At 37.7% G+C, this 118,435-nt stretch overlaps 1 protein-coding gene across 3 annotated transcripts; it reads right to left on the bottom strand.

Moving 5' to 3' along the window:
* Positions 1-22,037: 22,037 nt before the first annotated feature.
* On the bottom strand, positions 22,038-92,049 carry POT1 (protection of telomeres 1). 3 transcript variants are annotated; one of them, XM_061372955.1, is made up of 20 exons: positions 91,422-92,049; positions 82,379-82,512; positions 78,031-78,103; positions 76,219-76,310; positions 73,589-73,699; positions 71,128-71,175; positions 69,894-70,008; positions 57,043-57,173; positions 50,661-50,951; positions 46,658-46,813; positions 40,596-40,756; positions 40,214-40,302; positions 39,077-39,121; positions 38,654-38,810; positions 34,711-34,916; positions 31,830-31,965; positions 28,911-29,008; positions 27,292-27,383; positions 24,934-25,039; positions 22,038-23,920 (listed from the first exon to the last, which is right to left on the bottom strand). In XM_061372955.1, the coding sequence occupies exons 2-20, from the start codon at positions 82,499-82,501 to the stop codon at positions 23,808-23,810; spliced, it is 2,343 nt and encodes a 780-aa protein (XP_061228939.1). In that variant the 5' UTR covers positions 82,502-82,512; positions 91,422-92,049; the 3' UTR covers positions 22,038-23,807. The 3 variants fall into 3 exon arrangements, with proteins under 3 accessions (XP_061228939.1, XP_061228940.1, XP_061228941.1); XM_061372956.1 differs by lacking the exon at positions 91,422-92,049 and having other exon boundaries at positions 73,589-73,686; positions 82,379-82,439; XM_061372957.1 differs by lacking the exons at positions 76,219-76,310; positions 91,422-92,049 and having other exon boundaries at positions 82,379-82,507.
* Positions 92,050-118,435: the final 26,386 nt, after the last annotated feature.

The raw sequence follows: 118,435 nt of genomic DNA, 5'->3' as shown, positions 1-118,435 counted from the left end.
CTGAATGTGGATAGGAAAAGAAAATTATTTGGGATGGAGTGTGTGAGATGCTTTGACAGCTGCACTCCAAAATGGGGAGCTGCAGTCCTGGCAGTCCAGAAAGCCTAGGAATGATAGAGTTCTGCTGAGCTCCTGCTGTTCTCCTGAGGACCTGAAGGCTCCATTCAAAGATTCAGGTATTCATCTCTGGCTTGAATACAGGACAGTACCTCTTCACTTTAAATGGGCATTTCCCAGAGCTAGAAAAACACATAAAAACAGGAGAGGGATTTAACAGATCAGACACTTGATCTGACACAAGTTTGTTGTTGATGTTATTTTTCATTGCCTCCAGGCTATTTTTGCTGTTTTTACTCAGGCAAATAACCATGAATGAAATCAGTCAAGCTGTTCGAATTTAGCCAAAGACTGTGGGTTTGCAATCATATTTAATTGTTTGTCCATACTGTGGAACCCCCAAATTGATGTATGCATATAATTATTTATCATATTGCTTTTATTGCTTTGACTGACAGGAGGAGAGAAATAAAACTTCACACCAAGATCAAACAAAAAGGGCCCAGACATAGGTATTAGACAGCTTTGAAGCTCCTGAAGCTCTTTTTCAAAACCTAATAAAAACTACAATACAAAAGTGAAATGCAGAGGAGTTTGTTACAATATATTTGTCATTAAACTGAGTGAATTACAGCAGTACTTGCAGAAAAATACTGTGCCAAGAATAGCACATAAATATCAGTTTTAAAATGCAAATATTAGTCATTAATCTGTTTTATAAGAATATAACACTGTTTATCTTTTTTCTTTTTTTTCAGGAAAGACCTTAAAATGTAACACTCTATCAATTATTTGTATATTAGTAATAAATAGTATGTGCTGAACAACATTAGGTTCCAAGGCAGAAGCAAGGGATGGCTATTTCTTTAGCCTGAAGAACCTTTCTGTGTAATAATGAACACAATTCTTGTGTTTTTCTTCAACCCGATATAGACACAAATTGAGCATTAAAGAGGATTTTGCAGGCAATTTACACTGGTCTTTGTAGCTGATTTTGCAGGAGGAGAATTTGCAGAGAAATAAAAAGTCTGTTAACATCCATAAATACAATTGCCCAGGAGTGAAGAAGGATTTGAAAGAGGAGGGTGCCATTCAAAATTATGACAATCACTGTAAAAATTGTTCTTTCTGTATGTTCCATAACAACTACTGCTCAGCATGAAAGTGAATCTGTTCTTTATTACAATTCTTTTCCTTCAATTTGTGTCCAAGTTGGCTTGTTGAATTAAACTGATGGGTTTCTGGCACCCACATTTCCGCTTTGGAAGCTAAAGAGAAAAAAACTCAAAAAAAGTAATTTAAAAAAAATAACTTTAATGTTACGTTAAGACTACAGAGTAAAAATGAAAATGGAGGAAGTTGCGTTTGTGTCCCACCAGTTTCAACAGTGTCTCCCTAGTCAGAATTTGCAGTGTTTCTATGAACTTGAAGAGGGTTTAATTTTTTGCTTTACCTTTTGCATAAAGAGGCAGGTATGGGGGAATGAATATTTAGTCCCCTATGAACTTCTTTTACTAATGAACACAATGTTGGGAAGGGAAGGCAAGAGTGGGGGGATGCTAGGGACCTAAAGAAGTTACTTTCCATTTCCTTGCTTCCCATACAGAGGGCGTTCAGTGGTTTTCAGGAAGTGTTTATCCAATACAATCTATCCAGTTGTGACTTTCAATTTACAGTGCAGGTGATTGACTGATGTTGCTAGCTAATGTAGTGAATACGTTTCTGTGTATGTTTTATCAGTGTGGTTTAGGCTGTGTTGAAATCACATCAATTTACAATGTTAACTGTTATGCAGCATAAATAGGGCCAGCACGGAAATTTGAATTGGGGATGAAATGAAAGGAGACAGAGATAATTCCAGCTGTCACTATCAATATTTCAAAATGTTGTTTCGTGGGGCCTTTTTTGTTTTGTTTGGTTTTTTGTCCTATCGAGTACATACTTCTCTCATTTTAAATACTAGAAGTCCAGTTTGGGGCAACATATGGATAAAACAGGAAATAATTTTTGACTCAGATTTGGCTCCCCCAAGTACCACAGGTGGACGAACTGATGTTCTGACAGAGGACAACCAAGGCTACCCGTATTCTCTCCCTCACAGAAGGCACTTGCTGTCTGCGCTGCAAGAAATTTGCCCAAAGAGTAGTGTGCTACTGATCATAGAATCATAGAATGGTTAGGGTAGGAAAGCACCTTAAGATCATCAAGTTCCAAACCCCTGCCATGGGCAGGGACACCTCGCTCTAAACCGTATCACCCAAGGCCTTGTCCAACCTGGCCTTGAACACTGCCAGGGATGGAGCATTCACAACCTCCCTGGGCAACATATTCCAGTGCCTTACCACCCTAACAGGAAAGAATTTCCTCCTTACATCCAATCTAAACTTCCCCTGTTTAAGTTTTAATCTGCTACCCCTTCTCCTATCACTACAGTCCCTAATGAAGCGTCCCTCCCCAGCATCCGTATAGGCCCCCTTCAGATAGTGGAAGGCTGCTATGAGGTCTCCACGCAGCCTTCTCTTCTCCAGGCTGAACAGCCCCAACTTTCTCAGCCAATCTTCATACGGGAAGTGCTCCGTCCCCTGATCATTCTTATGGCCCTCCTCTGGACTTGTTCCAACAGTTCCATGTCCTTTTTATGTTGAGGACACCAGAACTGCACACAATACTCAAAGTGAGGTCTCACGAGAGCAGAATAAAGGGGCAGGATCACCTCCTTCGACCTGCTGGTCACGCTCCTTTTGATGCAGCCCAGGATACAGTTGGCTTTCTGGACTGCAAGCGCACACTGAAGCCGGCTCACGTTTATTTTCTTATCAACCAGCACCCCCAAGTCCTTCTCCACAGGGCTGCTCTCAATCTCTTCTCTGCCCAACCTGTAGCTGTGTCTGGGATTGCTCTGACCCAGGTATAGGACCTTGCACTTGTCATGGATAAACTTCATGAGGTTGGCATCAGCCCACCTCACAAGCGTGTCAAGGTCCCTCTGGATGGCATTCCTTCCCTCCAGCGTATCAACCGAACCACACAGCTTGGTGTCATCGGCAAACTTGCTGAGGGCGCACTCAATCCCACTGTCCATGTCAGCGACGAAGATGTTAAACAAGACCATAAAGACATTACCAGTATACAAACAGCTTCAGCACATTGTGACTTTCCAACCGTAGTTTAAGGGCATTTAGTGCAGCCCTGCGGGAGCAGACCTCTAAGTGGGCACAAAGCTTTTGCCAGATGTCAACAAATAGTCAGGATTTGGGAGAAGAATTATGTGTTTTTTAACATTTCATTTTATTTATATTGTCAGAAAAAGATTTTGGCATTAACACTACTAAATGTGTGCAGACCCATTTACCCCTAAAAGGCACTAGAAAATTCAGGTCCTTTCTCTCTAGATGAGGTGGGGATGTAAAGCAAGTACCTGGAACATGCTGTTAGGCTGAAGGTCTGCAGAAAAGAGCATTTCCCCTGTTCTTATCATCTATATTTATCTGCTTTATTCTTGGAAACAGGACAAAACAAAACAATATATGGTTCACAGGCATCCCTAGCGTATTCAGCTTAGCTGCACTTGCTGCGTATTTCTCTTTAGCACACTGAGTGATTTCACACATCCTTATCCTAAAAAATGCAGGTAATAGCTCCCTCCCCTGCAAAACAGAAGGTATTGCTGCAAGCCATAAAGGACCAATCTTGTACCTATTCCTTAAGTGTTAAAGGGAAAATCAGCTTGTTTAATTGGATTCCAGTTCTAAATTGCACTTGCTGATCCATTTGTACAGTATTTCCTATATTTACAGCATGTAATTTGTGACTTGGTTAGACATCACAGTTGTAAATTCACTAACAAACACAATAAGAATCTTTAAGAAACACAGTAGAAACAACTCATTAAGGAAAATTTTTCCTAAGAACAAATAAATGTTGACCTCCTGGACTTCTCTGCTTAGAGGGCTTATACATTCATCCAGTAAAGAAATTATAAAAGAAGCATCTGTTTCATATTCAGTATGTAGACAGCATAATAGTGTAGGAATACAAATACTGTAAGATCTGCAGATGCTGGGTCAGTCCATTTGTCATATCTTCTCTCAAAAAGCATTTGGTGTCTTATGCTTCAAGAAGAGCATAAGACTTGCATATACAGACGGCAGTCTTTTCCTAAAAGAAAACCCAAAGCCCAATAAACCCCACTTCCCTGAAAGAATTTAGAGTTCATTTTTATGAATTCTAACACCTCATGTGTTTGCAATAAAATTTATGATGCAGTTTAACAGATTATGAATCCTCTGTAAGAGGTATGGACTAAGAAGTAAATTAATGGTTTTAGCAAAGATGAGAAGTGTTTTAGATAATATTTTCTTCTTCCATTTGCTTAACAGGTGTTTGGAAATATCCATACAAATTGGGACCCCTGGATGCAACAGCAATACAAATAATAAATATAGTGTGCATATTGATAAAAGTCCCCTTCTTCCCCTAGTGCTAAGATTACAAGTATGAAATGACAAGAAATACTAGAATGGATTAAAAATATATATGTATCTATGATAATAAACTCCTATGTTGTTATCCAGCAAATCTGTAAAGGTATTTTAATGCTCAGAAAAAGGCACAGAGGCAGATTCAGAGCAGCAAGCAAGAGGAGGCTATTTCCAGAGGTTTGCCAGCCAAAATACAGCAATTCTTTTTCTATCTGTCCATCAGGCCACAACATATTTTGCATCTGTTTTTTTAAGGTACATCTGATTTGGACTGCTGCTGATGTTAACAAGCATAGCATTAAGAGTCCGTTTCTCCTTCCACATGCACTGATTACACTGTAAGTAGCCCACTTCCAATTCAGGTCACCAGCATCTGGTCTGGAGTGGCCAAAAGAAAGAGTTTGAAAGGTATTAACCAGCCACTTACCTAAACTATTCTAGTTCAGTTGTATTCTTGAGCCAGGCTCAATCCCTCCCATCAGAAACATTTCCAGAATTATGAAATTAAGACTAGAATTTTGAGTGTACTCTACTCATATCTAGGGAAGTTTTGCCATTAGCTTCAAATAACATCATGATTAAGATCCTAAACAGCCAGAGCCCAGGTGTAAATGGGCAGGTCCAACTGTGTGGTATGAAAGCCTTCTGACCCTAAAATCAAAATGAACCCCTTCTGGTGTGGAATGAGTGGAAGGAGGGAGACACTTGCATTTTAAAACTGAACAAAGAAGTTTATATGTTGACCTTAGCTAGAAATTAATATGAGTTTGCTAGATCCCCTGCATTTTGCAGGCCCACAGTTGTAGAACAGACTATTAACCTTGCTATGCAGCACTTGCTGAAGAGCCCATTATTTTTACTCCCACTAACATGTTTCTTTTGATTCTGAAACATTGATTATAAAGAAGTATTTCTTTAACCTTAGAAATTTAAACATTGGCCCTGAAAACATCCCCCTCAGAGTTACACAAATGGGAACTGAGTCTGCTTTATTGAAAACAGTCACTAAATGCCAACTCCAGACACTTTTGCTTGATCTGAAGAAAATCTTCACAGTGTTTATGCACATCATTCTCAACATATGCTTAATAATAAATAATGTGCAACCCACCAGTACTAAAAGAGTAGATCCAGACATACGCTATTTTAGTAAGAAGCCACTAAAATAGTCTGTCAAATATGGATGCCAATCATTTTCCAGCATCTGATCTGAAAAATACCCAGACATGTTTAGAGCAGAAGCAAACTGCTAAGCTTCTGGGGTTTGACTGTGATGTGTGGCACAAGTGTCTGTGAAATCCTCACTCCTGCTATTGGAAAACATACACATTTGTGGAGAAGTTGGCAGAAGGAAACTGCCAATTTTAAGAACAGTAAAGAGATTGTGATGAGCTAACAGGATTTATCTCTATTCTCATTTCTATGAGAACTGGCTACTAGGCAGGGTGCAGGGTATAAAGCACTTTAGGCCTCCACCTGTCACTCCTGATGCGTAGCATTCTTTGACTTTTCTTTGCTTCCTGGTGAATCTTCCCAGATGACAGATATTGCAATAGGAATTAAGATCAGATCACAGTCATTACCAAGTTATTACTGGAATAACAGAAAGAAACTTGGTGGAACTAGTAACAGGGAGTTCTTAATGAATTTTTCTTTGTTTCCTCTTTTTTTTTCATAGAGAAAATATTTTAAAACACACAATTACTTTTTGATGTTTTTTGGTACCGTTTTGGTGGGTTGCACACTGTAATTCTGGAGTCTAATTTGTTGGCCACAATAAAGGGCATAACCTTGCTGAGACTGATTATGCTGCCAGTTTCTTTCAAATGACACACTGGCCCATAGCTGAGGAGAGTATGTAAATACACAAAGACAAAAATAGCTTGTAGTGCGGCATATCTGATCTTTCAAAGATGTCTCTAGCAAAGACAGAATGGTAAGAACAGTTACTGATATAAGAAGCCAAACCCATTTATAATGCAAAGGAAGGCTTTTTAAAGAAGATTGAATAGAGGGATGGCCATTTAGTTTATTAACTGTTGACTAAATATATGGTAGTTCATTAAAAAGAAAGACAGTAATATATAACTAAGAATGTTTTCTTCTTTTGCACTGTAAGACCCAACAGTAAACTGTAATGGGATATGCTGAGATTTATGAGGAGTGGCTTGTTTAGCTTCGACAAGAGAAGGCTGAGGGGGGACCTCATTGCATTCTACAGCTTCCTCAAGGGGGCAGTGGTGGGAGACAGTACTGATTTCTCTCTGGGGCCACAAGGAAATGGTATGAAGCTGCATCAGGGGAACTTCAGATTGGACGTTAGAAAAAGATTCTTCACTGAAAAAGGCTCCCCAGGAAAGTGGTTACAGCACCAAGCCTGTCAGAGTTCAAGGAGCATCTGGATGTTACTCTTAGTCACACAGTTTAGCAAGGAGCAGGGAGCTGGACTCGATGGTCCTTATGGGTCCCTTCCAACTCCAGATATTCTATGATTCTATGACTGTAAGCAGTGTGACATAATGGAAGAGTTGGTACACTCACCACAAAGTTATAATAGGAACTGTACACTCAAACTTTTTCAGTTTTTTTCCAGATGTAATTGCCAGACAATTTCAAGTCAATTAACTGTAAAACTCTGGTAAGACATAGCCCTGTCCCCCCAACAAAAGCTGAGAGAGAGTACAAGAAACAGCGCTGGTGAATAATGTTCTTTGATGTGCCTTAATGGTTTAGGGATGTGCTGTGCCAGAGAGTTCATATTTCTGATTAGTCAAGAATAGCTTGGAAGTAGGAACTGCTAAGCAATTAACAGTGAACATAAATCCCATCAGGAATGAAGACATGCGAGCTGTTGGTGAAATCCAGGCCTTCTTGAAATGGAAAGCAAAACACACCTATTGATTTCAGCAGCACCAGCAATTTATTGACTGCATCATTTACCAGTTTATCAGTGATTTTGTCCTCGATCTGTTTGCTTTTCTCATCCTTAATGCATCCAGTGTGAAATACACCTCACATTTCATGCTAGAAAGGTGGTGTGACCAGTGGCTTTTTCAATTCACAAGAGCAAAATGTTGAGAGTTTCAATCGATGGCCTAAAACCATAGCTAAATTCATGTAGTGTCTCTGGCAATGAGGTGGTGTGGTAACACCAACATTGGCTATGAAGCTATCTTTGTTGCCTGTGGCCTTTGGAACTGAAAAACATTAAACCCAGAAGGAATGGAGTGAACTTAAGAATTATTTCATCTCCTGTGTATTGCCTGAGAATCATTCCCTGGGATACTACGTAGACCCTGGGCTGGGAATAAAACAAATGGTGGGCTTGTGTCATCACTGCATTCAGCTCAAAGCTGTCTTCTAATTGTTTTGTTGATAGCAACATCCAGAAAGTTCCTAAATGTTCAAAGGAAAAGTGAAATGTATTATAGATTTTTCACAGGTCTTTACACTAAGAAGAGTTATGTGCATCATTAAGCTTAAATTGATTTCCAGTGTTTGAGCACCAGCCTGGACAGTGGATCTAATTAGTGTCAGCAGTTATTTAAATAACAGTATTGAATACCTGGGTTGCAACAGTTACCAACTTGGTTTAGAATTATACTTCATCATGGAAACTCTTCTTGTGCTCCTGAGACAAGAACTTTGAACGTTGAACAAAATTTAATTTTGTTATCTAAGCTGTGATAGTTTTGTCTGAGTACTCAGCTTAGAAACAAGCATTGAAAACAGAAGCTGAGCCACAGAGAAACCCGGCTGCTGAATAACACATCTCATAGGAACCATAAGTCTATATTTATAAAGGGCTTAATTTTGCTATGATGCTTTGTTAAAAAAATAATGCTCTTTGGATGTTTTTTTCAGCAGCTTTGTGCAAAGAAGGCAGAAAACTGACCTGAGTGCTGCCTGTGCATATCCACTGTAGTCTAAATCACAACTCCTTTCTCCATCCTTGGTGAAGAAGGCATTTTGGGACATAAAAATTGATAAGAGGGGCCTGGGAGAGCTGTGGGTCTCTGTGTTCAACAAAACAGTCCCACAGGAGCTGGCAAATATTATTGCACACACATTTCCTTTCAGAGTGACGAAACAAGACAGATTTATAACTAAATACATGTGTCAGATTTCTTACCTAATCTTTCACCTTCTGAGTATCCTCAGTTTCCGTTGAGGGCATGTGAGGTACAGGACTGACCAGCCACTCACTCACTCCCTGTCCCCTGCCACAGCCACCCAGTGGGATGGAGAGAAAAATTGGCAAAAAGGTAAAATTTGTGTTTTGAATAAGAATAGTTTATTAATTGAAATTAAAAGTAATAATAATAGTATTATTATTAATAATAATAATAATTAAGAAATAAAACCCAAGGGGGGAAAAACCTCAAGTGATGAAAAATACAATCTCTCACCACCCACTGACTGACACCCAGCCCAACCTGAAAAGCGATCAGCCCCTCCTGGCCAGTTCCCCCAGTTTATATACTGGGCATGAGGTGCTGTGGTATGGAATACCCCTTTGGCTAGTTTGGGTCAGGTGTCCTGTCTCTGCTTCCTCCCAGCTTCCCATGCCTCTCCTCACTGGCATAGTACAAGAAACTGAAAAGGCCTTGATAAGGATAAATGCTTTTTAGCAAGAACTAAACCACTGGTGTGTTATCAGCATTGTTCTCAGGCTAAAGTCAAAAACACAGCATTGCACCAGCCGCTAGGAAGAAAATTACCTCTATCCCAGCTGAAACCAGGACAAGGGGTTGCAAGTTCAACAGAAGCAGCGACAGAGCTTCGGTACAGGGCTAACACCAGGGGCGTCACACATTTTCCTTGTGTTGTGGTTACGTCTGCTTTCTGAACGATTCATATTTAGATTTGATTATTTTTTTTTTTTTACTCTCCACAAATCATTATGGAATTATAAGGTAGAAAAGTGTAATTTCAGCCTCTGTGCTCTGAATGATGTTCATCTAATTTGCAATCACTTAATTAAGATCTGACATGGCTCAGCTATTCTTTACACTTATAGTGGCTGGCCATCTGGGCTTCAGTAATAAATATGCACTTTAATGGCTGAAGTACTTAATAAAAAAGAGAAAATGAAAAAAGAGAGAAATTAAGTCAATTCTTTCATTATGAAAATGTGTTGTGCCTCCTTAGTGTTCAAAAGCAGATGTCACTCAAATTCAATTAAGCTGTTTAATGACCTGTGTGTTTATTGTTAATTTGACTGAAGGTTTGACACAGTTAAAGTAGATACAAATGGCTGGCAAGACTTTAGCTTCTCATGTTTCTGCTTTTTGCTACTTCCCCAAAACAGCCACTTCAATCTGCATTTTTTTCTTATGATACATCACAATTTGTACTGCTTGGTCTGAAATCAGGGTTTATGCAAATTTATAACAAACATATTTTTCTTATTTTCACTTCCAAATGTGTTTTTGGTCTCACAAAGAATGTGTCAAATGATTCAAATGTGAGGCAATCCTGAATTGTTATTGGTTAGATAGACAGCAAAGCTCCCCAAGCACAATCTTTGTTTAGTGATTTAGCGTTTTTTTGTTAGTGACAGATTGGGAGAGGTATTAAGGCTGCTTTTTTCTCTGTAAACAATTTCTTATAATATGCCAAGTTTTAGAACATGTTAATGAAAACAATATATAAGTTCCTACTTCATTATTATTAAAAAGACATGCAACATTCACTGATTATTAAAATATTTAGCACTTCAGTTCTTATAATGTGCTTGCCCTTCCTTGTTTCTCCCATCCTCCAGACTTTTCAAAGTAGCTAATTATTGCTTAGTACTTATTACTTACACAAAATTCAGAATGGATTATCTCCGTGGCAAACTTAAATCCATCTTGCAGATCTCATAGCCACAAATGCACTGTGAAGTGGCTCACCCAGACTTTCCCAATAGAATGATGAAGTTGTGTTGATTAGATGTAGGTCATCCAGGCTATGCAGTGGCCTTCCACATCAGCGTGTACATACTAACTGTGGCCGTGCTGCATAACTTAACCTCACAAGGTCCCAAGTCTTTTTCCTGACCTTGCCATGGGCACTAAGGTCAGTTACAGCTGGTCAAAGCAAACATTGTTAGGAAAGGTGTAGGCATAGTGAGTTCTGCCTGGGGTTGGGTGAAAGACTAGTTGAAGATGTCCCTGCTCATTGCAGGGCAGTTGGATTAGGTGATGTTTAAAGGTTAATGACCCTTTCAACCCAAACTATTATATGATTCTATGGTTCTACAATCCTCTTTTTCTCCACCTCCTCTGCTTTCTCTGTTTATACTTCTGTGAGTTTCTCTGATGTTTAGGCAATACAGTCCTACTGGATTTTTCTAGGGCACAGATGCTCCTTAAAAAAAGATGCTTTTCTTTCCTTGGTTACCTTCTCCTTGCTCATATGGCTGAAGTCTCCTTCATATGGACTCAGCTGGGTAAAATCTCACTCTGCCTACTTCAAAGTTCAATATGACAAAGGTCTTTTCATAGGGCAAGGCTACCCAAATCTCAAAAAGGATGATGTTCTCTTCATGAAGTGCTGTAATTATTCAACAGAGGAATCAGTCTTTCACTTGGGGTACTTCATAGGAGAAGGTAAACGTGTCCTTCGAGTGGTCAGAGCTGAAAGAAATCCATGTTGGCATCGTTAGTACAGTTCTGAGCTTGGTCTGATTGTTCAGTGTACTGATATGTTCCTGTGGCCTTTGGTCAGCTCAGTTAGGGTGGTGTATGACCCATGAAGCACTACAAAACACTGGTTTTTCAGTCTGAAAAGAAGAGCTGATATTATCTAAGATTCTGTGATTCAATATTATTTTAATGATTCTATGATTCAATATTATTTTTTGAAACCACTCAGAAATTAATGAGACAATTTTGAAACTGAACAGATCACCAAGCTTCTTCCAATGCAACAGATTTTAAGAACTAACTGTGAATTCAAACAGAAAATAAATCCAAATACTTTGTGGTACACTACCCAAGGATTGCCCTGTCTACTTGGTACTTCTAGCTGTGGTTACATATCACTATATGTTCATCAGCAAATCCAGTTTAAGAAGTTACCTCCACCATTTCTGTTAATTATTACTACTCCTTAGTTCTGGTAACCCAACGTTTTGTGTGACTGTTTCCACAGCTGCACTTTTGGAATAAAGTGGTCACCAACTAGCATACCTTTTTAAGGAAATTTTTGTTTAGGCCAAGACATTTATAGATTGTTTGGAGAGCTGCTATGCTCAAACCCGGAGGAGATGATAGACTTCTGGAGAAGGGATGTATGAGAACACAGGTGGGTACAAATATAAAACTGGAAGTCAATTTAGTGCCAATAAAATAACAGCTTATGTGGAGAGAAAGCTGCTTCCCCCTACCTAGTAATTCGCTGTAATTTAAAAATTGAAAGCTCTTAATTAAGCTCTTTTTTTATCATGTTTTGATGGAGAAATTCTCAAAAATCAGAACAGGACAGCAAGGAATAGCTGCCAGGCTCTTAATGGCCCCTGGAAGCAAGAAATAAGTTCCACAGATTAATGAACCCAAAGACTTATTAAAGACAAAACCTCTGCCTATTGTCAGGACAATACTACCTAGATAAGAGTAGATAATGAAAAGGAAAAAGAAGTCACATTTTCTATTCAACAGTGAAGGAAAATGCACAGATTTTCAAAGTACTACTTTACACTTCTTTGGAGAGATGGAGAGAAGAGGTAGAAAGAAAGAGAATTCAATATGAAGAAGTTAGAAGTCAGACGATAAGGACTAGGTTTAATAAAGAACTTCAAACCCTCAAGATTAGCCCTGTTATAGACACTTACATTCTTACAGTCTCAACTAAAAATGACTCATGGGGAAAGCAGAGCCAGGTTACATATGACCTCCTGCTCTCCTAGGGCAGGACCAAGAGGATCCTAATCTCTGCTCTATGGACTGTTTCTGGGTTTTATGGAATAGTTGTTCAATATAGATGCATGCATAGAACTAAACTTTTATTGAACTGAGCTGAAAAATATTTGTGTTCCTGTCTGCGGGTCAGCATCTGAATGCAAATGTTTTCTCTGAAATTCAGTATGAGGATCTTGAGCAAGTGTCTAACTCAGCTTTTCTTTTGGCCTACAAGAGGACCCTTTTTTTTTTTTTTTGTATCGAGCATCGAGGATACTTATTCTTTATATTTGTGATGATTTTCAGAAGGTTGCTCTTAAGGTATATTGTGCATGTCTTAAGATCCTGTAGAAACTAATTCATCAGTTTCAGTGTTGAATCTCTTGTAGACATCTGTCATCATCAGAAGAAACACCTTGGCAGGTTATGACACCATGAATGACCAGCTGGGATTGTAGTAAAAGGTTTGCTGTTAAAGTAAAAGGTTAAAACATTGTTTGATTTTGAAAAGTATCTGTAAAACTGAAATTTTGAAGCTGTGTGTGTACTGGGAGGACTGTAAGAGCATAGATGGTGTTTCAGGAATCTGCTAAAGCCATTGTAGGACATAGAGTTACTGTGCAATAGCAAGACAATGCAGAGTTTTCCTGGCTGTTATCCTCCAAAATTAACATTATTCTCCTATCCCCAAAACTAACTAGATGATAGATAGATGATTGATAGATAGATAGATAGATAGATAGACAGATAGATAGATAGATAGATAATAAAGAAAATATCTAAACTCAGTAGTTGGAAAGCAGAAACAAGATAAATACAAAGCAGCACAGGAGAATTGCTCCCACAGTCTGCAGGGAGACAACCTGAAATAACAGTCCCAAGACATTTGATATGCACTCATTTTTGCTATGACAAGTTGATGAAAACAATACATGGTCACCCTTTTAATGACTTTATTGTTGATCAAATCACACTGGAAGGATGTTGCAAAAATTCGTACAGTCCACTGAAAATGGCAAATCTTTCTGGCAGTAAGAGGAGGCAAGTCTGAGCTTTTCCAAGGAGCTCTGGAGAACCAAACATTAGCAATATTTTTCCTATAATGGCCCCTGCCTGGACACTGATTTCATAGGTGTTTTAATTGCTAAAAACCTAAGACAGATATTAACGCTGCCAAAATGGGTGGTTGCTCCCTGCATCGACATAGATAGTGTCTAAATCTCTTCTTTTTCTCTCTTCCTGTAAAAATTAATTTTGAGCTACATCAGGGATCATACAACCCTACTATTACCAGCATGAAGGAGGTCTTGAGAACTTATAAGCAGAGGAAAGTGAAGGACTCGTCTTTTTGGTGGCATCATGGACTTGCTGGGGCTTAAGTGATTTATGAAGTTGCATCTTCAGAAAGAACTGTAGCTGTGCAAATCCTGCTGATGCAGAGGGCCTTCCATGGAGGTGTTAGAGAAGGCAGCAATTGTTTCCAGGATCCAGTGGCGATATTTCAAGATATCAGTGGTCGTGCACAACAGCAATGCAGCAACCTGGATTCACAGTATCCAGTGAAAATTAGGAGGACCTCCCATCTAATATTAAGTATCAACTAAGCACTGTCATTATGGGATCCTTGAACCCATGCCATCCTTTCTAGACTGCAAAGTGACTGCTACATTTCCACAACATGAGTTTTCAGAGTGGGGCAGCATTTCAGAATGCAGTCAGGTAAACCAGACACAGAGGCACCTTCAGTTTGGTATCAGACCAAGGCTGTCAGCTCCTTTTTCTATTCAGGTGCACAAATTCCATCCGTGTTCTTCGCTACACATGAAGCAATTTTAAATTAATTCCTGCAGGAGCACCAAACCTATTAAATATATACACACAAGCTCCTTTTTCTCAAAAAGGTAGAATGTGAAGGATAGCTTATCTGTTAAATGGATAAATCTGTTAGAGGAATACTTTTCCATGTATCAGACCAACACATAACAAACTACAGGGCTTGAGATATAAAAATTGGTTTCTATATTAGAAAGAATTGAGCTCTAGCATTTTGCCAGTGACGTTTCAAAGTTCTTTTGCCTGCACCGCTATGATAATTATACTTACTTTCCCATGATGGCTTTGGTAAGTGCACCACTCTAACAAGATTAACAAACATAACCATGAAGGATTTTTGGTGTGTTCACATAGTTTTGTTTTTAAGGCCAAATGTCTAATTAGCAATCAGCTGGAGCAGTCTGAGGCCAACATAAATCTTTGCTATAAAGTAAAACATGTTTATGTTTTCATCCCATTTTCTAAAAAGTCATACATCGGCAAATATGATTCATATCGTCCCGCCTATTGGTAGTGTAACTGCTTTGAAATTGCCATAATTACACAAGGGATGATTAAGGCTTACTGAGTACGAAAGCAAGAAGAGGGCTTATCTCCACATTTCCAGAGAAAAAATTATAATGATCACTCATCAGCATTCAAAGAAAGGCTATGTCAATCTCAACTCAAACTCTAAGAGTCTGGCATAAAAAGGTGTTTAATTTGCTTGAAAATGAAAACCAGCACTGGAAAACTTTAAAAAATTGTTTCCTGCCAGTTCTTAGCTACTTTTCATACCCAGAAAGCAGTATGCACGATATCAAGACTGGTGTATAATCTCAGAAGGTAGGAGATTTTCCTATTTGTTTCAGAAGCAATAAGTGAGGAACTCCAATCAAACTTGGTTTTCTCCATATAGAATAACTTTTGTTATAGTTTTAACACAGAGGGAAAATCTATTTCATATCTTGTGCATGATGCCCTGTTGCTTTGTCTGTTTCCTTAAGAAAAGCAGTAATTCAGTAGTGCTTCAGAGCTTTGAATGAAAGCCTCTAACAAAGTCATCAGGCAAAGCCCTTGCCACCTCTTCAAAAGACAAGATGAACTACTCAAAAGTGCTTTTAACAACCTCATTACTTTCTCAAGTGGGAGATAAGCAGTATTTGAACCCTTGGCCTGCAGCAAAGCTAAGAAAGGAAACTAAATTTCTTGTACTTGGTGGACTTGAAATGCAGTGACACCTCTTCTGGGAAAATGGGTGTGATGAACTGGCCTGTAGCTGCTATGTAGGTTTCCTATATTAATTGTTACCCTAACAACCTTTCTGTAACATCCCCCCCCCATTTTTCTGGTTCATTTATATGTTGCATCTGATCATAAATACACACAATCTACAACACAGACTGTCTCCATATGTGTGTCTTTGAGATACATAGCACACGATCCCTAGCTCTGGCTGTGTTACTGGCTTGACTGGCTTCAAAATGATGTCCATTAGTCATATTTTTTCTGTCCATGGAGATCAGCTAACAAATGCTTCAGATGCCCTCCTAACAAGATAACATGATTGCTTAGGCTGAGGTCTTGCTCTTTTAAGTAAATTACAATGAAATATAGTTGCAATTGTGATAGTCTAAAGGCAATTTTTCTGACTAATCCTTGTTTGCTTTCAGCTTGTTGTGTCAGAATTTATTTTTTCATTCCTGTTCTGTGTTTGAATCTCACTTGAAGGTCTCATCTAAGTTTGAAGTATGACCACAGTAAACTAAAATGCTCCTCTACAAAAAAACCCAAGCAAGTATAGATCTTACTCCCCAAGTATAGTACCTAACACATTTTTCATTCAGAGCTGTCAGTGTCAGACATTAGCAATTGCTTCAAATACTGACGAGCAGTTTCACCCTACCACTTGTTTCACTATGTCCTGAATGAATATCTGAATACATTGGTACACCTTGGAGCTTCTTCAGTTTCGCAATGCTTTTTGTATTTCAAGTGGCTGCAGAAGATTATAGTTGAATAAATGGACTGAACTGTCCAGATGATAGTCACTGCCTCAAGAAATACTTCACAGATTTTGACTTTGGATTTTTTTTTTTGTTTTAAGTGGACACATGAGCCTATGGCAAAATATATAAAAAAATAACGTCATAGTCTTGTTGGACAAAGCTGCAGAAGGACTCACAAAAGGCTTATTGGGATTTTCTCTATGCTTGTTTCTTCTCTTCATCAGAGCCAACTTTCAGTCATCATCCTCAATTTGTGTATCTTTATAGTAGGTTTCCCTTTGAAAGCATCTTGATGCAACCAGAACAGTAAAGGTAAACAGGAAAAGCTCAAACATCTTTCAGACATATGTCAAAGAGATTCTCATTACAGAATAAATGGAAGAGCAAAAGGCTCACGCTTTTTGTCATGAAGATTTTATTTACATGAAAACCCCCTGTTCCACAATATCTTCAAGTAATAATAAAATGAAAATTAGGAGAAATCTGTGGAGAATTTCCTAGTTCCTTCTTGTACACATTTATAAATGAAGCAGCATTTTGTCTCAGCGAGTACATACACCTTTGGGGCTGCAGCAGTTCCAGTACCATGAAAAGATATGATAGTGATTTGCTCAATTATTTGAAGCCCTTTCTGAACACTTGCATGTCGCTTAGTACTAGATGAGTTAATGGCTAATAATGCCACTGCCTGAAGCACAGCTGGCTAGAAATGACAACAGATTGACTAATTTCTATTAGGCTTAAAGATACTACTTTGTTCTGTACTGCACAAGACAGATAGGTTATTTGTACAATTAGGCCTTTAATGTTAAGTTCTTGTCTTGATTAAAATGCACAAGTCCTCTATTGCCAACTAGCATTTAAGTTGTGTGCATCTAATACAAGGAACGATACACCCTGCGAGTATTTAGTAACATGTTTTTCAGGTAGCTGAGAACAGCTTATTTCTGTCCCACATTATTTCTGCTCTTAATTTGGGAAATTGAGCCATTTATGGATCATAACCAAACTTACTTATGTTTACCAAACCCTCACATCTCATCAAGAGCCTGTTTTTGCTCCATCAGTGAACAGGCTAGAATTATTCTGGATTAACAACTTTTCACGATTTATTTATTGTGCTGTCAATATTTGTGCTGTTCTCTAACTAAAATCAGGATCCCTCCTTGTGGGTCATGGCCCACTGCACGGTGCTCCAGTTGGTGATGGGGCTCGTCAGCTCTGTGTTCACTGGCACTTTCAGGTACAGCTTCGTCAGCCACTGACAGCTGTCAGGTTTGGGATCTGGACTCATCTTTTATGAGTCCCTCAGATACTGTGCTCCAATACTCTATCTCAGTAAAGCTGTGGTTGCCAAAGAGGTGCGTATGTATTTGAAGTGCACAAGATAAGGCACTCATATAATTATGATTGAATACATGCAAATTGGTTACTCATGCATTTATTATGTATACCTTGATCAGTTATGCTGTTATATAAAGCAGTTGCATGGTATCCATGGTACAGAGGCGCGCACATGAGTAATCATGGATTACTCTGGTTGGTAAGCATTCAGAGGCTATTTTGAGTACACCTGTATGCATGAGAAGGCAACAAGCTCATGTATCAAAAACTCCTTATACAAAAATCTTCCAGTCACCTTACTACAGATAGGAAAGACTGAATGGAGAAGAACTTGTTCATGAATATTAGTGACACTTCTTATCACAGGGTATGTTCAGGATAGCCTCTTGGAGCCTAAAAGAGTGACAGTTTCCAAGCAGTGGTGTTCTATGCTGACTTCAGTTCCAGTAAAATAAGATTTTGGAATTGGGAACCTAAGTATGCTGACTGGGAGGAGAATTGCCTGAAGAATGAAACACTCCAGGAAGACAAGTTGATCTTCCATAAGAAAAAAAGTGCTTCAATACAGTGCCTCTTCTGCAGTCCCTGTTCTATTTAAGCAAGTATTTTCATTATGCTTTGAATCAGATTTTTTTTTTCCTATTGAGTTAATATTCAGACCAGAATGAGAAAAGATGAACTACCAAAAGCAGAATATACCACTGTCACATTTTTCCTTGTGTCGGTTTCAGCTGGAATTGATTTCCAGTTCTGATTTGCTTTGGTGTACGTGCTCTTGACAGGAGTATTTGGTGCAGATCTGTGCTTTCCTGACAGATATTAGCCGATGACCTCAATATTTAAAATGAGGTTTGAGTACCTTTGCCATCGTCACTAAGAAATGGGTTAAGAATTCCCTTCCCCATCACATCAAATCAGCCACCTCTTTACCCAGACTGAAAAGTAGGCCAGAGACATTCACATTTTTCCAGGTCTCACAGAAAAGCTAAACGAGCTTTGAAAACTCCTGCTATTTTTACAATGCTTTGGTAAGCTTGCTGTGAATAGGCACTCTTGCAAGGTACCATTGTGGAATATAGTCCTTGCCAGATAAAATGATCTGATGTGAGCAGGCCCTGGCACTTGGTGAAGAGCGAGAATGTATCTAGCTAATGATGAATGTTGTAGTTTTGCCACGTGAATTTTTTCCACACAGTTTTTAAATGGAAACCAAACAGTCATCTCTCATTTCAAATAGAAACAATTTCCAGTAGCTGAACCCAGAGGAATTAAACTTGTTCAGACATAATTGTGACTTACTAGTCTAGTTAATCACTTATAGATTGGAATAATATTCAAAAGGTTAATCATTAACAAATCATATAGATAATGGCAGCCAACGGATTTGCATCAGGATTTTCAAGTTACAATACCTGATTTTCAGAAAGGCTGTTAGATCTTTAAGGGGCACTCCTTGTTCTTTACTGTCCCTTCCTGTGTAGCTTCTGACTTTTATCTCTTCAAATTAAGCTTTTAAATCTTTCTTTTCTGCTGCTTTTTCCTGCAAGGACCCAAGCCACAGCATCTCGCTAACAAATGCAGACTGACCTGAAGGGGAAAAGCAATTCTTCAACTTTCTCTTTGATGTTAGTTGGTTTACCCTCGACAAAACACAGCAAATAGGGGAAATGTAAAGTAAACGTCTCCCTTTAAGACAGAGTTTGCACCTTTAGCATAGTAAATGTGGTAGGAAAAGAGTATCCTTGAAGATGGAGTATCGTATGTTTGTATGCCAGAATAACCGCATGGAGCACTGCTGTCTGGTGCAAACATGATACCCCTTGCTCAAAACAATACAAATCCCCCCCGGTAAATACACATCCTGCTTGTGACTGATCATATTTGTCATCTGAAAAGTTGCTTCAGAGGAGCTTTGAGTTGCTTAAGGGTCATTTGTAGACAGGAGAAGAAAGAAATGAAGTCTACTCAAATCTGTCACCAGATTTTAGTGTTCAGTTTTACCACTCTTTTAGTACAAAATTCAAGCAGCATTTCTAAACTGCCATTGTTCAGAGAATTGCCTTCAGGGAAGCTAATACATCCATAACTCAAATCTACCTGATAGCCAGTGTTGGAAATTACAGTTAAATTCAGACTCAGTTCTAAAGATGTAGCTGCACTTCACAAAACTGTATTTTAACAGCGGTAGTCCACAGGCTGTACACGCACAGGAGAAGGTACAGAACAAATTTATGATCAGAGCTTCACATTTGTAATAGAACAGTTATGGGACAAAAAAAAAAAAAAGTAATTTTTTTCTCTTTGCATATGTCCACATTAAGCCCCATTTCCTCCTCATTTACTTGCAAAAATTCAAGTTAAAACAAGTACCTACTAAACACAGGTTTATTCCTAGGCTTTGAATTTGCTCAGTTTATGGAGGCTGATAATGCTGCAGTAGTTTTACAGCATTACCTCGGCAGGCATGCACTGGAGCTGTAGCAAAAAGAAGGAAAACCACACTGTAGCATGGTTCTGGGGTGAAGCTCATCAGTAGCTTTAGCACAAATATGAGCTCATTAATGACAGCATAGTTCTGCTCTCTATTTTTCAAGCACTTAGGACCTGGTAATCCTTCATAAGATGGACGTTTCAAGAAATCATAGTTCTCATGGGAATCTCAGGTATAGGAAATGCTGTAAACAGGAGCTGCAGCAAACCATCTCAGACTTTCTAGTATCACTTCTGCCTTTGCTAGTGTCCTCTGAAACTGTTCTTTCTTTCTGTCCTTCTCCATCTTCTACCAAATTTCCTTGTTTCAAATTCTTAATATTCACTGTTCACTTAGAACAAAGTTTCTTTGTGGCAAATTCTCATTTGAATTTTTTTCTCTCCTCCACTGAAGAAAATTTCCTGCAGTGCTTCCATTCCATCTGAAGAACTTTAACTTTTATATTTGCTTTTTCACAACTCCATTTCAATATTTGGTCTTATCCCTTTTTGCATTGCCCCAGACATGTATTTACACAAGGGCTTCATCCAAAAGTAACCTAAATGGAGTTAAATTCTCGTGGATGTAAAACACCATGGTATTGAAGAACTAAAGCTTCATCTCTGCTAATACTATAAACTCCCTTCCTTCTGTTGCAAGCCCCAGCTGTTAGCCTGCGGGCTCTGTTGTCTTTCCTGCAATCCCCACTTCCTGCTGCCCAGTAGCCAAAGGATTAGTATTAAGCAAAGCATTTCAAAGTCTTGCCTGTAAATCTCTGGATCCCGTAACAGCAAAAGCTGATGAGAAAGTTCAATCACCACTGAGCAGCAGGTCACCTACCAGGAATGACTCTGCTTCTGCAGTATATACTTATTTACTTTATGTCTTTCCAATTGAAGTTCCAAGAGAGTGTGAGGCATCAAAGATGTTAAATTCAAATTATGTTAGAGAGACTTCCAATTATGTGTTTTTAAACCCCATCAATACAAGGACTTCAAAGAGCCCCATCCCCAAAACATTATTTCACATTTATGCTCGTTTCTTTTCTTCTGAAAACTTCTTTTTTTTCTTATTTCAATTTCACCACTTTATGCACTTACCTGTGTAATTGATGGGGGGTGGGTTCATGTTGCTTTACTTTTCTTTCATAGTTGTATAAAACAAAACACAGCCCTTGCCCATAGGGATGTTGCTTGCTGTTCGATGTAATTCATTCTATACAGATTTACCATTTAGCCCACATTTCTAGTAAGAAGCTGATGCTTTGATGCAGTTACCCTGTATGCTGCGATGTATGTGTGGATGGAGGAAGACAAGATACCAGGAAGAAATGCCTGGATTTTTCACTGGATGTGAATCTGATTTGCTTTTGGTTCAACTTTTGAACGTCTTTAAATACAACATTATCTTTTTCGGGCTGGGATTCTTAACCATTAAAACACACATTAATGTTTCAGAACTGTAAGTCACATACTTGATCAAGAAACTGAGCAAGGGAAACATGACTCGTGTTTGTATTGACGAAGTTGCTAGTAACGGCTAAAAGTCATTGCTGCCCAGGATGCTCAGCTTTCAAAAACTGGAGTCTCATGGTGCTGTAAGTTCAGGACACAGCGATCTCAGTATTCCATCCACCAGTCAGCTATTCACAGGCCACAGCGTTTGCCAGGGTAAGCACCTGAAGGGCCGAGTCCCATCTCTGTGACTTCCACCTTTCTCTATATAGGCTATCAATGAGACACAGACATTTTCAACTGTCTGTGCACTAACTCCCTTCTATACAGTGATCTTTAGTATTGCCAAATAAATAGTTTTAATAACTAATTAGAAGTATTTCTATGATTTATATTTAGAAAGAGAATTAAGCATATATGTTTCAATCCAACAACTATAAAAACATTAATTTGGAGCATTTTCTTGGATGAAAGCTACTGACAAGAAAAGTTTAAAACCTAGAAACTAAAAGTACAAGAAAATCTCAGTATTTGTAAAATCTTTACTAAACTTTTTAATACAATAGTCAAGAGTAGAAAGTGAAGTGACACATATGCAGGGTTTCTGTCAGGGATTTTGGGCAAGGGATGTGGTGAAATTGATACAGTTTACACTGAAGCTCAAAACATTCTTGTTTATTATTTTATAAAGACTTATTTAGAAAAAATATACAATATCAATATCTGAGTTAAGAAAAAAATTAAAATAAAAATATTTCATTCCAATGTTTTTATACACTACATACAATAAAAGCAAAAATGACTGCCTTTAACCCCTAACTACTGAAATAATTTGGATAGGGCCAGTGTCTACATTTTTTATAATATTAAATAACCTGTTCTAACTATCACTGGTTTATCCATTAATTCACAGATTTTGGCAAGCTTTCATAAGACAGTGCTGCTCCTCTGTAAGCTGCTTCTCTGTAAGCTGCTTGCTCAATTCCAAAGTTGTTTTTTACACATTCTTGAAAGGAAATATCCTCTAACCACTTTTGATATTGATTTTCCCCGTATACCAATCAATAAAGAACAATCTCCTAGTTTATGACATATAAACCCAGTATAATTCTTTAGAGTACCAGAAAATTATCACCAGATATTGAGATGAAATGACAAATTGCATAATTGAAACAGCCCTGAAAAATAATGTCATCTACTATCAGAATAACAATCTACTTACAAGTATTCCATCTTGCTTCTGAACTGCCTTAAAAACCAGCTGTTTTAAATATTACGCAATTTTGCTCTGATGGAAAGCATTTGACTTGACAGTGATTTCTACGTTAATAATCCTTGGAGAAACATGTCCTGAATTTGTTCTACAGACTTCTGAATGCAAAGTAAAACCACTGAGTAATTTTTCTAGCCCAGTAGTATTTTTAAGCCACTAGATCAGTTCTGTAACTCTAAATTTAGTCATCTAATCTGATTACGTGAGGCAGAAAAGGCAGATCTGGGCAGTGTAATCTGACAATAAATTCAGACAGATATGTGAGAGCCTTTGGAAACACACACCCAGCTAATAAGCATGCTAACAACTCTGGTACCCAGTAGGGCCACCTTAAAAAAACATTATATTCTAGTGAATGTCAATATTTATTTTACAATTTTACCTTACTTTCATAGCTTGACTTTAATTTTAGTGATAAACATGACATGGTCACGTCGTATCTCCATCAAAATTTACAGTAACTGGTGCACACAGCAATTACCTTAGTGATTATCAGGAAGAGTTCTGTCTAAACGTATGTATCGGTGCAAAATCAAATTAGTCTAAAAATGGCCAACCTCCCCATCAAACTGGCTGCAAACAGTAACACATGCTTGCACAAAGTTGTCTGAGAGGAAGTTTACTGAAGAGCTCCTTTTCCTTATCTCTGCTGACCTTGTTTATTTTAAAACAGAAATGAACAAAGCAGCAACATTCTGACTGTACTTTCTGAGTAAAACACCAGTTTAGAGTAACCTCATTGCTGGCTTCTTGAAGGACAGGTGAATACCAGACTGCCTACCTCAGCATGAGCCAAGCAGCCTCCACTGAAAAGCTTAGCACCTGCTCTTGCCCTCAGATCATAAGGCTGTATTCCAGGAAAGTAGTAAATACATCAAAGCATAATTTCCATTCATATTAATATACAAACTAAAACTTCATACATACAGGTTGAATTCCAAGAAAGGAACAAAGATTTTTCATAGTCTCTGATCCCAAAACAGGAAGTAATCCAGTTAAGAATCCAATTAGCAACACATCGTTATATAACATCTTCAACAATTGTAGTGTCAAAAATTTGGTAATAAACTTGATGATTCATTCCATCTCTGACATTATAGGACTTGATGAAGCATTCCAGCCACGGTAAGTCATCTACAAATAAAACCAAATTATTGTTGAATATTAATTTCAATTTTTTGATAGGACAGAAGTGTAATTTGGGCAGGATCTTCACTAGGATATCTAAAGTCATACAACAGTTAATAGGAAAATATATGAATTACTGATTTTGAAATTCCAATTTGTACCTTAAAATTTCTCATGCCAACTGAAATGGTGTTCAGTGACAAATTCCCAAGCCTTGCCCTCCCCTGAAGCACTTGGCACCAGCAGTTGTACCACAGCAAAGCACATATAAAGACTTCCCAGTGATAAAAACTCATTTCCTTGTGTCTCAATGAGACAATTTTATCAGTCTCAAAGGTAACATCCTTGACCCCCTTTACAACAGGGCCACTTTTTATAGGTATGGTAAAGACCCCAGCAGGGTTATGGTGGACACTGACAGCCAGGTGTTTGGAGGGAATACATTCCAAAGGTTGAAGCTGTGGCAGGGACACAGAGCTACTTTGGGCATGTGTAGTTCATGTAGAGATACTTTCTGCTGCAAGTGAAATACTGCACAAAACCCCTTTGTGCTTGGGTTTGGATTAAGTTTTTGCTCAATTTCCATGGAAGTTTGCTGCAGTAAGGGATGCTCTAAATCAGATGAGCATTCAAAACTAGAACCTCACCCAAAGCATGTGCCATGTACCAAATTCCTTTTCAGTTTTCCCTAATGTGTTGTGACAGTACGAGGGTGTTCTGGTTAACTTCCATACACATACAAATGACACGTTAGTGCCTGCATAGGCATGACTGTATTCACATATCGCTGCATGCTACATGTGAATTTACTGAACCATTGCCTTTGTTTCTCAAAAGGAAGTCCCACTATTATAGGAATGTACTGAACAAGTAACTGGAACTTTTCTTACCAACTCCTGCATTTCTCTGTTCTGAGTTTTGCCCATGCGTAATATGAATTCTAAGACTTTGCATATGCAATAGCAGACTGAAAGACCCTTTCCCTTCCCATTCCCCTTTTAAAATATCAGCAAGCTGACCTAAGTTTCCTCCTGGAGGACAGAGGGCATTCATGATCATCTGCATCTTCTGCTGAAGAAAATCACTAGTTAAGATTTCAGAGGCAGGAATTTTGAAGAACTTTTCCTGGAAGAGAACAGAAAAGTATGAGGTGTTGGAAAAGGGGTAAGAAATCATTAGCCAGAACCCTCACTGCATGGGGTTTTTCTTATAATTAAAAAACTTAAAATTATCCAGATAGGTAACACAACAGAAGACCAATATTTCTAAAACTGTTCAGATACAGAAAAAAACCCCAACAAACTGTCAGAAAAAAAAAAAAAAAATCAAAGTCTGTATTTCAGTACCCCTGAGTATTCAGGGACTAGAGCCACTCAGAGAGCACACATATAACTGGCAGACATTTCTCATAAACCTCCACAAGCAAACAGTGTTATAGACAGAGAGGATATTCAGTCCTCCTCAACAGTCCCTCACCGCTGTGAGCAGAGCATTTTGAGAAGAACAAAGTGACTTGAAAACAAGGGGGGACTGCAACCTGGCTTCATACCTTAGCACAACTATCATTTTTGGATAGTTTTAGAAACTATGGAGAAAGAAAGGTACCTTGCAGTATAAGCCTGAATGGAGGAGTAAGATAAAGAATGGAACACTGACATGCCACATAAACCTTTTCTGTGTATTTTTAAAACATATACAGTAAGCATGACTCACAGAAGTACCATTTTATTTTTTCTGTTTGTTACCTGCTTTTGTATCTCTAAAGACTCAAAAACTTCTTTTCTCAAAGTGAGCCAAGGTTTGTGATGGCACTTTCTTCTTTTTGTTAAAAGATACAAATACAGAATTATCTGCCTTTGTGTAACTTTTCTGTGACATGTTTTTTGGAAGTGATCACAAGTTAGCAGATAATCCAGTAGCAACATTGACAGACAACTACTTTTTCCTCTTACTCTTCCAATTCTTCTTCTGACTATAACACTTTTAAATTATTTTCCTTCAATGTCTTCTTCTATAAAGAGGAGAGGAAGAAAAGAACCGAGAGCATTCCAGCAGAAGCATGACTGGAAATTAGCGAAGTTGCATTTCGAAGTATCCCAGTTCCTTCTCAGGTGGTGCTGGAGGACCCAAGTTTAGGCTTGGAAGGTACTGTCTTGTCTTCGAAGTGCCACCACCAGGAAGGCTAGAAGCTGGCACTTCAGAAGAAACTGGTTTTATTTTTCCTGCAGCCAAGCTGTAGTACTAAGCAGTATCCATTTAAGAATCTGAGCTACCCTGAAATGGAGATTTTTAGACATGGTTTGAAAATCTTTCCCCCCATTTTCCTTTTGCAGTTTAGTTTCTTGATATAAAAAGGGAAAAGGACAGTAGTAGAAAGAAAAGTCGACTATCTGAAATGGGGACTGCAATCTTTGACCTCCTTTGCTGCTAATGCACTGTATTTAAAGAAAACACACAGGTTTTCCAAATATTTTTCCTTACAGTCTTAAAATTAATGGATGAGTATTCCCTTCAAAGTCTCTTTCAAAGTCACTTAGCACAATGGTGGAAAACTTGTGTATATATATATATATATATATATATATATATATATATAAAACTTGTATATATACATATATATATATACACACATTAATTAGCATTGTTGTAGGAAAAAAATATTCCCACTAAATTGTTTCTTTGTCTTATTTTGGATAAAGTTATAATTCTGAAGTGCTACTACACTGACTATTTTCCATTTATGTAGACAGATTACTCCAAAGTGTATTGTGAGATCCTGATATTCCCAACTATGAACTGCTGGAATCAAAATGCACTTATAGAAAGACAAAAGGAATAATAAAATACTAATGTATTTTATATTATAATTCTATTCTTTGCCAAGCTCTTCTCACTTTTTTATTATTCTCTTTTTAAAATTATTGACATACCATCTCAAAATTTAGGATAGTAACTATAATGGGTATATACATGTGTGTATAAAAACCAAGACAAACCAACCAAGCAAAAATAAAAACAACACAAAAGGTAAAACAAAAGAGGAAAAAAACCCCCACAAAGTACAGCGCAACATGTATTTCTACTGCACAGAAAAATACATCTAACGGAGTAAATTCCCTAAGGAGGATGCCACACATACACAATTCATCTTCAACCCCAAATCAGAGATGTAGGAAGCAATGACCAGCTCTTGTTACTAAAAATTACATTCCATGTATCTTCATTGATGGACATTACAGCATTTGCAAAATTGTCCTTGCAAAACACTGCAGGTAACATAGAATGAATATTTCTGTACATACACTTGCTATTTTGAAAACCAATAAAATCCAAAGCCACATAATCTGTACAGTCTACCTTTACCTATACTTACTTACATAGTCAAGAAGGTATGCATCTAGTGCTCCTGTTCCATCAACCAGTGTAAACTTCATAATAAAAACATACTGGAGTGGCTCAATGCCTAAAACTGAATTAAAAAAAATAAAATAATCAATTTGTTTCTTAGAATCAGTACGCAAGACTATTAACAACTCAAGCTGACAATATTCTTCCTTTAACAGAAACTGACTTTGAAGACTGCCATTAAATGTATAAATTGAGAAGCCAAAAAAAACAAAGGCTCTGAATAGCAAGAAGTGGTTCACATTTTGAGAGTGTATTGCAGTCGGCCTAGAAACACTTTAACAGATCAGTCTATAAACACACAGAATTTTTTTTTTAAGCACTTATTCTCATCCTAGTAAAAGAAATGCTAATATTTGCTTAGATCTTAGATACTGCCTTGGTAGGTTCCTCCTCCTCCTCCTTTTATCCACGGAAGATTAAAGGAGACTTGTTCTTAATTCAGTGATAGGAAGCTGCCATTCCACCTGAAAACATATCTTCTGAGGAAAAAAATTCTTTCATATGAGGTAGTAAAAACTACCAGGCAAAGCCTTATTCAGAAAAACTGCTGGCAGTTCTGAAAACATTCCAGCATACACAAATGACTGTAGTCATTCTCTCACTGGCAGCAGTAACTGTCATGCTGCAAACATAAAATATTTTAAACATACAAAGTTACTGCAACTCTTCATCAGTCTTTTCTGGGTACATCTATCTAAATTGGCTAGTCATTTTATGTTCAACTGATCTGATATACTTGTAGGTTACAGTTTAGTCTGAAAATAGAGATGATAAAGAGTATTATATATAAAATAGTTCAAATGCAGAAAGCATTTAATGAATATTGATTTCATTTTGAGAATTAAATGTCAATTGCAGATGTTGTAACACTGCCAGTTATTTTTTACATTTATTTAAGAGAATATAACAGTTTATTTAAGAGAACCACTGTACTGCTCAAATAGTTTTTTTCTTTAATAAGACTTCTACTAAGCTTAGATACTGCTAGATATTACAAATTAGTATGTTAGAACATGAATGGATAAGTATGAGAACATTCTTTTATGTGAAGTTTTAAGCTCCTTTTTATCTTCAGCATTTGAATGTACTGACTACATAAAGTAACACAAAGCATGTAACACATGTGTTACAGTATAATTCCTTTAAATATTATTTCTTGCAGACTCTCTGGAATAAGCTTAGGATCAATTATGCTTACAGAAGAAAAAAGCCTAAGTTGCAATAGTCATCTTTAGGTCAGAAAAAATATATCTTCAAAAGGAAAAGCGAGACTAACTTCTAGGACTGCAAGCAAGTACACAGTTTAAAACTGACATCTGCAACCAAAAATTCATCACATTTGTGATGTGCCACAATACATGTTACTAGGGATACCTATGGTAAAGGAAACTAACATGTAAAATCCTTTAATTAATACTGTGACAGTTTCAAAAGTAGAGGTGAATAAATTTTACAGCATCATGTTCAAACATAACCATAAATGACACACTTCCTGTACAAAACTGTAACCCAGAAACCAAACCACTTCATATAAACACTTCAGAATCAAGGCACAACAGTACTTCAGGATAGTAACACGTCAGCTGACCTTGTGCTATTTCAGTTGGTTCCCATGATGGTGGTTGTTTTTCTGCTACCATGGAACTTAGACTCTTGATAGGCTTCGGAGTTGAACACTGCTTGCACCTAGCATTTAAAACAAGATACTGAGACTAAGCAAACACTGATTTATTTATACTAGAAGTTTCTGCACAGGAAAAAAAAAGAAACCTGATTTTCTTTTTGATTTGCACTCAGCGGGAGGGCAAAAGTATTTTTATTGCTGTTTAAAATAACTGTTTTACCAGATAAACAAGCTTTAGACCACACCAAACCCCTTAATACTCCTTTTGAATTACCCCTGCAGAGAAATAAAATCATGTTGGTCTGGAAAAGAACAGCCTTCCATTACCTAAAGGGGGACTGTAAGAAATGCGGGGAGAGGCTTTTTACAAGGCTGTGTAGTGATAGGTCAAAGGAGAATGGCTTTAAACTGAAAGAGGGTAGATTCAGATTGGGCATTAGGAAGTTCTTTGCTGTGAGGGTGGTGAGGCCCTTGCACAGGTTGCCTAGAGAAGCTGTTGCTGCCCCATCCCTGGCAGTGCTCAAGGCCAGGTTAGATAGGGCTTTGCACAATCTGGTCTAGTGGAAAGTACCCCTGCCCATGGCAAGAGGGCTGAAACTAGATGATCTTTAAGTCCCTTCCAACCCAAACTATTCTACGATTATAGGATCACTACATTGCTAAATAAACATTCATATGTCACCACTTTGCTGCTTAGCAATACAAACACCACCTTAACTTTGTAAAAGCAGGAACGAATCTGAATTTGTAGCGCACTAAAAACACAACAAGCTTAGAAGAGAAATTTGGCTTTACACATGTTAAAAAATATTAACTATGACTTATTAAAACAATGCCTCTTATTACTTGTATTTACACCAGTAATTATAAATTTTACATGAGACAGCAAATGTTGTAAGTGGATAAAAATGTTGGAGTACTGTATTTAACACTGTTCTCATTTGCCTCAAGGAATAAAATTACCAAACAACAATTTTTTTTTTCCAAATTTAGCTTTTGCACTAGTATATTACAGTTAGAACAAACCAGACATTTTTTACCTTTTAGAATTAGATGCAAAATTTGTCATAAAAATCAAAAACACTGGTTCTGCTCAAGTGATATAAAATCAAGCTCAATGAAGCTACTTTTTTGCTTTAAAAAACCCACCCAAACTTCAATAAAGTAACTGAGCTGGGGATTTTTTTATATGCAAGTGTGTTTATGATTTTTATATTTATATATAAATACGCATGCATATATGCACACACATAAATACTTATACAGTTACCCAAGCTCAGTGCTATAGCAAAAATAAATTTGCTTTTCATTACACTACCCAGAATCTTTTTTAGACTTTGCTAAATATATGCTAGTGATAAAAAAAGCACGTGGAACAAAGCTCTGAGCTGTCACCATTCTTGAACCATGAAGGAGTATGTTCTAGAGAGTTGGTTTTTACAATTAGCCATTTAAACAGAAAACATCTGAAGGCGGATTGTCCTTAGCTGGGAAAATACATGGATTATTAAAGTGCCGGGGGAAATAGTTTGTACTGGTGAAGAATCGGTCTCAGTAGGAATACCTATATACTGTCTTTATTTAAAAATAAATGGCCAAAAGAGCAAAACAATATATGGCAAAGAAAAATAATTATCTGCCTTCATTTTATTATTACCCTATGGTAAACTGTCGGGTCATGTGAAACATGCAGTATTTCTGCACAGAAATTTTTTTTTCTGCTTACAGGACCGAAGTAGTGGAACTCTGCTCTGCTTGAACTTACTAGGATTGCTGGGAGGAAGGACTCAATAGCTTGCACGAAGTAGACTCCCATATCTGAGCTTGGTAAATGCATGCTACTGTGCATGGGAGAACTTACTACTGCTAGCTCTCATTGAGCAGGAGCACTGTACTGCATAACATGGCTTCAATACCAGACCTAGATGGATGTGCTGTACTGCACAGCCTTGGAACTGTGGAATTCAGAAACCCCCTGAAGTTCTCTCTACAGTGACTGATATCCACAAATAGGTGTTGTGGACCTCAATAAATGGCAAATGCTTAGGAAAGACTGTCCAAAATCACAGAATCACAGAATGGTTTGGGTTAGAAAGGAGTTCAAAGCGCATCTAGTCCAACCTCCTGCAATGAGCAGGAGCATCTTCGAATAGATCAGGTTGCCCAGAACCACACCCAGCCTGGCCTTGAATGTCTTCAGGGATGGTGCATTCACCACCAATTTGGGCAACCCATTCCAGTATTTTACCATCCTGTCCTGGGTTTAGGACAGCACCCCTTGTCCTATCACAACAGGCCCTGAAAATCCCTTATTTCTTCAAAAACCAAAGCTTTCTCAGCACTAAGAGAGAGTGAGATGTGGGTTGACAGCCTGAAATTATTTCCTGGGTCTCTAAATATCATGTGCATACAAAAAAACCGCCAGCATACAATTTTAAAGCAACAAAATGTTTTGACTTTAGCGTAATGTATAAGACCAGAAAATGCATTTAATGTATTTTTCTGGCCAGAAAATGGAAGATCTGAACTAAAAGTGGAAGATTTAGGAATTCTGCAGCCTAAAGAGGTTCACATGTGCGTTTTTGTCTCTGTAGCATACTGCCGTACCCTCACCTCACAGGGAAGACTGAACCTGGGACACTGTCATTAAGGGCATAAAACTTATAGAGCAAGATAAAGCCCAGTTGCAGTTGAGTCTTTGGAAACAAAGTAGTAGTATGGCACTTCATCCCTGATCTTAATACTGATGATCACATTATGTATTCTGCATCAAAGAATCTTTGGCTAAGTTATGCCTTGAGCACCGTGTTCTGAATTACCGAAAAAACCTGAACCTACTTATTACTGCTACTACTAAAATATCAAAAAATACTTTTAACCTACCCATAATATTTTATGTTCCCTTGGAAAAGAAAAGGAACTGAAAGATCTAGTAAGTCAAGATCATGTTCTGTGGATCTCACAGGAATAACACATTTAAATTTCTTTGTAAGCTTCCAGATTTCTTTTAATGTTCCACCTATTAAAAAAAGAAAAACATAGTGGGTTTTTTGAAACTATAATCAAGAATAAATCAAGCAACTTGCAGTTCTTGGCTAGTAAGATACTGATTTCAGGACCTTCAATAGAAATTGAGATCCACTATTGAGAACTGAGAAATTGATCCATTACCTTCTCACTCTTACTCAACAACAGACTCAATAAAGAATCAAAGATGGACATTAATGAGAGCAGATGCCTTAATATCTTCCTCGCAGCTATCATTGCAACCATGAAGTTGTATTTAGTTACCATCATCTTCATATAATTTTTACTATGATTTTACCACAACTTCGAGAGAAAAAACCCCAAATTGACTATTTGCAATTGCCCCTAAAATCTATTAAGTTTTAAGTAGCAGTTTATCACAAAGTAGTAATTCAACCACGTCATAATTGACATAAGGTGGGAAACACAGAACCACGAAACTTCATGCTAATTTGAGGGCCATGCTATGAACACAGAAGAAATTTAACATACTAACACCTGGTATCCTAAGATTTTCCAGTTCCAGTGACAGGAAAAGGTTAAAATTTATTGTAAGTCACAGGATAACCTGCCTTCTGTCTCTATAGTGTGGCCTGCAGAACTGATTAAACAATCTTTTTGACATTTCAGCAATTCAGTGGAAATGTGGTTAAATTTATTAATTTAAAACATAGAGAGCAGTTATTTGGACATAGTTCAATAAAAATATATGATTTAATCAGCTTGTGAACAAAAACTAAAAAAGAAAGCAAGCTGTTTTAAAATAAATATATTCTACAACTGTGTTGTTTACCACTAACTATAAGATGCTTCAAAGAATTTATGACAAATAATTAGGAGACTGGATTGTAAAATATTTATCACATATACTTGTCACTTGCATTGCAGAGGTAATAAGAAAATAAAATCAATAAAATTATAATATTACTGGTGACTGAAAAATGTACAGCACAAAACCTCTTCAATAAATTTAACTTCCAGTAAAACAAACAAACAAACAAAAAACCCCAAAGAAAACAGAGGCACAAATATTTGAAAACGCTTCCCAAAAGGTTATAAAATTAAGGTCCTCCAAGTACAGTGAGACATATAAAGCCTCTCATGTATATTTAGCTCTCATTCAAGGGATTAACATACAAAACTCAGGGTAGTTTTAACTGACATTGCTAAAAGGTCTCTAGAGTTTCAAATTTGCTGTAATAAGAAATTACATCAAGCAAATGTATTCTGGCTTCTAAGAGACTGGCATAAACCAGAGAAAATTGGCAAGGATTGACAATGGCATGAATCACAGCGATCTCACATACAAATAATGAAGACATGCAAGAGTGTTAATCTTCTTGTTAACAGTAACATTTCACTCTTCAGTTCAACAAACCTGTAGCAATGGTTATAGATTCCCCTCACTGCCTGTGGAGGGCCACATAAAATTCTGTCCATTACCCAACTATTTACTCAATTCCAGCCCAAAAGATGCCAAACACTCAAAAAGAAGTCCTTGCTTCAGCATAATGATTATGAGAAAGAATACTGTGTTATAGAAGAGCAAATTGCTTGTGTTTAACAAACGGGTAGAATCTAGACCATGTTTGTCTAATAAAAGTCGTATGTTTGGCATTTGAGGGTTGTCTGTATCTGGAAAAGTGCTGGGAAAATTTCTATGGGGACTTCAAAATCTCCACCTCAAAAATTTTAGAGATAAATATTAAAATGGCATGTGGCTTTGACAAGTTTCATGATCAGTGTTCTGGCAAAAGTGTGAAAACACTCATTATGCCTTTTTCTTGTGCTCCAATATAAAGCACGTGTATCCACATACAGAAACACTTAGCTGCTGGCACTTCAATACTCGAAAAAAAGATCTACCATATATATATATGGGCGGGGTTATTTTAGGAACATGCAGTAGAAATAGAGTATTTTTTCTTTTGTTTTCACAAAGATAAGGTTAGATTGAGGAAAAAAAAAGGAAAAACAAAAATCCAGTTTGGAACATAAAATGTCTAAAACAAAGCAACTATCAGAAGTAGTTGACCATAAAACAACTATAAAACAGAACTATAAAACAGAAGGGGTTTTGTCATTGACCCTTACACAAAGGGCCACCTGACTTATTCACACCACCACTTCAGCACAACTGAAGACTTTGTTTTAAACTCAGAATGGTGCTATATGCAATTGTTTTCTATTCAAAACATTGCTTATTATTATTACTGCTAAATTGCTTTGTTTAAACAGTCAGTGGCTATTTTCGTCCCCTGAGGAAATCTTATAAAAACCACATCAAAAATACCTCCTGCTGCAAGAAGCTCTATTAGTCTGAAACAACACTGACATCCAGAGGCTGACAAAGTTAATTCTAGGCTTGTATTATCAGAAGCTTTCAAAAAACTTTTCCACATTAATACGAAAAACAGGTTGGTTTTTTTTTTTAGAAGACTCTGAGTTCTCAAATCAGAACTGAGAAAACAGTAAGCACAGCTAGAAAAAAACCCAGAGATGTTAATTTTAGCAGAAACAATAGTAAACTTAGTGGTATAAAGTAGATCTTGTAAGATTTTCATAGATGACTTTTTGCTATTTGCACAACAGTAACTTAAAAGTTCCAGCTGAGTTTGTTTTTGAAGACGCCTTTATGATCATCTCTACTTGAATACAAGTTCACATATCTTAAGTTTATATATGCTCAGAGTGGACACCCTGTTGTAATAAGTGGTATATTTGCAATTTGTCTTACCTTCTATCATAAGCAATGAAGTTTCAGGATTTTGAAGAATACCTTCATGCTTTACAAAATGGATAGCTATGTTCCTTTGTTTCTGGTCTTGTGTAGTCCACATTGCAGAATCATACCATGATGTGTTGTGTAATTCTGGGTTTGAAGCAGGAATGGCAGAGCCTTGTAAAATCGAGGCCAACTCATCTCCATGTGGAACTTCTTGCCTAGAACAATTTCCAAAGTGAGGAAGTAAACTCTTAACAGCTTCTCCTTAGGCAATGTAGCAACAAGGACAACAGTACTCTGAATAAATATTAAAATATAGTCATGAGACTTAAAGTATATACAGGAAAAATAACTGGTTTATATCAGCTTAGACATTTGTGGTTGTATAGCAAATTATGACAAGAGGATTTTTGTGTTAATAAGTTTTCTAAGTAATCTAATTTTAAGATTATGGCTCAGAGGCAGCCTTGTGACTTCATCCAAATGTATGTAAAAAATGCCAGAAAATAAATTATATAAGCTTCATATGATTTCAGTTGGGCCTGAATCCACATTAAAAGGGCCACACAACTGCACACCATTTCAGCAGAGTGGAAAGACTGTGTAAGCTCATATAATTTCAAGTTCTATGCTCTAGCCTATTTTATTTTGCATATCTGGTGGGTTGGGAAGAAGGACAGGCACACAATAGCTTCATGTATGCCCTGCAAAGGGAAAATCTGCAACTCTGCACCACCAGTTTCCTTCTCATTCTGTCAGCATGTACCATTTGTGCATTTCCAGCTGTCACTCAGAGAAATAATGCAGGTCATTCAAAATTTTACCAATATTGCCACCAACGGGCAAAAAGCCAGTGGTTGGCACACAAAAATGCCTTTGAATGTTTTCTCCTAAGCAAGACAGGGCTTCAGGAATAAGAACCGCGATTAAAAAGGACAATGAAAAAGCTATTTCACAAAACATTGAAAGAAAGTAGGTGCCAAGCTTCAGAGTTGACTTCTGCAGATTATTCTGACAATTTCACTTTCAAACCTAGAGCAGCTGCTTCCACCAGTGAGTAGGGTAATTCCTGCCTCTGAAACCAGATGGTGATAATTCTGCTGTGACTACAGAACTGCCACACAAGAGGTCTTCCTGAACCTGAACTTTCATTTCATGAACACAGTGCTGTTCACATGAACTCTTTCCACTTGTATTCCTGGATTACTATTTTAAATGCAACAGCGGTAGACCTAACGTAACAGACCATCTTTCTAGATATACCCATTAAACTCTTCCAGCCTCTACAGCCTGCCTGTAGATTTCCTGCAGAGGCAGGAATGGAATGAATTGGTTTTGAACTAAGCTACACATGAGGGTTGAAACTTCTGTAATGTGGATACATTAATAAAATTATCCACATATATTGACATTTTGCTATTTACAGAGAAACTTCCAGTCAAAGTCTAAAAAACCAAAAATAAATCTCTCAAGGATTTTATACACCAGGTGTTACGTGCATCTTACTGCACCAAGTGTTATATAATCAAACTTGCATTGAACGTCAGTAGTTCATGCTAAGAAAGCATACACCAAAACAGGAAACAAGTGCCACAGCAGAACATGTAGGAGAGAACTATGTCTTTAAATGTTTCCTTCCTGGGCCTCTTAACTCACCCAAATCCAGGCTGCAGTACAGATCCACTAATTTTCACCTTGGCATAAGGATAAAGTTCATACAGAACAAAAAAATTCTACCAATTGTATCTGCTTACTACAGAGTTGGCAAATATATCAAGAAACTAAGAAAAGTAGGCAAGATAGATAGTAATTTTCTCCTTCTTATACTTGGTAATAAAGACCAGGTATGCTGCTAAAATGACAAAGCATTTCCTCTAACATTAGCAACCAAGAGAATGTTATAACAACGTCTGATAAGGACCAAAAAGGGGCAAGCATACGACTTAGCATTCAAAAGCTGTCAGAGAAGGATAGTAGGGGCCTTTTCTTGTCTCAGTATTTGTATGTAATGTATTTTCACTGTACAAAAAATTTCAAAAGGTTAGGAGAATGCTACCATGCCATCTTTTAAGGAAAGCAGTAGTTTAGTTTCACCAGTAATAATAAAACTGCTTGCTTGGGACAGAGGTGAGGCTACGTCAGGCAAAAAAAAAGTGACACAGGATTCAGATGATCATAAATAGGACTGTATCACCTCATTCAGTAGTTTAATCAAAACCAGGCCATTTCAAACAGTCTCAGAATCATAGAATAGTCAGAGTTGGAAAGGCCCTTAAGATCATCTAGTTACACCCCCCCCCCGTCATTGGCAGGGACACCTCACACTAAACCATACTACCCAAGGCTGTGTCCAACCTGGCCTTGAACACTGTCAGGGATGGAGCATTCACAACCTCCCTGGGCAACCTATTCCAGTGCCTCACCACCTTTACAATAAATCATTTCTTCATTATATCCAATTTGAACTTCCCCTCTTTAACTTTTAACCCATTACCCCTTGTCCTGTCACTACAGTTCCTAACGAATAGTCCATCCCCAGCACCCCTATAGCCCCCCTTCAGATACTGGAAGACTGCTATGAGGTCTCCATGCAGCCTTCTCTTCTCCAGGCTGAACAGCCCCAACTTTCTCAGCCTATCTTCATATGGGAGGTACTCCAGTCCCCTGATCATCCTCGTGGCCCTCCTCTGCCCTTGTTCCAACAGATCCATGTCCTTTTTATGTTGAGGACACCAGAACTGTACACAATACTCCCAAGTGAGGTCTCGCGAGAGCAGAGTAGAGGGGCAAGATCACCTCCTTTGACCTGCTGGTCATGCTCCTTTTGATGCACCCCAAGATACAGTTGGCTTTCTGGGCTCCAAGCACACACTGAAGGTGGCTCATGTTCATTTTCTCATCGACCAACACCCCCAAGTATTTCTCCACAGGGCTGCTCTGAATCTCTTCTCTGCCCAGTCTGTAGCTGTGCCTGGGATTGCTTCGACACAGGTGTAGGATCTTGCACTTGTCATCGTTAAACTTCATAAGGTTGGCATCAGCCCACCTTACAAGTGTGTCGAGGTCCCTCTGGATGGCATTCCTTCCCTCCAGTGTATCAACCGAACCACACAGCTTGGTGTCATCGGCAAACTTGCTGAGGGCGCACTCAATCCCACTGTCCATGTCAGCAACAAAGATGTTGAACAAGATCGGTCCCAACACCGATCCCTGAGGGACACCACTCGTTACTGGTCTCCAGCCGGACACTGAGCCATTGACCACAACTCTTTGCCTGCGGCCATCTAGCCAGTTCTCTATCCACCTAGTGGTCCACCTATCAAATTGATGTCTCTCCAATTTAGAGACAAAGATGTTGTGTGGGGCAGTGTTGAACACTTTTCACAAGTCCAGGTAGATGATATCAACTGCTCTACCCCTGTCCGTCAGTTCTGTAGCCCCATCACAGAAGGCCACCAAATTGGTCAAACTTTCTTTCATTTTTAGAAAAGCAATGATAAAACGGTCAGTGAACTCACCCAGGTCAGAAAAAAAGACAAAATACCAAGGCTAATGGTGTTTCTGTGGTATTTTTGGATCTAGAAAATATGCCCTCTCTGGAAGATACACTTGAGTGAAAGATACTTTTCTCATTCATTTGGAGACTATGATACCTTTTTGCATATCCTATTTCAAATCCACAATATAACTTCCATATGGGAAAAACTGCACTGCTAAATTTGAAAAGAAAGAAAGCTTCTTTCTTCAAAAGCACTCAAAGGACTCTGTAAAAAAAGGAACTCATCTGATGTTTTCAAATTTTCCTACTATCAGTGAGTTTCAAATCTTTGCTCAAAATGAAAAACATTTACATTCAGCTCATGTTACACAAAAAAGATGAAAATACACTGAAAATTTAGACATCCGAAAACCTATAGAACAATTCATAATTGCTTTTATTGTGTGAAACACTTACAAAGAGTTGCATTTGGAACAATGAAGTTTAACAGCCTGATAGAGCTTCTGGGGTTTATAAGTTCCCAGCTTTGCTCTAATGCGGTACTGCTGAGGAGCCGTGCTGCTCAGAACGGTTTTCAGTTCTGTGTTATTCAGATCCAGATGACTCGTTAATACTGTAAAATAATGAAGACAAAACAAAAAAAGTTGTGCATATCTATTAAACACCGTAATATGTGGAATATGGGAAATGGCCATTCCAAGTATGCATTTTCCCTTACTGTCCAGCTTCCCTTCCCAGTTACACCCTCAATTTATCAATATAACATGTTACTACAGTCTTTCAGGTAAATCACAACAAATGCTGTTGAGCTGTTGTCTCAAAAATATTTTTGTTCTTTAGTGAAAGTAAAATCTATGTTTAGGTAAAAATGTTTCCTACCTGTAACAGTTAACTGCTGATACCTCTTCAAGTCTGATTCAAAATCTAAAATAAAGAAGAATTTCCTAATTATTTTCGTTCCTTCTTTACCACGCGGGCACACAAAAACAGACAGACAGGCAGATAGATACACATATAAAACCAAAAGCTGAACAAAGGAAAACGAAGATCCCAATAATGTATGGAGACAATACTGCAAAAGGAAAATGCAAAGTAAGCAGCAAACATTAATTATGAAAAGTTAATATATTTGAGGAGAACTTAGTGTATACATTAAAAAGCAATGCCCATCAAAATGAACACTTTTCAAATGCATACTGTGAATGATACTGCTAACATAAACTGTATTTATTCCCCTGTAATCCCTCTGGACAAGAGCATAAACACATTATTCTAAAAGCACTGTGGACTGCCTAGGGCCTTCACTGAGCAAACTCTACTACACATGCACAGTACAGTAAATATGTGCAAAATTATTTCTAAATTTGCAGTGTTATGGTCTAGACATGAGGGATTTATTCTTGACTTTTGCACCCTTTTAGAAATACCTGTGTCAGAGTATGTTAATAATAGCTAAGTACCATGTGATTTTGAAAGCTAGAAGCAAAGATGCAAACTATGTGCAAACACCATTAGAGTTTAATTCATTTTTAGTTTTTCTCATTCTGGGTTTAAAATACCACTGGAAGAATAATATGGGAACTGTAGAAGTGTCTGTAAAATACTACTTTTCCATGGCATTGCACCTTGCAACTCTGCCACTGACACAATTTTCCATCCAATGGCTTTACAATGGCTCCTCAAACAAGCAGCTGTTTAGTAGTGTTTTCGGTGTCTGCCTCTGAGTAATCCCCCTTTAGAGGGAATTAATCAGTGCTTTATAATCTAATATAGTATGAATAAGACAACACCTGTGTTTAATAATTTATTCACTGCCTCCTATGAAAGTATTTTTCCATGTATATGAAAGACTTGTGCTGCAAGACAGGTTAGGGTAATGTCAATTTCCAGTCTAATAATCCAAAAGAATCCTCTAAAGCTTTGTGTCTGAAACTAACATACACTTACAGACACAATAACTGTGACCTTATCTTGACCATGTATGTGTTAGAAGAAACAGCTTTCAATTGTTCCTACCTGTATCATTGTAAAAAGTGTCACCTACTTCGACTGAAGACATGCTTTCCATATTCTGACTGTCGGACAGATCCACAGATTCTAAGAATCTATAAATAAATAAATATTTTATATTCTATATATTCAGAAGAGAATAAATGTGATAATTATTACAACACTACAGAACAGAAATCTCAATACCTACTCTATTTTAAATTAAAAAAATTAGTCTTTATTTACATAACCCCCCAAATACTATTCATATTAGTAGTGCTAAAGATGTACGGTGTTCCAGAGCTTCCGGTTCTTACATATTTACATTTCTGATCTCTATAGTTGCATTAGCTTAGAGTTTTCCAGAATCAGCTAGAGAAAAAAACCCACCCCTACATATAGAACTTACACTTTTAGATCCTTAACATCCGGGTGACTTTCTGGTAAGACTCCTATTCCTCGACCATAACCGGTACCTCCATGAAGATGAAATTCTATATGTGAGGCATCTTCACTATCAGCACTTGTTTGTTTTGTACGAATACTGTAAATTCTCAGAAAACTTCCAATCTGAAAAAAAAATAAAAATAAAAAAATATTGGTTGCTTACTCGGACTAAATGACGTAACAGATGAGAATTTCAGGGACCTCTGGAGAGTGCCTAGTCCGACCCCCATGCCCAGAGCAGAATCAACTAGAGCAGGCTCCTTCAGGCTGTCTCCAGCTGGGCTTTGAGTGTTTCTGAAGATGGAGACCCCAAAACCTCTCTGGGTGATCTGTTTGTTTTGCTTTATCAGACAGAATTAGTGGCAGCAAAGGCTGACTCAGAACCAGCACAAGCTTTTTTACTGATTCTCACGTAGACTTCAGAAGACAGATCAAACGAGCCGATACATTCCTTTCCTGAGGGCACAATTTGTCTTCTATATTCACAACACAGCCCTCTGGAGACTGACATGCTGTGATTTCTCCATGTATGCTCAATCTCAGCAGTTGACCTCATGTCCATCACCATGCATGGGCTATTATCTGTTTATGTTCACATGCAAACATATCTCCTTACCCAGATTTCTTTATCTTGTCTTACATTACAGGTAAGATTTTTTTTTCTACACCAGGATACAAGGCAACACATGTTACAAATTCAAAGATTCTGGCACTGATCTTGACTCTGTTAGATTTTCTCCTTGGGTACATGGAGCACATACTTCTTGTTTTGCTTAGAATTACTTTGTGTTCTCTAAAACAGTTTTGTGAAGTTATACAAATGGACTTAGGCTAACTTATAAAAGCACCTATTAAGAAAGAAGTTATGGAGGCATGAACATCAAATACATCTTTAACTTTGCTTTTATTTCAAAAAAACACTCCCAGTATGCCTCCCTCTCACCTCCCTGAAAGCCTAAACCCAAACCAAGATTCTAAAGGTAGACAATCTGGAGACTTAATTACATAGTTAATTTTCCTTCAATATGTCTTAAAAGCCTTTGAATCAGATTAACCAGCACCCAAACCCTTTTTCTAAAGTATAACCTGAGATCCAGCTGATAGCTGGCAAGCTACACATTCAATAACCTGAATTTATGTTCACTCTAAGTATCTTTAAATTGCCCTATATAAATGATGAATTATTTAAATTTAGTTCAATTAACATTAATATTACAGCAGAATCCTGTTAAATCTTAATTCTGTTTCAGCTCCTGCTTTAACCAGTAGAAACCTAAAAAGTATCCCTATTAGACTGGATTGCCCAGATCCTAGTACAACATTTACAAATGTGCATGTGTGCATATATATATATATATATATATATAAATGGGTGTATATATATATATACACACACATAAAAGCAGTTAAGCAACATTGATTCTAGAATCCTCCTCTGAATCAAGGAACAGGCTATGAGTATATAATGCTGGTACCAAATTGCTCTTTTAAACAACAATCAAACTGAAAAAAGCAGCATACTTTCAAACTGAGGCACCAGGGACATAAGAAACACACTTCAACCTGCACCTATTTTGCTTCTAGCATGGAGCTCTTATAAGGTTTTAGTTGATCTGCATCATTAAGGGGCTGCTCATTTTGTTCATTCAAAGTGTATCAACATGACAGCTTGTGCATTTCGGTAGCAGTTCAGAGGCTTATCTAAAGCCTTTTTTTATCTTTCCCAGGTGCAAAATTTAATTTAATTATGTTGAATATCCAAAAATGCAAGGGACAGTCATACTGTAAAACTAATCTGATGACTATGACAACTGCATTTGGAGAAAGCCTTTATTTTTAAGTTCTTAGCAAAGTTCTACTTACCAAACAACCTTATGCCAATTTACTTGTGTCAAAATATTGCCCCCCCCCGAGTAATTTTTATATAAGTGGGAAAAAGCTGATTATAATTGAAGAACTTTCTATCAAAAACCATGTATGAAAAGTCTTTACTATTTACTGTATGCAAAACCATAAAACATTAAACATGGGAGGAGAGAGCCCAGAAGGCAAGAATACAAAGTGCTGGGTTTGCCTTCTAGACTTGTGTGCTGAAATTTATGCAAGAAGCCAGACAAACTGCATGTCTTACTGTCCCGAGATTTATGACTATGAAAGTATCTTCCTGCAGTTTCCGTGAGCTCCTTTGGGAGGCAGCATTGCTCACTGTTAACTGTGTGAGCAAATGTTACTGCTGAAAATGTTACCGTATTTCTGTTGTTTACAGAATGCCTGCAGAGCGAGTACACTTCATCTACCTGACTGAGAAGAAATTATAACCTTCATTAAAGTAAACAGCATGATTTACAGAGCCACATCTAAAATCTAATACAAAACCAGCTCCTTACTTGACTACAGCAGTTCTGCTTATGAATTACCTACCTCATTTAAAGCAAGTTCATTTAAAATGAAATTAAAGCAGTAAGGACACGTTTCTTTAAGTAATATAAAATAGACTAAGACTCTATTTGCAGTCTAATTCAAGTATGACAATTTTAAGAATAAATATTAAGGTTAAAAGAAAAATTAAGAAGTTGCATATGCAGTTCCCTGTAGTTAGTCAAATAAAACAACTTTCTAATTTATCTCAAAAATTCCCTTAATTATTTCAAAAAATATAGGATTGCATTACTTTTTAAGGCACTGATGAATCTGGAACAGTCATTTATCACAGTAGTTAAATGTCCACATCTGGCCAGAAAGAACTCATGACAAGAGGCTGTCTTTATTTACAGGAATCACTTAAAATAATCTGTACTAATTTTTATGTCTATTTTATGGCTTATTATATTTAATGACATTTCTTTGTCATAATTTTATCATATCAACAGTCTAATTTTATTGAATAGATTGTGCACAACTTTTTGCACATGACAGGAAGCATATACACAGCACATGTGTACGGTCCTTTGCAATAAAAAATATCAAAACTATTAAAGGGTTTGGAGGACTTGGGGGTGGGATGGTGTTGTGGTTCATTGTTTTTTTTTCCTCTTTTAATGAGTACAAAGACAGAAGAGGGGAAAACATCATGGACAGGTCCAAAGAATGCTACCCAGGCCTGAAAAGTAGGAAGCTAGAAATTACTGCAGTAACCCATTTAAGTTGCACGCTGGAAACGTAGCTCAGACACTTGGAAAGTAAACAAGGCTTCTTAGTCCAAACTACTAGCAAAAAAGATATTACACTGTATACAGAAAGAGGAACAGCTGCAAATATTCTAATTCTGCACCTGAAGACACATAACACGAAAAAAATACTGTGGACCTATAACCTAGGATTTGTACGCATACTCAAGGTTAGTTGTTTTAACTGTACTATACAGAAAATGCAAGGCAACACAAAACTGATGGTATCAAGCCACAAGAGGACAGGATCACATATTCAATGAATGACAATACATAAGGAAATCTCTAAGCCACTGTAGACAGCTGGATCCCTGCAGTGCACTGAGTGAGCACTGATGCTCACTCACCTTGATGCTTACCATCTAGCAAAATGCCACAGATGGAGAAACCCATGGCACAGTCCTGTTGCAATGCCAATGAATCCTGAGAGCCTCTGAAAACACCAGGATGAGAAAAGCTAAGAATAATGAACTACAGCCTATGAGGAGCAACTGTACCCTGGAGAGTTAGTTGCAGGCTGGGGTTCCTACAGTAAAGAGAAAGCTTCATGCATTCCCGGTAGCCAGAGGAAGAGGGAAATTCAGGAAAAAGCACTGATCATCAGTGTCTTTGCTTAGCTGTAGGTCTTGCTGTCATCTTTATGCCTCAGGAAATAATTTCCTTCAGAGATGAGATTTCTGAAAATTCTGTTTGTGTTCAGTTAAGGCATCAAATGTTGAAAGCCACAATCTTGCCCAGCAGGAAAGGGAGGCAAATAAATATAGGGGACAAAAAGTCTACTTACGGTATCAACTGTAGTGTTTCTTCAATATTACTAAAATTCCCTCCACTGAAAATTGTAAATATCATTTGACTGTTTCAGAAAATGGGATGAAACGCTCCTGTCTTCAATGTTCTCTGGACAGACAATCCAAACAAACAGCTTTTAACAAACTCTTGTACGAATATCCCTGACACGGTGCTCCAGGATTTGCTAAAAATTCACTATAATACATCACGTATGATCTCTAGACTTGTAGTGCTTACTCAGAGCTTCCTTGTCTGAATATTTTCTTTTCCTCTCCAGTCTACTCTTCTTAGTATCAAGGCTGCGTAAAACAGATTGTTCCTACGTAAAACATTTCAGAGCTGCAACTGTCATTGCAAATGGTACATGATAATATGATAGAGTGTAACCTAACAATTCGATAACAATTTATATTAAAAAAGGCAATTTTAAGCTACTATCAAATGCAGAAGAAACAGATGAAAATAAATGTACTTTTATTATTTCTGAAGCCATAAGTTGGTGAGGCATTTACTACAGTTTCTGTCCACAGTGTTCTCTGCGTTCACGTTCAGGCAGGTGCACATGCAAACACCAAATGCTCTCCAGCTTTACATACCAATATAAACGATTTCTTAAAAAATTTTTACATAACAAGACCCTGAAATAAATATTAATCAGGTTAATATAGATTATTTCAAATATACTTTCTCATGACATAACATTATTTCTACCAGTATTTTAAACCAAACCTTTCATTAAATTATCTATTTTAGGAAAAGCCACCCCAAATTCTATTACCTTTAGAGTATTCTGTGAAATAAAATTAATTGCACATATTGCAAGCTGAACATATGAAATCTTCCTGAAGTTTAACTGTTAAGATTAATACTTTAATGACTTCATTAAGACAATCCACTGAAAAGCAGTGTTCAAAAATGATCTAACTTATACATCTTGCATGAGTGAAACTACTGCAGCTTTGGACATAGCCAAGAGAACGATCCATGTTGCTCAGCAGGTTAAACTAGGTTTGTTAGTTTCCTTTCACATTAGAGCTTCTGCTACACAGTGCAGTATACAGCAAAGCCACAGATGCTTTAGAGGTAAGAAAGAAAAGGTTCATAGAAAAGAAAGACATCCTATGTGAGATATTCAACAGGAATTCCTGAATGTAAATGGGAGAGTGCAGTAAAGGGAATATCACCAGCTACTCAAGAAAATATGTTTATTGCTTTTTTCCTTTAGCTTTCAAAAGACACTGCTTCACTGGAATATCAGCTGATATTTACATCAACAGATTACATCAGATAGCAAGAGAAAAATTCTGGAAAAGAATATGCGAGTAATGAAATACTTCTGTGATTGAGTTTTGTTATGGATTCTTACACAAGGGCAACTTATTTTGCTGTCTATCATTTACTTATGAACAGGCATTAATATACCAAATTCATTTAATATCTGCTGTTATCACTTACCTTTATTTTCTGGTAAACTCCTTAAAAATGATGCTTGGGTACATTGGGGAAAGCATAAAATGAAAGATGTATTCTTTGCTAATTTACTGTATTCAGAAGCAAGATGGCAGTATTGTTGAAGATCAAATGTTTAATTATGTTGTTGTTTTCTCTATCTAAGCATAATCAGCATTACTGAAACACTAAATGAAGATTGCACTGCAAATTGCAGAAGTTTATAGAACAGAAAATCTTTTATTGACTTTAGAATTACTGGCCTTTTTGGGGACTACAGGTTTAACCCCACTTTATATAATTTAAAAAATAATTTTAAAGCCTAGAACACATTTTCTGAGTGCATTATTTTCCCAGAATTCTATATGGTATTGCAGTTTCTGAAAAGAACTGCTTAATTGGAAGATTTTTTCATGGCAGTTTTAGGATAATGAGGCTGTTTCACACATGTTGAAGGGGTTTTGCATTCAAACAAAAGGTATGGGAAATACAATGAGGTATAAAGACCAACATCTGAAATGAATTAACAGTGTAACTGAATTGATACATTCTCTGAAGTGCGTTCTAAGCAGAAAACAGGCCACAAAATGAGAGTTAGAAAAATCAGACAGTGCATTACCTTAAGGGATCTTGCCAGATGTACATGGTTGTCATAAACTAGAATGTCTACTGTTAGATTTTGCAGCCGACGAAGAAGAACTTTTTCTCCTTCCAGGTTCCTTGCTTCCACAGGAACCTTCCACGTTGGGTAGGGACATTTTGTGCCATCCCATACCTACAATGCAGAAGAACTATTTCAATATTCCCAGAATACTGCAGATTGAGATTGTAAATAACTTTAACAAATTTGTTGTTTGATTAGTAGTTGATAACAATAAAAAAATCTTAACTGGAGTCTTAAAGTCCTTAAATTTGATTGTATTATTTTTAATTATCATTCCTTACAGAGTATAAAATATCCTTTACATAGAATCTGACCAAGTTTTAAGACCTGGGATTTGTTAATACTATTATTAATAATAATAATAATAATAATAAATAGTAACAATAATAAAATCTGTGCTAGCAACACCTCAACTGTTTATCCAGCAGTTACAACTATTAGAATTCTCCATAGGCAGAACTGTTTATATTTAATATTTTAATCCTGATATAGGGTGTTTTTTAACCACTTAGCTACAGTATATGAAGACTGAGTACACAGCATAGACTCCCTTAGTTACTGAATCTCCTGCATCACTATACACCGCCAGTTATCCAGATTGTGTTAGAAAAAAAACTGGTATTTAACATATATTTAATTACAAGGATTATAAAAATTGTTTGCCTAAAGCCAAGTTCTTGATACACTTAAGTAGTGAAATATCAATAAGAGTTATTTTTGACCTATCAAAGTTACCGTGAAAAAAGTAAGATTACCAACAGACTGGAACCCAAATCTTAATGCTTAAACCAGACATTAAAATTTCAGTGGTAACTGCTTATGGTTCTGTAAACTGTGGTTTCCCGAGTTCTTGATGACAGTCTCTTCTCAGAGACAACATAAACAAGAAAAAACTAGAGGCATCTGGACTATAAGACTGCAATGCTGCATTTCATAGGATTTCCTGCATATAAATTCAACAGAAGCTAATTTTCAGACAGTTTATGATACCAAGGCATTCTGTCCCATGAGTTAGGTGCTGCAGAGGGGGAGAAGACAAAACTTAATTTTTAAAGGGTTTCTACCCCTTACGCTTAACTGCTGTGGATCAAGGATCCTCATGAAAAGATCTAAGAATCAGCAGAATCATATACACATCAAATATACTGAGAATAACTCATGGTTGAAATACTCATCCAAATCAAGAGATAAAAGGGGAAACTGTTCAGTGAAAATGTCCCATAACATTAAATTAATGCTCCCAAATAAGAGTGTATTCTGAAGGACTCAGATGGCCAGGCCAAGGTGCTGCCACAGATTAAAAAAAAAATAAAATTCTATTATATTCTGATCCTGTACCATGAAATGCTTAAAACCACCTCTGAAAGAGAGGTTGTCCACTGCTCGAACTATCAAACCTTCTCCAGAACTGGGCTTGAGAAACACAGACTTAGTGCATATGCATTCTGAATTTAGTCACTTGGACAAAATAAAGAAGCTTAAGTTTGTTAAAGTTTCCCATTATTTTTCAACAGGCTTTACCTGGGACACTTTGGTAGTTTCACATTTAGGAGATCGATCTGACAAATGGATTGCTGAATGTTTCCTGTCAAATTCAAGGATGACTACTTACCTAAAATGTCCTTTGACAGAGGAACTAACAAGGCTAGTGTTGGGGCACCTTTAGGAGGAATTTATAAGCCAGAAAACTTTCTTTACCAGAAAAAGAAAATCCTTAGGAAAGTAGTTGGTTTTGTTTTTTATTTGCACAACTATTAGCTCTTTACCTCAGGAACTTGCCAGCTTCACTGTACTCAAATTATGGATGAAAACAGAGCCCTGGTTTCCAAAACCAAAAGTGGTCTAAAAACCAACACTGATTAAGTTCATTCAGGGTAGGAAACAGCAGATTACTATTCACGTTACTATTACTAGTCATGAACACAAGACTGGAGCTAAGGAATAGTTAGTGGCAACCTTTGTCCAAACACTGAAATGGAAGAGGCAATGAAACCTGTTGCTCTCTTCAGCAGAGCATGCTGTGTGACATAGCTTAATGTCAGCAATTTAACTGACAGACAGAAGGAAAGACTAGTAGTAACACTCTTATGAAAGACATAAATGACAGAAGTATTTCTAGCATGAGTTTTTTAGTGTCCATCACTTTCAATAACAAAATACTCAGAAAAAGATAAGTTCTAATGCTCTTTATGCCATGTCATCCCCAAGCTGTGCATATCCCGATTTATTTATCAAGTTCAATCATAAAAGTTATGCTATGAGTGATGCACAAAATTACTGAAATTCACCTAAGTTCTTTGGAGCAATCCCCATTAGTTACATAAGCTCAACACTTAAAATAATCATTATGTTTTATAGTATAATCAACCATTAATATAACTGATATACTTGGAATGACATAATAAATCTAAATCATTATTACAAAACATATAACCAAAATAATACAATATTTAATGACCACTCCATTTCACTTGATATTACATTTGTTGTTTTTCTGTTTCAGTGGTTTTTTTGCTTGTTTGTTTGTTGGGTGTTTTTTTTTCTTTATCAAATGAAAAAAATAGAGATCTGTCTACAATTTTTAAAAAGGCTTCTTCTATTATGACCAACTTTTGACATGAGAAAGGGATGCTTGAGAAGCGAGGAAATTACCAACAGCCTACCAATGTTAATATACAATTTTTCAGCTTGTCTGATCGATTTTAATATGGATTTAAGTATTAAATATCTTACACCACTAAAAAATATACAGTCAAAGGAATTATGTATCAGAGAAATTGACCTGCTGTTGTTTGATAGTCAAGCTTTTACCTTCCTCAGCCTATCCTAAGTTTTCTCCCCAAGTCATTATCTTTACTATACAAACCTAACAAAATTGATTTCAGATCTTACAACAGAGCGTAAAGAAATATTAATAATTTACAAAAGCACTTGTCTCTCTCTGTCCTTGTAAAGAGTCCTTCAATGCTGAACATATACTTATTAACGAACAACTTCATTACAGTCCAAAGTTCTGAAATTTTACGGGGTCTCATTAAACATCTATTTCATAAGGGATAACTAAATGGAAATGTTTGTAACAGCAGCAAAGCATATTATAGGATGACACTTAAGACTTGTTTCTACGTAGTGCAAGCGTTTTGCTCTGCACGAGAAAAATCTCTGCTGCTTTAATGAAGGAATAATGAATTGTGCTGCTTCTAAAAATGTTGCAGCAGTACAGCTTAATACAGTAGAACCAATAAATAATTTTACAAAGTCATAAAATGAAAATAACAGCCTATTCTTCACTGATATTTTAACAAGCAACTTCTAAAAGAGAAAGAATTTATAAAGGAATTTCAGAATTAACACCAGACTCTTATACCTGGAGCTAAACCCAGGAAAATTATGCAGACCTCTTTTTTACTTAACTGATATTAAGGATCACCCTGGGAAAGGTGCGTGGCACTTTGCATTTTACATTTTCAGTGAGTGGTAATCCCCAAAGCATTTTTGTACAAGTAAAAGCAGCTACCTAAAATAAATCCATCAAAATAGGTAATATAATCCATTCCTTAGATAGTGCTACTTACTGCATTAACTATATCCAGCAGATCTAGAAAAGAAGCAACAATTGCTGCTAACTAAAAATCAAGGTTGAAATTTAAAATTAACAATATTTTTCAACTTTAAGAAATCTTATTATATTTATCTACAAATGTTTGTGAAATGCTGATTCATAACAATGCCATCTTACAAAACCTCCATAAAGAAATGTATCAGATGAAGAGTTTTAAAGCGAAATGGGATTTCTATTTTGTTTACATGGAAATAAAATGGTCAAGGATCATCAGTTTACTTAACCTCAAAATACTTATCTACATAACATTAAAGCAATGAATATGTCTGGTTTATAAAAAATTGAATCACAATGCCTTAATAAATATAAAAAAATATTGTTAAAAAAATAATCTACCTTTAGAAGAAAAGAAGATCCATCCACTTTTGCTTTTCCTACCAGCTGGCAAGTGAGATCAAAGAACAGCATTGGCTGAACACCAGACAATTTTAGTGCAGGTTCAGAGACAGAAAGATTACTGGCTGCCCAAACACGTAAATCTTCTATTGTTTTGTGTTCTTCATCCACGAAACTGTACCCTTTGCTAGAGGTTCGAGGAACTATTGGTGCTCCTACAGTTCCATCAAATGTCAAGGATGCAAATCCTCCACTGGTAATTCCCTGCATCCGTCCATTGTATTCCCTGATCTGTAACAAGGTATGAAGAAAAAAAGAAAATGGTTACATTGCATTGAAATATACATACATTTGTTTTATCACATGCATGAAGAACAGACCACTGATCACTTTTGTTCCCAGTGGTATTAGGAGAATGAAGTAAAAATAAAAATGAAATAAAAAAAAAAAAGGAGCAGTAACAAGATAACAAAGTGAATAAGCAGAAAATATAGTCTAACATGAAAGATTTATTTATTTTTTTAAAGAGGCAAACTACCTGTAAATACACAGCATTGGTAGAGAGCATTCACATATCTCACAATGCTTGTGTGGGGAGCACATCAGGACTGTGTTTACAGATGGGAAAACTGAAGCATAATTTTTAGGGGTCATACAGCAGAGCGATGGCAGAGCAAAGTTATTACAGATTCCTCTTTCCTGCCTTTCAAAATAGCCCCATTTCCTGATATTATGGAACTGAAAAAGAAAATACCAACTCTAGAAGGGCTTTTTTTCTTTTTTCCCCTATAAAGTAAGCAGTGACCAGCTTTCACACACTGAATTATGAATATAGCTCTCACTCTTACGTCTACTACTCTGCACATGGCAGATACCCTCTATCCTGATTTAGTTGTGTATCTGCTACCATATAAAACATGGTGTTTAAAACCTGAAGAGTTCCTTCAAGGATCTAGCTTAATCTTCCTGTTCCCTGTACTTATATAAAAGCACTGCAGAAAGCAATTGTCAGAAATCTCAAACTGACTGTTTTGATCCATCTCTTTTTAATTAAAATTTACTTACCAAAAAACCAACAAGACTTCTCCATATAGCACTTGTGAGACAATACAGATTAGGATTCCTAGTGCTCAATTTTCAAGTGCTTGAAAATCTACTGATTTAAAAAAGCAGAATCTGAAATATGTGACAGAAGTTCTAAACAGCAATATTTTTTTACCAAAACATTGCCAGTTATTTAGGCCTACATTTTATAAGCACACTTAAATTTAAAAAGCACCCAAATCAAGTATTCCTTGGAAAATCATAAACAAAGTTGAGCCCTGGTGACAGGAATTCCTTTAGTCCCTGCTACTTTAACATAATGCATAAATGCATTAAAGACCATCCCTAGGACAAACTTTCATTTACTTAATTATTAAGACATGAACAATGAAGCACTTTAATTCACGGAACCATAGAATTACAGAATAGTTTGAGTTGGAAGGGGCTTTAAAGATCATGAAAAATGATTCTGAAATTTTATTAAGCTAAGGGAAAAGAGCTAATCTAAGACTTGGCTACATAATGACAACTCCCTCTCAGCAGATTTTGTGTCATTTCTAGAGGGCTTGGGGATTCTTTCAAAATAGGTAGACTGTGGGGAAAAGCAGGGGAGGGGGCAGCAGGCGATTGCTTTAAAAATTCCCTGGTAATTTTAAATAAATTCAATAAATAATGGTTCCAAACAAGAGTATCTTCTGGCACAAAACCAGAGCAGATACAATGTATTTGGCTTTCTCTAGGCAAGCAAGTAAATTCAAATACATATTGCAGGAGTGTTTGGCTTAGTTTTTATGAACTAAAGAACAAAAGGTGAAATGTCACCCCAATAAACTGTGTGGCCATTAAACTCTAGTGATTTCTATGGGGTACAACTCTATCCTGAATATGCTCATTGAAAAGAAGCTAATCTTGAAACACTTATAAATAGGTTTACAGCAGCCTAAACCACTTGAATTATATTTTTCTTACTGCAGCTGGTGTTAGTCACCTCAGTCAATGAAAGAGAAAAGTGCAATACTAAGTAATGTATAAAGCTGGAATAATAGCATCTCCAAGGTAGTTTTCCATCAAAACTGATCGTTAAATTGCAGAAGCAAAGGACTATTATGAAACCACTGCAGTCACTGATCATCTCTTAATATCAAACAAATGCCTTGTAAAACAACATATACTGAGCTAATGTACACATTCTTATATTAAGATTACCTAAAATAAATTTTACTATTGATTTGCGGATCAAGAATTCAAGACAATATTTTGAATTATGAATATACTAAATTTAAACTTGACTATTATTTATACATATAAAATTATTTCAAGACATCTAGTTGTGTTGTGGCCTGCTTTTGGGTTTTATTTTTGTTCATCTGTTTTTTGAATTATTTTATCATCTGAAACTCACTGTCCAAACTTCTATTCCCATGTGAGCATACATTCAGCTGAAGACCTCATTGTAAGGTATCTTTTACCTAAGAAGTCAAAATATATACTTAACCAGCTGAAACAATTTCTGTTCTGATAATCATTTAAAAAAAACAGTACATATTGTGATACTGCTTTAGAAACATTCCTCAGAGAAAGCAGAAGAGCCTATCTGACAAAATTCTAGTAAAGTAAAAAATGAATGATTTGGAATATTTCCTACATATTTAAGACATAACAAAACCTAGAGAATTAAGACTTGAAATTGCTGCAGAGACTGTATGATACTGAGGATGTCCTACAATAGTTTATAGTAAGAGGTCACTGCTTTGGTCTTCATTCTCAAAGTGTTCCAGACGTCACACACTTCTATAACGCTGACGAGTCATACATCTCCATAACGCTGTATATTTGGGAAAAAGACCCATCAAAACACATTCTAGACAGTGATTGTATCAGACAACTAGTGTATGCTCAACAAGATGAACACCTAAACAAGAATGTGCTTCACTTTTCTCTGATTCTCAAACATTAAAATGGAAATCAAATACCAATTCACTTCACTGAGAGTGAGGAAATAAATTTTTGTTTGTGAATCACTCAGAGGCAATAAGGAATATTAGAGAAAAGCCAATGAGGAAATTAATAATTCTATCATCATGCCAGGGTTCGAGCAATACAAGAAAGGCAGAATATACGTCAAGACTCCCAAGTCAAGTGAGGATAAAGTACTGCAGGTTTAGTCAGCACCAGCAGGTTGCCTCATCCCTCTCTTTAGTAGCTTAAACATTAGGCATTGAGTCTAAGATATTAAGAGCACCCAGAGTTAACTATAGAAGAAAAAATGTTCCAAGAAAACTCCACTTGCAATTAACTCCTTCTTTGCCATGAAGATAGAGGGGGCTAGACAAAAGTTCAGCTTTTACACTGTTGGTTAGGGAGATCCCCCCCACTGTCATCTCTGCAGAGATGACAGACTGAGGCTGAAGGCCCAAATACAGTATTGCAAATCACTAAGTACTGTAATTCAGAAGAAATTATCATAAAAAGTCATAATAATGTACTTCAAGGAATATTAACTGGGATTTAGTTAAAACTGGGCAATCTTTCAGTTCTATTACAAAGACACTTTAAATTCTCTGCAACAAACACTGAGCAAATAAAATTTTTCTCTACCAGAGTGATCCCAACAGAATCCTCTCCATTAAGTTCGTATTAGCCCTGAACCATCGCACCTTGCCAACACCTGTGTTACTAGGAAGAGAAGATACTCATTAAGAGCTGAGAGTGTAGCTGAGAGCAGTCATTTTTAAAATGTGTTTGCTAACTACGTCAACTTCTTGGAAGATTCTCAAAAGCATATCTGGAACAGAGATATGTGAATTCATGCTGTAAGGACTATGTATTTCTGTCTTCACTGGTAAGAACAGCTCTGGAAGGCTGTAGCCTCTAAAACCCTCAGTTGCTGCCCATTCAGCAAGTTATGAGAAGGTGATAAGGCCTGAAGACAAAAGAAGACAGTTAAGAAGGAACTGCAGACAGTGTAATTAAAACTCTAATTAGACTTTATTTTTTCTTTTTTTTTTTCTCTTTTTTTTTTTTTCTTTTAAAATGAAACTGTATGGCACAGCAGTCACAAATGATATGCTGGTGCAAGAGAAAGAGGTCACTCACTTCCAGTTCACTCCCAACAGTTGGCACCAAGCTTCTATGTCAGACTTTTACCTGCTCAGATCAGATATGAAAATTCCCAAAGTAGCTGTTTTTTAGCCTGGAGTGAATGAAGACATTCTCATCCAGAAAAAGACAACTTAGTGACTTCAGATCATTCTAACTTAGAAAATAATTAAACAAGCTGTCAGTTTACACATCTGAGGAGATACAGATTGTGGGTAGGTGGAGGTCAGTTAGGGCTGGAAACCACTTAAAAAGCTCAGGTGTGATGAAAAAAGCATATGTGGGAGGAAATTGACAAACCCATCTTTAAATAATGAAATATCATCTTGGAGAATGAAGAAGTACCAACTGACAGGAATTTTAGAATAATGTCCTCAAAAATGTAATGCCAAATCAGAACGGTGAAGTTCCTTACATGTGCTATGTCCATAAGTTTCCATAATAAGTTTATATTAAAAGAGTGGAGTTGAGACACTACTATGTTTGCATAAGAGGGTGCACACATAACTTCTATAAGTGATCTTTGTTTCCTTAACCTGTTCTTTCCACCTCAAAAAACCCAACAAAAACCAAAAAAGTGTTAACCTACCATAGACATACAATGTTTCAATTCTTTTAATCTGGCTCCTTTTTACTTTCTCCATTCGCACACATATAAACTTTGGTTTTTTATTTAAGAAGCAATAAACACGTTTCTATCTCTACTGAATTTCAGAAACAATATCTGTGTAACACCCTCCTGGATAAAGAGATAATTTAAAATTTACCATAAGACTCTCACCTGAAGTCAAATCAATGAAACTCCCAAGACTAACCGCACATCTCAGCTACTGATTAGCAACACAAGCTTCAAAATCTAAATCTAGTTTAATTCTACTCTATACATAAAGATGACCTGAAAGAGCCTTTACACTAACCCAAACCAGGTCAGTTAATTTCTCTCTCCATTGTAAGTATTTGTAATATGCACAAATAACTGAATACTGTTTCTGATTCTTAACAAGCACTTTTTTAACAATCTCAGTGGTACAAATCTCAATAACTGGCTAAATTTTAGCACTTCTTACATTTATTGTCATGGGGTTTTCTTCTTTGTTCTCCTGCTACGGCATATCAAAGTGTACATGCTTAGCACTACTGATCTTTACTGCTTTCATCATCCTTTTGTACAATCCTCAATTTCCTTGATCTCTCAACAGTATTTAAATATGCAATTTGTTTTTTCCCATCTGGCTTCTTTCAGGACATTTGCTTATTTCTGCTATAATTATTTTAAGCAAAAATAAAATATATAATTGTATATAGTTATCTTGCAAATTCATAGAATCATAGAATAGTTAGGGTTGGAAAGGACCATAAGATCAAGTTCCACCCCCCCTGCCATCGGCAGGTACACCTCACACTAAACCATATTACCCAAGGCCTTGTCCAACCTGGTCTTGAACACTGCCAGGGATGGAGCATTCACAGCCTCCCTGGGCAACCCATTCCAGAGCCCCACCACCCTAACAGGAAAGAATTTCCTCCTTATATCCAATCTAAACTTCCCCTATTTAAGTTTTAACCCATTACCCCTTCTCCTATCACTACAGTCCCTAATGAAGAGTCCATCCCCAGCATCCCTATAGGCCCCCTTCAGATACTGGAAGGCTGCTAGGAGGTCTCCACGCAGCCTTCTCTTCTGCAGGCTAAACAGCCCCAACTTTCTCAGCCTATCTTCATACGGGAGGTGCTTCCAGTCCCCTGATCATCCTCATGGCCCTCCTCTGGACTTGTTCCAACAACTCCATGTCCTTTTTATGTAACACGTAAAATTATGTCTTTGGTACTATTCTGCACCTCTTTAAGTACAGTCAAGCATTGTAAGACTTCCGTTCAGTCTGTGTAGCATTGTCCCTCTTCCCTATACAGTTGCAGCAGGCTTAAGAGCAACATCCAGCAGAAGCAGGACTAAAGCTATAAACACTGTTTCCTTCATGGCCTTTGATACAGGTAAATAAGGTAAGGTAGGAAAACACCAAAGCAGCAAGTAGACATTGTAAACTAACATTCTCAAAAGCATATCTGTTTAAGATAAGCTGTTAAGATAGGCTGTTTAATCAATCATCTGCTTCATTTAATGTCTCCATGTGCTAATTTCAGTACATAAAGAATTATTTTTATAATCCTCTCACTGCAATAAAAATCCTCTCACTGCAACAAAACAAGCACACAAACCCCCCCACATCCTAGTACATACCTTTATTCTATGAAATCGGACAATATCTCCAACTCTGTAGACTTTTGGTAGGGAATCCAGATTTCCGTTGAAAAGAGAGCATGTTAACTTTGCATTTGATGGGTCCACAAGTGTTATAACTGAGCAGAAATCTGTAAAAGATAAAAGTGAATAAATTATATGCATTATGGAGTTATTAACACACAGATATTAAACATGGGATAAGCAGCCATATGGCCATTTTCTTCTGCTATGACTTCCAAAGTTATTTTAGTCACAATAGCATAACAACTGAAGTGTGGTCCATCTTGCCAACAATTAGCCCAGACAATTGAAAATGAAATAGGTGATTAAGCACAGGTCTGTGAGCCAGGAACACACAAAACTTTTCCTTCTGTCTGCAACAGGCATACAATTTTTTCAGGTTTCAATTTCTTCCTCTATAAAATAGGAAGCATATATACAATCCTGTATGATCCTGGTCTCCTGAAGAAGCAATGAGTCCTGCAAGTTCTAAAAGTAAATTAAAGCATAAATGACTTACCTTTCACTTTAACAAAATATGCAAGATATGTACTCCAAGGATACAGCCCCACAGCAATAGTCAAAGTACCGTAAGAATCTGAAATGTGCCCTTAACAAAAGGACTGAGGTAATGGAGGAACCCACACTGGAGAAGGGGACATCTCAAAGAAAGGTGCAGGTGGGGGGAAAAGAGTAAGGAGCAAGTACATGCTAACCCCAACCTCCTGCACCACTTTGCTACCCCAAGAGACACAGTGTAACCTGCAACAGTATCACTGGAAGTGAAGATGAGGAAGAAGGAAGGAGAAGTGCCTAGAGTCAAGCTGAGCCTGAGAGAGGTGGAGGGAAGTTGTTTTCCCATAGTTTAAAACTATTTCTCTTTTTTGTTTCTCAGTACCTGAAACAGTTATGAAATGTTTAACTGGAAATAAATAAAATTACCCATGTCAAGTCTGTTTTGGCTGTGCCAGGCACCTTTTCAATGCTCAAAAATTAAAACCATAAACAAGTAACTCCCCACTCCCCCCCCAACTTCCCTTAGCTGTAACTCTATAAGGCAGTTAGTGATAATGATAGTAAACCAGAATTAACATATTTGGGAACTGAATAAAGGTATGATAGTGCCAAAACAAATTCAATAAAATCTCCATCATGCGTTTTATAAAGATACAGACACATAAACAGTTGCCAGACAGCTTTGAAGGAGAATACTGGCAGCCTACTACAGCTGAGAGATTTGCCTTGAATAAAAACTACAGGAAGGCAGTCAAAAGAAGACAACTCTTATAAGCAAATTTTGTGAACAGATTTCCCAACCACAAAGACAGGTTAGACTCAATGAAAATACATGCTTGTATGTGCACTACCTATACCTTCAAAAGAAATACTCCACCACTCCCAGCAAATATATTCTTAAGTTTTACTATCACGTAAAAGTTTAAATTCACCAACAATTTGAGTAACTGAAGTGTTGAAAGAAGACATCAAGTGAAGGCTTACCAAGAAAAATAAAACTACTATTCCTACAGATAGAAAAACCTCTAATATTTCTATAAAACCATTACTCTTCTTCACAAGATTTTTACACAGACTCAATAATGTTAAATTCTCATCTGTTGCACCCAGGAGTTACTAAGTGTCGCTATTTAGCATGCTTACATCAAAGGCACAAGGTCAAGTGTCATAGAGCACCTGCTCTGATGTTCTATGCTAGGATTAGCAGACATGAATAGAGTCTAGCCAGTGGCTGACAAAACTGCAAATATTTACTACTGTAATCCAGAGATGTATTGGTGTACTTCTTTGGGTATGAATTCTAAAGGTTAATTTAACAGTTCAGCCGTAAAGCAATATAAGTGAAATGAGCAATTAAGAATTTAAAAAAATCCCATGTAGTTCACAGATTTAAAATCCTTTGAGGATACAGGATAACATGTTACAGTGCACTGATATAATCCAACATGGCAACCAAGAGTGGAATAACAAAAACATTCCACATTTAAATTGTCCTTACTTTCTGATGCTGTGATTATCTATTCTAGTCAGTTTCCTAACTGTGAAGCTGCCTGTTTAAACGGGGAAAATTAACACACTCTATTTTCTGTGCAATTAGCATACTCAAAAGACTGACCAATTTGGTGGCCTTCTATGATGGGGCTACAGAACTGATGGACAGTGGTAAAGCAGTTGATGTCATCTACCTGGATTTGTGTAAAGCGGTTGACACTGTCCCACACGACATTCTTGTCTCTAAATTGGAGAGACATCAATTTGATAAATGGACCACTCAGTGGATAAAGAACTGGCTGGATGGTCACACACAAAGAGTTGTGGTCAATGGCTCAATGTCCAGCTGGAGATCAGTAACGAGTGGTGTCCCTCAGGGATCGGTGTTGGGACCGGTCTTATTTAACATCTTTGTCGCTGACATGGACAGTGCGATTGAGTGCGCCCTCAGCAAGTTTGCCGATGACACCAAGCTGTGTGGTTCGGTTGATACACTGGAGGGAAGGAATGCCATCCAGAGGGACCTTGACTTGCTTGTGAGGTGGGCTGATGCCAACCTCATGAAGCTTAACCATGCCAAGTGCAAGGTCATACACCTGGGTTGGAGCAATCCCAAGCACAGCTACAGGTTGGGCAAAGAAGAGATTCAGAGCAGCCCTGCAGAGAAGTACTTGGGGGTGTTGGTCGATGAGAAAATGAACATGAGCCGGCTTCAGTGTGTGCTTGCAGCCCAGAAAGCCAACCGTATCCTGGACTGCATCAAAAGGAGTATGACCAGCAGGTCAAAGGAGGTGATCCTGCCCCTTTATTCTGCTCTCATAAGACCTCACTTGGGAGTATTGTGTGCAGTTCTGGTTTCCTCAACATAAAAAGGACATGGATCTGTTGGAACAAGTCCAGAGGAGGGCCATGAGAATGATCAGGGGACTGGAGCACCTCCCATATGAAGATCGGCTGAGAAAGTTGGGGCTGTTTAGCCTGCAGAAGAGAAGGCTGCGTGGAGACCTCCTAGCAGCCTTCCAGTATCTGAAGGGGGCCTATAGGGATGCTGGGGATGGACTCTTCATTAGGGACTGTAGTGATAGGAGAAGGGGTAATGGGTTAAAACTTAAACAGGGGAAGTTTAGATTGGATATAAGGAGGAAATTCTTTCCTGTTAGGGTGGTGAGGCACTGGAATAGGTTGTCCAGGGAGGTTGTGAATGCTCCATCCCTGGCAGTGTTCAAGGCCAGGCTGGACGAGGCCTTGGGTAATGTGGTTTAGAGCGAGGTGTCCCTGCCCATGGCAGGGGGGTTGGAACTTGATGATCTTAAGGTCCTTTCCAACCCTAACTATTCTATGATTCTATGATTATCACCCTACTCAACGTATCATAAAACTGTTATACTTGCTTTATACAGTCACAGAACACCTTCTACGCAATATAGGTTCTCTGTTTCTGTGATTTTTGCCTTCCATTCTCAACTACCACCTCAAAAAAAAAACATTCTACAATAATTCTAATTAAAATAAAGTTATTCAAGAACAAAGCATAAAGACTTGTTTTCTTCTAAAGAAATCTTCATCCAGCAAGTCCTTTTTGAAGGTTAAAAAATAAAAAGCTACTTATCTTTCCTTCTCTAGCTGGAAGGTGAAAATTGCTTTTTGCTTTCCATACAGCAATACAGTTCAGTGCTTGAATTCACTTTTCTGCACAAATAATGAGTCAAACCCTAAACAGAATTGCAGAATTTAAATAATACCCCAGTGTCACAGGAAACAATATAATAAAATGTCATTGGTCAAACTTTCATTTTTTTTCACAATATACAATGATGCAAAACCCCTCAGTTACTCAGCTAAAAAGAAAAATAAAAAATTTACATACTGGAGTCAATTTTCCTTTAGTAGGTAAGCTTACTTCACTCATTACTTTTTCCTGTTGTGGTTTAAGCTCAGCTGGTACCTCAGAACCATGCAGCCACTTGCCCACTCCCCTCCTTTTCCCCTCACCCCCTCCAGGCAGGATGGGGAGGAGAATCAAAAGAATGTAAACCCCATGGGCTGAGATCAGAACAATCCAATAACTGAAGTATAATATAAAACTGCTACTACTACCACTAATAAGTAAAATAACAAGGGGAGAGAATGTCAAAGTAAAAAGAGAAGGGAAAAAAACACCCCCAGTAAGCAGCAGTGATGCCCAACACAACTGCCCACCACCTGCTGACCAATATCCAGTCCAACCCAAACAACGGTCTGGACCTTACAGGCAACTCCCCCCAGTTTATATACCAGGCATGACGTGCTGTGACATGGAATACTCCTTTGGCTAGTTTGGTTCAGGTGTCCTGTCTCTGCTTCCTCCTGGCTTCTTGTGCCCCTCCTCACTGGCAGAGAATGAGACTGAAAAGTCCTTGATAAGGGTAAGCGCCACTGAGCAACAATTAAACATCGTGTCATCAGCTTCTCACATTAAATTCAAAACCAGCACTGCACCAACTACTAAGAAGAAGAAAAATAACTGTTATAGCTGAGCCCAGGATATTTCCTACAGAAGGGAAATGCTACCACTGGTAATTTTTACTTCCAATAATCTGTGTTAAAAATATGACACAATGGATGCATGGTTCAGCAAATTTATATAAAAGACAGTTTTTACTTTCATACTAGACAGACTCAGCAAAAGCACTGGTTTTAGGCTGATAATATACAGAATGCCAAACTGCACCTACCATTTGATTGGATTTTTTAAAATATACTTAATTATTCTAAAGAGGCATTCCAACTCAGGTTTAAGATTAACATCATATGAGGGACTACCAGCAATGGGCAGCTATCTGTAAGGATGCTTGTAACACTTCAGAACTGGCATTATATCTCATTTAAAAAAAACCACAACTATTCAGAGAAGCAGCTCTTTTAGAAATTTATGCAACAACAGGAATTCTTTATTACTGCAAGGACTACCTTTAAAAAAGTATCAATAAAATTCCAAGTCAAGACAGAAGAACATTACATTAACTACATGGAGAATGCTGACCTCCAAACTTCTAGGTCCTCACCGTAGTTTTAAATATCAATGTTCTGTATCCCCATAACAGACACTGAGAAATTAAAGTTTCCTCCACTGTGATGATGGTTTAGGTTCATCCTTCAGGTTATAGCTTTCTTTTTATAAATATCATAGCATTTCCAATCTTTTATGGACTCTTAGGTAAATCATACTTAGAAAGTTAGCATCTCTTCACAGTGTAGACACACACACACATATATATATATTACAAAAATAAAACAGCAAAACCCCCAAAACACATGGATTCACAAATTTATTTTTCAGTCCTTGTAAGAAAACCAGAATTGCTACAAAGGCTTTCCAGATCAGTAGTTACTGATTTTGTGGGAAGGCATTTAATACTTACCGATTAAACATTTATTTTAGTTTTATTCAGCAATTCCTAACAAAGATGCTTATACAAATTTTTAAGGTACAAAGCATCAGTCTAACCACGACCCTCCTTTTGGATAATCACATACGTATTCCTGACTAACCTTTAAGTGAAAACCCACTATTCTGAATCAATAACTCACCCCTGCAAATAGATAAAAAGGTTTTTGGCCAAGTGTTGTCAACGAGGGACTCAACTAGAGACTGCCTTTTGTTTGTTTTATTTCAATGCACATAAAGCAAGAGAGATTAATGTAGCAAATTATTCTCTTTTCTGAACTACACCAAACATTAATACTGTTTCCAAGAATTACTGAGGCTATTCAGTACTGAACTGGTGGTTCAGTAACACCAGTTAGCAGCTGAACCAGCTAACTTACCAAATATGTTCAACAAAACACAGGAAAAAAAATACTACAAATGTACACACTTCCCTATGTGTGTGTGTATGTATATACATATACATATATCTGTACATATATACAGATACTGCAGAAGCCCAAAACAAAACCTCTAAAGAATCAAATTGGATTTATTACAGCATGGTATTTCTAACATGTCAATGTATTTAAGAGATACAACCACTGAGTAACTACCAGAAGCATCTACCTAAACAGATGCTTTAATGCCATCATTTGTAAATTGCAGATCAAAGTAACAGCCTTGAAATTTCCTTCTATTAACTATTTATTCAACACTTGAATTTTTAATTTCCTTTTTAAAATTTTTAACTTTTCTTTATTTTTAATATTAGCTGATAGGAACTGGCAATTTTCTAAAAAAGAAATACACACACAACCCACTGTGATTAGAAGGGAACAGAACATTACTCTCATCTTTAGGCTCCAGAAATGAAATCATTACCTTTACCTCTATAACAGTTTTTATTTTGTTGTGCAGAATTCAAATACAACCTCAATATTTTGATTTGGAAAAAAAAAACAAACAAACAAAAAAAACAAAAACCCCAAACAACTTTATAGAACTACTGCAGATTTAACTGAGTCTTCTTTCTCGAAATAGAACATCACATACAAGTCTGTAATTGGCTTGTTTTGCGCTATAAGGTTGGTTTGTTATTGCTTACGAAACTCTGTTTTAATTGAGACTGTCCACATGCTATAACTTCATGATTTTTCAGTCACATAGCTTTAAACAAATGATGGGCTGAGAGTTTTGATGAACTTTACTCAAGATCAAATGAAAATTGAAAATAAACCTTAAGGCTTCAAAATAACCTTAAGAATCTGATTTATGGCTCTTAAGTTGTATTTTAGCATATAAAAAAGATGATCTAGAACTGTTCATGATTTTTAGAAGTGTATTTTTCTGAAGTGTTACTTCTCTGAAAGTGCTACTCTTTATTAATTTTGATTCTAAGAAATATTTTGCAAAAATAAAAGTTACCCTCCACCTGTATGTCTAGGTAGGCTAAAATGAGATTTTACTTCAGTATGTGCCATAATGAATAAACTGCATATACCTAAGAGAACAAGCTAGGTGGAGGTTTCCCCAGGAAAACAGGTTTTTACCCTTATGACTTATTGTTAACCAGCAGCAAGGATTCTTCTTGCCATAATTCCTCCCTGTATAATAGAAAACATTGTCTATTATCTGCAAGAAAAAGAGACAGAGTTGGAAAAGCAGTAGCATAACATTGCAATGTCCCCAAAGTTTCATGGTCAAGCACATAATCTTTATAATTGGATCCTACAAAAAGGCCAAAGCTCTTTTTCTATTTGCTGGTTTTACTCAGACTAACTACTTGACATGTCCTTGAGAGGGGAGAGAGGAGAGAATCACCTTTGTTTCAAAATTTAAAATACCTAAGACTTTTAAACTATTTGGGAGGGAAAGCCAGAACATAATTTTGAACACTTCCAACTGACCTTCCAGCAGACAGAAACCCATCTGTCTGTTGTACCAAGCAGGACATGAAGAGTGTCCTTGGACAGTTTTTAGAACACATAAAATTCTTATGTATAGACATTCCAAACTAAACTGAGCAGCTGTCCTGGGTTCAGTAATAGCAGTCATTTTTCTCCTTCTTAGCAGCTGGTGCAGCACTATGTTTTTGACTTCCAGCCTGGGAACAACGCTGATAACACCGATGTTTTTACTTGGTGCTCAGTAATGTTTACTCTGACCAAGGACTTTGTGAGTCTCATGTTCTGCCAGGGAGGAGGGGAAGCCAGGAAGCAGAGACAGGACACCTGAGCCAAACTAGCCAAAGAGGTATTCCATACCACAGCACATCATGCCCACTATATAAACTGGGGGCAGTTACCCAGAAGGGCTAGATCACTGCTCAGTTGGGCTGGGTATCGGTCGGTGGGCAGTGAGCGGTTGTATTCTCTTCCCTTGTTATTTCCCTTATCATTATTGTTACTGGTGGTAGCAGTAGTGATTTGTGTTATACCTTAGTTACTGGACTGTTCTTATCTCAACCTGTGGGAGTTACATTCTTTCCATTTCTCTCCCCATCCCTCCGGGAGGGGGGACAGAAAGGCAGGGGGAGTGAGCGAGCGGCTGTGTGGTTCTTGGTTGCCAGCTGGGCTTAAACCACAACAGCAGCTGACGCATGCTAAGTTAAAATAAGTTTCTCTAGAATGCATGGTAATTTATTATCATGCTGAAAATAAGTTTCATCCATCAGTGTCTTATCTTTTGTCTAATGCAATAATAGTAATTGAAATGATGAATATTTAATTATAGATTACATAAACCGACAAGGCTAAATTAGGTACCACTTGCTTTCAGTGGGAACACAGTGCGGAACTTCAGCCTTAAGCTTTAATATATGTAAGAAAGAGCAATATTTCATATCTAGGTGCATGTCTATCTAGGGAATAAAGGCCCATATGGATTAAGTACAGTGACTTCCCTCCCATGCTTCCAGCAGGTGCCATCTTAAAGCTATATGATTCTATTAACACGGAGTCAGAAAGAGAACATATTAGCACAAGACTGTGCCAAACGTAAGGAGACTACAGAATTTTCTGACAAGAGACATTCCATGCCCTGACAATTCAGAACAATCACTGAACATTTTGCACCCTCTCAAGCAGATTTAATTCTGGGTCGTGGGGGCAAAGGGGAAAACAAACAAACAAAAAAAGATAGGAAAACCATAAAACCAGACAAATCCAACTCTGAAATAGTTAACTGAGTAGTGAATAATTCTAAAACCCCAAATTCAAACTTTTCTAGAAATTTTCATGGTAAAGTAGAATCACAACTACCTTCATAAATAAGAAACTTTTGAAACTGTGTCCTTGATCTCCACTGATTCTGTTGTGTTAGCTTTTTTTAATACTACCAACTGAAAATACATAGATATATTAGAAAGATATATGGTTATTAATGACATCTAGGCAAGAACTAGTTGTTAAGTAAATCATTTTCCCTATTAAATTTCTACTACTTATGAAACTGAAGCAATTAACTTGTCAAATAACTCAGTTGCAAATATCTGTCCTAGCTGTTTCAGAGACATATTACCTTGAAAATCAGTGCGTTTAACTTTATTGTTTCTGCACATATGGAAAGAATGGCTGTCTTACTAAGTTCCAGCAGTCAGTGCTTCTTTAAGTAAGATGTTGAAAGCCCTCATGTCCCCAGAGTCTTGTTAAAGCAGCTGGACAAATGACAGATCTAGACTACATGATCCTTCACGAACTGCTCTTCCATGATTTACAAAAAGAGTAAAACTAGTACTTTCTACATTTGATTTATTTTCTTCTTACCCTTCTTATTCTCATCAATGTGAACAAAGGAAAAAAAAAAACCCAAAACAAACACTTTAAAAATGTCTGTGGGGTTTTATTCACTGATTTCCTTTTAAGCCAAAGTTTTAAACCTGCAATATTTTCCAAGAAGAAAGTACCCCTCTTCACCACTGGCAATATCCTGAATTACTACAGATAAAGCTAATCTTTTCAGGACCTTATAAACACAGCTAAGAAATCTTTTAGAATTGCAGGCTAGGAATCTCAGCGACATCTCAAATTCTTAAGTAAATAAATGTATTGCATATATTTATATACTAACTATTGTAAGACTAACAGCATTTGAACAGATCTACCATAAGCAAGCGATCACTAGACATCACCACAAAATGAAAATTTTGAGAAGCTCATTACAGTGACAGATGTGTTACTTGACAGCCTGTGCAGAAAAGACCAAATAGAGTAACTTAATATTGAAATAATTTACCAATATTTGACATTAAAAACAAAATACTGATCTCTACTGTGTACATGTCTAGACTATACTTGCACCATTACAATGAAGTCTTTTGCAAATTTTAGTGGCACACAGGAAAAAATATCTGTGATGAAATCTCTCACCCAAAGGAAGGGTTTCGTAAAGTTTTTGGTTATTCCATTTCAGAAGACATAAAGACTGTCTGTTATTACTGTTCTGTTTAAGCCAAAGAAATTTTTAATTCCACTAACAATCATATCTTCACAAGTAACTTGTTTCTCAAGATTCCTTCATAAAATTTATCCTTATTTTATTGTAATCCTAAGAACAGAAAGCCTGAAATATCCAGAGAGTCCTAGCATGTGTACTGGGCTGACCTTGTCTGGCTGCCTGGTGCCCATCCAGATGCTCTCTCAATCCACCTCAACAGGACAGGGAGAGAAAACAAGATGAAAAACTTCATGGATTGAGATAAAGACAGGTTTCCACCATGGGCAGAACAGACTTGACTTGCGGAACACTGATTTAACTAATTGCCAATAAAAATGGGGTAGGATGGTGAGAAACAAAGATTAAAATACTTATTCCCCCCATTCCTTTTTCCCAGGCTCAACTTCAGTTCTTCATATCTTACATCTCTTCTTCCCTCAGGTGGTACAGGGGAAAAAGGGAATGTGGAGTTATGGTCAGTCCACAACAGCTTCTCTTCTCTCCTATACCTTCCTTCTCACACTTCTTTGCAAAAGTTGCAGTGTAGATCAATTCGCCCATCTGAGTTCTCTTCTGCAGGCTGCAGAGGAATCTCTGCTTCTGCATGGCTGCAACTTCTCCCCTTCTTCTCCAGGTTTGGTGTCACTGGGCTGTTCCTTTCACATTTTCCCTCACTTCTCAGTGCCATGCAGTGTTTTGCCCTTTCTCAAATACCCTTTCCCAGAGGCACCAACACCTTGTTCCAGGGTCTCATCCATGCCCTGCGGTGGATCAGCTGGAGCCAGCTGGAACACACCTAGCTGGAGCACAGACACCTAGCATGGCTTGCTTTCCCTTTTTTGATCCTTCTTCATGCCCCACAGCCTTGAATCCTTTTCCTCAAGCCCCCAGCAAGCTAACATCACCCTTTCACGACCTTCAAAGAGATGCCTCTTTGTTTTAATCAATAGTTTTCAAATATTAAGTACTTTTATTACTATTACTTCTAAGATAGCAGCATAACTTGATTTGCTGTACACATGGCAAACATTCACACACTTTTTTTAGTATTTTATGAATGTTTGCATTTCTAATTAGATGCCAGAACATACTTCAGTCTAAATGCATCGAGTTCCTGCACATATTTTCACTTACCATTATTCCTCAACTATATCTACGAATATCTGCTGTACTGTAACATTCATAATGTAAAATACTTGGAATTTGTACTTAAAGATTTGCAATACACTGTTTAACAAAACCCTAATGTATCCGTGACTACGTAGAATATTGTATTCACTTTAAGCCTCAAGAGTAAAAAATAACCCCAAACATGCACTGTATTTGCTATAAAAACAGATGGATCGTTACTGGCTCAGTTCCCAACTTAGCGACTACATCTATTTTTAAATGTTAATGTTTAAATTAGATGATTCCATATTCTTCAGAATACTGTTTATGTTTCAGAGTTATTCTGGGAAACACTACTGCCCTCTCAACACTGAGGAAGAATGTAGCACAGAAAAGTTTTCTAGGGGCAAGCCATATCATCTATGATAAACACAAACGGGGACACATTTCAACAACAAACTGCATGGGAAGCACAGAACTGCCCTGCTGCAGACACCAGAGCACTGAGTCCAAGTGGGTTGGGTACATGTTTCTTCTGGTGACATGGTCAGCCCTATGTACAAATGCTGGTGTGTTTCCCAAAGCTATTCATTAGCTTGTGGATCCAGTTAATCTAATACATTATTGAAAAATCCTATGTTGCTGTGCAATAACAACTCTGAATGCTGCCTTTATGTCATCTGACACTTGGCATACCATAGCCCAGAGAGCTGCACATAACTGTCTTGCCTTTTCTGTGGATGTTAGTCCACACTTGAGTTACAGGTACTGCAAAGCCACACTTTAGCTACAAGTGAGAGCAAATTATTTCCTGTCAAAAGGATCTTTCATAGCAGTATATCTGTTCATCTAGAATACTATTGCAACAAAGGGAAGAGATTAAGCATGCTCACAATACAGACTGTATCAATATAGTTCAGTTGAACATACTGAAACCAGCACACACACATTTGCACTGACCTCGGAGATGTTCCTCCCACTCATACACTGTAAACTGACTCAAACCCAAGGCTAAAGATGGCTTCATCTTCAAAGCTGAAGCTATTAGCAGAAACTTCGTGGGACTTGGAAATTTTTTGGGGTGTACCACCATGTTTGCACAGCTGTCAGCTATTTCACTTACATTTCAAGCTACCTAACTGTAAGCAAACCTCATTTTAGGTTTCTGATTTTTTCATGCTCACTTTTTAAATTTCTGCATTTAGAAACCAAATTCATGGCTATTGACATTATTCGAGAAACTCGCATAAGTTAGACCATAAAAATCAACAGTTACCATCACAATAAAAAACCCAAGCAAAAACAAACCAGCACATTAAAATGCACAGCGACTTTACAATAAACAGAAAATATTTTGATTAATTCTGAATCTGAGTAAGAAATTCTACTGCTTAATCAAATTCATCAGGGATATCAACTAGCTGTGTACTTACTAAGCACCTAGTGAAATAGTATAGTCTTCTAGCAAAACTAGTACAATCAGTAAGTGTTCACAGAGAGAAAAATGATTCAGTTGCACTGCTTCTACATTAAGAAATATGCTGGCAGCACATTCATAGGCTACCATAGCACATCCTGTCAAAATCTCAAGGAAGAATTGCACCTAGTTACACAACAATCCTTTCCCACAGGACAGGTGCAGGGGTTTTGTACTTTTGTTTTTTTTGCACAGGTCCTTTTCCCTGCTTTGTACTGACAGTATTAGCTAGATAAATACTTTCTTCATTTGCTATCTCCACCAGTGTGCCTAAATTGTTCTGTTTCCTGGATGTTAGCTGAGAGCCATGGCTAAAGGACCACCTCAATTTGTTCTGGTTTATTTACAACAAACATAGTAAGAATAGTTCTGTTTAGAGGAGATTTAAAATCTTTTGTATATAGTACATACCAGTTCCTTTGCTTATATATGGAGGCTTGAAGAATTTCACAATGCCATACAAATTCACCACAGTTCCATGCTTAAGATGATTCAGAGGAGTGTACACATATTTGGGTGCAACAGACTGCAAAGGTGTGATACAATTAGGGAACATAAGAAAATATTATTCAAACCTTCTCCCCCAGAATTTTGTCTTTTAATACCATCCACCCTCAGATACGCTTTATCTGATCATACTTAAAAAAAAAATAAAAAATATTTCTTTCTATCTATCTTAGACTCTCTGAACATAAATATATTTACAGGCAATAAAGCACAAAAAGACCCCAGACTTATTGCCATCTCCTTTTGAGGTAGCATCTTCCTTACAATAAACTGATCAGTTAACTAGCTTCAGTACATGAAACAGGTGAATAATAAGGACGGAAAGTAATTTTTTACAGATAGGTTTTAACATGTCCATTCAAAGGGCTTTTTAATGCATATAAATAATTTTGTAATCCTTATTGGCAGTGTCACTGCACAGAATCATTGTCTTGTGGTGGGCAGTATCTCCCTCAGTCACTGGGTAAGTCTTCCTATCAAAATAGCACACTTGTTGGATTAAACAAATGATACCTTTTATTGTTTAAGGACTGCTTTCCTGACATCTTAAGGTTACATTATATGCTGATTACCTTTTCTTTTCAGAATACGAGTTCTGCCAAACTGATTGAAAACTCTTTATAAAATTAACTCGAATCCAAGCTGTCACTGTCAATACTGAACCTTTATGATAAAGAACAATAAAATTCCATATGCTAACCCCTATGCCTTTAATACACTATTTCCTGTTGAATCTTTGTTTAGACACATAAAGGTTTGTTCCAAACGGTAATCAAAAGTACTGTTAAGACCAGTACCTGAATTCTGATTTTAAATCAAAGGAAGAGCCGTATTTCCATTTTTTTAAAGCACAAGCATACAATCTTTTTTAGAATGGTTACCTTTCTACTTCAGATATTCCTAAACAAATATGCAAACCCTTCTGAGATAGAGAACCTGCAAGTATAGAAAAAGTACTACTTTTTCATACTTTATTCTTTTTTCCAGGCACTTTATTTGCAAAATTAAAAGCTAAACATATGACTGCTGGTGATGAGAGTATGGAGTAAAAAAAAACAGGAAAGAAAAAGAATTTTACATTCTCATTTATATGCAGTTAGTCTCACATGACTTAAAAACATCCCGAATATAAACTTACCACCAGTGCAGTTTTTGAAGCAGCAGTTGTTGTTTGTGTACTGTAAATCTGAGGAGAAAAAAAAATAATAGCAAACTCTCTGATTAAAAAACTGAAGGCATTGGAAACTTAACTCTACAGCAAATATAACGCTAAGGCAAACACAAAGCAGCACTACAGACAGTTTTGCTACGTGAATCACCTCTGAAACTAGTAATATGTTTTTATAATGAAAAAAAGAAAACATTTACTCCAATTACACTCAAACAAAGCTACTTTAAACAACATACACTTTCTAAAGCAGAAATACATAGTTGAATATAGGTCAGGTCACACGAATAGAGTCAGCATCTGAAAGTCAGAGGCCACAAATTTAAAATTGCACTTGCTTAACAGAGAACTTCAATGGATTTAGGTTTTGTACATGTCAATGCTTAGAGCATTAGATCTACTTTTAGTGACTCATTACTCTCCTTTGGGGGAAAAAATATATATTAAAAAAAAAAAAAAAGAAAAAAAGAAGAAGGTTAACGCAAATTCACCAGAATGGTATAAATTCTATTTAAAGGTAGTTCCTAAGCTTCTAGAGCCATACTTGTAAGCCAGACTTATCTTCAGTGTAAGGTCTTTTAAGGACCCTACTGTGATGATTTGACAATATTAACACCTAACCACCCTATAATGAAAAACACAGGGCTCAGCTGACACCCTGATGCAATGCTGCTGTCTGTCTGCTTGAAGCAGGGTCCCACTTACAGCTGCATGTTGCCTGCTAGGGATATGGTTTTGCTCTTCACACTCAACTGCATTTCTGAAGTAAGATTAATTTATTTAAATAGTTGAGTGAACAGTTATAATTGAGAAAGTGATTCATGCAAAAATTCAGACAATTCATACTAATTTTAAACATTCAATGAGTGTGTCAGTAAATTAAGTGCCACAGGCTCCATTCTGTGGTCAGTGATGAGACAGACACATCCTCAGCCTCCTCAGCACAACCTAGACATTCAGTGAGCTGCACATCTTCCTTCATATTGTTTGTAAAGATGTGCTGCCAATACTCAAGTTGTGCCAAAATTCAGGTACCTTTAGACACATTCACTCAGACTCAGGGTATAGCTTTACTATCCAATATCTTCAATGATGTATTTTCTCTACCTTTACAGAATCAACAATGTCATGAAACAATCTGCATTACAATTTGAATTAATTTTGTTTCTCATTGAGCTGCATCCCAAGCTTTAATTATCTGTAGAGGTAAAAATTCCTTTCTGGACCAAAAAACGTATTTTCTTAAGTGTAAAACTGACAGACAACAATTATACAAATGTAAGTTCAAACCTTGATATGAGCACAGGATTTATGTTAATAAGAATTTTTATATGATATTTCTGTGTTTAAGTTTTTGTAATTATTTCTAACTTTGTTTCAAAATCTGACAGGCCCAAAGGAATCAACATAAAGCTGCACTGCTCTCCAGTGAAGGTGCCTATTCTTTTTCACTGACTACAGAATGGAGTTCACAGGACTATTACTGAGAGCTCAGTTCAGTGCTATCATCCTTCTTTTTAATAGCAGTAGACAATTACAGTGATCAAAATTGTGCAACACTTTCTCACCAGATATCCTTAACTGTTGGGATAATTTTCAAAGACACATGAAGTGTTTAAGCCTGCTTAAGTGTTCAACAAAGTTGTTGCAACTCTATTACCATTCCACATCTCTTTCCCTCCACTACAGGTTTCCAAATGTAGAATAATATCCTAAATCCTTTGGTATTTAAGCTTCTGTGATTTTTTTAAGTCCTATAACTTTTAAAAAACTAATTCTTTAGACTTAAAAAGGGTAGCAAATGTCTCTTGAAGCAAAGACACAGTAGCCACAACAAAAATGCACTGCTGATTCATCATCACAGGCACAGAAGCAGAACAGGGCATCTCTGCTCCCATATCTCAACAGATGGAAGCATTTAAGATGAACAGTACTGATATGAGAATAGTACAAAAGAACTATTTCCCTCCTAAAAAAAATAAGAGGTGTAATTTTCCTTTAAAAAAAAGTTAAGCATCTAGGAATGCCTGTATTTCAAAGGCAAGGAGTAATGATGAGAATTAAAGCAGTACAAACTCACGACAGAACTAAGACCACTCTTGCACCCTCTACCTTGCCTGCATTGTTGCATGAGAATGGCTTAAACAGCTCTAGGGATCTATCTGTAAGCCAACTAAGGTCAATTTTCTGAACTCAAGAAGTAGAAACTTACCTGGGAGGACTAAGACAATTCAGCTCTTGCATGGTTAGGGTTACTATAAAATTGGATGCACACACAAATATGTCACAGTTGTTTCCTGATAAACATGCTGAAATAATCTGTACTATTTCACATTCTAATACGTTTGATTATTTTTCCTACTGTAATGCAAAATGTTTATGTTGCTATTTGCACAAAAAAAAAGGTAAATAAAGTTTGGCACCCACGTACATAAATGGCTGATCCAGATTCTTCAGACACCTCCAGGTGGCAACCATGTCTACCATCCTCTCGTGCTGTAGGCGATTTTGCCAACTTAAATCCTGCAACTACAACGGTGTCCTATGGGGACAGGGTGATAAAACAGATGATTACATAGGCTGTATCACGTACTCTATTTTAAGAGTATGTGATATGAAATTTTACCCTAAAATCTCAAGACATTCAAGAAACAAAAATGCTGAACAAATTTTAAACACTGCCTTGAAGTTTTTTTATTTAGTTCTTCTACCAGCAGAATTCATCTTTCCAGACAATGCCAGAAAATAGGTTGTTTTATTTTTTTTCAAATTCTCCTAAAATGTTCACACTCTTGATGTTACTGCAACTGAGTGCTAATTTTGACAAGGGCTAGATGGGAAGAGTCATGGCAAATAAAGCAAAAGAATCATTCCCCTTCATATATATTCCTAAGCTAGAGAAGGAATCACACATTGGATCAGCAGTGACAAACATTCTTTTCTCAGAGCTTATTTCCTGAGCCATAGCTGCACTTTGAAGAGACTCTCCTTGTAGTTATTTTCTGGTTTGGCTGGATCACCATCTTCCAATTTCTTCCTTAAGGGCCAAGCAGGTCAATCAATAGGTAGGTTTCTGCTAGCAAACAAGACATTTCTGGCATCACTCCTAAGATTCCAGGGCAAGAAGCAACTGCATATACAACTACACTTTCACTTTGGTATGAAGTTCCTCAGATACTAAGAAGTGAACAAGAAAATAATGATTTAAGGACTAAATCATTCAATGCCTCCAGCAGCTCACTTCCTAGTAGCAACCAATTTAAAAAAAAAAGGGGGGGGGGGAAAGAAGATAGAAAATATATTCAGAAGACAGAGATGGTAAGAAAGGTATGTGATCAAAGTGCTGGGAACTCAGATGCAATGTAAAGCTCCTTTATAGTCAGCTCATTTGGTACCAGAACAGAACAGCAGGGCTGTACCAGTATGACACATTCCAGTAAGCATATTAGACTTGGTACCCTATTTCTAGATTATTTCTACCAAAAGCTCTTCCATAAGCTTTTACTGAATGACTCTGTTCACATGTTCATTTGCTTACAAAGAGTATTCTGATTAAAGTTGACAGTTTTGGCCAAATATTATGCTATGATGGCTCCTTCTTGCTATTTCAGCAATCTGACAATGCTACCTTAAATGATTCAAAATCAAACCTTAATGTTTTGTACAGGAAAAAGAAAGGCTGTTAGCTTAAGTGACAGTGATGGATTTAGCTTTTAAAGGAATTTTGAAAAGAAATTTAATCAGGCAGTTTAATACATAATGAAACTGCTTTGGGCATGGTGATTTTCAGGTAGTGTCATAAATAGGAATACAATATGTATTTTGATTAAAATATGTTAGTCAGATAAGTGTAAGCCATACTCAGAGCTAGTAAGTTAAAATAGGACAAAACAATTACATAACTCAGTATTCCTTACACCTGGAATACACTGCCTGCTAACATACATCTCATTCTTTCCAGACAAAACCACACTCAAACACAGGCTTCAGGAAACTCAGATATTTTGCAGAAACCAGGTGTTAGCATGTATCTTTGCTTTCACTGTACTGATGCTACTCATGTTCCTTCAACAGTGGAATCAACCTTCAGCTAAAAAGCTATGCCCTGCTATATATTATTCCCATTTCAGCATTTGATTAGATTGCAGGCTGCACAAGATGCTGGGACTTCGTAGCTGAGTCAGGATTGGAGCTCTGTACGGATGACTTGTCTTGTTCTGTGTCAGAGGAACTTTAGAATTACACAGACTCAAGCCTTCACACAATTAATGGAAATGGTTTTTGTTAATAGTATTAGATCACCGGTGATTAACACAACATTCAAAAAACACCTGTGAAAGGATTGTGCAATTTCAATGAGGAAAAATCCACTAACTTCAAAGTCTAGTTTTACACGTACAAAGAACAGGTATATTCTCAGATCTGTTGCAAATTCAGTCAGCTTTGGCAGACTGTAACTTGCAGTTGCTAAACATGCAAAAAAAAAAAAAAATCACATAATTTGCACAGCACTTTGAGATTTTATGTTTATTAATTTTCTAAGTAGTTTCCACCACCTTTGGCTAACATGTTCTCTTGTAATCGGTTTAGGATCAAAACTATTTACATAAATTGGTGAATTTTCCTGTCAAAGGAAGATTACTACATTGGATACATATAAGCGCTAGGATTTGACCAACATTTTTAAACAGTAAGAAGAAATCCCACTCTCCTCATTCAAAAGAAGTGAGAAATAAAGGAAAGACAGTATTTTCCCTGATGATTATTCTGTTATAGAACCAGAAGACTCCCAGGAAAAGGAACAACATGGCTATTCATGTTTTTGGGATGACTTATCTGTCATCCATATTCACGATCCTTTACTTGCTAGGTAAATAGCACTGACAAAAAGAATTGTTTTATTTCAACATTAATGTTAGAAGTAATTTACATAAGCAAATACTTTGGGGTTTTTCCTCTAGTTCATATTTATATATTTGAACTGATGTATACAAAAACAAGAAGTCAACATACATCTGTGGAAAAAAAAACCAAAAATAAGAAAAAAAATACATATTTTACCCCATGGAGTACAACTTGTGCACAATCCTCTGCCATTTTTCCATATATTAAAATATTGATGCTGTTGATCCGTGAACATGAGTTATCCGTATCTACAGAAAAGAAAAAAATCCAAAAGTGATTCCCATCACAGTACCTTCTCCAAAACAAAACGAAACAGTAATGGGAAGTGATTTACAAAAGAAAAAAAAACAAACCTGCAGTCCAGCACTTTTCATTCAAATTAATATACAAACAAAAAATCATTTCAAATAGCTATACAACTTCTCTTATGTGCTAACTAGAGGTATATCAAGCAGAACATTCCTCATAGGGATGCTGGGGATGGACTATTCATTAGGGACTGCAGTGACAGGACAAGGCGTAATGGGTTAAAACATAAATAAGGGGAAGTTTAGATTGGATATAAGGAGGAAATACTTTCCTGTTAGGGTGGTGAGGCATTGGAATGGGTTGCCCAGGGAGGCTGTGAATGCTCCATCCCCGGCGGTGTTCAAGGCCAGGTTGGATGAAGCCTTGGTTGTCATGGTTTAGTGTGAGGTGTCCCTGCCTATGGCAGGGGGGTTGGAACTAGATGATCTTAAGGTCCTTTCCAGCTCTAACTATTCTATGATTCTAAGAGGACCATTTAAAAGGTGAAAAAATTCTACACCAGTGTACATTAAGGAGAAATTACAAAGATTTTCACTTTGACACAGATCATACTGTAGAACTATATAAACTGGAGATACTCCAGGATATAAACATATCAATTAACAGCCTTACAGCAAGACTGACACAGAAAATATATTGCTAAAAGAGTTTTCTACCTTTTACTGTTTCAGAAATAATACAAATGATTTAGACAATTAAAAATTTTTTGGGCTGTGGAAAACATGCAGAAGCTCTTGGCCTTTCCAAACAGCAAGACTCATGGAAGTTCTAGGTCCCTCTCTGGGAATCCTGAAACCATCCAGGAAACTGACTCTGGTCTCATCAGCATCATTTGCCTCCACTAACACCAGTCATAACTTGTATCACCAGGTCGGATCTGCACCCCCAGCCTGCTATTCAGTCACAGCCACAGAATGTGTAGAATCAGAAAGGCTCAGAGAGAGCAAGTGATGATTCCCTAACCAGTGTAAAGAAGGAGTTGAGAAGGAAACGGAAAGAACTGGAAAGTCCCTTGAATCCAACACAGACTGCTGACTAATTACATCATCCTCCTTCCTGGCTGGTGGTGGTGATGAGCTTTGGACTTAAGAGTTGTATTATTTTTTAGTATCATCGATTACATGATGAACAACTTAAATCTTCCGATGTGGTAATATGTCTACTAATATTTAATACCTGAGTAATCAGGTGAAATTCCATTTTTTACTGCTTAGATTAAAACAGAATGAAACACAAGTATCAACTTGCTGACCTATATTAAATGTGCACTTACATAGTATATACTGTGTATATGCTGTAAGTATAGATGTTATATGGTAACTATTAAGTGCGCATTTTTCTTAGTCCTTCCTTATGATAAGCAGTTTAAAATACACTATTAAATCTGTACATACAGCTAATGCACTTTCAGAACAGTACATTAAAATTCTGCAACAAGAAGTCTACTGATATATGAAGACTGTATTGCTTCCATTAACTTATCCAGCATAAATTTAACATCATCTGTTTTCGTAGAGAACAAACATTTTTAGAGAGTATTTTAAATATAACATTTTACTGAATACTAAAAAGCAGGTACTAGTGTTGTAAGAGCATATGTCACAAAAGTGTCAAGAAGTTTAACAAAACAAATTTAAACCATATACTTAAATGCAGTACCTTGAAGAACGACCTTGAAAAAGTCTGTCCCATCTTTGAGTTTTGTTACCGGGTAGGAAAGAATAACTGTTCCCTAAAAAGTTAAAAATAAAGTAAAATAAAGTGTTACGAACTAAGACTATGTCCCTCTAAGTTACTGAAACACTTATAACAGCTGAAATACCTGTAAGCTAAAAAGGTGGAATTGAAATAAGTGAAAGTTACCATCTGAACTCCTAAAAAAAAAAATAAAAAAATTCAAAAACCCAAAAAAAAACCCCACCTAAAACCTGCTAAAGGCAGCACTGAAGAGCAATATTCTTGGTATTTAACAAAGGAAATATTACATGTCTGTATTACTTAGGTGTTGCTGATTAGATGATAAGCTTAGACTAAGCAATGAAACAGTAGCTATGGAAGCACCTTTTACCGGTTACAATAATAGCACAAAGGATACAGTTTAGCACTAAACCTGAAAGGTAGCAAGTACAGCCATTTCTCAAAAAATATTGGCAAAGGACTACAACATAAATATGAAAACGAAACCACAGTCAAGGTAGAAAAGATGCATATGAAGATAAATAACCTGTGAAAATAAAAACCTGTACAGCTGAGGCAACAGTAATGTAATGTTCTGAAGCTGTAGTGACCTACATAATTTGTCAGTAATACAAATGCTCTGAAAGACACAAAGGTTCTATTAATTATGTAAAAACACTCTCTTTATAATGAAGTTGAAGTTACAATGAAGCAAAAATCATGGATCAGTGCCTTCAGCGATATTAACACCTCTTTGGAACAAGTACATTTTGTTAGAAATCAAAAGAGCTTCTCCTTCAACAGCAGCAAAATGTCAGACAAATGTGCTCCTCCACAGTATGACACGTAAAACGCTGTATCCCATTCAAGAATAAAAACACAGAAATTGGTTCAATAAGGAAAAAAAAAGAGAAAAAAAACCCACAACACATTCTGTATTTAAGAGAACTACATAAACAGCACCAGAAATAAAAGGTTTCTGATATAGAGACTGCAGCAGCAATCTGTATAAATGCACAAAAGCAACATTAAGAGGATAGTCAGGTAAATCATAATTTTAAAGTACATATATTCAGTAGGAAGTCTGACCTAAATGTTAGTAACAACTTCTTAAACTAAATATGAAGCAGTGAATTGTTACTGTAGGGGCTTTTCAGAGTAAAATTAGTCCTACAACATGTTGACTAGGAGGAATCCAAATCAAATCCAACATTTAATTTACTGTTTTATAAAGAAAGAGTAAGACTCCACAGAATACCCTTTTCCAACCCAAAGTGTATTTAAATTTTACTACACTAAAAAAACAGCCATGTTTACTTAGATTTAGCATGTACCATATTGTTTCATTTCTTTTGATGCAGTAGTAATGCTTCATTTAAAAGCAAAATGAAGGTCAAAAATCTATGACATGTTTTTAACAGGGAAGCTCCTACTTTTCACAGAGAAGTCTAATGAGATTTGTAAGAAAATTTACGTATCAAATACTTATTTTAACAATCAGCATCCGCAAAACACTGTTCTGAGATTTGTCTATGAATACTTACAGAAAGGTTTGCCACATGTTTACAAAATTCAACTTTTTTAAAAAAGTCAGGTATTATATGTAATTGTTCTTGCTGAGATTGTTTGTCTTAAACTGTTCTCACAGGTTAATAAACTACAGACTTTTTCTTGTAATAAAGTCTTTGCAGTGAAACAAAATCACCTAAGGAACACTGTATTTACCTATTTTGGTGTTTTTTTTTATTTAAGAAATGTCAGTCAGCACATATATAGACAGTTTTCTGACCATTTTTTACTTTGTATTTTTTTCTTTTACATTCTGGCATCTTCCAATGAGTTTCCAAATTCTGGGACCATGTTCTTCATTGAAATCGTTTGGCCCCACCACTTTCCTTTGTATCCCAAACACCTATGCTCTAGTTCTCTTCCTCAGCAGAAATACCACTCGCCTCTTCCTCAACATGCTTGCAGCTCGTGGCTCCAAGCTTCAACAAATTCTACCTTATTTACCACAACCTGCTCAAATTCACTCTTCCCCCACAAATCCTGCACTGTTTATTAAGCCCATCAACAAACTTCTACCAAAGCCCTCCCCATTCCATATGCCACTAATTTAAACTGACAACATGCATTTCCTCTAGCAAATCCATTTCCTTTGCAGTGGCCTCCTTCCTCAGTCAACTTCAACAGCTGATTTGACAACTGATTTTCAGGTTTGGGTTAGCTTTGCCACAGGAAAATCCACAGGACAATGAATTAACCGAAAAGGCATCAGTTTCAATTAATGAACACCATGACTGAGGATGTATGACACTGTTTGTGCTGTACTCCTATAAATTTAAGTTAAAATTTGTATTATTCAGAGGGATGTCAGAAAGGCAAAGAAGTTTCAGAAGAATGAAAGGACTTGAGGCACACAAGCCAGACAGGAGCATCGTGGATGATCTTTGCTGCTTTTTTTCCAGAACACACTTCATAAAAAACATGCTCTTCCCTTCCTCAAAGCAGGACCTGATCCCTATTTTGGCAGGTCTAGACTGACAGTGTGCTGTGCCACAGCTAAGATAAATTAGTATCAGTGCATTCTAAGGTTCACTAAGTTCTCCAGCCTGCAGAACTGGATTTTCCTACATATTTAATGGTGCATTAGCACCAGCTTTATTAGCTCTCCAGTTGCACTGGGTTTATGCCAAGCTCTTTTAGCCACCTACTAATACACATCAGCAGCAGCATGAAGTTCTCTTAACATAGGACAGAAGTCAAGAGAAAGAGACTTTCAGCAATCAACTGTAACACTGCATGTATGTTCTAATAATGGTAGTAATTGTTCTGCTTTCCTAGTGGAAACATTTATTTTGGGAGAAAGATTTTCTAATTTATAATCCATTTCTGTCTGGTTCAACATTTCCTTTGTGAACAAGAATCCCTGCTCTTCCATGTGAAGGGTGCTTGCAGACATAGCTGTTAAAAGCAGGAAAGCCTATACACTCTGCAAGTGAGTGGGGACAGAAAACTACACTCTGAGGAATAAAACCCCATTTACCAGAAGCACTAGTTATTGATATTTCCATTTGTTCCTTTGCAAGACCTAAGGGAGGCTGAATCATTCTTGGTCAAATCACTTCCTATCATACTCTACTGCTGCCTGCTTCCTAAAAGGACAATTTTGCTCCTTTGCTTTACCTAATTGCACTACTCCTGGCATCTAGATGATCTTTTGAGGTCCCTTCCAATCTCTAACATACTGTGATACTGTGATAATGAACCAGTCCAGAGTGAGAGTAGGAGCAAACTACCCCCTCTCTATTAATATGGATAGTCTTCTGCCAGTTTATGAAAGGACTCAATCACAGGGTTAGATAAGAAGCAGAGCCGGAAGTGGGAATACACAGCTGGGGAAGTAAACATGGTTTTTGGTTACAGAAAATCATTAAGCCAGTTCAGCTCATTTTTAAAGGCTCTGTGCCAACTTTTAAACATTCAAGCCACCTAAGGTTTTCTACAAAATTTCTTCTTCTTCCTTCAGCTTTTTTTTTTTTTTTCTTTTTGTAACAGACTGAAGGTAGGCACAGGACGATGCTGACTTCTTGCCACTTACCTGTCAGGAATTACAAGGATTTTCAGAACGATTCATGAAGAGTTAAACAGGTTAAAAAAGAAAACCCTCAAGAACTAATACTCCGTTTTACACAACATATATAACGATGCGAAAACAAATAAATCTATTTCATTATTACACTAGGATTGAAATTCCAATCTGTAATATATTTGGACCTACTATAAAATATAAATACACACTTGCTAATGCTAATAAAGCATAATTCTATCTAGATGCAGATAGTTGCTAGAGTCCTCCTTCCACAAAACTATATATTGAATTGCTTCATACAAGAAAGGAAAACTGCTTCAGAAGTCATTACTCTGAAATCTGATCTTTAAAAGAACAATGATGCTTGTTGCCTTTTTTTTTTTTTTTCCAAACAAAGTACCACTTAACCTTCCCAAATGCCTTCATTTTCAGCACAGTTTTCTGCATAGCAACAGGGTTTTCAATGGGTTAGAAGCTTAGCAACTAGGAAAACCTCTCATAAAATTTAAGTCTGACCATGTAAAAGGAAGAGGTGGAACAGTAAATCAGTGAAGTTAATAAAAATATGCAACAAAGTTCAACAGGGTCATAATTCTGCATAACTTAGAGATATGCAACAGATGCACACAGAGACACAGCTGCAGCAAGTCACCAAATGAGCTGAAATACGGAGTCCCCTCATAAATACACCAGTAGCTATTCCAAAGTAAGCCAAAATTCTTTTTATTAGTATGTTACCTGGAAATATTTGTTGGTATGATCAAAGCCTTCTCGCAAATGTTTCAAATCCTCCTTCTGCAAATGGCTTGGTAGCGGAGGCTTAGATTTTCCTTTGACGATCTTCATCAACTGAACAGGCATAGCTGCTTTATCTAAACAAAAATAACAAACAGATTCCTGAAGCTACTCATATTGTTCAAATTAAGAGTTACTGGAAGTTGCAATTTACTCAGAAGTGGAGTATTTATCTATTTTGTAATAAGAAAGTTTAGCTATATATGACAAAATCTTCAGAGGGATTGGCCTCATCCCTTAGTACCATGAATAGCAGGAAGAAAGTAACATTTCCTTAGCAACAGACAGCCATCCAAATTACTTTATTTTGCAAGCATTCCATAACACTGCAAATGGCAAGAAAGTGCTACTTTATATGTGAATTCTACAGGTAATACAAATAATGTGAACATTTTATATACAGAAAGGCACATTAAAACCCAAGCACTTTGAATGACTCCTTCCCCAGCATAAGTCATGGATACAGTCTCTATATTCAGCTGTTTCCCCAAAAGCCAATTTGACTGCTTTGAACCTAAGACAACATACAATTTGTTTCTTACAATTTTTATCCAACCCAGTATACATAAAAATTAGGAGGCCTTACAACATTCAGAAGACACAAGAGGCTCCAGGAATCACTATTACTGCACAGATTTTGAGCAACAGACAGATCTTACCAAGTATTGTTAAGAGCTTGACTACTAAGAAGACATGATTCAAAAAGTTTATTAGCTGGGTTACACACAGAAAGAATTCATATAGGTTAACTGGACAAGAATTAGCTACAGTTACAAACCTCCACCTCAGTAACCATCTGTGTACCACATTAGTCTGTCCCAAATGCAGAGGCTTACACCTAAATTGAACAACAAATTTAAGCCTAATTACTTAAGCTTTTGAGAGAATTTTACTTTTCTGAAAGGAAACCAAGAACAAAGAAACAAGAACAACTATCTGGAATGGGCAGCAGGGCAGGGAACTTTAACACATCACAAAACAGAAACACATCTCTCACAAGCAGACCAATACCCTGATGGTCTCTAACCAATGGCTCCCTTGGAAGACCCAATGAAAAAGCCTCGTTTTTACTGTTGCATGTTTTTATTGAGCATGACTCAATGGTATGGAATGTCCTTACGGCCAGTTCATGTCAGCTGTCCCAGCTGCGTCACCTCCAAACTTCTCTTAAGCCAACTTGCTGAGAGGGAGAAAGCCTTGGTGCTGCCCAAGCACTGGTCAGCCACAGCTGAAATACACATGCATCATCAAACCTGGTGTCGTGGTTTAACCTCACCCAGACAGCTTGTTACCCACTCCCCCCCTTTCTTGCCCTCCCCCTACTCCTGGAGGGACGGAGAGGAGTATCAGCAAGAATGCAACTCCCACGGGTTGAGATAAGAACAGTTTAGTAACTAAGGTATAACACAAATCAGTACTGCTACCACCAATAATAGTAATGATAAAGGAAATAACAAGGGAAAAGAATACAACACCCCATCACCAGGCGACCAATAACTTGCCCCCCAGCCCGACCAAGCACCGACCGATACCTCCTCCAATCCTGCAGTCCACCCAGCCCTTCCGGCTAACTCCCAGTTACCTCCTGGGCATGACGTGCTGTGGTATGGAATACCTCTTTGGTCAGTTTGGGTCAGGTGTCCTGTCTCTGCTTCCTCCCGGCTCCCCTCCTCCCTGGCAGAGCATGAGGCCCACAAAGTCCTTGGCCAAACCAAAACATCATTGTTTTTCAGCTCTGTTCCCAGCTGAAAGTCAAAACACAGCACTGCACCAGCTACCAAGAAAGAGAAAAATGACTGCCACTGCTAAACCCAGGACATTATCCACCCCTTATTCCATACCATTCACGTCATGCTCAGATCCCACATTTTCAATATACCATCACTCTGATCTAATTGCACTCTCATCGTAGTGCATGGACCAGTCCCTATAAAGCTGCTGAGTCCATCTGGTCCATGACGTCAGGCTCCATCTCTTGTAACAGTCTTTCAGAGCACGAGAGGCTATGTGCAGTGCTCACATACATGAATAACATGGGCAATAGGGTCCATTGCTAAGTCCACCCCTCGATCATGAGTCCATCTCGATGTTGCATCTCTGCTCTGTTGGCCTTAAAGGTCATGGGCCCACCAGGCTCAAAATAATTCACTGTCCTTCCACCTCCAATGCTTCCAAAGCACTGGAGGGACCCAGTGGACTAGATACTTGCCCATACTGTCCCACATGCCCTGCCACTCATGGCTGTCCAGCCTTGGGGAAAACCTCTTGGTCCTCCCATATTGTTGTCTAATCCCAGACAAGACCCAAACCTGACTCTGCTTAACTTTTGGGATCAGACAAAATGGTGGTGGGTAAAACATACTCTGTGTTTGTGCCAACATGCTGACCCCCATCACAATCAGCAGGCAGGTCCCAAGGATACCCAAAGGCCATTCAAAACCTTCAGGACTCTCAAACGATGCTGCTGTACTTGTCATTGGGGCTGGTGTAGCTGCTGTGCTTGCCGGCGCTCCCACCACCAGCTTCTCTTTTTCTGAGTCCTGCTCTTCCTCCTCTGCCTTGCTGGGAAATGCTGCGGGGTCTCCTGCATCCTCCTGGGGCTCGGCGGGCGGCTTCCGGGGAATGCTCTCGGCTGTCGCGGGGCTGGGCTTGGCCGCGGGGCTCGGCTCCTCCGCGGGGCTCGGCTCCTCCGCCTCCTTCTCCAGCTGCTCGGCAGCCGCCCCCTCCCGCTCCTCGACCGCCCCGACCTCCTCCACCGGCAGCCGCTCCCTGCCGGCCTCCGGTCCCGCTCCCGCTTGGTCCCCGGGGCCGCTATCCCAGGCCGCCTCAGCAGTCGCCGGCTCCCGGGGCCTCTCCCCCTCGGCTTCCCAGAGCCTCACGCAGACGGAGGCGAGGGCGAGGGCCAGGACTGTGAGCAGTAGCCGGACGGCCAGGGACCAGTCCACGGCCACGTCCGTCCCGCCCTGCTGCTGGAGCTCGCCCGTATTACAAGTTATTGCCATAAAGTACAGTGAGACAAGAACCTTAGCCCAAGCCCCACACTTGATAAACACTAACACAGCAAATACCGGCTCTAAGTAAGTTACAACATTCTGAAGCTGTGAGATCAAGAGGAACAACTCTGAGAGCCAATAAATCAGCATTGTGACGGTCAGATCTGTCATTATCTCAACCCCTCGTGCCCCACGTTGGGCGCCAAAAAGAACTGTCGTGGTTTAACCTCACCCAGACAGCTTGTTACCCACTCCCCCCCTTTCTTGCCCTCCCCCTACTCCTGGAGGGACGGAGAGGAGTATCAGAAAGAATGCAACTCCCACGGGTTGAGATAAGAACAGTTTAGTAACTAAGGTATAACACAAATCACTACTGCTACCACCAATAATAGTAATGATAAAGGAAATAACAAGGGAAAAGAATACAACACCCCATCACCAGGCGACCAATAACTTGCCCCCCAGCCCGACCAAGCACCGACCGATACCTCCTCCAATCCTGCAGTCCACCCAGCCCTTCCGGCTAACTCCCAGTTACCTCCTGGGCATGACGTGCTGTGGTATGGAATACCTCTTTGGTCAGTTTGGGTCAGGTGTCCTGTCTCTGCTTCCTCCCGGCCTCCCCTCCTCCCTGGCAGAGCATGAGGCTCACAAAGTCCTTGGCCAAACCAAAACATCATTGTTTTTCAGCTCTGTTCCCAGCTGAAAGTCAAAACACAGCACTGCACCAGCTACCAAGAAAGAGAAAAATGACTGCCACTGCTAAACCCAGGACACCTGGTTTAGTCACAAATCCAAAACACAGCACTATGCATGCTGCTATAAAGACAGCTTTACCCCAGACTGACCCAGTATATCTCTAAAACATATCCAACTAGGATGCAGTGACACCCCATGGAAAGGACCCACACTTGGAGCAGTTTGTGAAGAACTGCAGCCTGTGGGAAGAATCCACATCAGAAAAGTTCGTGGAGGACAGTCAGTCGTGGGTGGGACCAAATGCTGGAGCAGGGAGAGCATGAGGAGGAAGGAGTGAAGCTAAGCTCAAGAAGATGGGAGAGGTGGGGGGAAGGTGACTTGAGATTCGTTCTTATTTGTCATTCCTACTGTGATTTGATCAGCACCAAATCAATCTAATTTCCCCAAGTTCAAGTATTTTGCCTACGATGATAAGTGGTGAACGATCTCTCTAGCCCTATCTGACCAACGAACTTTTCTTCCCCTGTAGTGCTGAGGGAGTCACAGAGTAGCTCTGATGGGCACCTGGGATCAGGCAGGGTCAGCCCACCACAATGCAGAGCTGGAAGGTACAACACCAGGCAGGTTTTAGTTTCCACTTGAGCTGAAGAAAAGGTAAAAGCCTGATGTAAAGGTGCAGACACTGTTCCGTCTCTGCTGACTGCTTTAACTGGTGAAGTATTAGGAGCTAGAATTTCTATAAAATATCACTAACTGATGCCAAAATGATGTCTTGATCTCCACATTTTCAAATACGAACGGGGATAGCCTTGTCATTAGCGTACTAGGATTTCAAAGCCTCCAGTGTAAAGAACAACTAGAAGTCTCACAAAGCTTATCAGTTTAAGGATTCTACTATATTCTATATATATTTTTATATATTATTCTATATATAAAGACTCATTATATTCTAGCAGGCTAAGAAGCTGATCTTTTCCACCCAGAATCAGTCAACTTCGAAGTTAATCAGTAATGCTGACCTTCGTCCAGCAACAGTATAATGAGCTACGGAGATACACAACACAGCAGATTAACACTTTTATGTATTCCTCTCTGTTACAGTACTTGAGCAATCACTTTCTTGTTTGGTTGGGGGGTTTTCCCACAAAGATGTCTAACAGCAAGATGCATTCTGTTACAATGCAAACATAATACTTAAAACAAAGCAAAGACAGGCATTGAAGTTTTAAAACTCTGATGACTGCCCTCATATTCTGCAGCTCCTTTGCTTTCACTTAAAAAGAGCCTTTGCCATTTATTTCAATGGAACAAATATTCCACACGTGCTTTCAGGTTTACCAAGGAAAGTTTCTAAAAAGGAGCCATATGTAGGCTGATGCAGTGGGACCTGCCCATATTCTTTACTTACTATATATTCCTACGATTTAAGACATTTATGTAAATATCATTCAAGTAGAAAACAATATATTTTTTTTTTTTTTAGATCTTCAGCTTCTGTACACATAAAACTAAGGTCAAGTATTTTAATTGCTAAGCACTGGAACTCCCACATTCTTGTTCCCTGCAACTGAAAAACAAAAATCTGAGTATCTAGCTCTTAAGAGCCATAAAGGTAAGTTTTCAAAAACTAAATTTATACAGCACTGGCTTCCCAAACCTAAAGGAAAATATGTTTAGTGTAGTGCTTGGTGCTCACAGCTCTCCTGAATAGCATCTAAATGAAAGTAAGCATGACGAGTATCTTTGTTGTCCTCAAAAGGCTAACTTTGTAACACAAGAATCATTCCCACTTCAGTCTTTGAGTTTGCTGTTCAAAAAGCCTGTGCCATAAACAGAGCTATTCATAGAATCACAGAATGGCTAAGAAAGGACCTTAAAATCATCTAGCTTCAATCCCCCTTGCCATGGGCAAGGACACCTCACATTAGACCACGTTGCCCAAGGCTCTGTCGAACCTAGCCTTGAACACTGCCAGGGATGGAGCATTTACCACTTCTCTGGGCAACCTGTTCCAGTGCGTCACCACCCTCACAGTAAATATCTTCTTTCTTATATCTAACTTGAACTTCCCCTGTGTAAGTTTAAACTCATTACCCCTTGTCCTATCACTACAGTCCCCAGTGAAGAGTCCCTCTCTGGTATTCTTGTAAGCCCCTTTCAGATACTGGAAGCCTGCATGGAGACCTTCTCTCCTCCAGGCTGAAGAGCCCCAACGTTCTCAGCCTATCTTCATACAGGAGGTGCTCCAGCCCCCTGATCATCCTCGTGGCCCTTCTCTGGACTTGTTCCAACAGTTACATGTCTTTCTTATGTTGAGGACACCAGAACTGTACACAATACTCCAAGTGAGGTCTCACAAGAGCACAGTAGGCAGCAGGATCACCTCCTTTGACCTACTGGTTATGCTCCTTTTGATGCAGCCCAGGATACGGTTGGCTTTCTGGGCTGCAAGTGCACACTGAAGCTGGCTCATGCTCAGGTTTTCATCAACTAACACCCCCAAGTCCTTCTCCACAGGGCTGCTCTGAATCTGTTCTCCACCCAACATGTAGCTGTGCCTGGGATTGCCCCTACTGAGATGTAGGACCTTGCACTTGGCTTTGTTGAACTCCATGAAGTTTGCATTGGCCCATCGGTTTAACAGAATAAAAAAAAAAAAAAAATTAATTAATTAATTAATTAAATAAACAAAGGCCTGGAATTAAGATAGACAGTATTGCGGGACCCTCCTGGAACAGGAGGGACACACAACACACACAGTAAAGGGAAAAAGGCAGTGCAGCACCCTAAAGAGAGAACTATGCCACCTACTTAAATCATTTGAGGATGGCTATGGGTTGAAATTTTTTATGTGCTGCTGTGTCCTACCCTTGATTTTCTACCTAATTTCCTAGACCTTAAGTTTCTGAGAGCAGAACAATCAACTTGTTCTGTCTTAATTGCCAACAGAACATTAATATGTTTTCCAACCCATCGTAAACACCAATACACCAGAAAACAATTGCCTAGTAGAAAACACTCTGAGCAAGGGTTAACCTTCAACAGAAATAAGTAATCATTTTATTTATTTATTTTTATTCTGGAATGAGGACATCATTCCATCGGAATACTGCAGTCACAGAATGCCTCTATCTCTATGTCCAGAAGCAAGACAAAAAATTGCTGTATCTGAAGCACTTTATTCTTCTCACTTGCAGCTCAAGAGTCTAAACATCCTCAGACCTGAACTAGCCAGCTAGGTATGCTCTAGGGTATGTGCACAGAAACAAGAAAGCTTTCAGTTTCACAGTCTTATGAGTTCACACAGAAAGCAGAATAATTACCGTTTCCTCTTAGGTACAGCACAACCCAGATACAAGCTCTGAGAGCCTGGTAACTTCAATGTTAAAGACAAAGCATACACCCAGAGGCTTATGCACATGCAGAATCAGACAGTGGCTCTACTAGAGGTTTAAAGACGGTAATTTTAGAGCCTTGCACTGCAAAAAAAACATACCTGTTCATTTAAGTCTTCTGATAGCCTCGTATCTTTTTTTCTCTAGGCTTTTTAAGCTTTTATCATAATAATAATTTTAAAAAAATCATTATCATCTTAAATTGTTTGAAAACCACCAGAATTTAAACTCTCAGGTAAGCTGCATCACTCTTCACTGCGTTTTGAAAATCATTAAGAAACAACAAGGTGCAGTTGCAAGTGAAATTATCACCACAGATCCACAAACAATACAGAACTGCTGACATGAACAGCAGCACAACATGACCAAAAGACAGGAACAAAGGAAAACAGGCCACATATGAAAGGCAAATTTGTCCTTATCATCAAGATAATGCACCGCTGTTTCTCCCCTTCATCCTGCTTCTCTCCTTCATCCTGCTTCTCCAAGCAACATGAAATAGCCAAACTTTGTATGGCAATAAGCATAGTAAAGCAGTATGAAGATTTTAAAATATTTCAGTATAAAAAGCTGTAGGTAGCAAGCTCAGTATATAAAAATGTTCCTATATACTGTCAAAGTTAAACTAAAGGTACTAACATGCCTTATAATAACCTAAAGCCCCAGGGAACATTCTAGCAGTGGAAAACATCTTATTAGCCATGACAGACAGACCAAGTAAAGCTCCTGTTAGGCCCAGGAATCACTCCACCTACGGTTTGAATATACGAGTTAGAGAATTCTTTTGAGCAAGAATCACTAGCATTCCGTGAATATCTACTCACTGTTCACATATGACATCAGAAGAAAACTCATTTTGCTCATAATGGAATGATGTTCCATAGACCTCTCATATATGAGGACAGATGTGGAACAAGCAATATAACGAAAATAGGGTGACAGTCAGAGTTAATACCTCGGGTTTTTTTTTCCTCACACATCAAAATAAATAAGCATTTTGTGAACAAGAAAAAGAGATCACAAAGCAAGACTTTCCCCCATTGTCTTTATTTGCTGAATTAGTCCACCATATTTGTCTTCCATGTCTAGTTCTCTAAAACATTACAAATCTGCTATTTCCTTCAGTAAAAAAATATCAACACATATTTAAAAGAATAAAAAAATAAATAAAATTAAACTCAGCCTGTAACAGCACCCTAATTTATAAGATGCAAGACAAGCTTTACCATGTTTAGTTCACACTGCCAAAAAACTAAAAATATACATATAATAGACAATAGAAGCCCACTGTAAAAACTTCAAAGCCTTAATCCTGAAAAAAAGAAGACTGAAAAATAAGCATATTAATATTCTCCATCTGGGCTTCAGAATTAACTTCATGGAGGAGGTAGTGAAAGTTAGATCTGTTCTTCTGTTATGGTTTATCATCACAGTGCAGCCATCCAGTGCACAGGATAGGAAGTAATTAACACCTTGCCTGGATTATTCAGATGCAGCCAACATTTGAGCCTTCACTTAAGACAAAGATACTCACTACTGGGTCCTGACTGACCTTACTATGACAAATGGGCTATTCTGCTGTTGTCTCCTCTAGAATGCAACTTTTCTTCAAGAATTAATGAGAGGTTAGCTTTGGGGCAGAACAATAAAGAAAACACAAAAAGTGAGAGGTAAGTTGGAAAGATTACTCCCTCTCTACAACCAATAATACTTCAGTGGAACATGAAAATGACATACAAGGAATTAATGTCATCTGGGGAGAAGAAAGGTGCAGCAGTCAGAAGCATGAGGAGATTCCTCATCTATCCAAGCACATGTTACTTACAAACAGACATACAAACTCATTCTACAAATCAGAGAATAAAACACGATTGGCTGGACCTCAAGAGGAAACCTCACCACAGTTTCAGGAAGAATGAAGGAATAGCCAAGAGCATCAGCATCTTATTGATGTAGTCAGTCAAAATGGCAGATATCAGAAGGCCCTGCAAACAGAAACACGAGTCAGTGCAATATTTGGTATAAATATGTAAAAATTAAAACATACAAAATAGACAATACCTCATTTAAAATATGCATACGTATGTATACACTGCCATACACTCTTGACACAGTTTATGTGAAATTTTCATATAAAAATTAACACTTATACCATTGAACAAAACAGTACAGAACTAGCACAAACTCAACCTGCTATCAGTCACAACAGAAATCTTTCATTATATAGCAGTATTAAAGAAATCAAGAGCACCATTCACAAAGAACAAAGTTTGGAAGAGTCTAGAATTTTTCTAATAGCCTAGAATTTTGTAACTTGTGATTTCCTTGAGAATTCTCAAGAGAAGAAAACACCATGTCAGCTAACTAAAACAGAAGAAACCAAGTCAGCACTGTGACATGTCTTATTCCCTTAGCTGTAAGGATCTAACTTGCTGTTGCTGCAGATCTTCAGGAACTTACATTCTGGAAACAAGTCTTAGGCTATTACTCTTAACCACAGAGCTGGTACTTACTTTCACTAGAATACAACTAGAATTCCAGCAAAAACAAAACAAAGAAAAAAAAACAACAACCCACAAAACCAAGAAAAAAAAATAACTACCCACAACCCAAACAAAAAAAATCTCCCTTATTTTCGATTAAAATTTACTAGTCTGATATTGTGCAAAAGAGGCCACAACCAAAGGTTACCCAAGGAAAATGGACTATTATACTGCCATTATCTGAACGATGCTTCAGCTATCACTGAAAAACAAACAGACCTCAGGAAGACAGGGATATAAACAGTGCAACTAGAGTCAACCCAGCAATTACAAAAAGCTGAGATCTTTAAAACCAAGAGTTTAGATGCATTAGCACATGCGTATTAACAACAAAAGATTTTTTTTTTTTTTTCAGTACACTCAACACCTATGAAGGCAAGAAAAAAGGAAAAGCTCCTAATCCTAGAAGCACTGCGTTTGTCAAAGCAGGGGCTCAATCCCCGCAGCAGAGGCCGTTTCCAGGACAGCTCAGGGACGGAAGATCGGCGCAAGGCAGCTGCAGGTCTTACGGAGAAAAGGCAAACCTAGCAAGGCGCCAGAGCCGCTTAAGGAAGGGCGCCGGCTCTACCTCTTCCGTGCAGTGGCCAGCGGCCAGGCGGAGGACACGGGGTCTCGGATTTACGATAACCCCCTCTTCCACAGACGGACAGCACGACCGCTCTCTCCCCTCAGCCCTAGGGAATGGGTAGAGCATCCCGCCGCGCCTCACTCCCAGCCGGGCAGCCACAGCACCAAAGATACCTGTCTCAGAGAGAGAAGCGCCCGCCACGACTGTCAACAACCCCACTTCCGCCTGTTCGTGCCGCACAGCGCGACCTGAGCATGCGTACCTCCAGCGCTGGGCGGGATGCCCGCCGTTGGGGGAGCCAGAGGGCGGAGCAGGCATGCGGCCTGCGCGGTTTTGGAGTGCGCTGTTCTCACTGGCTGTGCGGTTAGGGGCAGGGATGGTGGGAGCGGCAGGGAAGGCGGGAGAAACAAAGTATTCCCTTAGCTGGGCCCGCCAGCCTGGCCCCGAGCCCCTCCGTGCGGCCCTGAGCCCCACCAGCAGTCCTGTGGGTGCAGGGGCTGCGCCGCCCCGAGGGCCGCTCGGACAGCCGGCGAGCAAAGGCCCGAGGCTGCTCGGGCGGAGGGTGCCTTGCGCCCGCAGGAGCCGGTCCGTTGTTGCGGAGCCGGTAAAACGTGCGTTCCTCGACGGAATACAGGAGCACTTAAAACTCTCACCTGCCGGAGGTCAAAAAATACGGGGGGGGGGGGGAATGCTCTGCTTCCTGGTTGTGTTTGTTCGTTGTTTAAATGGCAGGAGGCATCAGGTCAGGCTTTGAACAACAGCATTTTTGTCTCTACACGGGGTCCGTCAGGCTTACTGATGCATGTTCTGCGAGCTGACACCATGCCAAGATGCCGTTTGCAATACTTGCCAATTCAAAATTACAGCACACATGGCTCAACATCGCAACAGCAAGGCTCCTTCGTTTAGAGACAGCAGCTTTCTCTCTCCAGCACCTCAAAGAAATGTCTTCTGCCAACCAGCGCTTGCGCTCCCCTTTCTCACCTCTGCAGCTCTGGGTATCTGGGACAGATTTCGTTTTCTTGTTTCTCAACGACTTAAAAAAAGTCCCACTGGAAATAATTTTCTCCTTTCTCTACCTTTAAAACTTTTCCTTTACAATCTTCCCCCTATTTTGCCACTGTTCTAGTTAAGTCTCAAGTGTTTTAGTTGAACTTTGAATTCAAATTCACTTAAAAAGTTGGAACTTAAATTCATCCATGTTCAGGAAGCCTCTGGAGGGGCATGCACTGACATGTTTTGTACTTATTTCCATAGTTGCCAGCCTTTTCTGGAATAGGTTTCTTTTCTTTGATCATCACTGTTTTCAGTAAATCTTGATCCTATGCCTTCCATCGGGTGTTAATGTAGCATGCTTAGTTATAAGCAGAGATTATTGTTAAGACCTTGTTATACACGCATGATAAAAATAACACAGTTGAGCTAAGATGGAGCTGGGAACTTAAGCACACCTGGTTTTCTGGAGGGTTGATGATCTGCCTGTCTGAAGAGCCAACTACAGTAGAGTAGGCTGAGAATATTGATGTCACTCATCCATGTCCTTTGCTTCCATCAAATATTTGGGGAAATCAGCCTTACTTGTAGACTATTAAGTTATGTCAAGTGAGCATTCCTGGTGGGATATTGTCTGTCCTATCTTATGACTTCTGTTTTAAATCTACATTTTGAAAACAACAGTTTTGATCACAGTTAAATATTTACCAGAATATAAGTTGATAAAGCAGCAAAGAATACAGTCAAAAATGAAACATTTTTAGAAACATAAAGTAGAAAAAGAAAGTATAAAATTTAAAAGAGTGCAATGTGAAGGAATTCTGCTTTAGCCCACTGATGTGCTTCTCTTTTCTGATTCTTTTTTCATGCCTGTAAAAGATCTGCTTAGCAATTATAATTATGGTGAAATGAAATCATGGAAAGCTTATGCATTATAGATGAATTAGATTAAAATTGTTCGGAAGTTGCACTCCTGAGTAATTAAAATGCTTACTTGATCTTCTCATCTCAAACCTATATGTATATAATCAAAAGAGAAAAACGAAGGAGAAGAGGCATATAAGCAGAATTTTGACAAAAGAAGATAGATCCCAGTTTTATCTGTCAACAGAATAGTTGTTGGTTCTGTCAGAAATTTAGCCTGAAGTCTTTTTTTTTTTTTTTTTTTTTTAGTTTTTCATACTGGTTGTATGTTTTTTTGGTTGGGTTTTTTTGTTTGTTTTTTTTTTGTTTTTCTTTAATTATAATCATCTTCCTCTTCAGCTATTAGTATTTCTTCAAGAAATTATCCAGTTTCTTTCAGTATAATATTACAGTCTATATGAGAATTTAGATGAAAAATATATTGAATTACATTACATCAGACAGTGATTATTTTATGTTCCGATATGTATATACTGTGTGTTCTCATGCTATTTGCAGTGATCTTTAAATGTGCTGTAATTTATATGTATCTTAGTAAAAAATAATATCTCTGTAGAGGAAAAATGCCAAACAAACCACTCCCCTCAACAGAATTCTGATCTTAACATTGGTTTGCTATGTAACTTTCAATAAGTCATGTTTAAAGCTTTCACTACTAAATGAAAGCTCATAAATAAATAACAACATGATAGCATTATTTCTTGGACTTGTGTTTTGAAATCAGGGGGTTGCAAAGACGGTACACAGGCAACAGTTGCTTGTACTCCTAGCCAGTTAAGGAATCCTCAAAAGCACCAAATGCAACTGAAATTGTGATCTCACATAATAGTGAAAATAATAATAACAACTTTCCATTCACTTCAGCAAGACAAAAACTTTCCCATCAAAAATATATGCATCAGAAGACATTGAATCAAAGCTTTCAGAAAATAGACTTATACATTAAATCAATATGTAGTCACAGAAGCTCCTGAAGACTGTTCTCATAAAGAGGCAGGGAACTAAATAGGGGTTTCAGAAACTAGTGTCAGGCTCATGGTTTTTCTCAAATTTTTGGAGTAACTTGGAAATACTGGGCAAGATTTTCAAATTTTTTTAAATTTTTTTTATTTTTTATTTCTTAAATATGTTGCAGTGGCAGTCAAGTCCACAGCAATGTTGAAAATTCTATCAGTTCAACCTTATTTTCCTCTGACATCTTAGAAGACAATAGCAAGAGAATCATCCTGTAGGAATACAGCCTATCTCCATTAGCAGCTCTACTGTTCCGTGTTCAGCATGAGACATTCAGGCTGCTGAGACAGTGTTAAATGTGAAGTATATACTCTAATTCTAAATAATGTAGCTCTCAAAAAGGATCAGCTTTCATTTCGTTTGAGAGCTGTTGTAGAGCTATTTGCAAATACATCCACAAGTAAAGGCAGCACTCAATTTTTTACTAGACTTTTACAGATACAGGCCAAATTCAGTTACGGAGCAAAGATCCTTTGCAATATATCTGAAATGATGCACTGCTTGTTAGAGTTGATAGGCTAATAGAAGTAAAAAATCCAGATTTATTAAAATTACTAAAATTATTACAGTATAAATGTTTAATAATTTCTAGGTGATTTCCAAGAATGCATTCTGACTAATTACATCTTTTTAAACATAGTTCATGTGCAACGTACCACTACAAAGTGCTTTACTTAAATGATTTTTGTTCTCTAAAGGACAGTCAGATCCATGAATTTTTGTTATTGCTGCTGGCAAACCTGAAATACAGAGGCCAGAATTAGAGCCTTTTGAAATCAGTATATATGAAGTACTTAAATAAGTAATTCTTCACTATTTGTATAGTATTAATGTTCTATGTAATTGAATCTCACGTCCATGGATATAGCTTATGTTGATGTAAAAATAAACAGAACATACATTTAATAAGTATTTAATGGATACATTGCGATAATTAGGGAAGCAAGATTTGCAAAGGAAGATAAATCTTTTATTAGACCAAATTGAATAGGTTATAGATTGTGCAAGTTATATGATAGCAGTGGACCACTTTCACAGGTTGTTGCTGGTATTTCAGTACCTCACTCACAGAACAGATTCATGAGTCCCTGACCAAAAGAAGCCAGCTGTAAATAACGAACTGTCGTGGTTTAACCCCATCCAGACAGCTTGTGCACTCACCACCCTCCCCTTCTTGCCCTCCCCTGTTCTCGGAGGGACAGAGAGGAGAATCAAAAAGAATGCAACTCCCATGGGTTAAGATAAGAACAGTTTAGTAACTAAGGTATAACACAAATCATTACTGCTGCCACCAATAATAGTAATGATAAAGGAAATAACAAGGGAAGAGAATACAACACCTCATCACCAGGAGACCGATAACTCGCCCCCCCAGCCCGACCAAGCACCGACCGATACCTCCTCCAACCCTGCAGTCCACTTCGCCCTTCCGGGCAACTCCCAGTTACATCCTGGGCAAGACGTGCTGTGGTATGGAATACCTCTTTGGTCAGTTTGGGTCAGGTGTCCTGTCTCTGCTTCCTCCCGGCTTCCCTCCTCCCTGGCAGAGCATGAGGCTCACGAAGTCCTTGGCCAAACCAAAACATCATTTTTATCAGCTCTGTTCCCAGCCCGAATGTCAAAACACAGCACTGCACCAGCTACCAAGAAAGAGAAAAAAGACTGCTACTGCTAAACCCAGGACACTCTCTTAACAGAGTAATGGGTGAGGAAAGACACATTCTGGTCGGAAGACAATTTTCTGCTGTATCTAGGTGATAAGGAAAAGAAATGGGAGAGCATCCAGGGAAAAGCAAAAAGCTGAATGTAAGGCAAAGGACTGAAGAAGGTCTCCACTATTGTGGAGAAACACCTTTGTTTGTGGCAATCATGTGGTTCAGCAACTCTAAAATATATCTTAAGTCTCCAAGTTCTCTTATAAAAGATGGTGATACATGAAGTCTCTCTCAAAGGAACAGTTCTTATACCTACTGGCTAATTCAAAGCTTACTGGGGTTTTCAACATTAATAAGACAGATATTAATAGAATATAGATAGTTATTAGAGTCAGTGTAAATTTTAGAACCAGACCCAAAGATGATTAAAGTCAATCTTAGCCTTTCTGTTGGTTTCAAGGGTTTCCCATTCATCAAATCATCACAGATAGTGCAGATTAGATTTTTATTTGCCAGTATTAAATCTGCCTCTTTGTTTAAAATGAGACATTCTTCTTTCCTAAATTTAATACATTCTCTTGCTCTGTGGTTGTGTATTAGCTAATTTGCTTAGCAATACTATTTTATTTTCTAATGAGGCAACTACACAAAAGCCTTCTGGTGAAATGAACAATAACGGAGATTTGTTTTCTTTTTGCATAGTAGTCTTTGTATATTTTACATTAAATACTCCCTACTCTAAGAATGTAGAAATAGTGTTCTTTATTCTAAAATCTCATCTGTCTGGCTAGCTGTAGAAGTTTGTGTGTGCGTCCTTCTCTGATGCTTGGAAGCTTATCCTGGCTAAGAAAGCTCCTGCAAAAATAAATCTAATTTATGTAGTTTACCAAGGAGTTGATGTGTTAGTGTGACACATGTCCTGGAAGTAAAATAAGGAAAAGAAAATTAAAAAGAAATCCCAACACTTCAGAAGCACTGGATTTTTTATTATTTTTTTTTTTTTTTGCAAACACAGTAATAAATCCAGGAATATAAGATATTTCCATAAGAAAAGTATAACATTCATCAATAGAAAAGTATAACATTCATAAGTACAAAGCAATGACAAAGAAAATGTCATCAGCGAGGTGTTTAATCTTTTATGTGCTTGTACTTGATGTTAGAGCATTTGTATGCCCATTCATTACAGGTGAATTTGGTAAATGTGCTTCAATTGTAGACGACAGAGGACAGGAACCTAGGCATCTATTTTCAAGGAAGTCCTTGAAAGAGCTTATTAGAGGGTGAAATTGTGTGAGCATAGATAAGTAAAACTATTTCTATAAGAGCTATTTAAGTATTACTTGTAAGATAGTGAAGTGTTTCTTGCTCTGTTATTTTCATTAACTGAAGCAATTGCTTTTCTCTGATACATGTTAAGACCTGAAAGGGAAGATTTTCTGACTTTTTAAACAGCATTCTATAGCAACCAGTTTATTTGGAAAATTCAAGTTCTTCAGTTTCAGGAATGAAAGTCTGACTTTCGTTATTATCCCAGGCATCATTGTCCTCCCTGTGGAATGTGTAGAAACCGTCATGAACTGAAAATCAGTTTGTGTTCTAAAGTGCAATGGTAGTCTGTACCCTGCTAGGTTTACAGTCAGAATACACTGAGACAATTAGAAGTGAAGTTAATTTATAATGTAGTGAGATAACTTAATCTAAACCCAAAAAAAGTAAGGAAGCAAGAGGAGACTTGAGAAGAGATGTTACTGGGAAACCTATTCCTTATGTTACTTAGCTTTCACTAATGTGATGATGGTGTCAGTTTTCTAGATATCATTGCATTCTTCAGCCTGAAGAAAACTTCACTAAATAAAACGAATTATAATTTAGGGAACCCCAGATTTTTTGGTGTATATAAAATACCCCAAAAGCACAAAGAGCAATTGTTCTTTTTCTTGAAAAATCTTTAGCTGTTAGGGCTTAATTCTGATAATTTTGTCTTCAATGACTGTGGTGGCATTATTAAATATCTACCTATCTATATAGTTTTTTTCCTACTTTTTTTTACATTTAATTCTCATTTTGGCTTTACATCAATATATTTTTAAAAAGTTACATATTTTGCTTTCAGCAAGATAGAAGAAAAATTAAATGAAAATCAAAATTATGTAAATAAAGGAGGGGAAAGACCTGTGGCTTAAAGAGAATGACTTTATCCTAGTCATGTTCATCTCCTGTCCTGAGACATCCTGAAGATTTTCTAAGAGATCCTTAGTTCAAGTTTTAACTCAAAGGACCTGAAGTGGTTTTCAGCACCTTGAAGCTAAAGCATCAGGCTCTTAACCCCTTTTGCTTCAGCGCTCTGTGAAAACCTGAGCAGAAGAATGATGAACTACCTTATCTTAAAACTTTTATAATTTTGAAGATGTTTGGTTTTAATCTTCCAGAATTTTTCATCTGTTTATTTTATTAGGCCAGATGATTATTTTTTGAAACTTTTGTATTACAGAAGAACAGAAGCAGAGTTTACTAAAACGTGCATTTGGAAACAGCCAAAATATTCAGATTGAGTCAAAATATTCCTTTCTTTTTTTTTCTTTTTTTTTTTTTTTTTAACTATGACTGACATGAAAAAGAATCCCTCAGCAGCTGAGTAAGGGGGAAGCAGAGGAAAATTTTCTAACCTGTGTGAAAATATCTGATGTAACAGCTTATTGATGATTTTGCACTCATCTTTACTTCTAAGGTTTGATTAACTTAAGAATGCTTGTGATTTCGTCATTACTGGCCAAGTTTTTTTGAGTTCACCTGTGCAGTACTTTGATGATTTTTGTGGGACTTGAAGCCACGTGGAATTTTGTGGAAATAAGCATTCTTTGACTGTGTTGAGACCTTATTTAGCAGACTACTGAACTCTTGAGAGGTACCGCATGAGCTGAATTTCCATAACAGTGTCACAGCAGATATTCAGGACCTCCAGAATTATGAGAATATGCTGGTATATTCTCATATCCTCAGCAATGGAGTTGATGCCATGGTCTCCTAAATACAGCGCTCCTGGGAAGCAAGGTAATCTGAAGAAGGACTCTTAAATAATATCACATACTGAGGATGTTGCTTCTTTGTTGTACTACAGAAGTATTTTATCAAATTGAAGAAAAGAGTTTTAAAACTAAGATACAGTCAACAGGGATAAGCAAAAGACACTGGAATCAGAAATTGTCATGCATAAATACATGAGGAAAAACAGTGGGCTAAGTGGCAGTTCCTTGGAGAAAAAAAGAATGAATCACAAGCTGATTGTGGGTCAGCCATGTCATTCCCTTCTGGAAAAGAACAAATGACATAAAGAAGCTGTAAGATACATAAAAGAATCTTTCTGTTCAAGGGCTCTGATAAGCTGAAGTAATGTGTTTAGTTTCTGTCATGAAACTTCAAGAAAAACATAGGTCAGTTGGAGAGGTTCTGAAGGACATCAGCAAGAATGATGAAAGGCTTAGGAAACATAATTTCTAAAGATGAATGGAAAGATCTGGGATTATTTAGCCTAAAGTCAAAAGTACATTTTTCTCCTGTGGAGTCATGCGGTAGGTAAATAAATAATAGAAACAAAGAAGATAATTGTTTTTGTGTGTCCATGGCATTAAGCATTAAGCTTAAATTACAAAATGGATTATTCTTATTGGAGAATAGGATGGACTCTGACAAAAAAAGATGTTGAGGCATGGAATAATTTTTCTGAAATCTGCATTACTAAATGGATTTTTTTTTTTTTTTTTTTAACCAGGTTAATAAAATATTTAATTTAAGTAGCTGATCTCTCTCAGAGTAGATGGATGGGTAAGATACTTTCTGAAGGTCATTTCAACGCTATTTGTCTATTTTTCTATAAGATTTGGTATGAAACTTACTTAAATTTTTTTCTCTTCTTAAAGCTGTATTATTCTCTGTTAGACAGCATTATTCTATGCCTTTTATGTTAGCACAAAGCAATCACTGGCCAAGAATGGAAGGCTCTTTATATGCAGAGTGTGAAATATTTATGATTTTTTGCTTTTTTGTGACTTAGTATATATTCATTGTATTTGATTGGTTGTAGTTAGTATGTGCTTAAAAGCTGTAATTTAGTTTCACTTTACACAATCTTGCGTGATTGTTCATTGCCACCTTTTCATGCTGCTTTAGTTCTTTGTTCTTTTTTATATATTGACAGTGTTACTCAGTTTTTTGGTTTGTGTGTTTTAATGTTATTGGTGCAATTGTCATCTTTTAGGTAACTAAAAAATCTAAGAAGTGGTGCTAAGTGGTTTCAAAAAGAAAATTTTAAATCTATTTCATAATTTGATTGGTAGCAAAAAGGAATAAATATTCTAGACAGAATTTCTGATATAATTATATGTGCATTCAACTGAACTGACTAAAACTAGGTGCTCAACCAAGCATCTAATTATTTTGAAAAATTGCAGATGAATGCTGCATTTGCAATGAATATAGACAAGGATTCCTGATACTGATTTCTGCATCTTTAAGAAAGCAGTCAGGCTTGAAGGAGTGTAACAGCACACCACATTTAGAGCTTGCAACTCTTGCTAATACAAATAGTCTTTTTTTAGAGGAGAAGGTCAATTTACTTACATATGATTATTAATGTTGATGTAGTTTATATCTGTACAGAAGATGTCCAAGGTGGTATTTTCAAAGAATACAGGACTTTTTTTCCAAGAAGACACACTAAGGAGAATCATGTAGATCACTTTTGTCTTAACCTTGGTGAATATGAGCATTTCTTTGCAAGTTTCATGAGAATCTTTTGTGTGATTCTGTTCTCAGAACATTATAACTGATCAAACACTACATATCTGATTATGTCTTCTCTGTTTCTGGAATATTTACAACAGTGAGGATTTCAGGAGTTCTAGCTTCTCTGTGGCTTAGAAAGGTAGATTCTTCTAAACAAGGCGCGTTTCTTTTTATGGGCAGGGATTACTAAAGAAGCCAGCAACATTACTAAAAAGATAATTACTAAGGAAGTAGTGGTGGGTTGGCCCTGGCTGGCAGTTGAGCATCCATCCAGCTGTGTGCTCACTGCCCCCACCCTCAGCATGGCAAAAGAGAAAATAGAACAGGAGCAAGGCAGCCAGGAGGTCAAGATAGAGACAAGGGCGTCACTTACCAATTACGGAGACAGGCAAAATAGAATCTAATTGAATATTTAATTATTCCTTCAGGTATAAAGAGACAAGAAAACAACAACAACAACAAAAAAACAAACAAAAACCCCCCAAAACACAACCCTCCCAAGGAAAAAAGCATTAAAACGAGAAAAAAACACCATTCCTTTTCCCAGGCTCGTCTTCACATCAGACACCTCTCCTCCCACCTCATTATGCCAGCAGGCTATGCATTCAATGAGGCAAGGAATGCAAAGGGCAAGGGACGGGGTGAGGGGTAGGGGGCGGTGGTCTTTGCAGTTAGGACACAGTGGTTCTTTTTGTTGCTTCTTCTGTGCTCTTTTCCTCTGCACTAACATGGGTCCTCCACAGGCTCTGTCCCTTTGGGAATGCCTACTCTGGTATGGAGCAGCTCCTACCCCTCTGACCTCAGGGTTCTCTTTCTGTTTCCTTTGGATTCATTCCTCTTATCTCTGTTCCTTTATTCTCTCCTTCACTTATGGGCTCAGCTTTGGCCTGCGATTTGTCCAGAGCCATCTGGAACTGTGTCCAGCACAGTCCCTGACCTTCCACAGGGGCCACCTCTGCAACTTCCCCTTACCAAACCCTTGCCACCCCAACACAGAAACTTTTATCCATCCACATTGCTTTTTCAGACAGAAAAATCATATCCCATCATCTTTAAGAACTGAATAAAATCATCAGAAATTTGAAGTTCTGCATGCTGTCATCAACTTTCATAATTCCTTTCTTCTCAGACTGGCTAATGGCTTTTAATTAAAAAAATTAAATAAAATGTTTATTTATAGCTATTAGTCTGACTTATGTGATAGTCAACAGATATTGCTATGCATTGACAGAGATAATTAATCATTTATATTGCTATCCAGCTCTAAATTTCTCTTGGGGCGGGCAATTTTTTTTTTTAATGTATATTAGATTTATTAGTCTAGCAAGTAGGAGCTTTGTGAGAAACTACCACCACATTGCCCTGAAGAGAGCAACAGCTGCTGACAGTAAGAGCTTTCAACCAGTTGAAGACAAGAGAAGGCCAGTGAAGTAATAAGGTCAGCCTGATGAGAGGTAGTTTTAGCACAGCAGCAAATTAAGTATTGCCAAGGTCAGCAGTCCAATTTCTTCGTGAGTTCTCTGTCCACTTTCCTGTTGGTCTGACAGAAGCCAGTCTCCATGTGTGAGAGTAAGTGAAGAGAGAGAAAAAGCCAGAAGGCAGGAAATGCGGTGGACAAGTGTAGCTCATTACCAGTATTAGAGAAATAGCCAATAACCATTCCAGAGAATTCAGATATCCTGCAGCTACTGTATTTGGCTAAATGACAGTAGAAATCATAAAGATAATTAAAAGGAAAAAAAAGAAAAAAGGTAAAAAAGGGCTGCAATAGTGATTAAAGATCAATACCTTGCACATCTCTTAAATCTGAATGTGCCATAATTACCTATTAACTCTGCCTTTTTTCTCATCTACCCTTCTTCATAGTAGTTTTATTGAACTCTTGGGATCAGAAGAAGAAAACAAAGAAATGAGGGTTTGTATATCTATTGGGTCATCATATCTGGCCTCTGTGGACAGGGCTTTCTACGGTTTTCTCATGACAGTGGTACTGCGGCTTAGCACATCTCACAAGTGGGAAGATACTGAGATGACAATCACTAAGTTCATAGGCAAGATAATAGCAAGACATTGATTAATTAGTAGTCTGTTTACTACCATAATCTCACTCTAAACTCAATAATGACTGAAATACAATGATTTCCCACATGATGTGCTTGCAAAACAAAGTATCACACACTGCTCAGAATATTAAAAATCTTCCTGTCCTATACTGATGTCAGGAATCGGATTGCTCTGGAAATGTTTGTTGGGTGGTATTGGTAAAATGGAAATTTTATCAGTACTGCCTGAAATGATAATGTATGACAGGGCACGGCTGCCTGATACCAACAGGTGCTGCATGTAATGGTTGATGTGAACTCTGTATGTAGAGTGACATTCCAGAAATTAATGGATAGTTATGGGAAGTCATGAACAATCTTTTTATGAATTATTCAACTGTCAGGGCATATCTACATAGAAAACCAGAGAAAGGTGATATGAAGAGCTGAACTAGAAAATAACATAGAAAAGGAGCAGAACAAGAAAAAGGAAGGCTATAAAACCAATCAAAAATGTATTGAACATTTTACTATCTGACTAGACATCTATAATTTACTGTAAATCCATACCAACACCCTTACGGCAAAAACTAGGATGATTAAGAACTCCAAGAAAGGGGATACTCATGATAAGGTCTTAGGTTTATTGATAATTAAGGAGAAATATCCCTATAGTAGAGTTTAAAATTATATAAGGCTCTTATAAAAGCCAAAAGATGCCAGTTATTGGTGGGTCTTGTGAAACGTCAGAGCTTGTCAGATGGGGCTATGTCTGGCATAATGCTTTTCCTTTGAATCAATGCCGTAATAATTATATTCTTTTTAAATGCTGCTGAAAATTGTTGAAAATTTTCCACAGAAAGGGGAAACATCTTCAGAAACTAAGAATCAGTAACTGCCGTTGGCTGTTTGAACTGTAGGAACAGGAAAACAGGCTGGAAAAATAACAACTGGTCTGAGAACAGAAAACATAATCACGTGTTGGCTGTTCCATGTGGAAAATAAACTACACCCATTGGCTGCTCAAAGTCGTGGTGTCCCAGGGCCTCTTATGTCCCTATGATAGAAAAATGAGTCAATGTTTACCCAAAATGGAGCCTTTCTCTGAGAGCTTCTCATGGTGCACATACTTTTTCCTAAGTAGGTTGAATTTTCTGCACACTTTCTTAAAGATCCTGGAGTCTCAGTGGGGAAGCCTGGCTGACTCAGACTCTGATGCAGATCATCTTTGCAGTGAGAATCTGTCATTTATTCTGCTGGTCCCCCTCTGGGCCCACATTTTTGGGCTTTGTTTGTTTTGTCCTCTGACTTCTGGGGTGGTTGGTTCCCCTTTGGGGATTTTTTGCCCCCCTCTGGGATTTTTTGCCCCCTTCTGAAATTAATTTTCTTGATACTATTATCTATCTATCTATCTATCTATCTATCTATCTATCTATGATGTTCATAGGTATATGAACATGAATGCTGCATTGTTGATACATTTGCTTCATTAATGATGTTTCTACTACCCTGTAATAGGATATGCCTACTTTGTTGTTGCTGTTACTGGTTGTTGCTGTTATATTGATTGTTGCTATGTGATCAATTGTAGTTATACTACTTATTGCTGCTATTATTGTATTACTGATTGCTGATAATAATTTGTAAGAGCTTGTTTGTTTGTTTTTTTTTTATAAATCATAGTTACACTGTCTAGTGGTGCTTGCGGTCATCTGTAATAGGGCAAAGATATTTAGAGGATAAAGCCTCCATGTCCTTGCCTATTATGGAATCCTAAGAACCCACAGTCACAACCTTTACACATTTGCAGACTAGGTAGCCCTTTAGGTTATGTCAGATTATTGCCTTGGAGGATGAGTGGAAGGCAGTTTATCTCAACTTAAGTAAGGCTATTGATTTTATTTCTTCTAAGAGCTTGTCTTTGAGGACAAGCTGATTAAGTGCAGACTAGATAAGTGGACAGTGAAGTAGACTAAAGACTGGCTGAAGAGCTGGGCTCAGAGGGTTGGAATCATCAGGATAAGGACCTTCTGGAGGACAGTTGCTAGTGGCATGCCCCAGGTGTTGATATTGGGGCATCTTCATACATCTTCATTAATGGCCTGGACAACGGGACAGGCCATTTGAATATGATTCTTGAATATGATGTAAAACTGGAAGGAAGGACTATGCTATCCACCTTTCAGAGAGACCACAACAGACTTAGAGAAGCGGACCAACAGGAATCCTGGAGAAAAACCATTTCAGGGTAAATTTGTGAAAGGAGCCTCACCTGTGATCTCTGAAGTGGTCTGTGAAAGAGCCCATCTCACCACTGCTTGAGAAAGGACGAACCTGCACAGTTTAGGTTCTTGTGCTTGAAGTTACACTTTCTAAAAGTGCATCTTTTAAGCAGCCAGCTTGAAGAGCCTTAGCACACAAAATCAATCTGACAGGAAGTATATTTTTTATCATATGATGACTGGTTCTCAAGAAGTGGAATACAGAGCTGAAATGACATGAGTTTTCTCACCATTGTCACTGCTTCACTCCTGAGTAGCACTACCTGGTGCTTGTCCAACCACTGTCCTGACAGCTTGTCAAAATGCTTCTTGAAAATAGCTTTCACATGATTTACTGCATCAAACAAGCTGTCTTTACATTCCAGTTCAAGCTTGACAAATCTGTCAGGTACTGTGATCTTTTCACAGTTCATAAAGTCAACATTTCCATGAAGCAACCAATTCTGAGAAACCTGCAAGGAAACCCCTGGTGATTGCTTCAAATGTGACTAATTTAGGAATAATGTGGTATTTTTAAGTCTCAACAGAAGACAGTTGCTCAGAAGGTAACAGGAGGGCTTCATTAAAAATTATCTAACAACATCTGAGAGTTTGCAATGCAGCAAAGATTTATTTTAGAAAATTCTCACTGGTCTAGGAAAATTCAGTGCTTCCCTTGAGGAAGTACTTGGTCCTTATTTGTAAGCTCAAGTGTGTTATAAAAATGATGAGGATACAGTCTTTAAGCACATGAAAGAGCAAAAAAACCCTACATATTTCACTGACTGGATAAACAATCTGAGTCCTGCATTCTTTAAATATTGTCACCCTTTTGAAATCGTGTTTGCAAATAAGTTTTCCACATAATAGTTTTTGCTATTTTTATTTCCCTGTTGCAGAGAAGAGCAGGGTATTAAGCTGTTATAATACATACAGCAGTAAAACAGGAGAAGGTAGATTTTACTGGTTTTCTCTCCTGCTTCCTTTTCATGTATGTGATCTGTGTTATTTTAGTGAAATTGATTTTTGCCATGTTTTAACAGATACCACAAGTCAAAAGCAAAAGCCTGAATTACTAAGGGAAAAGAGAGTGAAGAGTTAAAATAAAAAAGTGCAAACATATAAACCAATTCTGACTATATGGAGTTCTAAAATGGAATTAAGTTTCATTCATGTCATTGTAATTTATGAAATGATATCGCTTATTCACAGTAGTATTGCATGATGTGATGTAGAAATTTTGAGGGATTCAATTTATTTACTGTTTACTGATTTAATCTCTTGCATGAAGTGGAGAAATTAGTTCAGCTTTTTGAAAACTGCACTGGCTTTTTCTGAATAACAATAGCAGGCTCTGAACAAATACAAAGCAGATTTGTTGCTTAGCAGGGCAATATATGTGGCATTGCTTCAGCAGACAAGAAGTGGTCATTCACTGCTGGCCAAAGCAGCAGGACTTTTCAGTTGTTGGCAGAAGTATGAGCTCAAGATTACTTGACTGTGTGGGCACAGGTGCATAACTGATAGTCACAAAGTCACAAAAGCCCTTGGAGGACTTACGGCAAAAAACAAGACTAGAAATGTGACTTGTAATCTTTTATATAATTGCTTCTGCCTCACACTCTCAGCACTAGCCAGTGTGCTTGGCTCTGCTGTGGCAGTTATATGTCAGAGAGCCCAGGGTAATATCAAAACTCTTTTTTTTTTTTGCTATATGCATGCGAACATTACTTGAGGTAGCTTGATCTGTGCTTCCACACCTGATGTTTTCTCTGTCAGCCGAGAGAACTACAGAATTTGACAAATTGAACCACTCTTTCTCAAAACAATTTTCTGGAAATCAATTTGATGGTTTCACCTGGAAGGTTAGTAAATTCCCCAAACCTGATGTTTTGTCCTCAAGATGAAAAATGCTTCAAAATATGAGGATGTTTTTTTACTTTTTTGGGGTCCAGGATGTTTGTCCGAGCCTACAATTTGTGGAGCAGTTTGTTCACAAACCTTTCAACAATTTATTGTACCTTGAGTCAGTGTAAACCACCTGGAAACAGCTGCATGAGATTATCATGGCCAGGCTTGGCCAAGAAGAGCCATAGTATTCTTCTTTCTGTTTTCTGTTAATCAAGAAAGAATGTTTGGTAGACTCCTGCAGTAAATTTTCTCAGCTTGAGGTCGTGATCTGTGCACTCAGAATACTTCCCCACTGCTGGATGTAATAGAGCAGATCAGCTGCAAATAGCATGTGCATAGTTCAAGGCAGTTTGGATTTGTTTGAAGCTGCATGAGAACTGTTTTGTCTAGTCCACTGTGCCTCTTGTATGCATATTTTTACTAAATTTACATCAACAGAGTCTACTTAGGAGAAATCCCTTGTTGTTGTATGTTATCATAGCTTATAGTTATTGTGGAGCCTGTCAATAGTTACTGGTTATCAGCTCCATATACTCCAGCCTTGTCCATGTAAGGTGCTGTTCTGCATGATGGGTCAGCTGAACCAGCCTGAGGGTGCTTTGTATTCAGGAGACGGTCAGTTAGAGGCTTTTCTTGAAGAATGTTGGAGCTATAAACAATGTCAGAAAATGTGACAAAAGGAGCATGCACATTTCAGACACAGAATCATAGAATAATTTGTGTTGGAAGGGACCTTCAAAGGCCATTTAGCTCCAACCCCCCTGCAATGAGCAGGAACATCTTCAAATAGATCATCTTATATTTTACCTTGGTGCCATGGTCTGTGGGTTGTTTCAGTGTGCCTGGAACAGGAACTTGTAACTTGGGGCAGAAGAGCAATATGTGAGATCAACAGTGAATAAGTAACCATAGCATTAGATTAACCCAATGTAAAGACATGATGTAAAATTGAATCAGTATAAATAGACACAGTGTTTGAGACTATAATGTACATAGGAAGCCATAGGAGCTGTTGTCACATTATATGGCTGTTGCAGCATTTATTTTTTATAGGTTTATGTATATCTAAATTATTTATATATATATATATCATGCAATCCTAACACTGGGCACAAGCTACTAACTCTTTATGTGATGTGTGTTGATGTTTTTGAGTGCTGGAATACAACTGCCTATGCTAGTAAGCTTTTAGCTTTTTAGTTAGTGTTCCTGTCATGATGTTTTCATGTGCCAAAAGTAGCTTACCCAAAGAATTCCTGGGCATGATGCTGGAGTTGGAGAGTTACAGTGAGGGCTGCCGATAGACAGTTTGCATGCAACCACCCAATTCCCCAGGATAGCAGCAATTACTAGCATAGAAGCAATCTTAGCTGTGCCAGCTGGTTTCAAGATCAAGGAATATTCTCAGTAAATTTAATTTACTAGCATAATTCTCTGGTGTCTCATATTTCCTTTCCCTTCATTTTTACTTGATCTTCATAAAGCTCCCTGTGATCTCTTACAATCTAGCATGAGACTACATTCAGAAGAACTAAACTGGGTCTTTCATACTTAGAAAGCTGTCTGAAAGGTCAATTAAGAAAATAATTACATGTTTCTTTTATTGGTTCAATTTACCATAAGTGTTATATCTCAGATGTTCAAACTTTTATCTGCAACTACGTAGGTCTAGGAATTTAATATTTTTGCCACTCATGAATCACCAGAATCCATACACTGAAGCTTTGGAAATAAAAATTGTCAATAGACTTTCCTGTAAATGCAGTAGCAAAACATCATAAAATGCAGAAGCACATAAAAGGAACTGCCAAAGTGCTTAAAGGCATATAATAATTCATCAGCTACATGATTCTAAACTCTCTGTTGTCATGGGTGCATGCTTTTAATATTACTGACATAGCTAATCCTTGTGAAATCAGTAGGCCATCTCATAATGGCTGATTTCAATGACTAACATTGGTAATTTCAACAGCATCACATATAGGTAAAATAATACTCTTTTTTATATATATTCTGTAGCCAGATGGAACAGACTTAATAAAAAATTTAGACATTTTCATGGCCACAAAATGAAAATAAACCCCCCTGAGGGTCGGCTCCCCTCAAAGGAAGTAGTGACTTTGGCTTCTCTTCTCCACTGCAAATTCATGTGAAAAACTGAAAAACTATCATCTCAAAATTCAAAATGGAATTTACAGATTTTCATATTGTAAAACTGTGATTTCCCTCAAGGGAAAACATCAAAGTTTTATGAAGGAGCAGAGGTAAGTTGTTACAGGTCATTCTGTCTAGCCTAATGTTTTTGTATTTTTATTTTCTTTTTACTATACCAGATTTCCTGATGGAAAAATAATTGGCAAGTGTTCAGAGAGCTATGGATCCAGCTCAGAACATCTGAAGTTAAAGCTGGAAATTGAAATAGAAGAAGCTATTTTTTCTCTATGGATATTTACTTCTTAAAAATTCAGTATAGCTGTATAAATAATAGTCAGACACTAATCTAAGACCAGTGAGCACTCTTTGAGTCCAGGCATCTTCCCTTGAATTCTGGTTAACTATGTTCAAATGCATATTTCTTTTTCTATGGCCCTGGTAAGCCAAGAGCCAATTCAACTTTTCTTATGAATAAGGGTAGCTTAAGGTTATCCAAATTTACACAGCAAATCCACTATGCCAGCACTCAAACTGTTTCACCAGTACTAAGGCTGCTATAGTGATCTTTCACGGTTGATAGTACTGTTGCAGCCACAGTAGTATAAAAATAAATGAAATATAAGATAAATAGAATGGCAATAGTATGACAACTGAAAAACCTGGCAGAGCTGGAAGGAAGTATTCTTTTAAATGTTATTCCATTCTTGGGAAAGTGTTAGCATGTTTCTTCCACAGAGTGGAGAAAAGCTGAGGGAAGGGTTAAAGAATGAAGAAAGACTGATAAACAGGGAAATCTCACTATATAGCTTGAACTGTCTTGAATTTTGTCTGGTGGAGATTCCCTCTACCACAATTATTTGCAACACTTCAGTGCTACATGGATGTCAAGTGAAGCGGTTAATTCTGATCAGACTGTTTATTCAACCTTTTTGATAAACACCTTTAAGAGAGGCTCAGTGGTATTTCTGAGAAAACTGTGATGATCTGATGATCCATCCCTGCCCTGCAGGCTGGGACCTTGTTTACTTATCAATTGTGTAATGGTCTTTTTTTTTCCATTGACAGATTTTGTGAAGAATAGGAATTGACCCATTGTTATATAAATTTTTATATAAATAACTTAAAATGGCCATTCATAAAATTAGCCTTTTATTTTTTAAATCTGTTAGGAACACTTGACTGTAAGACCTATTAGTGTTAACATTTGCACATCCTGACTACACAATATGCAAAGAAATATCTTGGAGTAGCCTTCAAAAAAATGACAACAAAAGCACCAATTACTTCAAAGACCAAGTTTATTTGTTTATTAATTGTATTATAGAACAGAAAGCAAAGAGCTAGAGAGCAAGAAGGTCTCTTTTAATCTACACTTGTAGGGTCTTATTAATTTAAATTTAACTAACACTAACCATGGGTGAAACAGGCAGGATAGGCAATGCTGTTGCATCAGGAAATAAATGTGAAATATAAGGTTTGTGTACTTTCCACCTTCCCTGGAACCAGTTGGCATCATAATCCAAACACTATTTCTTAGATACCAGGATCAATACTGAAAATGGGAGAAGTAATAAGCAGCTTTAATTCTTCCCATAAAGTCAGAACACATCTACCAAATAACAAATAAGCGCCACTGTTGCTCTGTTTTCTGGAATGCTGCTTATCCACAAGGACCTATTTAATTATTTCTTTGGTTTTATGGGTCTGTCTACAGTCATTTACTTTTCTTTCACAGTTGGTTACCCAAGGTAATTCTAACTCTAATGAGACTGGGCTGTTTTGCTACCAAAGTAGGAGGACAGCTTAGAGGCCCTGCTGAGAGAATTTTCCTCTTGCTAACAGTGAATATCTTCTGCTGAGGCTTCTGAATCCCTCTGTGAAATAGCCTTAGTGCCCTGAGAAGCCTTCCCTGGGATCCTTACTCACCCACTCTGTTCATGGCCAGGAGCCCCATTTCACCTCAAGCTTGAGCCCCTAGTCTTGGCCTCAGCAGACACTCTCCAGCCCTGTCCTCTGCTATTCCTAACCTGTTGGTTAGATTTCTTGGACTGATGTTAGACATGACTGGTTACCTCAGCTTTGTTTTGACTGCAGGTGGGACCATTGTAATGGGCATCCCCACTGTGCTCACCCTTATCAGTTACTGTGCCCTGCTGGTGAGGACACAGAGATACCTGTGCTGAGCATAACCTCAGCTGTAGTTTTCCTTCCCTGTGGAGCAGCCTGCCTCCTACTGCAACTCAGCAGTAGCTTTGGCAAAGAACAGGGCTTAGTCTTAGGGAGCTTTGTCGATTCAGTGGCTGTTCCAGTTTTGCAAAGCTAAATTCAACAGGTTGTCTGGCCTATAGCACCCTGGGAGAGCTGTTCATATCCCCAGAGCAGCTGGGTTTCCAGTGTACAGTTCAGCCACAGCATGAGGGCTGAAGGACCTGGACTGGAGCTTCTCCCATATCCCACTTCTCTCATTTAATTTCAAGATTAAAACCCTGATGAATTCTGTTTTCTGTTCTTATGCCCTCTTACTCCTGTGATTTATCATTACAAAATTATTTTAACCAGTAAATGCCTCAAAAAAGACATCTATATCTCAAGTTAGCACCCACTAATATCTGTGATGAATACCTCTTGTTTCAATAGGAACGTAAGCTAAAGATTTATGTGCTTTAGAAGACTTTATCTGTACTAGCAGTCATGCCATCTGTCACTTGAAACAATCAACTAGACGGTAGTAGTAGCACAGAGGGGCTGAAACACGGATTTCTGAGTAACTTGCCCTGGATCTCAAGAAGAACTGCAATTTGTAGATGTGCTAAGGTGAATGTTTGTGTGTATCCTTTAACCAGACTGTCTGCGTGCAACAGTTTCTGTAACATGTCAAACCAAAAAAAAAATTGTTCAGTGTAAAAGCTAAGCATGGAATTATCCTTCAACAGACTTATTTTGAAAAGATAAAATCAAACAAGCAAAGCCAGTGAAAGGAACAAGCAGACTTTAAGACAGGTGTTACATTGCATTTCTCTGTTGAAAGGCAACAACAAATATGTAAATTTTGCACATTGCCCTTTTGCTTTGATTATATTTTTGAGCTTCAGCCCTTTTGGCTTAAATGCTTTAACATCACTTCCATCTCAGCATGATTCCTGCTTGCTGTTGGCTTAAATATCCTCCTTTGAGACAATAAACTGGTAATTTCTAAAATGAATCAATGATCCTAGCCAGGCTGTATGGGAGAATGATTAATCATAACTAATAATTATATTTTGAGAGAACTAGCTTTCCCCAGACTAGGAGCTGGAAATGTTGCATGGTTCTAATGCTGTTTGATTGTTCCTTTGTTTCTTAATTACCTCTGGAAAATAGGCAAATCCTGTTGTTAGGAAGCTCTCTTATCCTAAGCATATTGCACATAGGGGCCCACTTCACACAAACCATGAGAATACAAAATTAGCATTTTAAACTCCATTCTTTAACCATTTTATTATAGTCTCTGCCTATTGCACGGTAAAATATTGCAGCTCCTGTTTGGAAATGTGGTAGTAACACATGGGAGGAAAATATGTGAAAGCTTTCATATCTAGCTTATAAGGTCTAGCTAAAGTTTTAAATGTTATTTAAACATATATTTTTATGACTTCATTTGATTTTTACTGTAATATTTTAGAACATTACCAGTAATGCTGTCAGGTATATTTCCATGAGTAAATGACATGGGTTTTTTTTTAACCTTTCTTTTTTTGTTCTGATTCTTTTCTGTGAGCTTCAACAATCAGCCTAAAATTCTCAGTCCAGATTTTCAGAGGGATCCAGTTAAAAGAAGGCTGTATTAGTTTATTTTGGGTTTTGTTGAAAGGAATAGAAACTCTGACTCTGAACCTTCTAGCATTGACTGGAAGTATGTCAAAAAATCATATCACTGCAGTCCATGCCTTTATTCTTGGTTTTTGGAAGGGTAAGAATAAATAAAACAGTCACACAAGAATTTCACAGTCTGAGGAGGAAGAAAGCGTATCTGAACAAGGAGAATGTCTCAGCCTTGCCCTAATCCAATTATAAGTTTCAGTTTCCTGAAACTGTTGTTTCCTTTTCTTCTTTCTGTTACTCTGTATATATCCTTCCTAACCCACCTTATATCAGCCCTATGAGGATGGCTAACTAGAAGGATTAGCTTGTTTAATTTTTTATTGTATGTCAGTGTAGTTTTTCCTTTAGTAAAGTCAGAAGTTATTTTCTTTAATGAAAAAATTACTCAGAAGAGGAGAAAATTTTGAAGATGACCATAATTTTGAATGTCTTGTTATTAATCAGTTATAATTGTCCAGTTTGGCTACTTCAGTACAAGAGAAATATCAACAAACTGAGGAGAATTCAGTAAAGGGCCACTAAGGTGTTTTTGGGCCTGGAGCATACAGCGTAGGAAGAGGAGCTGTGAAGATGAATTTTAGGCTAAGGTGGGTTGGCCTCAGCTAGCAGCCAAGCTGTTACTCACTCCTCCCATACACACACACAGTGACAGAGGGAAGAAAAATAGGAAAAACAGAGTAAGAAAACTCACAAATCAAAATCAAGACAGGGAAGTCACTCACCCATTGCTGTTGTGGCCAAAGCAGATTTGAACTGGGAAATTTAACTCAGTTTAAAACAGTTAATTACTGATCCAGTACTGGGAAGCAAAAACGACAAACACTTAAAGAAAACACCTTTTCTCCCCCTTTCCCATGCTGAACTTCATTCCAGACACATCTCATTCCCTTTTCCTAGTCTCAGTCCTTTCATTGAGGCACAGGCCATTGCAGGAGGTTGGTGTTCACTACATACTGGTTTCTGCAGTAGTTGTTCCTTACCCCATTTTTTCCACTGTGCCTTCCTTCTTAGGGGTTTTCTCTTCTCTGGTGGTGGTGCTCCCTAGGCTGCAGTCTTTTCGGTGATGTACCTGCTTTGACATGGGTCCTTCGGTGTCCACAGATTGCTCATGGTTGCACCTGCTTGATCATGGGCTTATCTAGATGCTGCAGTCCCTCTGGGGTGTTAACCATCTCCACTGTGGAACACCTTCTGCTGCTCTCCTTTGTCTTGGTGTTTACTGCCCTTTCTTAAATATGTTAGTACAGACGCACAGGCAGCTTCACTGATGGCATCGGACAGTGTGCACAAATTATTTCCTGCAGACTGTTCCCTTGCAGACAGGGGACAGTTCCACATAACCTAAACGAAGAGATCGGATCTGGTGATAGTAGCCAGGTTCATGGAGTGATGACCAGAGAAGTCTATAGTGACAAAACATGTCTGAGATCAAGCCAGAAAGGCAAGCCAACAAGGCCAGGATCAACAAGGTACAAGGCCATGTACAGCATGCATACATTATAGCTCAAGGAAGGATGAAAAGCAAGGGCCTGAGGTTAAATGCAGCTTGTTAGCCCATGGACATGGAGTGCATGGTTAGGAAAACCAGATGACGTTTCTCACTGCTCTTTTTCTCAGCTTAGTTGTCTTCACAGGAGTCTGAACCAGGGTATCACAGCTGTGCTTTGATGCAGGCATAGGGTCAACACAGCTGACTTTAATGCAGGCAGCTGAGCCTTGAGTAAGTGGTTAGAGAGTGGTCAGGACAATTAGAGCATTCTGATCTGCATATGAACCTGCTTAGAGGAGGTGTATAGACTAGATGATGTCCAAAGGTCTTTTCCAACCTGAATTATTTTATGATTCCATGTCTGATTAAATACTATTTCTTCTTCAAATAGATTTTTTTTTTTGTTGTTGTTGTTAAAGCACATTCGCAGTCTGTCCTTGTTCATGAATGTTTAATTACTGGAATATCAGAAGGTGAAAAACAATGCACCATTTCTGAGTGGTAAATTCTCAGTTCTGGAAAGAGGGATATGGAGTCTAGCAGATATGTGTCTTAGACAACATACGTGAAAGGACTGAGGCCATGTATTTCATTTGCTGCTATCTTCAACACAAGATCAATTAGAGCTAAAGCATTTCTGACAGTGACTTGATTAACCACTTAAAAACCTCTAGTGATGAAGACACGTGAGCTTACACTGGCAGTAACTCGTCATCTTTATTGTTGTGAAGTGTTTCCTTACTATTTTAAATGTGTCTTGCTGCAACTGAGGCCCATTGTTTCTATCCATTGTAGAAAATGAAAGCAGATGTAGAAATGAAAATGTAGAACAAATGAAAATGTATAAGAAATGAATAATGAAAAGAAAATGTAGAAATGACAAGCAAATTGCTTCCTTTCTCTTTAACAGTGTTTTATGTATTTGAAGACTGCAAGTTATTTTTTATTTTAGCAATAATACGTCCTTCAGACTTTTCACACATGTGGCATGTTTCTAGATATTCTCATTATTCTCCTCTCATCTCTTTGGTCTGCATGGTTTTTTGAGGCACAATGCTCAAACAGAAATATCACACTATGGATGAATTTTTGTCATGACTAAACATAAATTTTGGAAGTTATATTTCTGTTTACTTGCAAAGCAGGTACTAGAAATTGACAGTGAAGTAGCAGAAGCTACTATGTAAAAAATACATTAATACTAATGGAATTGCAGAAAATCAGTCAGCATGAACAAGTGTTCATGTAGTGAAAGCGTGTGCTTCCTAAGAAAGGTATGGTTTCTATTCCTCGCTTTCTCACACACATATATAGAATCATAGAGTCATAGAATAGTTTAAATTGGAAAAAACTTTTAAGATCATCAGTCTAACTGTTAACCCAACACTACAAAGTCTCTAAGTGCCACATCTACACATCTTTTAAATACCTCCAGGGATGGTGACTCTACCACTTCCCTGGGCAGCCTGTTCCAGTGCTTGACACCTTTTTCCATGAAAAACTTTTCCTAATATCCAATTTAAACCTTACCTGGTGCAACTTGAGGCTGTTTCTGTTTGTGCTGTCTCTTGTTTCTCAGGAGAAGAGACCAGCCAGCTCCAAACAGGCCAAAGTCTCTCCTCTTGAGGTCGAAAATAGCAGTTTTGCTGCACTCTCTCCTTCTCCGAGAATCAGAAACTTATTTTGTAATTGCTATTCCCAGGATGGCCTCAACCATCACATCACCATAAGTCCTTCTCTATTCACATCAAGGCACCTTCTCTATTTATCACACTCATCAGCTGTGAAGTTATCTTTCAGACACTCCAGGCATCTTCTAGACTATTTCCTCTCTATATGTATGCATACTACTCATTTCTGTTGCATTTAGAGTTAGAATTCTCTTTAGGTAAACTTATAATGCATATGTCTACAGCAGGTATCTCATTACCATCAAAGGAAAACACAGAAACAATTAATCTGATTTATTTTAAGATTTCTTCTCTAACATGAGGCATACCACAATCTAGAATTCCCTTTTTTTTTTTTTTGCCACTATTTAAATTACTAGCTTACATATAGAAGGTGAAGTAACATGGTCAGGTGCGTCCCATCTCCTGTTCTTCTGATTATTCCAGGTACACCAGTAACTAACAATAATACTTGTCCATAAAGGTCAAGGTAATCAATAAACTTAGTTTAGAAATTATGCTGCAGTGATGTTACTAGGTGCTGTTTATTTTTAATAGATTATGTAAGCTAGTATTATTTCTACTGTCCCAGACCTCTTTCTCACATCCACAGTTCAAAAGGTTTTTATGTATGCTGGTTACTAATTTCCTATTGACACTGTAATACATTTCATGTATCCAAAAAGGCATAGGTCAAATTCCTTTTACATTCATAAACTGCACAGCATCATTCAGTTCTAAGACTTCTTCACAAAATGTAAATAAGCATTCCTAAGAAGATGAAACAGTGTTCTGTTTAAAATCTTTTACCCCAGTGCTAAAAATGTCTGGATAATTAGTGAAACATGTCTTTGAGCTTAATGAGTTATTTCATGCTTCTTTACTAGACAAAAAGTTATGTTTTGAAATGCTAGACAGGTTTTCTGTTCACAGTTCTGTCTCTATCACTGCAGTTCCAAAATGAAGAGGATTTTTTAATTCATAGATTGCAACCTTTCACCTTCAGCACAGCTGTTCTGTTGCTGGTTTGCCACCTCACTGCC

Source organism: Neopsephotus bourkii, unplaced genomic scaffold (genome assembly GCF_033783945.1).
Source record: "Neopsephotus bourkii isolate Nb327-2 ecotype Australia unplaced genomic scaffold, CSIRO-AGI_Nbou_v1 NB_1624, whole genome shotgun sequence".
In the NCBI taxonomy this organism is placed as follows: Eukaryota; Metazoa; Chordata; class Aves; order Psittaciformes; family Psittacidae; genus Neopsephotus; species Neopsephotus bourkii.
This window is presented reverse-complemented; position numbering and strand designations above follow the sequence as displayed.

Excerpts from the sequence above, each read along its gene's own strand:
- POT1 (XM_061372955.1), bottom strand. The coding sequence starts at position 82,501 with ATGCCTGTTCAGTTGATGAAGATCGTCAAAGGAAAATCTAAGCCTCCG. Across the intron at positions 78,104-82,378 it reads ATACCAACAAATATTTCCAG|GGAACAGTTATTCTTTCCTA; the intron begins GTAACATACTAA and ends TTAACTTTTTAG. Across the intron at positions 31,966-34,710 it reads TTCATTGCTTATGATAGAAG|GTGGAACATTAAAAGAAATC; the intron begins GTAAGACAAATT and ends TTTTTTTAATAG.